The sequence below is a fragment of the Anoplophora glabripennis genome, unplaced genomic scaffold (genome assembly GCF_000390285.2).
Source record: "Anoplophora glabripennis isolate ALB-LARVAE unplaced genomic scaffold, Agla_2.0 scaffold955, whole genome shotgun sequence".
In the NCBI taxonomy this organism is placed as follows: Eukaryota; Metazoa; Arthropoda; class Insecta; order Coleoptera; family Cerambycidae; genus Anoplophora; species Anoplophora glabripennis.
The window spans coordinates 19,686-141,448 of record NW_019417035.1 but is presented as its reverse complement, the minus strand read 5'-3'; the positions used below and the strand labels follow the sequence as shown (position 1 = coordinate 141,448).

At 32.6% G+C, this 121,763-nt stretch overlaps 1 protein-coding gene across 1 annotated transcript; it reads right to left on the bottom strand.

Moving 5' to 3' along the window:
• Positions 1 to 8,793: 8,793 nt before the first annotated feature.
• Positions 8,794 to 61,570, bottom strand: LOC108913989 (zinc finger protein GLI4). Its single transcript, XM_018719682.1, has 3 exons — positions 61,483 to 61,570; positions 17,954 to 18,883; positions 8,794 to 9,761 (listed from the first exon to the last, which is right to left on the bottom strand). The coding sequence occupies exons 1-3, from the start codon at positions 61,568 to 61,570 to the stop codon at positions 8,794 to 8,796; spliced, it is 1,986 nt and encodes a 661-aa protein (XP_018575198.1).
• Between the last annotated feature and the right edge of the window lie 60,193 nt (positions 61,571 to 121,763).

Genomic DNA, 121,763 nt, shown 5'->3' with positions numbered 1-121,763 from the left:
GAAAGAGTCTACCAGGACAGACCGGATAATATTGAGAATTTAAAGAACAAGATTAGGGCGGAGATGCATAACTTACCAGCTGAAGTCATTCAGAATGCTGTGGACAGCTTTTACTATCGTCTTGGAGAATGCCAAATAGTGAATGGAGGACATTTTCAGCATTTGCGACATTGAGTTTATTTTTGTAAATTATCTAGTTGTTTCAATTTCTAAATGAAAAAAGCTTGCTATTGAAAGAATAAAACTTGTTTATTTGGTATGGCTGGATTCGGTTTTCTATAAGCTTTTCAACGAGCCCCCTCATGCCTTATGTTTCCATTTGAAAAAAACGTAGGGGTAGCTAGGGGTTAGGGGGTTGAAGAAAAATTTATTATTATATACCATGTACGGACTCTCAGCTCAACACAAATTTTGGCAGACCGCGATGCATTTATCATGCATTTATCAAGTACGCGATGCGATCAGTGACGTAGAAAGTCAGGCAACCTGTGCCTTTAGGAATCTATTATTATGCTGAATTCTTTCTGCAATCGTTGAACCTTCCTAAATAAGTTTACTGAATAAAAAACATTTATTGTTCTCCTTCGTTCACGATAAAATATCAGAAAAAATCTTATAATGTTGCAAGAAATAATAACATAATTCCTTGGTTAATTATTGGCATCTGGCAACGCTAAATAATGTTAGGCAGCCTCAAAAGTAACACTTTTTCCTTAGATACGCGTACATGTGTGTGCGCTAGATTTTTCAGGGGTTAAAAATGAGTATGAGCACCCATGGGGGTTTCTAAAAGCCGGCACGGCAGCCCTGGCAATACGCCAATATCTTTTGCAAGTGAGGGGTTGGTATAAGAAATAAACAGCAATAGTGATTAACAAATACATTCATATTTATTTATAATATGCAATACAAAGAGAATCAATTCACATACTTCGCTATTAGAATATATTTATAATATAAAAACAATTCCGGTATCTATTATTTACAGTATTTGTACTTTTGAGCAAATACTTGTATTGCATGTGTTTAAAAAAAATAAGACTATTGTACATTGGTTGAGCATTAGTAACTGTTATTTATGTAATGGCAATATATTGAGGTTGCTGTGTGTTATTGTATTTCAAACTGAAAAATCTGTAAAATATTTAAAAAAAATTGAAATGATTCTCTTATTTTAAAAGATGCTGGACGCAAAATATTTTCGATTTTTAAACACATATATACCGTTGAGTTCAGTAGTAATTGATTTAGAGATTGTCTCACAAACAGAAAATTAGAGCGTTTCCAAACACACTAATAAACGCATCGAAATTTAGCACACTTTCTAAAACAAAAACATCGTAACATTTTTTTAAGACCCTGTTCATAATATCCCAGTCTGTTTTTGATTATGTATCTGTCTGTGGTATATTATCTTGCAATTACCTTTTGATGCAAAATATCAAGACGTTTTTTTATTTTATATAGCTATATGTAGTATTTTTGTAATCTAGATTAGAACTTAAGATACTCAAGTCTTAGAACTGACAGATCCTTTAGATGCAATCGATAATTACTGCCATTTCTAAAGTTCTGTTTCTTCGAAATGAATGAATTCTAAAACTTGAATATACTTTGCAGTATTGAATCGAAACAATGTTTTGTAATAACTCTCAAATTAAAATATAAAATCAAATTCCTTAATTATAACACTATGGCACTTAGACGATTACATTTTAAAACACATATTTCCCTATGATTTCTGCTTTGGAGATTTTTTTTTACATCACAAGGTTATAAAATTGAGTATTTTGCGCAGAAATTACTGAGGTTTTTTAAAAATTTCAGAATATCTTTTAATTTTTCATTCTTTAATGTCGAATTGGACCTGGACTTACATACTAAAATACACATTTAATTTAATAAAAACAACGCTTTTCTATGCCGATCTAAAATACACAATAATCTAAATTACCATCTACCTAAATAATTAAAGCTTTGGATTAGCACAGGCCCTTTTCGAATCATCGAATATCAATTTTCGAGTAGAAGCTAATCAAGAAAAATGAAGGCTGTAAGTAATGGCGAGGATTATTTTCCTTGATCAAATTTAGGAATATTTTCTCCTGAGGCCCTCGTTTCTGATGGTGTCAAAATGTTAAAAAAAAATATTGCAATTCGTCCCACTTTGATAACAAGATGACATTAATTTTATTTTCATACTAGTTTGTATATAAAAATGTGTTGCGTATTGATAAAAAGTAATTGTTTAATTTTGGAAATTATCAATATTTTTTCCACATAACTGCATGGGTTAAGAAAATTCATATTTACATGAAAATTTATTTGGTTATACATAATTTGATCAAAAAAATATACCTGCCATTTTCTTTAACTTACTTCAGAAAGTGAGCAGTTTTTTTAGTAAATTAGGCATATGCTAACATGTACTTATTTCTTATTTGGCAAATAAATTTCTAATTGAAAATGGAATGATTTTACCTTAAAATAAAGGACATACACTGTGATAAACAAGTATTTTCTCCACAAATTTTAAAACATTTAGATTTGTATTCAAACTTGCCAGTCTGTTGATAATGTTCACAGTGTATTCAAGGAATTTTATGAGGAATGCAATTTTTTGGTTCTTACATCAAAACAACAAAAAAATCAGTCTTGCTAGGAGATTAAATAATGTAATGTAAGTGTAGATAATACATTGCGTTTGCCTCAAAGAAATATTACCATGTTAGCTTTACAACAAATCTAGAAATGCTTCTGATTAATTTGTAATAGAAAAAATTACCCAACTGGGATATCACACATCACTAAAAACTTTCCTTATCGTACGATATACACTATGTGTAACAGACTGCCTGTAAAAACGATTTAAAAATGTAGTTATATATACATAAAATTACCTTATGAACTAATTAAATGCTATCACGTTTTATTAAGTCTTGTAGCTCAACAATTTTGGCTGCTACAGCCTTTAGTCTATTCTCTACTGCAAGACAACAACAACAACTGTTACTGGTTTAAACAAATTAGAGAATTGCAAACGTTTCAGGCAGTATTTGAAATGAAATGAAAAAAAATCTGGATGTTGAGTTGTACAGGAGCTTTTTTACGTAATCGTATATTTCATTAATTAATTGATATTGTTGCCTTACATACAAGTAGGCTAGCACACAAGTTTTTAACCTTTACCTGCTAATTTTATACTTCTTTTCGTCACTAAAGTAATCGTATACAAACAATCTAATATAAACAAATACATTTACAAAAAGATTTGGTTCTTTAGTACAATATTTATAGTTTTGACGGGACCTAAATGGAAAATAATATTTACAATTTACATTTTTTTCTTAACCTTTACATTTACATTAACAATAAGATACATGATGTTTTGTCCGGAAGATTCTAAACGGAATTGACAAACGATAACATATAAATGCAGCGAAACAAAATGTCATATTTGTTGCAGATTATACTGTTTATACATGGTAAAAACTGAGTTCCGACACCGAGTTGTTGAGATAAATTACGCAGAAAATCCTGAAATTACTATTTCAGGTTCAGGTCTATTTCAAAATAATTTAATAATAATTTTTTTAGCTGTATTATCTATTCTATTCAACTAAAAGTTTAAACAAATAAGGAAACAACACGCATATGTAATACTAAACCCTCATATTTCGATTTAGAAAATTATTTTGCATTTTCTGATCGCTGAAGGGACATACCCTTGTTTTAAGATACGTTTTCTACAGCAGTTACCGTGTAGACAAATGTTGTTGATCAAATTTTAGAAATCCGCATTGTATGTATTATATTCTTTCTCAACAATTCAAGTGGTGCTTAGTTTTAATATTGCATGTGCCCGTTATTTCCATTTCGTATTCAAATAAATGCCACATGTGGCATGATGAGAAGTTTAGTGGTTTCTCGTAATTCATCTCAATTGTTAGTTATGTATAACCGTATAGGTGTGTAAACCCTGTATAGAAAAGTTAAACTCTAATTAATTACACTGTATATATAGAATATATATTTATAAAAACGGTGCATCATATAAAGAATGGGTTCAAATACCATCACCATTTATCTGTTTTACGTATAGTTTAATGTATAACTGGATATCTTTACTATTTTATTGAAGACACTGTGTAAAATTAAATTGTGTACTGTCAGTTAACTTATTATAAAAATAGTTATTTCTATTGTTTGAAAGGACAACTTTTAAACGCTTCTCACTAACATTATAAAGAACACAGCTAAGTATTTAAAATATTGTGTATAAAAATTAAAAATTTGAGTGTCTAAAATTTAATTTACATATGCAGCAAACGAATAGTAGGTAATTAACGAATTCGTTCGTCAGTTAGGTATGTTGTAAGTATATTGGAAGTATCGTAAGGCCAAAATAACACATATACATGGTGTCCCAGAATATGTGGGCAATCTCTCGGATTTATACAGGGATGATAAAATAACAATGACAAGTTCCTATAAAAATTTTCCCTAGTAGGCCCCTCTACGGACATACACAGAGCTCGTAAAGTTTGGAATAAATTCGAAAAATCGTTACTGAAGGGTTTTGACAGGAAATGCTCGGACACGTCAACTTTAGTTTATAAAATGTCACTTTTTTTAGCAATCGACTTTTTTTTTGTTTTGTTTGTTTTTGATCTATGACGTCATCGGCAATTTTTTTAAATGGCAACCCATATTTTTTTCCACGGATTTCGATAGAGCACATTTTTCTGAGTACGAATATGTCAAAAACGTATGACCTTCAAGATGGAAGTTTTCGAGATATTCGGTTCCAAAGTTTCAAGAATGCATTATACAAGCGATGACAAAATACTAATCATTTATCAAGGAAGCGCTGGAAAAATTACAGTTTTGATAGTTGAAGTTTGTCCTCGCAAGTTTGTGTTTTATTTTAAGTTGATTAATCATTATTCTATCAGAATTCATTTTATTTGAAAATGGTCCGTCGTTTGAGTGAAAGGGAAAGAATCGAAATTTTTATGATCAGTTACGGAGTATGAATATTATGTCAAAAACGTACGACCTTCAAGATGGAAGTTTTCGAGATAATAGACAGTTTAAAACACAAACTTGCGAGAACAAACTTCAACTATCAAAACTGTAATTTTTCCAGCGTTTCCTTGATAAATGATTAGTATTTTGTCATCGCTTGTATAATGCATTCTTGAAACTTTGGAACCGAATATCTCGAAAACTTCCATCTTGAAGGTCATGCGTTTTTGACATATTCGTACTCAGAAAAATGTGCTCTATCGAAATCCGTGGAAAAAAATATGGGTTGCCATTTAAAAAAATTGGCGATGACGTCATAGATCAAAAACAAAGAAAACAAAAAAAAAGTCGATTGCTAAAAAAGTGGCATTTTATAAACTAAAGTTGACGTGTCCGAGCATTTCCTGTCAAAACCCTTCAGTAACGATTTTTCGAATTTATTCCAAACTTTACGAGCTCAGTGTATAGGCCTTTAAAGGACGAGTTTTTTAAATAACTTTTAAAATACTTTGTGTAATTTAATTTAGGAAAAAGCAAATGTAAATAAAAGTAGCATTTTTTAGATAGGCACAGAAAGAATGCAAATTTAATCGGTTTATTTCTCTTTGTGGATAAACAAAAATAGTTTTTTTTCCCGAAAACATTTCATTTTATCGATATTTACCAAGAATGCCTTTTTTTAGTTTAAGGTTCAAGCTATTTAAAAATATTGTTGTGCCTTTATCGTAAAGGGTGTAAAAAAAATTGACATTATTGTGCTACTGCTAGTCCGTCCCTGGTAAACCAACTAAGCCAAATAGTTTTCGTGAGTCAATTTTTAAGTCTTATCTGTTGTCCATCGTGTTTTGCGTTCTAACTTTAAAACCAATTAATATATTTTGAAAAAATTTTGCTATAGCCTCATGATTGTTATTGAAATATATTTTTTTACTATTACACGATATACAGGAACGGACTGGCCCCAACTATGTGTTTTCATAATTTTGACAGACGTCATGTTATTATACTGAAAATATTATCTAAAGATTTTTGTCTAAAATAAGAATTTTGATAAAATAAATGGGTTTTGAGATAAATCGGATTTTGAAATGAACAGCAACAACTAGAATAAGTATATATTTTTTTGCAAATTGTTACATGCATTTAGTTTATTTAACTTTGCCAAAGTCCTAAAAACTTTAAAAAGATTGGTCATAGCTTAAAAATTAAAAATGAACATTCACTTAAGATTTATGAGGTTTCCGTACTTTTTTTTATTTGGTCTCCATAAAACAGGCCCTGATCTATCTAGCTATGATTAAGAGCATATGACAAATAGCATAACAAACGCTCAAAATGAGGTGTACATCATTTTGAACAATTGCCTAGTAAAAATTTATGTTTGATATTTAACTCTTTCCTTTTAAGCTATTTCAACTGTTTGTGGACCTATAAAGTGAATATTTAAGAAACATGAATAATTAAAAAACTCCACTTCTTGTTGTTTATATAATAATTGTTTTTTACTAGAGTTGCTAAAACCTATTAATCATAATTAAGTCTGAGAGAGTCGCAATTCAGTGGCGTGCTAAGCGGGTCAACCTAGACATGCGCGAGCCGCTGCCTCAGAATGCTTTTCAGGTTCATGACACGTTAGTATACTGTTGCTTTGTTATCGTGCGGATGCTGCGTAATTAATTCTTATCCGTTGGTGTTTATGGTGGTGTATTGTAAACAATTTTATTTGTTGTTTTTTAATAAGTAATGCGTACGCCTATGTCCCGCTTCTCAGTTCTGACGGCCCTAATCATAATTTTCTCTAATAAACAAAGATTACAACTTTAAAGAAAAAAGAAACGATTTTTTGTGTTATGTTGGGGCTAGTCCGTTTTTAGGTACTACGTAATATGTACTTAACATACAAAAAATGCACACTCATATGTACGTCACAATTTTAACAAAATGTCACTTTAAAGTTAAAAAAAGTGATTTTAAAGTTAAAATCCAAAACGTAAATCCCAAGGTACACATATTTACAACAAAATTTCTCTATTAGAAGGAACCTTAGAAAAAGATTGTAGAAAATAGTAATATTATGTTCTCTTCCCTACGCTGTCAAGAGGTTAGTAGATACTTACCGGACACCCCGTATACGTACAGGGAACGAACGAATGAAGGTCCAATGAAGATCCAATTCGTTCGCTTGATTACATTATGTATATGCGGTATAAAGAACGCCACAAATCATTTTATTTGCTTTCACCATAGTACATCGAAGTCTGTTAATAATGTGTATGGATGTATAAAGTCTACTGCAGATCTTGTAAATGCTAAAAATTCATCATCAAAAATTATAATAACAGGACGAATGACAATATCAGGCTTTGGTTTGGTATAATGTGCAGAGTTAGTCACTATAATCTGACAACTTATTATCAGTTTATTATTGAAATTACAAAAAAGTTTTTAATACAAAAGTTTTAGCCTTTTTTATGAATTTTTATAATACAGTATTAGAAAAAACCAATTAAATAATGGAAATAACTAATTTAGAAGATTTTTTTTTAAATGGAACACCTTAAACAGATTAAAATTTTCTATACTAAACATTATTTCTTTATTAAAATAGTTTGTTATAGGAAATAAACTAATGATGTTAAATAAACTTCTGTCAAAATCATTTGTTTGTTCCGCGTGCCTCGTCCATAGCCACTGCGATCCGTCAGACATAAATTTCCGTCCTGTTTTTTCATAAATAGTGTTAAACTGAAATATGTCGAAAAGTCCTGAATCAAACTGTAACATATTATATATTTTTGAAAAGAGAAATATTTTATGAAACTAAGTATGCACTAATATATAGGGTGTTCCATTAAAAAAAAATCTTTAATTTAGTGATTTCCATTATTCAATTGTGTTTTCTAATACTGTATTACAAAAATTCATAAAAAAGGTAAAACTATTAAACTTAAGGTACCTTATTAAGGTAATACCTACCTTACCTTACTAAGGTATCACCTTACCTTAATAAGGTAAACTATTAAAAATTTTTTTTGAAATTTCAATAATAAACTCACAATAAGTTGTTAGTTGTATCAAGTACACATTAAGAGAGTGAATTCGTTCATTACCCTTTGTTGGTTGTATGTATACACCGTAAGAAAAATATTAATTCGCAAACAAGAAATGCCTAAAGGATTTTTCCGAAACGAGTTGTGGATAAATACTTAGTTATGCCCAAAGAGGCACATGATTTTTTAAAAGTTGTTCTTTGTGGTTATTGTATGTTTGTAAAAAATATGGTATTCTCCGACCATAAGATGTTCCTGTAAAAAGTTAGAACCCGTCAAACAGTTCTATCTTTCTCTCTTGCGAATTTACATTAAAGAGATCACATGATAGTAAAATCTAACTACAACAATAATATATTATAATAATCATTAAAGTACTTTCTTGCTTAAAGTATTGCCACTAAGTGAACAGGACACAATTTTCATTAAAATTCAAAATACTTTTACATTTTACATATATTTATAGTATGTATACTTATCGAATATTTTTTTGAATGTGCTATCATTCCGTATGTTACAAGCTACCAACAACTTGGTTCTTACAGCACCATGTGATAATCACTCAGCAGGAAACGTCTTGTAGACATTCCCTTAAAAATCACCAATAAATATAAGTTAACTAACTGGTAGTCCTTAGCAGCTAAGTGTTGGGTTAAGTCTGTACGCCAGCAAAGGGTCACCCAATACAAGGACCCAGTTGCCAGCTGGCTGTTAGTCACTGGGTCGGCAAAGGATTGGGCGGCTTGAATTCTGGGTTGGCTGTTTGAAATTGTGAGACGCTTGCAGGGGGGTTGAAACTAGGAGCGTAGCATTGTGGGAAGTACAGTTCGGGCTTGACCACGGTCGTAGGTGTCAACCCCCTCGGTAACATACCGTTTCCTGGTAATTTTCCATCGGACCCTGTCGAGTCCCTCCTGGTTTTCGCTGCGTGCGGATTCATGTGGTTGTCTATGTGTTTCTTAACTTCCGGTTCCGTTGCGAACCTCCTTCTGCAGTTGGGCATGGGGCAACAGAACGGCCTGTCGCCTTGATGGGTCCTCGTGTGTTGATCCAGTATTGCTTTTTGTCTAAAATCTTTGCCGCATTGGCCGCATTTGTACGGTTTCTCTCCCGTGTGGATCCTTAAGTGCTGGTTGAGGATTGTTCGCTGTCTAAAATTCCTACCGCAATACACGCAACCGTAGGGTTTCTCGTTCGTATGTATCCTCAGGTGCTGGGTTAAGTGTGACTGCTGCCTGAACCTTTTTCCACACTCTGGACAGGGATAAGGTCGAGATTCGATATGTATACAACCATGTTGCAGTAAAGTTGACTTTTGCTTGAATTCCTTTTGACAGATCGGACACCTCACGTAAAGTGGCATTCCCGCAGACCTACCGTGTTGGATGACGTCTGGCAGCCCGCTCTTTCCAGGCTGCTGCTGTTTCAGGTATTGTAAGGCGCCAAAATTGGTACCGCCACCGAAAACTGTATGATTCATGCCCTTAGCGTCTTTGAAGTAGGCGGGGTATTGCAGATTGCCTGCTATGCCATTAGGCGAGAAGCAACTTGTTCTATCGGAGTTGTCGCCATCCCCATATGTAGATTGAACCTCCTCTTTACCCTCGTCTGGTGGAAATGGAACGTCTTGAGGCCAGAGCGTTGGGTTGATACCATTTTTGAACACCAAGTGCGGGCTTACATCTGAAAGAGAAAAATTTGTTGAAACGCATTGTCTGTATTGTTTACTGATTGTTTATAAAACGTAATCATACGTGATTTTAAGGTATCCTCAAATGATTCAGAAGTGAATAATGGTCAAGCAAAAATAATCAGTAGTGATTACATTTTAAGATGTCCGATGGAAGTGGGTAATGCCAACAAAATTGAACTTGTAACATATTGAGGACTTCTGTGCGTGCGTGGTTCAATTAAATAATAAAAATGTAGCAGCTGGTCTTACATTTCAGTTAATAATCTTAGAAATGAAATTCGTTTCCAAGCTAACATTGACGTGATGTCAATGTCATTTTAAGTCTTTCAAAAGTGAATGTTTGATAATATTATCTCCGTAAATATATTAGCATCTCCATCGTCATATTTCGAATATTTTTTTTATATTACATTTGTTACAGTACTAGTTACAGGAAGGAAATATAAATGTTCAATATTTTTTTATTTATTGGTAAATATGATTAATTTGGAGTTTAGGCTGCAACAATACAAGGAAGAATCATTCTAACATCTGGGAAGAGATTAAAAAGAAAAAAACTGGATTAATTTCTGGTATTTACACGCATTGAAAAAATGTACCTGTAATTGCTATGAAATTTTGTGAAACGAGTATGCGACAGAAGATACTTGTTGATTACAACTTTAACGGAAACAAATATTTGTATTACTTTCCATAGAATGTGACTGGAGGACTGACTAGGTACTATTATTAGATCTGAACGCACAAACAAGTATTATACAGGGTGTCCCAGAATATGCTGGCAATCTCTCGGATTTATAAAGGGGACGCTAAAATAACTCATAATATAAGAAAATAAGATAAGAAAAGTTCCTATAAAAATTTTCCCTAGATACCCCCTCCCTACAGAGATACAGGACCCTAAAGGATGTCTATGAAAATCGATTTTTTTTTAACAACTTTTAAAATACTTTATGTAATTTAACTATTTTTTAATACGATGGACAACAGATACGACTCTTTAAAAATTTACCCATGAAAACAATTTGGTTTATTTGATTTGCCAGGGACGAACTAGCTATAACACAGTAATATCATTTTTTTTTACACCCTGTACGATAAAAACAAAAAAATATTTATAGATAACTTGAACCTTAAACTAATAAGAAGATACTCTCGGTTGATATCGATAAAATGAACTATTTTTGTTTAACATGATTTTTATTACATCTGTAAAGAGAAATATACCGATGAAATTTTCATTATTTTTGTGCCTATCTAGAAAATGCCACTTTTATTTCCACTTGGTTTTCCCTTTGTTTTCTGACTAAGTTTTTTTTACATTTACCGATTTAAATAAAAATTACAGTACATACCTATCTGAGTCTGTCAGTTAACGATATAGTGTGTCGAAACTTGTGATATTTTTCTTATTTTTTTATTCCTCGGATATATGTTATTTGCCGTAATGGAATTTACGTTTGCTGAATATACCGAAATGCATTTATTGTATGGACTTGCATCATGTAATGCCTTAGAAATCAGAAGGCTTTATGAGGAACGATTTCCAAATCGAAGAATTCCTGACAGGAAAACTTTTGATATAGTGGATCAACGTTTAAGAGAGACTGGTAAAAATTACAATTTATTTGTTACATGCATTAGCGTAGTTTTTGAGTAGGAAATATGCAGAATTAAAATGATGTATTTTAGGAACGTTTGCCAAAGCCAGACACAATTGTGATCAAATCAATCGTGGTTAGGTTGCTGAAGAAGATATCCTAAATGTCGTAGAAGCAGATCCTTCAAAAAGTGTACGGAAATTGGCTGTCCAGTTTATTGCCCAAAATCTGCGGTTCTCAGAATCCTTAAAGAGCAACAATTGCATCCCTATCGCATACAAGTCCATGCACTTCTTCCTGTAAACTTTCCGCGAAGGATGTAATTTTCAAACTAGCTATTAGATAGATACTGTTCATTGGTTCAATTCCCTTTGGGAACGAAGCTGGATTTTGTAAAAATGGAATCATAAGTTCGCATAATTTATATTTATGGGCAGAAGAAAATTCACATGCTTCTATTGTGACACATCATCAGCACCAGTTTGAACCCATTAACGTATGGGCTGGAATCATCGGGCAACATTTTATTGGACCATTTGTATAGCCTAGAAGGTTAGAACTTTATTTGGAATTTCTCCAAGGCAACTTGCCAAAACTTTTAGACGACCTACCTTTGGCAATACGACATGGAATTGTGGTTCTTACATGATGGGGCACCACACCATTTTAGTCTGGTGGTTCGAAAACACTTAAACAGGCATTTCGAAAATCGTTGGATAGGAAGAGGAGGACCAGGAGTACCTTTTTTAGTTTAATGTTCAAGCTATATAAAAACATTATTTTTGTGCCTTTATCGTAAAGGGTGTAAAAAAAATTGGCATTATTATGCTACAGCTAGTCCGTTCCTGGCAAACCAAATAAGCCAATTTTTTCATGAGTCAATTTTTAAGGAGTCTTATATGTTGCCCTTCATATTAAAAAATAATTAAATTACACAAAGTATTTTAAAATCAATTTTCAGAGGTATCCTTTAGGGGCCTGTATCTCCGTAGGGGGGCGCTCTAGGGAAATTTTTTATATTTTAACATCCCCTGTATAAATTCGATAGATTGCCTACATATTCTGCGACACCCTGTATATATAACTTTAGTATGAAATTTTTGAAAAAAAAGGAGATAAGAAGTTCTACATTTATAACCATATAACTATATCATTGTTCATATAAACAATAATGGAGTACAAAATAAAAATGATATGATAACTGGAAAAGGTATCAAAGTCTTTGAATAATTAACTGATATTTTGTTCATCCTTTATCGTTGGTTGTATAGTGTATATCAGCCAAATGGAATAAATTAAATAATAAATAAATGGGGCGTTTTCGAAAAAAACGCTCGGACACGTCGATAGGTATTTTCAGTTGCGCATTTTTTTGACAAAAACTTTTTATACAGGGTGTGTACAGTGGTCAATACCAACTTTCGTATTTTAAATGCAACACCCTGTATATTATTCAATTTTTGGATTCTTCAGAAAATTCTAGACATATTTCATGTACCTATCTTCAACTATTTCGGAAATAGGTTTTCAGATTTATTGCAAAACTTAACATTAAAAAAAAGAAAATTATTTTATTACAGAAATTCGCTACAACACACTCGATACTACTTATTTCCCATTTAGCTCTTGATAATGAGAAAGTAAGCAAAAATCTTTTCGGCGTTTCTTTTTACTGATATGAAATAAAAAAAAACTATAAATAGTCCAGGCGGTATCTGTTTTAAAAAGGGTATACTTGGGTAAAACGCATATGATCGGAGATTTTTGCTTTAACGGTTTCTAAATAACATCAGAAATGATCATTTTTCCATGCAAGTAAAAAAACGTGGACTTAATTGTTATTGCAAAAAAGTATAAAAAAATTGCAAAAAAAATTTTTTTTTCTTGGATTTCTCGTCGACAACTTAGCAATTATTCATTTTAGACAAAAATGGAAAAGGAAAAAGTTTTGTAATTAATTGTGATCAAGATAGAGTTAGTTGCAATTCGAAAAAGTAATTTTTGTTATTGCAAAAATCGGAAAAATCATTTAAAAAATTGCAAAAAGTGCTAGTTTATTTGTATTATGTAAAAACTATCGAACCGAATTGGATGAAATTTGGTGTGATGATTCTGTGCACGAAGAAATTTAATTGGGAAAAGTATGAAGATCCTAGGTATTATTCAAGTGTCTGAAAAAAATTGACAAATAAACTAGCATTTTTTGCAATTTTTTTAAATGATTTTTCCGATTTTTGCAATAATAATAATTATTTTTTCGAAATGCAACTAACTCTATCTTGATCAAAATTTAATTACAAAACTTTTTTTCCTTTTCCATTTTTGTTTAAAATGAATAGTTGCTAAATTGTCGACGAGAAAACCAAGAAAAAAATGATTTTTTTTGCTATTTTTTATACTTTTTGCAATAACAATTAAGCTCACGTTTTTTTTTTGCATAGAAAAATTATCATTTCTGATGTTATTTAGAAGCCGTTAAAGCAAAAATCTCCGATCACATGCGTTTTACCCAACCCGAAACAGATAGCGCCTGGACTAAAATAGTTTTATTTAGTTTTGTTTAACGCCTGGCCTTAGCAAAGTGTTGTCTGCCGCATGACAGTAGTTGTCAGTGTTATAGTCGTTTGAATTTCGTTAACAGCATATCAGAAAAATGGTTCATTTAACAGAAATGCACAAAATAACAATTCTACAAATGATTGGCTATGGAGATAACATACGGACACAAATAGAAGTTGCTCGCTTATTTCATGAAATATTCCCAAATTTGCCGCCTATATCCCAAGGGACAATTAGCAAAAAGCCAGTTGCCAGTGCAATAAGTGATGCTACCAAATTGGATATTATGCTTGAGTTTGAGGAAAACCCACATACTTCTAGTTGAAAAGCAGCCTCAATGTTCGATATTAGCCATTCATCGATTATTATTATTCGAGTATTAAAAGAAAATAAAATGCATCCCTATAAAATGAAACTAACTCAGGAGCTGATGGAAGACGATTTTGATAGGAGAATTTATTTTTGTGAACAAATGATGGCAATGTTAGATAACAATGTGATCCAATTAGAACATGTTTTGTTTTCTGATGAGTGCACCTTTACACTTCACGGTCGTGCTAATAGTCAAAATTGCCGCTATTGGTCTAGGGAAAATCCTCACTGGAGTACAGAACATACGCAATACCCTGAAAAGGTTAATGTTTGGACAGGAATTGTTGGAGATCATATCGTAGGTCCCTGTTCCATTGATGGCAATTTGAATGGCGATAATTATTTAGCACTGCTCTAAAATAATGTCGTGCCAACTTTGACAAACTTATATCCTGATCCAGCAAACCCACAAGTTCCAGCGAATATGATATGGTTTGAGTAAGATGGTTTAAGTAAATCAACCGAATATTTCCAAATCGGTGGATAGGGAGGCGAGGAGCGATGGAATGGCCAGCACTTTCCCCTGATCTGACACCATTAAACCTCTCCTTATGGGGATATAACACAAGTATTGTACAGAAAACTAAACCCCTCGACTTCGCTGACTTAAAAGGACAAATAACGCTTGCAATTAGATCGATCACGTCTGAGATGTTGAGTAACGTTAGAAAAAATTATAGTAAATTAGAAAATTATAATAGGATGTTGCCAATACGTATGCGTCGAGCATTTTGAACATCTCCTACATTGACATTAATGTTTTTTTTTTTTGCTTTTTTTATATTATCAATAAATAAACAGTATTACTTATTAGTTTTTGAGTATGTTGCAGCGAATTTCTGTAAACAAATAATTTTCTTTTTTAAATGTTAATTTTTACAATAAATCTGCAAACATTTAATATTTCCGAAACAGTTGAAGAAAGGTGTAGGACATCGTATATAAAATATGTCTTGAATTTTCTGAAGAATCCAAAAATAGAATAATATACAGGGTGTTGCATTTAAAATAAGGAAGTTGGTACTGACCACTGTTACATGACACAACCTGCATAAAAAGTTTTTGTCGATAAAAATGCGCAATTAAAAATACCAATCGACGTGTCCGAGCGTTTTTTCGGACACGCCCTCATCTATTTATTATTGAATTTATTCCATTTGGCTGATACACACTATATATACAGCGTGGTAAAAAAGTTCTGCATAAAATTCATATTTTCGTTAAACAATTTTTTTTTCGAAAAACGGTGAGACCCGTCGATTTTTATTTGATCCAGGGCACCTTGTTATGTGGAAAAATTTTTTTTTCGATAATCCACTTACGGCAGCGATGACATAATTTTTTTTTAAATGACAACGCATATTTTTTTCGTTCGAAATTGATGACAGTGATAATTATCTAAACAACGGTGTGAAAATTTCGATGTCTTACATAACAATTTTTTTTAGAAAAATGCACCTTAAGTTCTTATAAGTGATAATTGTCTACTTACACTATTAATGGCTCCGAAAAGGACAAAGTTGACAAAATTACATTTCAAACGAGTAAAATTACACTAATGTTTGTGTAAGTCTAGCGAAATTGTTCGAATTGCCCACCCTGTACCATTTGGCATTGTCCTAAGCGTGTGTAAACGCCGTCTACACTTCGTTCAAGCATTCCCGGGTCGATTTGATTTATTTCAAAACGAATACGGTTTTTAAGTTCTTCCAAATCACCTGGTCTGTTTGTGTACACACGCGATTTCAAATAGCCCCACAAAAAAAAGTCTAGAGGTGTTAAATCAGGCGAACGCGGAGGCCACTCGATTGTTCCGCGTCGCCCGATCCACCGGCCAGTAAACGTGTTATTCAAGTACTCCCGTACTTGCACTCCATAATGGGGCGGTGCACCATCCTGCTGAAACCAAATTCTTTCCTCAGGAATATCAGGATCCTCGTTGTTCGGGAATAACTCTGCTAAGCTTGGGACCAAATCGAACCGCAGGAAATCCAAATAGCGAGCAGCAGTTAAATTTTCCTCGAAAAAATACGGGCCTAAAATACGACGCCCTATTATTCCCGCCCAAACGTTCACCTTTCGGGGGTGCTGATGATCTACTTCTTGCACCCAGTGCGGGTTTTCCTGAGACCAATACCGGCAGTTATGTCGATGCACCGATCCATTAAGATAAAAAGTAGCCTCGTCAGAAAAAATTATGTTCTTGAGGAAGTCGGGGTCTCCGTTACATCGATGCATTAAATCTTCACAAAAGTGGAGACGGCGGTCTGGGTCGTCCTCAGTCAATGCATGTATCAAGTGACCCTTATAGGGGTGAAATTTCTCTTTTTTGAGAAAGTTCACCACAGTTACATGTGAAATATCATTGTTCAATGCAATCGACCTTGTACTAGAATGAGGGTTGTCCTGGAGCTCCACCAGGATATTCAATCTAGTTTCATCATCTACTCTAGGACGACCCGCACGAGGAGCATCTTTCACACTACCAGTTTCCTCAAACCTTGCCAGTACCCTACTAACCGTAGATTGCGTAATTGGTGGTCTGTCAGGGTACGTTGCATTAAATAATTGGCAAGCTTCTTGATGGGTTCGTAACTTATCGCCGAAACCAATCATCCTCAAAATATCAATTCTTTCGCGTTCACTAAGTTTTGCCATTTCGAATTAAACGATTTCACCAAAGAATGTTAAATCGGTACTGATTTTTAGTCTTCAATATTTCAGGTAATCTACTCCTTTCAAGTAAACATTTCTTTGGATCTTTTTTTTTTGAGGAATTTATCGGCAAACTCGAAGACAAAAAGTCGACCTTAATTTGCTACATACTATTTGGATTTTGTGCGGTTGAACTTGGTTCTAAATTTTGCAGTTTAATCAGGATCCTGACAATATCTGATGAATAATTCCGCAAATATTACATAACACCAGTTGCAACTTAAGTTATCTGAAATGCTTTCTGCCGAATAATTTTTTTTCTTAGGCATTTGATCCGTAAACAGCAAATTATTGCATTCAAGAACTTAAGGTGCATTTTTCTAAAAAAATTGTTATGTAAGACATCGAAATTTTCACACCGTTGTTTCGATAATTCACTGTCATCAATTTCGAACGAAAAAAATATGCGTTGTCATTTAAAAAAAAATTATGTCATCGCTACCGTAAGTGGATTATCGAAAAAAAATTTTTTCCACATAACATGGTGCCCTGGATCAAGTAAAAATCGACGGGTCTCACCGTATTTCGAAAAAAAATTGTTTAATGAAAATATGAATTTTATGCAGAACTTTTTTACCACGCTGTATATTGAACATATGCGGTTAGATTTGAATAATTCAGAATATAAGGAAAAAATTTTATTATTTTCGAAAGTATTGGAATACTTCCTTCCTCCAATGAATTTATGCCGTTGGAGATTGTTAATCTACTCACTAGAGTTTTCGGAGGAGATCTAGGTATATTTTTTTAGTATTCCGTCTGCGAGTGACGGCGAACACTGTCTACCAACTGCGACTAGAGAAACAAAAGAGTGACTAGAATGTGGGGGGAGTGCAGCAGACCAACTCTAACCGCCCGTCGTGCGGCACAACAAGTAGCGACTGGTCACGGGGCTGCGAGAGTGGCCGCCGCCTATGAAGGAACGGGGCGCTCGCCTTGGTGTGTGCGGACGTGCTGGTTGAGGATAGCCTTCTGCCGGAAGTGTTTCCCGCACTCCGGGCACTCATAGGGCTTCTCACCGGAATGGATTCGTAGGTGCTGGTTAAGGATGGCCCTCTGTCGGAACGTCCGTTCGCAGTATACGCAGGCGTAGGGCTTCTCGTTGGCGTGGATCCGGAGGTGTTGGGTCAGGTGGCTCTGCTGGCGGAATCTCTTGCCGCATTCCGGGCATCCGTACGGCCTGCTGTCCGTATGGATCCTTTCGTGTTGGAGCAGCGTGGACTTCTGCTTAAAGTCCTTTCCGCATGTCAAGCATTTGAAGAGCCTTAGCTCGCCGCTTAGCCCGTTGTTGTTCTTCTTGAGCCCTGCGTGTTGTTGCTGGATCACGTCCGGTAGCGACGCAGTCCTCAGATCTTGCATGTTTGTGTACTGGTCCAACTGGCCACTTCCGTCGGGGCCTAGGCTGGTCAACATCACACCGGGCTGTTTGAGATACTGTAAAGCAGAGAAGCTGCCCGCGCCTAGCATGTGAGGTGGGACGGGAGGCGGCGCCGCCGGGGGTGGGGCTCTGGCGTATTGCTGGTAGGCCTGTTGTTGCTGCTGCTGTTGCAGATCGGCGGAAAAGCACTGAGAGGCCGGTCGGGGTTCCAAGTCCATTGTAGGCTGTTCAGGCTGTATTTCGTCTTCTCGGGGTTCAGCCTGTGTCGCAGGATAAGGGGATGGTGCCGGTGAAGGTAAGCTTTGGTCCCGAGGCGGCACGGTATCCGCTTCAACACCAAGTGGGACGGTGGGGCCGAGGGCTTGCTGAGGACTACCCGCCCCTGTCGTTGTCTGCTGTTGTGGGGGCGGGTAAGCATCTTGCGGGCCCCACTGGCTTTGCGCTCGGTCCATTCCATCCTTATAGAGGACATACGGTGCAGCGGTATCTGAAAAACAAAACACGACTAGTTAGAGAATAATTCCCAAAACTAAATAATATAATTGTATTGTTTCCAAAAAACAGGGCGTATCTTAAGTGATGACTTTAATTTCAAGGGGTGATTCCTTGTCATATTTTAAGCAAAAAAGTGCATATGAACATCGGTCCGCAAGTGCTTCGTTACCGAGATACAGGGTGTCAAAGTTGGGAAAATAAATCGCATTTTCTTAAATATCTTTCGACTGATTCGAAATAATTTAATGAAATTTCATACACGGGGGTTTTTTGGAATGACAAATTCAAAGCTGTGGTCAATTTAGGTGTATTTTTTTGAGGGCGCCAATAATGAAGTAGCTAGGAGCAACCGTTTCCATGAAAAACGCATTTAAACTTACTTGAGCTGGAAATATCATAAAAATTGAATTAAATCAAATGCTCAAAATGAGAACCGCCACTGTCAATACAAGCATGTAATCTTCTGCTCATCGACTGTCGCACACGTTCCAAAATTCCTGGAGTGTTGCGTATGACATTACAAGAATTTACAATTCTGTTTCTTAAATCATTTTCATCTACAACTGGCGTTGCATAAACAAGCGACTTCAGATGTCCCCAAAAGAAATAGTCCAGAGGATTTAGGTCTGGAGATCGTGCTGGCCACGGCTGAGGTCCTCCCCGACCTATCCATCGCTGAGCAAAAGTGTCATTAAGATGTTGGCGAGCAGCAAGACTGAAATGAGCAGGTGCCCCGTCGTGCATAAACCACATGTCATTTCTGGTTGCTAGTAGTACATCTTCTAACAGACCAGGCAATGTTTCAGCTAGAAACTGTCTGTAAGTCTCACCATTCAGTCGAGGAGGAAGAAAATGCGGTCCGATGACATGATCACCAATAACTCCGGCCCACACATTCACCGAAAACTGCTGCTGAAATCCATGTTCTCCAATAACATGGGGATTTTCATATCATGCTGTGAACAGAATTTTAGACGTAAAGTTGGGATTCTGTGTAGTTTTTTGGAGAAACCATCGACAATAATGTAACCGTGCAGGAAAATCTCTTGGTATCAGCAGTTGCACGCGTTGAATGTGGTACGGATAAAGTAAATTTGTGTGCAAAACCCTCCAAACACTTTGATGACATGTTAAACTGTTAGATAATCTTCGCGTACTACTTGACGGATTAGCTTCCACTTCTTGTAGAATTGCTCTTCTAGTTGTGGTGTCATTATTGTTCTCGGTCTACCAATACGTTCAGCGTGAGCATTTAAAGATCCAGTGTCGCACAGTCTAGCATGGAGCCTTATGAAAGTTACTTCTGATGGAAGTGGTCTATTGGGAAATCGTTCCTGGTAAATTCGACGGGCTTGTGCAGCATTTCCATCTGCTAGCCTATAAATGAAATGTATTTGAGCTTGTTCAACGTTATTCATAGTTAACTGCGCACTAAAAGATAGTCAACTGACAGTATCTTGTCACTTTTAATGCCAAATATCATCGGAATTTTGTTATCACCGGAATTTTTGTATTCAACAAAAAAACATTTCTTTAAAATCTTTTTTAAGCAGATAAGGTAGGAGAATCGATTATTCTAGTCCAAAATGGCATACAGGGTAGCAGAAAAAAGTTGCGATGGATTAAAGAGGCCAAAATCGTTGCCGGTGGCGCTCTCAAAACAATACACTTAAATTGACCACAGCTTTGAATTTGTCATTCCAAAAAACCCCCGTGTATGAAATTTCATTAAATTATTTCGAATCAGTCGAAAGATATTTAAAAAAATGCGATTTATTTTCCCAACTTTGACACCCTGTATCTCGGTAACGAAGCACTTGTGGACCGATGTTCATATGCACTTTTTTGCTTAAAATATGACAAGGAATCACCCCTTGAAATTAAAGTCATCACTTAAGATACACCCTGTATATTTCCAAATGTAAAAAGGCTTTAATATATGAAAATTATTTGTTTTAGTAAAAGAGAAAAATATGTGGTGCCATAAGTACCACATATAAATGGTACATCTGCAAAGATTACGATGTTGAAATGTACGTATAGTACCTACTGTATATTAATGTGTGGCAGATATATTTTCGCATATTTGGTACCATGAGCATAGGCAAATACTGTAAGCTCTAATTTATTATTAATGAAAATGAATGAATGAAATGCTGATGCATGATGCCACGATCCGTGATCAGCGACCCCGAAAGCCCCCGTATACCAAAGGATCCCGCACAAACCTTATGCAAATGGATCCCCGGTGGATCTCTCTCAAATTTTGGGAATGAACTCTTTAGAGCATCCTGATCAAAAGTTATCATGGGCACTAAACCCGGAAACCGCTCCCAACACCCCAAAATCACCCCCAAAGGTCAGGGGCTCATTATACTACACCACGAAAAAAAGTATCAGACCAACACATGCAATGGTTACTGGTGTATTTTTGAGTGCTGGATATGAATACGTCATCATTTTTGCTCTTGCACGTATCGGTCTTCAGCAAATCGCTGAAGAATCTTCAGAAATCTGAAGAAAGAATATTGTGGCCTGTGATTCACATGCGATATCTAGTTTCTGGTCTATTTTTGCACGCTGAGCAAGATTCTGATTCTGAATACGTTGTACGTCTTATATACATAATATTATCATTATTGACTTTAGTTTCTGCTTAAATATTAGGTGTAACTTCTATCACATTTTTTAGCAAATATTAACAATTTTCTATATTTTAAAATACTACCGAGTTTTTGAAATAATAGTTAATACTTTAAAAGTTAATAAAAATTAAATATTTGAAACAAAACCGTGTATATAATTATTTTCAACAATTATGACGAAAAAGTATAGTACTTATTAAGCAACATATTTAACGTGATTTTCGTAAACATATTTGAAATTTACAGAAACATAGGTACTAAAGTAGGTCTACTAATTCCAGTTCTTTTTCTAAAAGCGCTTTTTTTATTTGCGGTTATATATAACACTGCGTTAAATATAAATTAAAAACGCTTAATTAGGTGCAACTAATCGGAGTTGCAGCAATAAATCGGAAATTTTCTAACACCTTTTTTTAAACAAAGCATTAATTTTTATTGTTGATTTAACAAATCTAGATAATTAGTCCCATTTAGGATACAAATTGTCATTTATATCACATCACCGGCGCATCCGGCAAAACTAATAATATTTATACGTTACCTCATTGAATGTATGCAATATTGGAAAAGTATCATTTTACAATAGTAATAATGTTACCCTAAAATGGGACAATAAAAACACTATTTTACTTTCACAGCGGGGTAACAATTATATTATTAGGTTTTTGAAAAACAAAAAGTCTGCGAAATGTATGTAATACTTAATAGATAAACATATACAGGGTGTTTCTAAAATAGGTTTCCAAACTTCTGCTGCGTTTATAACTCATTAAAATAAGCCAAAAAGTTTCTATTAACATGTGGCCTAGAACGTATTCTTAGGAATTTATATGCCCTTAAAAGGGCTCAAACAAAACTGTTTTTTTTTTCAAATAAACTGCAGTTATGAAGGATCCGATCATTTAATAAATAATTTAGGACATAAACTAAGACTATTTAAATTTAGAGTTACACTTACTAATTAAGAACTAATTACTACTGCAGACAGCTAAATGTGAAATAGAAAATAATGGGATTAAAATTAATAATAATAAGTTAAATTACAAGAACTGCTCGAAGTGACCACCTTGCATTTCGATGCATAATCTAGCTCGATGCTTCAATGATTTGCGAACTCTTTGGAAAATTCTAGGTGTTTGCCTTATTTCCATGCACGCGGCTTCACTTCCCTCCCGTAGTTGCTGAATGGTCTCAATTGGAATTTTATAAACCTTATTAAGTTGACCCCACAAAAAATAGTCAAGGTCAAGTTAAGGTCAAGGGAACGTGGAGGCCAGGGAACAGGACCTCCTCGGCCTATCCATTTTTCTCCATACAACTCATTTAAGTGTTGTCTTACATTATGTAGATAATGAGGTGGCGCCCCGTCCTGCATAAACCATATGCTTTGGCGTTCAATTAAAGGGACATCTTCCAAAAGTCCTGGCAAGTCGTTAAATAGAAAATTGTAATATTCCACACCATTCAATCGATTAGGCAACACAAATGGTCCGATTAGCCGATCGCCTAAAATGCCTGCCCAAACGTTGACGGAAAACCGAATCTGATGTCTGGACTGAAATATGCTGTGTGGGTTTTCATCAGCCCATTCATGGGCGTTATGAAAATTGACATAACCATCTTTACTGAAGCTTGCCTCATCCGTAAACAAAGTAAGAGATGCAAAATTTGGAATCCGCCTCGATTTTCGAAAAAACCATTGGCAGAGCTGCCGACATGTTTCGTTCATTCGGATTTAAAGCTTGAACACGCTGGATATGAAAAGGATGAAGTAGTTGTTCGCAAAGAATTCGCCAAACTATGGAAAAACTTATGTTATGCAATATGCATACGTGCGACACTTCTTACACTAACCCTTGGATTGTCCTGCACAGCTCTCAATACATTTTCTTCCATCACCGGTGTTCTTACAAATTTGTTGGAACGAACAATTTTCTCTTAAACGTTGATGGATCCTCTGAAATACCTGTCGAGAAGGAAGTCTTCTATTCGGGTATGCTGCCGCATACAGACGCCTCGCTTCTGATGCATTTCCAGCCGCACGGCCGTACATAAAGTGCATATCTGCCATTTGCGTGTTTGAATATGACTCCATTTTATGAGTTGCAATAATATTGTATACTTAAATTTTCCACTCACCACTTTTACTAATTAAACACTGCAAAGCTCAATTGATAGTTTATCAATAACTTCAATTGTTAAGCGTTGTGGCAACGTCAGTCTTTTATTTGCCATGGTAAACATATTTTTGTAATTTTTGGCCTAATAACTTAAAGAGCAGAGTAATTTTCAAACTCAATTTACTCGAAAACCGTTGGAAATATCGATTTGGATAAAGATAATGTTTTTTACGTAAAATTGTTAAGATTTTATAAATCTGTAGAGAAAATGAAAATGAAATAAAAAAAATTACCCCGAAAACCCCCTTCACCAACCTAAATGGGACGCATATGATTTGCATGTCGAAAAACGGAGTAGCCCATGGTATTTAACGTAAAAAGTTATGTAAGACCCATACATTTTTTTCTATTTGTTTTACCGTTTTGTCAATAACAGAAAAAAAACAGTTTTGTTTGAGCACTTTTAAGGGCATATAACTTCTTAAGGGTGCATTTTAGGGCACATGTTAATAGGAACTTTTTGGATTATTTTAATGAGTTATAAACGCAGCAAAACCCTATTTTAGAAACGCCCTGTATTACATTTGTAGATTTCAAGTCAACGTTCTAAAAGATAAACAGGGTTGTACTTTATTCAACTTAAGGTTGGGTTGAATAGAAAACAGGCAAACAGGTAAACATATTTTTTGTAGGAAATAAATGAAGTAAAATTGTTTTGAAAAATGATAAATCATGTTCTTGATTAATTGGGAATAATATTAACATATGTGGATTCCGAAACATGTATGTATGCATCCTAATAAAAGACGGTTAGTCGTTAGATATACTTACTAATACATTACTTTGTTTCACAGGAAAGTGAGGTATTTTCCTCTTTTGAACAAAAGGAAATTTTAGAGTCTCTGATGGAAAAACATCCGATTATACAAATATTTGATTCTCATAGCGGAGCATATACAGGGTGTCTCAGAAATAAGTGCCGAAAAATAATACCGCATATTTTACTCATCAAAACCAACAGCTTCTGTCTAACACTTTTTTCCGAAAACCTGCATTCTTTGAGCTGCCTGTGCATTAAAAAAATATACAGGCTTAGTTAAAAGTATGGAAACCCCAAAAAATATTAATCTTGACCTTTAGGTCAAGGTCAAGGTTCAAGGTCATATCAAGATCAAGTCGGTTTTATTAAATGGCGACCCTCATTTTCGACCCCGAAAATGGAAAGAGCTTTGTAATTTTTATTGCAACACCTTAAATATGATATTAAATTGTCTTTTTGGATTATCTGTATACATTCTTGTAAAACCCATAGTAAATTCTAGAACAATTTGAAGACTTCTTATCTTTTTCTTCTCTCTATATCTAGGAAAAAATTATAAAAGCTAAAGTTTTAGGAAATTTTCTTCCGAAATCAACGAAATATATAATATAAAAACAATTGACTGTTGCCCTTTGAAGATATAAACTAAACTTTTATTTTTATAAATGGAACGCCCTTTATATTTATAACTCTTTGATATTCTCTCCCTTTTCTAACTACAGTGATATATTAACGCCATACATTTGCTTTGATAGTTTACATAATATTTTGTTTTATTTACTGATCCTTTACTTAATCAATATTGCCATGGGACCATCTACTAAACAAATCTTTAAATTCCATATTAAGAAAAAATATCGTATTTTAAACAGAGTAACATCTTTCAACCAGTATTTTCTTCCGAAGGTCTTATAAATTATTTTCAGAATTCTCCAAAGAAAGAACTACATGGAGGTCAATTTAGGACTTAGTGACCTTGAATTAACCTCGAAAATCAAATTCAAGGTCAATCCTGACTTTTTGAAGAAATATCTCGCTATTCTGACGAGATACCAGCTCAAGATGTTCACAAGGGGGTTTGACCTTCAAATGTCTTTTAGATGACCTTAAAAATAACTCAACTATGTATTCGAACGTAAAATGTCTCGCTCTTTCAGAATCCTAAGTCAGAAATTGTATTACCATGAAAAAAAACAAGAGTTGATCTTCAAATAACCTTGACATGACCTTAAAACTTCTAACTCTTTAAGAATCCAGGAACAAAAAATTTATTACCTTCAAAAAACAAGAATTAACCTTCAAATAACCTTGAACATGACATAAACATCAAACGTACACCGGCTTCGAATTCAGCGACATGGTTTTTTGTTGCCGGGTGCTGTGTAATGAATTACTTGCGCATCTTTTGTTAATTTTATGAAGTCTGTCATTTATATCCTGTATGTTGCATACTAGGAACTTGTTTGACAAATATTTATACGATTTACGATGGATAAATATTAACGAATACCAACCATACATATATTATAATTTGTTACTTTCACAATATTTAATTACGGGAGTAAATTTCATGTCTAAAAATACCTCCAAGAGAATGACCTCTCAAGAGAACGCATCGAGAAATAGCTGCACCTGACGGACAAATCTATTTCGATGCAGTTTTAAATTTAGACGTCGGGCATTTAACTGGATGTTAGTTGACCCTGGTGTTAAGCATTGTTTATACTAAGAGTTATGACGATTTTTCTGTCTCTAACTTAAGTGAACGCTTATTTGTTTCCATTATGTGCAAGTTGAGTTCATGTGTACGAATGTTCATGAATATACAATGTCTCATTGTTCAAATTGAAAATGACAGTTTGGAATAAGATGTAACTAAAAGCAGTTAGAGGTTTTTTTAATTTTCTCTGTTCCTTTTCGATATCGTAATAACTTAGGTAGTAGCAACGTTTTTTAACTGACCATAAAAAGGAAATAGAATAGATATTAAACTATAGTGGTGGCTTCAGCTTGAACGTGCCATTTTTGTAATGTACCTATTATTCTAAGACAGAGTTGATGCATTTATGACTAACAACACACTGTGACTGTATGGTTGGTTGCATAAGTGTTACTAAATTTTGAAGAAAAAGGCACAAAAAAGTGTTGCAAATTTACATGACAAACCTTTGTCCAATGTTCAGTAGTTACAGAGCGTTGAACGCATTTTGGACTCTTGTATCAAGATCATTAAAATATATTCTTTGATACAATTTTATCTCTAAAAAATTTACGTAGTTTTGATATACCTATTTCCAATTTGCTGCACCTTATTGGATGCCAGCTGAATTTTGAATCCTTAGTAATCTTTAAACAAAAGCACTTTTTGAGTTACAGAATTTCAAAGATAATAAAGAAGTGAATAGTCACAGTAAACAGTTAGTTGTATTTATTTTTTATAAAACGTTATAAAATCGTAACGGCAGTTTAAAATGAATAAAAAAATATATTTCAACAAGAATCTGATAATTTCATTCTTAAAGACCAAAGGCTAAAAAATGTTAATTTGTTGGTTTCATGATTTCGAGAGATTTTGGAATAATTTCCCTTATTTCGTAAAATTTGGATTTCTTGATGTTTTATGACATATCATTGCGTTAAAAGGTCATATTTGCTTAAAAATGACCGTGAACTGAGAATTCAGCACAAATTTCAAGTTATTATCACGAGTGTCATAGTTACCTATAGGACGAAAAAAATTAACCTCAACACCCTGTAACTAATAGTGTTGAAAATTTACCATGAATTTAAAGCCAACGTGCAACAGTTTAGATGTTCTTTTTTCCGCTAAATTCTTTTACACTTGCTAAGAATCAACCTGTGTATAGAAATTTGTAACACAGGATTTTAATTAATCTTAATGTTATGTTTACTTAATTGGTTTTATTATACAAGGTGTCCCGTCCATGTTTCAAAAAAACTTATGTGCAAGTTCCTCATGGGAAAATAATGAGGGATGAACTACCCGTTTTATTTTAAACGCCCTGTTTTCGAGATACAGTGTGTTGAAGTTGTTACTTTCCAAATGGTTTTCCTTAATTATCTTTAAATCGGCTAAAGATAAAAATGTCAAAATTTGTACACGAGTAAACATCAACTGTGTGTTAAGAATAATGTGCAAACGGTTTTTTTCTGAAAAGCACTGTCGCCGATATAGGTAATTGGAGGGGTACAATCGAAAAAAAATGTTAAAATTTGTAACAACGGTAAAGCATACTACAAAAAAAGTATACCTGTTGAAATTTGGTAGCATGCACCTTTTCTAGAAAAAAGTTAGAATTAATTTTTTTGAATAAAGTAAGATATTTCTAATATCATGAGAAATTAAATTCACTTATTCAATCTGCAAAATAAACATATTAGTCAAAATATTAGTGTCCTGAACATAAAATCCAAACGAAAAATTAAAATTTGTGTTAATAATACATATAGCCCACTTGCATTCTGTTTAATAGAAATTATGTACCATGCAGTGAAACAATTTGCAATCGATTACAGCATTGTCAATGTCTCAATCGTAAAGAAATAAACTTCACAGTATAACTTAATTCTATAACATTTTTTCATATACTTAAAGTTATTTTGAAAATGTTACGTAAAATTAAAATTACGTTTCTTTACAATTCTTAGTTCATTACTTATAACAGATACATTTGTTTCAAGAATGGAATAAATTTGATCCAATATCTTATCTGAGGACGAAAAGTTATAGTTAGTCGCATGCTTCTAACATGTTTGACATGTTTCACTCTTTGCACAGGGTGTTTCAGTTCGAGTGAATCAAACTTTAACCACAAATAGAAGCCAATAAATAAATCAGAAGTGACTTATAAAGCAAGGGTATAAGTATCACCGCTCAATTATTTATTGAGTTCTATTTGTGGTTAAGGTTTGATTCTCCCGAACTGAAACGCGCTGAATACTAATTGATTTGTATTTTAGTTGATATGTCTGTACAGACTTAAAACAAATTAAAATAAAATATTGCAGCAAAAGATGAGCATGTCTTTTTTTCATTAGCGAGTAATTGCCCATGAGTAGCGTTAGCGGCGATTGGGGCAAATCACAAACGAAATGAAACTGGCTTCATTGGAAGAAAATAAATTTTAGATTAGTACAACTTGGCTTCCGTAATCGTCATAACAAAGTTTTTTGTAATTTTTTTTATAATTTTGCATTTTCCTTAGATATTTCAAAGGATCGAATATAAGTTTATCTCTTATCTAAAGCATATATGTCAATACCAATACGTACGTAATTATTAGAGATTTTGTAAAAACATATTTTATGTAACTCCGCTTTATTTATTGTAAATAAAGTGCAGTTGTTGCGTGTCACTAAAACGCATCGTACGAATAAAAAATCAATAAGTATCAATGTTCTAATGCAGCTCTATTTACGTGTTACAGAAACTATTTAGCGATATTTTAATGTACTTAAATACCTTGTCTTTATTGAAATGTCAACGTCTATTGAGATATAGGCCCCTAAATGTTGTAACGCAGGCCTAATTCTAAGGTAAACTAGTAGCTGACAAATTCATAAATATCAAGTTCAATTAGGCTAGAACACATAATAGTAATATCTGTCTCTATTCGTCATTCCAGCCTCAAGAATTAGAACAGACGTCACAGACTTGTGCGGGAGAGGGGGTGGCATATTATTATTTGGCAAGTCGTATTTGCGACCATGAACGACTTACGTTGATGAGCCCTGACCGACATTCAATGGAAGAATGAGGGAAACCTCGAAAACTACTCTGTAGAAAAAATCGATGTGAGTGAAAGCAATAAAGATTCGGAGTGGATCCATTGAGCGAAATTAATGAGTACATTTTCACTCACTATTGAGCATTTTGATCATTTTACTCATTTGTGATTATATTCAAACTAAAACTGAGTACTTTAACTCAAATATAAGTACCCCTTAAACAAATTCTTTACGTAAACTCGTATTTGATGCACTTGTATCGAAATCAGAGTAAATGTCTTCATTAATGAGTGATCTCACCCTTTTTCATATCCAGATGCATTGTCTTTGTTCCCATCGTCCCATCAGGTTATCTCGTGACCGTGGCGCGGTGGATGGCAGTACGGCGTATGGTGTGCTTTGGAGTTGGACAAGTATCAGTTTATCTGATTATTCTAGCGAAAATTGTATTTAAATGCAGTGATTTAATTACAATAATTATAGACGATATATTAAGTCTCGATTAATATTTGGTTAAATAAACGGATGGTTAAATTGTTATTATTGGCAATTTATTTATCCGATTAGTGAACCAATCGAGACTTAAACTATTGCCCCTAAAACAAATCTGTGTTGAAACCACCATGACTGTTTAGTAGTTTATGACAATGATATTTAAATTCGAATTTCAAGAAAATATAAAATGGTGCAAAACCACTCCAAACGTTAATAATATGAAAGCATTTATTAAGTAAATTGTACACATTAGTAGACCTAATTTCAAATTACATGGCTTTTACTCAAAAATTATACAAATTTAATAAATTACAAAAAAGTTATTAGAAAATACCGATTTTCATCTCTTAACTTCAAGGGTTAATATATATGTAATATCAAAAGAAATGTTTGAGACATTATTTTTACATTGTCTCTCCTAATTTGAAGGTTCATCATTTGCAGAATACGCTGTACGAGTATAGTGTCTAATTAATTTCAACACTGCATGTCTCAATTAATAATTTATGAGTGATTTATTGTTGCACTCAATATTTAGTTAATTAAAAAACAAGTCTGAGTAAAAAATGACTCAATAATAGTTAAATTTAAATCATATTAGAGAAGAAGTCAACTCTAAATTGGTTTTATAAACTCAGAATAGAGTCAAAAATCACTCAATGAATAGTTAGTAGTAACTCGGATTTGAGAAAAACTCACTCATTTCTGATGCAATAGTTTCACTCAGTTGTATTCATACTAATAGAGTGAATATTTCACTCAATCGGGGGCGGACAGAAATTGATATATTATTGAGTAAAATTGAGTGAAATTTGAGTGAATTTTTTTTTACAGTGTAGGGGGATGATCAAATGCCAATCAGTATCAATCTCTTACATTGACCCAAACCAATTTTTCTCCATCCTGGCATGCCCCAAGAGAGGGTGTTTTAATACCTTCTACAAATGTAGCTGATCAATGACACAACAATCGCCAACAATTTAATTCAACTTTCATTAATCTGCGTATTGAAAAATAAAAGTTATCTTATTTCTACTGAAAACATATGATTGAGATGGTTTTGATTCCTATATTGCGTGTCTATCTATCATTTATCTCTTCTATAACATTTTTTTAAAAATGTGTAAAAACTGTTATTGAATATTTAACTGTCTACAAACCTAATACGTAAGTAATACGTTATGATTATGATATAACAAGGATTAGTAGTACAAAAAAATTAAAAAATATATATCAATGAAGCCCATATTTTTAGTGCTATTTCGAATGCTTCCTCCTGTTTTAATGTTTTAATAATAATTGACTTTAAGTAAAACCAAAGAATGACATACAAATTCAGTTGTACGAAATATACGGAATACAATATGATTATCCAAAAAAGCGAAGTCTGTCAAATACTCTTAACAATTTAACTTTGATTATTTAAATTGCTGAAGTCGTCTCCGTGATATTTAAAAAAATAACGAGAAAATAAAAACTTTTACAGTTCCATGTTTCAGCAAAGACGTAGTAGCTCTTACCAATGACGGCACACGTTTTTTTTTAAAACACCTTGTATGAATTGAGAAAACTACTCATTTCTCAACGCTTACAGAAAAAAATAAATTGCTCTTTTCGGTATTTTTTAATTTTATCGGACACGTATTTACGAAATAAGACAAAAAAAAGTATTTTAAGAATGTATGTTCCGATAAAACAATGTATTACTAACCTTTCTGCATCAGTGCATGAATTTTAAGCTATTCTAAAAGTGGTTTTAACCATAAAATTTTCTATAATGACCGTAAATAGTTTAATTAATCCGTTTCATTTGTGAATATTTCTTCTCAGTTTTCAGGTTACGGTACGTAAACCATCAACATTTCTTATTCTACAGAAGTAAATAATTACAATAAAATTATAACGAATTCCTTGATTAAATAAAAACAATATAAAGGAGTGTATCACTTCTCTTTAATGACTATTGTGTTTTCAAGTTCAAGAGCAAGTCGATCTTAGTAAATTGGATATAATGTTGTTATTGAAATTGAAAAACAAACAAATCGTTGACGTGTCTGCTCAAGATATTGTCTATACAGTACGCGCCTAAAGTATGGAATAAATTCAGTAAAATGAAACACATTTTTTTTGGGAAAAATCCTCGAACAGGTCGATATTTAATTTAAAAAATACATATTTTAGCATAAAAGGCGATTTTCAACCGTCAATTGTTTTCGAGTAATGACGTCATCGACATTTTTTTTCTTGATTCTGAAAGATCGTTTCACTATCAATCCGACAGTATTAAAATGTTGCCATCTTACATAGGAAAGTTTTCGAGTAAATGACGATTAAATGTTAGAAAACGTAAATTTTATTCATTAAAAAAATAACAATTCCTATGTCAAGTAAATACAATTCATTAAGTTTTCTACCTAAATTAAGTGTTCGAATTGCCACCCACCGACTTCTTGACAATACGCAAGTCTGTGTAGAAATTCTTCTAGCACATTATGAATTATTTCTGGGGTAACTTTGTGTATTTCATCTATAATACAATTTTGGAGTTCTTCTAAATTATGTGGTCTATTAACGTATCTACACTTTGGACTTTAAGTAGCCCCATAAGAAATAGTCCAGGGGTGTAAGATCTGGGGATCTCGCGGGCCATTCTAGCGGTCCTCGTCTGCCGATCCACTTGCTAGGAAAACAATTGTCCAGAAAATCTCGAACAGGGCGCGTCTTGCTGAAACCATATGGTGTCATCAAGAATATCAGGGTCATTATCGTTAGGAAAAATTACTGCAAGCGCTGGAACAAGGTCATTTTGTAAAAAACTCTAAATATCTTTCTCCTGTAAGGGTTTCTTCAAAGAAGGAGGCCCTACTATTCTGTTGTCAACTATTCCAGCCCACACATTTAATTTCTGTGGGTGTTGGGTATGTGTCTCTGCCACTCAATGAGGATTTTCCCGACTCCAATACCTGCAATTTTGACGGTTCACTGTACCATTGAGACAAAACGTGGCCTCATCTGAAAAAAACTATTTGCCAGTGTAAATCTCTATTTACTTAACATAAATCCATCATAATTTCACAAACGTGTAAGCGGCGGGATCGTCTTCATTGAGTTCCTACACAAGTTGAATTTTGTAGGGATGATATTTTTCCTGCCTCAGGATACGTAGCACTGTGGTCTGACTAATTTCATAGTTTAATGCAACCAATCGTGAAGTATTATGAGGATTATCTACCATACTTATCAAAATGTCCTATTTGTGATCTTCACTAACGCTTGAACGTCCAGGTTTTGGAATATCTACAACATTGCCAGTTTCTCTAAATTTAGATTTTTAGATTGGTTGATACGGCGATCTGGATGTTTTTCATTAAATAGAAAGTCGGTATGACAGTGACACTTTGTAAAGATTTACACCCACGTGATCCATAAAAAACTTCAGGCCTTTCGAAAAACTAAATTTGATAACGTTTTTGCTTTATTTTAATTGATTTGGGTTTTCTAACATTAAATCGTCATTTACTCAAAAACTTTCCTATGTAAGATGGCAACATTTTAATACTGCTATTTAAAAAAAATGTCGATGACGTCATTACTCGAAAACAAATGACGGTTGAAAATCGCTTTTTATGCTAAAATATGTATTTTTTAAATTAAATTTAAATAGACCTGTTCGGGGATTTTTCCCAAAAAAAAATTGTTTCGTTTTTACTGAATTTATTCGATACTTTAGGCGCGTACTTTATAATAATTTATTTTTGTCACATTTTTAAGTGCATTATTTAATTGGGTATTTTGGCATCCAAAAAGAAAATGAAACTAAATTATGTAGAAATAATTTTTCTACTCGTAAAGAGTTTCTCACGAATACGAAAGTGACTCTCTTTCTCTTAAGCTGAAAATTCTATTTTTGTCTTTAAGATATTGATAAATATTAGTTTCTTATTTTAAATGAGTATTTAGATTAGTAGCTAATTAAAGTGAAATGCTAACAATGACCATGTTGCTTTATTTATAATTTTGATGCGATACTTTAAAAAATTCTGATTTATCTGATTCGGTGCTTTGAGTCCATCTCATTGAAATGATGTATAAAGGTACAGGACCATCTTACTACGCAAATGTCATCTTCTATCTGAGAGCGACAATTTTGAATAGAATTATGCTTTGTGAATAAAATATATATCTTGGTATCAGGAAACAACAAACAAATAACACCGGTACATAAAAAACTCTAGTGCGAAGATATAGACTCCGATAGTGCTACTCATTTCGTTGCCAATAATTGATAAAACTCACCCTTAGTCAAAATTTGGCTCCTAATATTTAGGGTTGGTCATTTTAATTAATAGAATATCAAGCACACAGATAGTCCAATGTATCCCTGATATCGCTTTTCCAGTCAAAAGTTGTTGACGATGATCGAGGCTATCTAGCCGACTATCCCTCTGAAATAGCAGAAGCTGAACAGATATGGAAATCCTAATCTGTGTGAAGAATCAGGATTATTTTCAAATCTAATCGCCGAAATTGTCCATAGAGCTACAAATCGCTCCAAAAACCCCGAGTTGTAGCAGACGACATCTGGAAATGCAAGCCGATGGTGCTGATAGAGCTACCACCAACAACCCCTTCGAATTTTTTCCACGACAACACCAGGAATGTCTCGAAATTGAAGCTATATTTCACATCAGAATCCATACCGAAGAGCAGTTCCCGAGAATTAGCGGAGCTAGCATGAAGTGGGATTGAACGTCGACTCGTATCCTGCAATTATATAACCAGGTTCTCTGGCCAGTACACGTTCCAGATTCAAGTGCATTGTTTGCCTTTCGATACCTTGAAGCCATACTTGCTTATTTAGAGAGAAATAAGTTCCAAGGGACACTGAAAGTTTCATACGACAGGTTCAAAAACAACCTAAGAAACCAAATACAGTTTTTTCTTAATTTGCTGAACGAAATCTTAATGTTACCATATACCTAGTGCATTGCACCTCTTTACATGTATTACGCCAGTATTTTGTAAAAATTAACGACAATACATTTTTTTTGCTAAATATATTGTCATATTTTGTTGCGTAGTACTCGAAACCTAGATCATCAATCTTGTTGCATTCAATCCTGTGGGATAAAGCCAACCTTAAAAAACAGTCCAAAAAAAGGATCAAAGACATATAGATGCAGAAAGTGTGAAAAACAGCAAACCCAAATGGAGAGACTGACTAGCGTAACGTGGTCTCCCTCAATTATCCATAGTGGCAAAGCCGCCGGAAGCAAATCCAATGCCTGCAATCCTGCAGTGCCTGTTGATTACGAGTATTTTGGCGTAAACCGTGGTATTATAAAAAAAGAGGCTCGGGAGATTATACACGACAATACGACCTATATAATTAGATAGAAAATAGCACTACAATAGGATGCCTTGTATAAAAGTTAAGCCGATTATAACAAAAAAAAGCCCAACAGAGGGATGAAGAAATATTTACATTGAATAACGATGTTACAATCAAAGTCATATCAAACGTCATGTTCTAGTTATAGTGTGCAATGAGCTGTTTTGGAGAAACTGAAACAAACATCCAATGCAGTCAAAAAATTCGAAATAAGTGATCAAAATGACACACAAAGTGACACAAATCAGCATTAGTTGAGAATTTATTTTTGCTGGAAAATAAAATCAATATCAACCAAAACTAAGGAATCTCGTTAACACTAAAGCATTATCGTTGAATCTTTAGAGGTAACGAATAAATTATTATGCTGTTTAGGTAATAAAAAATATCTAACAATAAAATAATGAAGAACACTTAGCAAGACTTTTAAGATTTAGATAAAAAAAAGAAAGGAAACGATTGTAAAATATGAAGAAATTGAAAATGAACCAGGAAAAAGAACACCGAAAGAGGCCAGTATTCTTCTTCTTTTTGAAACGATTTGAACAATTACAATTTCAGTTACATATTACCTTCGTACATACGAATCATTAAAGTGAAAAAAAAGTCAAATAGAGAGCATAACAATAATGTAAGGCTGCTAAAATTATTTTTGCCATTGTGACAACATATGGCATAGCATATTGAACACTCCCCTTTGGGCTACCCTGTTAAAAATAAGTTACATTAATAACATACTGACTTAGTACGGTCCTGTGCCACGAGCTGACCACAAGATTCTTAAACGAAACGGGTTCAGTATGTCTGGATATGGATTGTCTAGCACATTTATGAGATATGCAAGGTCAACCATTATCTACATTTATAAACCAGATATAAAACGATGAACAACTTTGTATGATAATTGCTGTTTAAAAATAGTTTTGCATAATTTTGAAATGTTTTATCGTTTGTTTGGGTTTGCGCTTTATTTGTTAAATAAACAAACAAATGCACTTGTAAATGCTAATTCTGATAATTTGCGTTTACTCTTGCTCTTTGTGTTTTCATTAGGATCTTTGAGTTTGGGTTGGTTATTATTGTGTTTGGAGAACGACTAATATTTGTTTAACGAAGCAGATTTTAAAAATGTTTTTGCCACATTTTGGATACAAAGTCGTTGGTAAAATTTCCAGTATTTCGAATATCTCTTGCAATATTTATTTTACTAGAAGGTAGGTAGGTACATCTCGTTCAGATGTTATTGTTAGACGATTTTTTTTTTATTAACTTACTATTTACTTTGGTTAAATAGAAATTTAATAAAATAGTAGGCTTTCATAAAAGGAAAGTATGGAACCCAATAGTATCAAATTATTATCGATTTGTACTTAGAAAAGTGTTGCAATAAAAATTTTACGACACATTTAATTTAAATAGTGAAAATAGCTTTAAGAATGCTTTTTCCGTGGTAAACTAGAAGTAGATAATTTAGCAAAAAGATAATCCAACTTACGAAAGCAGCTTTTTATTATTCTCTGGGAAATTACTTTTCAAGTAACTCCGCTTCAGTTTAATCATAACTCTGTCTCTGATGGCAATGTTGTGCATCTAATTTGGAACATCATATACAGAGTGTGACTAACTTTCAGAGCTGATTCATCTCATCAAAACATATTAAAAAAAATAGTAACAATTTTTCTTACAATAGTAACAATTTTTCTTACAAGTTCTCTGATTCATCAAAGATTGAAAGTGAAAAATTACTGAAGGATCGTTGAAAATATAAGACAATGAGTTTTCTCACAGTAGCTACATTTAGAGAAGAAGTAATCAGTTGTCTGGATTACTAGACATTTGAAAAGTTTGAATTGTAAAAAAAGTAACTTGTTGCCTTTAAGAAGAACCTTTCATAGATTCGAATACATTATATTCTATCGAAATTTTTGAGGTCTTTGAGCTTCCTATAGAATGTATAGTACATGAGTACTAAGTTAGTATCGAGCTATTTTATTGGACAATTAGAAATGGGTAATTATGGAAAGTCCACATTCATAAATCTTTGTTATAAATATTTTGCGTACAATTATGCACTATTCATTTATTACTACTTTCGTCCGATATACAGGGTGATTCGCAAATAGTGACCAAAAATGAAACTACGTATTCTTTGGTGAATTTTAAGGGGAGTCTTTCCTATAAAGTTTTTATCTAGGACGCCTCGTTAAAGAGGTACAGGGTATTAAACAATAATATATTTTAAATTTTTTTAAATAATTTAAAATAGGGCACATGTATTTATGTAAAGATTGTCCAACATCTGAGGCCTTTTCCTAAATTTTAGATGTACCAGTGACGGAGATACAGGGTATCGATAGAATATTTTTCTAAATAAAATAGTACGCCACTGCTTTACGGTAATAACCATGATATTTTCGGATTCGTCTTTCAATATTCTACGAATTACTACTGTCTTATGTTTTTCGAAAATGCCTGATTTTCGAGTAAAACTTAAAAAAAGAACTTCGATATTCGAATATAATGGTTTTTAAAATTAAATAGTGGGCTGCGATAGCAACTTTGACGTTCTGAGCAGTTACACGAAAGAATAAATAATGCTTTTCATCAGATTCAAGCAACAATAAATTTCGAACAAATTACATTTTCGTTACTAAAAATATGTCGGGCCCGTGTTCGTGGAAATGGAGGTATTTTTTGAGCATTTACTTAAATAAAATCATTAAAATGGAGAGTAATGTTATTAATTTCTTTATTCCAATAAATAACCGAATGATTAGTGCTTGTCATGTCATTTAAGTAAAAGTGTTTTCAGTTCAAAAAACGCCACAAAACATAACTTAAACATGTTCCACTCAAATAACAATATCACGAAAACTAAATGAGACATTAACAATCCAAGAATGCGTTGTTACAGAAGAGTTTATGCGCAAAGCAATGCCGCCAACCTCATATCACTAAACATTTTCTGAACAGACCTTGTATGTATATTTACGACATCTAAAGTGTAACTTTACTAATAAGAAAATTATATTATATTTTAAAAAGATGGCAATGAATAAAACTCATTATACAATAATCATTATTTAATATTTCTACCGAGAATATGCTACGTATTTACATTATTTCAAGGTGGCCAGATAAGATGTCCCTAAAATAAAGGAATAATAACATTAAATATTTAAAAATATTTATTAATTCATCATAATGTGCATTTTTTAATTATTTATATAGGCAAACAAAAAATACAGAATACTGTTTAAATTAAGTAATTAAAAAACTCCGAGCTTATATATTAGTCTTCATGAACTATGAGAAATACTTAAGTAAACGTACATACACATTTATCTCAGACAGATATGATAATTAAATAATTTAGCTAGTAATAAAATTTATTCATTTTTTTTTGTTTTTGAGAAAATGTCACTGTACTTTTTCATTAATATCGATTATTTCTCTCAATGACGATTTTTCTCTAGTTCCCTTGTCGAAAACTAGTCGGAGCCATTAACGCTAATGTTTTATTTATTAAAATTGAATCAAAAAATGGCTTATAGTTTACGGAGCTTTTTACTAACACACACAATCAGTACCTAGCTTTACTACATACGAACATTTCTCAACATAATCTTGAACCATCTTTGGACGCAACTCCTAGAGAAGAGAAGTTTTGTCGTATTTACGGATTAAGATCAGGTGACCTAGCTGGCTACCCGATAAGACTGACAATCTAAGAAGCTGCCGAATATTTAAAGTAATATGAGTAGCTGTCTTATTTTGCAGAAAACCAAGAAGAAAGCAGTTTGCTTTTCAGGATATTTTGTTTTGGAATTTGGGTAATTAGACGAAAAATCATATAGAGTAGATAACTTTATCTTAATCCCGTAAATTATTTTTTGTGGATACATCTACGATCAAATTGTATTTAGGTTTTGCATCAATGAATATTTCACGAATGCCACTCATTGGCTTCAGATGTCTTCAAGAATCTTAGTGTAGGTACGCTTTTTGAAAACAAACTATAATTATGTGTAGAACAATATTGTACTGTATCTTTAACTAGGATACATGATACGAGTGTATTTCAAAAAGTAACATCAAATATAAATTATTTAAGGAAAGGAATAATTCAAGCATTTTACACTCATAGGGTACGAATTAGGGCTAGCGTTTTATAGACAAGGAATAGCACCTTTAGTAAGACAATGATAGAACAAGTAGATTCATCCAGGAAGTGACGAAGTGTAACGCTAAACTAAAGCAACTTCCTTCAATTTTTTGCATTGAATGATCACGGGGAACATGTAAACATCAGAAAATGTACCTTTCCTGTCTTGTCCAGCAAATTTGTAAAGATATTGAATAATTGTGACTAATGTATGTATTAGTTAATATTTTTCTAAAAGCGTTCTGCGGGGTGGGTGTGATTGTGTTTGTAGTACAGTATTTATTGTCAGTTATCTTATATCATGAAGAAAACTTATATAATTGGTACAGTGAAGAGATATTGTTCCTAACTTGCTTAGACTTTTTAAAATGCTGGATAGAATATTGTGCTTAAGACACTGCTGGAAGATTTTGATGTTCATCAGATTGTCTCGTAGAATAGTAGGAAACGTCTTTCTCCAATCCGGAAGTTCAAATGTGAATCTTCCACAGGCGACGCCTTCTGCAATCATGCTCTGTTATGAGACATATCATTTTCAGTTTTTATTTTTGATAACTATTTATTAATAGCTGTTTACTGATTATTGGAGTTGTGATCCCATAATAGTTGAGCCATACAGGCCATATAGAGTGTTGTTTCCCGCAATATTAACAGTTATGAGTCTGTTTGTGACGTTGGACATTTTTTGCAAACCTAGGTTTCTGGTATCGAAGAAAAATGTTTAACTTCATTTGATATTAATATCTTTAAAATAAAGTAAAATCTAGGTAGGTACATTGAAGGGCAACCTTTAATGAAATTATGTTATTTTATCAAGCTTAACCTTTGCACTATTCCCGAAAAAAATAGATCAGCTCTTTCATTTTTTGTTAGAAAAGCTAATATTGAACCGGATGGAATAATTCAAACTCATTTAAAGGTATTAACACGAGTAGGCATTATTTTTTTTTTTAGCATAACATAATAAAGCATCTTAAAAGTTTAATAAATAATCTAAATCGGTGACCTCCTCTTGTTCTCGGGGTGTGAGAGCCCTTAGTCCGCGAACAACAAGGGTAGGTCAAAGATCCCTAGCTAAAACTAATGAAATGCAATGTAATTCTGTAACCAGGTACATTAGACCACGACATAACAACCCGAAAAACTATCCTTCTTTGAATCTCAGCATAAGCCTTGAAACCAGTTAATAATTAATTTACATTCGTATATCCGAACACTACAATCAAAGTAAAGAAAGAATTTACATTTTTTAAAAATTTCCATATGTGAGGCGCTTTTTTAAAATAAAAAATAAGACTATAATAGGAACGCCGGTGCTGATGGAATTAAATGTTATTTATAACATTATAATAGATCAAGACTGGAAGTTAGAAACTCAAATTAACGAGTATAAAAGAATGTTGCAACGTCTTACAGCTTTTGAAAAATTAAAAAATAATAACACAGCACTTGCTGAACAATGTAGTCAAATTTTAACTAATTTTGCTTTTGAATCTACAGATGTTAAGTGAGCACCACAATTGGAGAAGGAATTAATGCAGTCAACAAAAGATCTAGCACATCTTATTTTAATCTGATTTGGGTTATTATTAATACCGGAAACTATTTCTGATGTAAGTAACATACGTATATTTCTATATACATACATTAATAAAGAATACCTTGCTAATTAATTTAATTCCAATATTTTAATTCTTTAGAATTTTACTTTTGTACCAATTTGTCCCTTTCTTTACTTGTTTGATATACATTTTTTTAAATACTAGTGTAAAAAGATTTGTAACTTAGTTGAAATATTTGTAACTTGTTTGCGATATTTAAGAGTACTGAAGATATCTCAGTAAAGAGACGAAATTTCAAGTCATAAAATTGTATTTTCTTAAATTCCCAATTGTCTAGAAATCCCACCATATTGTTATTAAATTGGCTACTAGGTCTATAAGTTTTGAATTAAATTTAATTTAAAAATCTTAAAGCGGAAACCTTGCAGAGATGACGTAAAATAAACGGAAAATCCGAATTATTAGTACTGACTTAATGGCTGTGATTCACAGAAGGAATTATAAAATTGAATTCTTTACAACTTGTTTGGAAATTACAACATAAAAAATATATTTAACATTATAAATGGAGAAATTTGACATTAATTGACAGTATACATTAAAGTTATTTGTTGACTTCGCGAAGTAAGAATATCGTTCAATAATTAAAATCTTTTATGTTTTTCTTTTTAACAACTTCAATTTACTCATTGTATTGATCATATTTTAAATAGGCAATCAGTTTATAAAAACAACAGTTTAATTGCTTATAATCCTGCGTATTTAGAATATCAGATTAATCAAATAAGAATTGAGTTGATAGTTAAAATTGCATTTATGGAAACAACTGTTTTTAAATTTTAAATTTTTTTTGTGGAAAGAATGTGGAAGTTTCTTGAAATATTTTTCGAAAAAATATTTTATTACAATGTCCAGGGTGTCCCAAAGTTCGCGTCTCGGGTCCATAACAGACAAACAAAAAACGGAAGTAAAAATCTGTTTAGATGGATTGAATAGAGACACGTTAAGGTCCGTTTTGCACATGATTAAACAATTTTTTTTAAATTTGGAAAATAAAAAAATTACGTCATCAACTTTTTTTCCACGAATACACCCATTTTTTATGATAACAAAAATTATCTATTTTTCATGAACATTTTTTGTGCAGAAATTGTTTCTCTATCTCTTCTCCTTCGAAAGTTATAATAAATATTACATAAAAATGTACCTATTCTATTGTATTGGAACTAGTCATGACTTAATCAACATTACTGTGAAAAACAATCGCTGTAATTCCTGTCACAAATTTGTTTACATATTAGTTGCTATGTTCTTTAAAAAAAAGCTCACTCCAAATCTATACCGTCGAGCTACTAAGACGACGACATCGAGCAGGCGTAGCCACCCCATCGAACGATGACCACCTCCCTGAGATCACCGAAGGACGAGGGAAATAAATTTTTTTCACCACACTTTCAATAATTTCTTGCGGAGTTAATGTGAATTCTTCTATCTCAAATAATAAATAGTTATTTTTATGGATTTAGATAGGAACAATATGGCGATTACTGTGTATCTAAGTTATTTACTTAACAACGCTCGTCTCATGGCAACCACAGACGACATGATGAAATTATTATTATGTACGAAAAATGCATAATACAATTTTAATAATATAAAATAAAGAGCTTTGTTTGCTATTATGATAAAATTAAAATTGATCGGCGAAAAGATTATGTGTTTTATTTGGCAGTAAAGTAGATTTAATGCCGCAGCCAATAACTATAAATATTACTTGCACAAATATTTACCCCTTCCAACTGCAGCTAAACCAATGTATTAGTGAAGTGCACATACATATTTATTAAATGTACCTAGTTATAAAGAATAATTTGTAATTAGCTAAAAATTTATAGGCTTTGTGACCTGTAACTATTTCTAGTTGTAAATACGATAACATAATTTGTAACTTCAATGGAAATAGAATTTCGCCTAATTGAATCTTGTTTTCTTCCTTACTTTGCATATATGGGTAGAAAAAATATTTTTTCCCTGGCGAAAATATAATGTTAATAGAGACAAAGGTTAAACTCTTTTCGGATGTTTTATTAAGAACAGAACACAGCTCAATAAAACATTTACTGAAGAAAAGTCAGTGTCATATCCAACTGACAATATTCCCAGTAAACATTATCTAAAAACAGTTTCCAACTTTTCCAAATAAAAATGTCGAAGTAATAAATGTACGTTGTAAAAAAATAAGCTTGATCTATCAAAGGTTTTTAGAATTGTGTCAAATAAAAACAAGACACATGTCAGTGTAACACCGTTTCTGGAATTTTTACTTACAACTTTTAAATTTAATTCAATTGTTTTTGTAGTAAATACTACACCTTATTGTTTTATTGTTAGTAAAAGTGATTTATCTAATTTTGCCATAGTTAATTAAATAAGTTATTCAAATATTTAATAGGAAATATGTCCAATGCAGTTAACATCAAGGTTGCAAAGCAGGTTAATGCTTTCAATAAACGTTTTTAATTAATAGAAAAATATAATAAAATTTCTACCTTAATTAATGATATATGTAAAAGAAATGATTACTACTAGTCATTAGTATACTGCCATTGATTTATTGCATGTATTTATTATTATCTGTTTATTTGGTAATCATTTAATACCTGCATATTTTAAATTTATGTTTGCTAATGTAAATTTTTGAAAATAACTTTTATTATTCAGGTTATGGTTAATATATAAATACTAAATACAACAGCAAATTCAACAAGTGTTATTGATTAATTCAATTTTGCACTTCAACCATTTTAAAATTAACTTATAATTTATTCCTAGCCAAATTCAAAATTTGAAGAATAGCATATTTACATATATTTTAAAGATTTATATATTAGGACTATTTTGATATTTCAAATAAAAACTTGTCCATTCTTACCATTCTACAGTCCCATCAACATAATGTTATATTTGGTCGAGTAGTTATTATAACCATTAGAAATACATTATGGATATAAAATGCACAATGATATCCAAATATACACTGTCATGTTTGTCTTTTTTTAACTCTAAATAATGTGAAAGCTTTTACAGTAAGTAAATTGTGGAAAATTGATTCAAGTGGAACATGAAAAAGTCGCAGGTACAAGTAGTCGATTAATTTGGTAGTTGCATAAAAAATGTATGAATAACGGTAAGATTAAATCGAAACGTAAGAAGCAAAGGAGGAAAAAATAAGAATTTCGCAAGGAACGGTACTTGGATCCCATTTTTTTATTCCAAAAAAGCGTGTTAAAGTTTCTAAGTATACTAAAACACTTATTATAGCGTACCTTTTGTAAAGGTTTAAATAATTTTTTTACGAAATTATTTTTCTAGGTAAAATGCAATAATTGAAACGTAAACTTAAAATCTCAAGAAATAATAATTTGACATGACATTAACTACCTACCTTAAACCGAGCAGAGACTAGAACTGAATTTTGCTCAATTTCACTTATTTTATTAATATGATTTCAGAACAAAAATGTATTTTTGTATATTGTCTGAAGTTATTTATTTTAGGCATAGTTTTCGTTTCTTTTCTTTTTATTTTAGGTATTTTGCCACCTGAAAATCCTTACGCTAGAAACATCGGTCAAGGGTTATTCTTATGAAAATAGTTTTGCCCAATCAAAAAATCTCACACAGAAAAAAGGAAACAAATCGCGCACTTTAAAAAGTTGTTGACGTTTCGAAAATCTATGGTTTCTTCTTCTGAACTTTTCTCCAATTTTCGTTTTAATTTAATTTTACAGTTTAAATTTGTTTGCCATTCTCTTAATTTCCTTTTAATGGTATTATTTTCTGTTTCCAAAACTTTTACCGAACCCCATTGAATATTATGACTGTTTTCCCAAGCGTTATCGCAAATTTTAGGTTTCTCAAATTCTCGTTTTTTAATATAATTTTTGTGTTCAACTATTCTAATATTCACAAGTCGAGAAGGCTGTTTGTTGTATTCACAAGGTATGCTATAAATGCAGTTTTTTTAATTGTGAAAATCATTATTTTCCTAAATTTTTCCGATAGTACAGAAATATATTTTCAATATTCCTAAGGACAAGAAAATTCTCAGCGTATTGATTATTATGTTCTGCATGTTTTCAGCCACGAAATTTGAATAATTCCAAATATTTCGAATTTTCACCACCAAGAACGGCAGTGACAACATTTTTAACATTAAAGCGATGTTTCGCATTGTATTAGCTATGTCCTGTACAAATTTAGTTTCGTGCAACTCTCTCGGTTTCAAAAATATAACACCTATGTACGTTTTCAGCCACGAAATTTGGATATTTCCAAATATTTCGAATTTTCACCACCAAAAACGGCGGTGACAACAGTTTTAACATTAAGGCGATGTTTCGCATTGTATTGGCTATGTCCTGTACAAATTTAATTTCGTGCAACTCTCTCGGTTTCAAAAATAAAATACCTAAGAATGTTTTCATCCACGAAATTTGAATAATTGCAAATATTTTGAATTTTCACCACCAAGAACGGCAGTGACAACATTTTGACATTTCCCGTAACTTTGAACTTGAATTAACATGCCTACTAATTTTTGAGCATTTGTTGATTATACAGGGTGGGCCACCAATAACGCCTCGGTCGCTAGGGACAAAACGGCAAATGTTATGGAAACCTGTTTAGGTGGATTTTTTTGCAAGATGTTGATTGGTTTGGGTTCTTCTTGATGACGTCTCTTTAAATATAAAGAGAAAAATGCGGATGCAGTTAGATGGCACACCTGCAAATTTTTGATATTCAGTGAGAAATCATTAAAATCGAAAATTTAGTAATAAATGGATAAGTATTAATGGTGCATGTCACCCAGTGTCCAGACTAACTGTAATAATGGACTTCTTTGTTTCGGACTATATAAAAAATTTTGTACACAGTGTTCTACCTACTACTTGAGATGATATGAAGGGAAGTATTAGAGATGCATTTGCCACAATCACCCCAGATGTTCTAAGGAATGTGGGAATATCATTTGAATATAGAATAAGATGCTGTATTCAAGAGAATTGTTATCAATTCGAACATCTATTAAAATTTTTCTTTGTTTCTTCTAAAAGTAAAATTTTCTTTTTTCATGTTGTACATAATAAATTCAATTCAGTTACGTACAACAAACATATTTATACAAAATTAATAACTTTTTATAATTATTCTGCTTATAAAATAATATCTTTTACTAGCAAACTTCCTTGTATATTGTCATGATTGATGCTTTACCAATTCAATAAAGACCTCGATAAAGACACGTGGATACATCTTACAAAATAATTCGATCAAAAACGAAACGGCACAAATATCTTCAATACCGTTAGAGATAGGTATAGGGAACCTATACATAGTTTGAAAGAGATTTAAAGTTCCTAACTTCCAAAAATATACCGAGTGTCCCATTTAAAATAACCAAGTAATTGCTGTTTAAAGCTGCAAAAACTATCCAGCAGTTTTTTGAACACCCTGTGCAATACTAAGTGGCGACAAATATAATAGTTTATAACTTCAAGGATCTAGAATACACTCTTCAAAGCTGCACCCTTAAAATTATTTTTTTATTGCTAATATTAAATTACTACGCTAAGACATCATTTTCTCTAAAATTGAAATATCTCACAAACAATAGGTCCTAGGTATGCCGAACTTTCAATAAAATTAACCTGTTTTTTTACGGTGCTTTCAAATGCAGTAAAATACAGGGTGTTTCATTTAAAAATGCATAACTTTGATATGGTACGCTTTTCCTGGACACCCTGTATATTCCAAAATATTTTTAAAATGTAGCCGTAATCAACCTACTCATACCCACCTAAACAGGTTTCTGTAACATTTGCCTTTTGGTTCCTAGCGACCGAAACGTTACTGGTGGCCCACCCTGTATTGTAAAGGCGAGATAAAAATCCTTCAATATTTCAATTAAATAAATCAGAGAAAGCAAAAAGTTTGAAGTTAATGATAATCTATCTAACTGCTAAGATAATCTGCCCAGATAAGAATAATTGCTGGGAAATCCACAGACAGAATTTTAAAAAGAACGTTACGTAAAATCAAAGAAACTTTTTGGTACGACCTTCCACCTTTCGTAGAAGAAAAGAGAGTAACATCACATTTAATGTTAAAATTATTTTTTTTTAACAAAAACATATTTATCTCTACAATTTTGGAACAGATAGAGCGGATTTATTTTGTTGTGAAACTGTTTTTATTTTGGTTATTATCTACTACTTTTCTATTTCTTAAAGTTGTAGACCTTTTATTAATTTCATTCTCAAAAATAATGAATTTTTTGAAAACTTAATATTATCGTAACCACATACTTAACCTCAAACTTTTTTCCAGTACTTTCAAATTTGATACACAGTCAAATGGCTCTTATTAATAAGGCGTTTTTATGTGTAGTTTTCGGTGAATTTTTAACAGTTTTTGTCAAGAGTTTTAGAAAATCTAAGCAGGTTAGTATACTGAGTTTATTATTTGTAAGTTGGCAGTTCTTGTCACGTATATAAGTATACATTATGCTATGTGATCGCTCGCACAGCTGATTGCTTTAACCTCTATCTAAAATGTCGGATGAAGAACAGTCGGTGGAAAGGAAAATTTGTGTGCAAAAGAAAGTATGAATTAGAACAGAAAATAGCAAAAGCAGGAAAAAAGCTGTCAAAGACAAGATTGTGGAACCAGAACCTCCGCACACCATTCGAGGGTATTAACTAACCGATATAAGAGTATGCGTGTATTTTATGTATTTTATTATTCCAAATTGACTTACAAAAAAAATTAAAAAAATTATTTAAATTTCTCATCACCTATCCTCATTCATACTCTATTGCGCTGTTGCCGATACTTCATATTACTTGGCGGACGACAAGTAAGAACTTTTAATGTTTGATAATGTATCTCTGTGAAATGTGCGGTAACCCACTTTTTTTCTTTCTCTCATCTATTAATTAATGATTTAGGTCAATGTGTATATTTTTTCGTCTTACCATTTACATTTTTTCACCCATAATTCGATTGTAACATCATAACATTTCCCATGTTAAATATTAAAATTTTTGGCATTTATTAAAAACAAAAACAAATCGATGAATAATTCGAAACTATTCACAGAATTTGATTCCGCAAAAATAATATATCTCAATAATACGAAATTGGCAGGAGTATATATGGGTATGACACTTTTAATTGTATTAAGCTAACTATGCCATAGATCATCGGGATAATCCTTTCTTGTACAATCCTCAAAGCAAACTACATCAGCCAAATGGTTGTTCGTTGATACATAATCGGTCTTGGAATAATTGAGTCTTGGCATATTAGTGTTGCGGCTATCGCAGTGAAGAAATTGCATTATAAATACTATGCATATGTGATCAGATTTCCACAAAATTTGTCGAGAAACTTTTTATTTTTTTAAAGATAGCTGTAATAGTAGGTTTCCCGCAACAGTTTTTTATGGCTCTGTATAAATTATTAAAAAAGTGTTCTACAAATTGTAGGTAGTGATATTTCAACTAGTTTAGACATTAATGGAGAAACTATTATCAATAGGTCGTCTTCGAACTGCTATATCTTAGTAATGGGTCAAACTTACAGCTCATTTGAACTTTGTGTTAATTTTGACGAAGTAACACCCTGCCAAACTTTTGTCGTCGAATTAAGGGACACTTTGTATAATAACATCGTAGTGATACTGCACGGGATTAAAGTGCCTTTATTCCGGCTCGTCTGGCAATTGTTCTTCGTCCTCAAGATTATAACATGCACTTTAGTCTCTCGTTCTATTGTTGAACATATATCGACGCAAAGTATTTCAACATTTAATATTCAGAAGATGATAATGGCAGATAAGCACAATGTGATTACAGTATAAGAATGAGTTTATGTGTGACACTACATATGTTTTGTTATTACGATTTGTTGTTATTGTAAATACAGATGATCGGTCTTTCACGAATTACTCTAAAAATTATGTATTAAATAAAACATATTTTTCCTTAAGCTTAATATGCGCACTATTTAATAATTAATTTGATTAAAAGTTTCATAATTTACTGACAGATTTCCAGGTAACTAAGGTAGCGAAATTGTGAATATTTCTATTCAAATTTCATTAAGTAATAGCGATTATTGTTGAAAAAGCTTAGTCATTTCTCCCCGTAATAAACTCCTCTTAAACAAATTTAAAAAAAAAATGTAAATATGAAGCTAAAGAATAAGCTTAGAATAAGTTGTATCTAACAAAATTTTGAAAAGGCATGAAAGTTTAATTATTCGATATAGAAATATAATATAAAGTAGAATAATTTTATGACAAATTTAGTTAAAAATTTAGTAAACCAAATAATTAAATGATTCATATCCAGTAAATTAATAAAAAAGTAATGATTTTAAGGTAAATGGTTGACATTGATTTATCCTTACTTGATTTTGTCCTGTTGTTTATTTACTTAATTCTTGATGACATACATTGATGATAGTATTACTGAAATAATAAGAATACCTGATTTTTACATACAGGGTGTTTTGACTGCCTTAATTATTAACAGACCTAAACTCATCAATTTCCGAGAAAAAAAAATTAATATCTCCAACTTGATGTACAAAAGTTTGCTTAATTAAGGTATATTGACATAACTGCGTGTAAGAATACCATAAAATACAATTTTAATCACTTTTTTAAACTTCTTTATGCTTAATTCTAAAAAATAATTAGTGTTGTAATAAACTTAAAATTCGATAAAATTCATATCGAGCAATATGACAACGGCGCGGCAGATAACACGAGGTACTAAGTTGTCCAGCAATACGCAATTCAGTTGGTATCTGGAATTGGACCGTGTCTGAGTGTTTTTGTGTATCACTATTTCCTTTTCTTGAGGTATTTGCCAGCTAGTGCGCGAAAATTGGATTCGAAAGTGTGCGTGCATCGAAAATGGTGGTGGACATTTTGAGCATATGTTGTGGTTTGTTTCGTATTTGTGCTTTTAGAAATTACTGAATTTTGCTTTTTGGTAAGTTCCTAAATTATTTTTAAAACACTCACAAAGAGTTTATGAAACGGTGGAATGATACAAATAGCTGTCAATTTGCTAAGGAGTTCTTAGAATACCCCAGCAAGGAGATACAGCCAAAACATACCTGGCCATGTCTAGGTCAAATTTTTGCCTAGTGACAGGTATTCAAGCTGGTCACTGCTGGCTAAGGAAACACCTTCACAATATGAAGAAGTGTGAAACACCTCTTTGTAGGGGTCGTGAACAGGACGACAAGACAGTACTACATGTGCTATGCCGTCTAGTCAACAAGAGAATCCGTGTTGGGAGAACGTTGTCCTTCTATGGTCTATATTGGAGAGATCCCCCTGAGCAACGTCATCACCTCTTTCTCTGTAATAGGTTGGTTAGCGGCTCAGGTGGATTGATCTCCTAACGGGAGGAAGTACAAGGGGCCCAATGGGGCTTAAGTGCTGTAGCTTTTAAGCTACCCACCCTAAATTCCAGATTCCAGACTACATCTATTTCCTGACAGATCCAGAGTTTTAGACATTCTTGAAAAAAGTAAATGTGGCGTTTTCGAAAATAGAGGAATTTTTAAAATCTGAAAACACTTTTTCACAGATCTGAAAATACATTTAGATTTTCATTGCGACGTTTCGGTTGCGAGAAACCACCATCAACTTTATTTTTTCTTACAGGCACCATATTAAATATTAAGCTGAGCATTGATAGATCATTTTTTTGGCTTTTCAATGATACAATATACCTAAGTAAGAAATTTCAAAAACATTCTCAAAAATCAATATTTTAATATTTTTAATAAATCTGGCAACACCCTATAATTTTTCGAAAATATTACAGAATAGTGATAATAATAACTGGGGTAATCAAATAATAGATTACTGCAACAATAATCCAATATCATCAACAACACTATGTAACAGAAAAATAAACATCGGTATTATTATTCGGAATGCTGTTCATTTTTGGCTATGCTAAAAGCACCTTTGTAAAATATTATTTGTCACTTGCCGAATGGCCATTACTATAATTTTTTCATTCAACGCCATGACATTAATGATAAGGTTTTACAAAAATTTGAGACTATTCTATAATAGCTTCGAAAAATTATGCGGTGTTGCCAGATTTATTATGCCGCCCATAAGAAAAAAGAAAGTTGATGATGGTTTCTCACAGCCGAAACGTCGCAATGAAAACCTAAATATACAGTGAAAGTTTTCGAAAAAATTTGATGTGGAAACTATTTCGAAAACGCGGCATTTACTTTTTTTTTCACCCGGAGAAATGACATGTTAATCCGGAGCCAGAAGATGTAGCATCAAAATCCGAAAACTCATACTCAGATATGTCAAATCGACTTTTTTTGTGCCAAAAATCAGAGTACTGTCCTCCCTCGCTCTCCTTACTCGCCAGACCTGGCTTCCTGCGATTTTTTCTTATTTCCGAAATTAATATCAAAGCAAATTCGTCAGACTTTAAAGGCCATTTCAAATGAAGCTATCCAGGACTGCTTGGCGGAATGGAAACACCACTGGGAAAATTGTGTGAATAGGGGAGGGTAGTACTTTGAAGGAGATAAGGATCATAGACAAAATAGACTGAACTGTCGAGGCAAGCCGGCGAAGTCACCGTCAGCCTAACTTCAGCCCAGCCAGCCTCGCGCTCTCAGTCGCTGTTAGACATTCGCTATGTTATTATAACATTATTGCTATTTTATTAAGCATTTTGTTTTTATTTGTGCAATCATGGGGAAGTGTATCGTTGAGGATTGTAATAGCAGATCTGATCACAAATAGTACTGAAATTTCATTCTTTAGGTAAGTAATAATATAAAAATATTTTATGGAATTTCGACAGCTTCGCGCAGCATTTTCTGTCTCACATGCACTTATTTCCAGTGTTGGCTTCATGTTTTTTAGCGCCCACGTTATCAACTGATGTAAATATACAAGCTCATATTATCAATCGGCTATTTACAATTAGTTTTTTGTCACAATTAGTGTTTATTTTCATAATGGCTATTAAAAATAATTATTTTTATTTATATAAATATTGAACTCTCAACATATAATTTGAACATGAACATACATTAATGTTAAATTACAGGTGATTAGTTACTGAATAAAATTGTATTACCCATTTTCTTGTTTTTATTCTCAGGTTACCTAAAGAGGGTGGAAATAAAATTGTAATGGGTCAGTGATTAAGAAAAAGCATTGGGCGCCCTCAAAATCGTCTGTAATATGTTCTTTACATTTTCGAGAGAAGTTTATTATTATTAATAAAAACGGCGTTAGAAATTTATCCAAAAATGCAGTGCCAACTTTAAATTTGAGAAGAGTGATAAGCAAACTGTCGTTTAATAAAGAAAAATGACAATTTAAGAAATAGAAATAATAATATATTTTTTTAATAACTCCTATAAAAACAGTACACCCAAGCTACAGAAAAATAAAATTGTGTATTATGTATTAAAAAACATTTTGAATGTGAATATATTTAAAAATATGCATAAGAACTTGTCAGGACTGTATGTGAAAGGTATATCGATGTGAGAATAAAACATGAAGTTAAAATATTTAATTCAGTGAAATCTACTAAAAGACAAATATTAAATAAACTAACATTACTTAGAGGGCAATAAATATATTTAAATCATTTTGTAGGTTTATTTAATATAAGCAAGATATTAAAATATATTATTTTCTGATTTCCAAACTTGAAAAATGAATATTTGTCATAATTGTAAAAATATTGCTTAATCCGGACATGTTCAAAGTATGCGCGGTCAGATTACCTCGCACACTCCACTTCACCGCAATTTGGCTTCACCAGTTGCCATGCTTTGGTATAGGAAACGTACACTCTAGGTGCTCTGTGACAAGGACCAATAATGTATAAAATTAATAATAAAGTTTAAAAAATATAGTTCGGTTATTTTCTGAACAGACCTTATACGTTTCAAGACAATGACAAAAATATGATTTTTCGGATGTCAAATTATTAAAGTCCCTTGTATCAATACTTAGGAACTTTATCATCTTCTAGCGAAATTTTAAAGTTTCTACCATTGTTAAATGGCTAATATGAAAAAACAAATTGTAAATTGACTTTTAGGTAAATATTCACTTTCTCATTCTACTTTGATCATCTTCTACGTCGATACGAAGTTTCACGGTTACGCACCCTGCATTTTGCGTAGAGCTGGTCAGGGTATCCCGTAGTAAAGTGCGTGCAAGGCATTATTTACGGCAAGAACGACAGATCAAAGAGTAAAGCAATAACGGCCGAGATGAATCCTCGCGCTGTTAACCTTGGTGTTTCGTTCAACTTGGGGGTTAAATTAATTTATCATGTCTGGCTAAAACGCATACGAGGAGATGCAGTGCTAAACTAGTTTTGAGAAATAATTGAAAAGTTTATGTCGGCTCAGAATCTGTGAAACGCCAGTGGCGTGCTGCAAAATTTCATAGAGTGCGTTTAGTTGATTTACTTAAATACAATTTGAAATTTGTGTTGCGTTGAACCAACACTTAAAAAATAGGGTGTCCTACTAAGGCTGGCGAGGTACGATATTAGAGAAAGTATAGGCCCTAGAGCCTCAGGAAAAAAAATTGTTCAATAAATGGACCGTGAGAAATGGCTGAAAATAGTTTTCAAGTTCGTAGCTTTGCCTCTAGGAGGCGCAATTTACATACCGAAACATAGAGTTGAATTTTTCTTAGAAATGTTTCCTATTCAGGATATTAAATAGTACAAATATGAATAGCCGGATTCATTGGGCATAACTTTTGTTATTGACATTTTGTTCTACCTCTCGACAGAAAGGGTGGGGGAATCCCCTAATGTCTGATCAAAAATATGCTTTTTTTAAGGATTGGCTCAATAAAAACCCATAGTGTTATATCTCGCTGGAAAGGTTTTTTCATGCTTTATCTTGTGGTGAATTCGTAATGTCATTTATCGCAATATGGAAATTTTACTGTTCATTACAATTTTTAATTGTAAATAAACCCTTGTTTTTGACATTTCTAAATTATTTTAATTAAGTATTTCAACTATAGCATTGGAAGTTCTAAATCCAAATACCTCGAAAACGGTGCGAGACAGGTACGTTCATAAAGTATACAATTTTTGTGTTAAAAAAGTTATAAAATGAGAATTTGATACCAAAGATGAGATACCTGAAAGAATAAAAAAGTTATGTCGTTTTTAACACATTCAATCTACTGTAGCTAGCGCTCCCTATGAACTACAACCAAAATGTGAACAGATTTCAATACCTCGACCCAAAGAACCCCAAACCCCAAAAGTTTGTGTGGATATTTGCATGTATTAAGAAGTAAATGAAAAAAAAAACTAAAATAATATTTTACATTTAACACCCTATATCTCTTTAACTATCAACTTTTGGAATAAGGTAAGTTCGGCTAAATCGCAATATTTTTATTTCAGGAATCTACCCATGTATTTTGGCCCATTACCTCGGGACCACCTTAATCCAAGAGACAAGATTCTTAACTATTGTTATTGCGGGAAACAACTGATCTATGAACGACATGCTGCAACTTGTATTGATTTACAACAAGAATATCTATTAGATGGCTAGTGGATTAATAGATAATTTCATATTATATGACCGGAAATGCTTTGTTTTGTGTTAAAAATCATGATAAAATTGCATTGGATTTAGTTACATGAAAATGGATAAAACAATTTCACTCAATTTTGGTGTGGGTCTTTAGTTTTTGATTATCCACAAACGTATGTACAAGCCGCAATTTTTCTATATACATGACCTTAGTTTCGGAGGTTACCTTGGTAATTTTCACTCGACTTTTTTTGTTTTCCAATGTAAGTATTTCATATTGGACTAACTATGACTAAAGGATTTATAAAAATTACCACTTTCTGCATGCCTGTAAGAACCACTGTTTTTGGAATATATGGTAAAATATCTTACCATGTAGATACTGGTAATTATTGCTAAGATTATCTCGATTTTATACATGAATAAACTGAAATATTATTTACATAACTCGCCTCATGAGTGTTTTTGCTAATAACCATGATTTTCATCAGTTTTGAACAGCTCCTATTTTGAAAACGAGACGTGTCTAGATACATGCACGAACGTTTTATAACACTCTGTGTATATGCAGTGTTTCATAAAAAAACGGGTTATGTGAAATTACTTTAGAAATACTTTAAAATTTTTAGAATGTGAACTTTGATTGCTCTTTTAACTTATGTTCAAAAAATAATTTTTTTGAAGAACACTCACTTATTTCAGTTTACCAGATTAAAACTGAGGTACAGTGTACATATAACTAAAGTTTTAATACAACTGTAACTCATTTGAACAACCTAATGAGAAATTATTAAGATTAATTTGAAAAAGACTACAGAAAGCCCTTAAATCTTAGTGTCAACAATAATGATTCGTGTATAACGAACAATAACAAATTGTTGAGTCTATGTTCGTTGAATGGTTGAATAAAATGTCGTGGAAGATCACAATAACCAGCCGGTGAAGTAGAATGTTATATTTTAAATTAATCCTGACCTTAATGTTTCAATAACTTTTAATTTTATCATAGGAAATAAATAAATTTACCGTTTTAGACAAAATTACTGATCATGTGGCATGTAATCATTTATGAAACCTTTCTAAAAAATAATTGTTCATGTAGATCCTTCTAAGTATTACAAGCTGATGTAAAAATTTACTTACGGCTCTTTGATGAAGTGTGGTGCACCGACAAATTAATCGGTGTTTCAAAATTCATTTAAATTAATAAAATGATTATTACTGTTATTTTCTTTTCCGCAATTTTAGAATAAATATTCATGTATTTAAAAATAATATTTATTACCCGGTTATATTAATTTCATTATCATTAATCGCATTGGCATTTTCTTAAAATTAGTTAATTTATTCGATCAAAAATATCTGATTTAATGATGCTTGTGTACATTATTACAAGCGCGCTTACTGAATAGAATGCAGGCATAAAAGGTAGTTTTAAGAATCTAAAATCTAATTATTACAAACTATTACTTAATTGAATCTCCAAAATAGACTAGTATAGCTATATATTATTGAGCGTATGCTTAAAATTTTCCTTGAGGCCTTTCATAGGTATTAAAATTTCACGAATTAATAACTTGATTGATAAATATCCAATCATGTAAATTCACAATTTAAGACTGTTTTGTATTTACGTGTTACATGTATTATTATAATATTTTTAAAGGTTGAAGTTGAACAAAGATTGGAACCTAATTTTATCTGAAATTGTCACATTAACAGCACAAGAAAACAAACTTGTGGCTATGAGCCTTATTGGTCTCACATCGATATGTTGCAGTAATTCAACGCTTCAAGTATATCACTGACAAAAACTATATTACTTGTGATTTAAGAGTAGAAATTTTATTTTGGACGTAGTTCATGATTGTTTACCCGATTCCAAAATTTATGTTTTTAATGTCAAAGGAGAAATATTGTAATTACAGGATACCTTCGCTATAGAGAAAGGGGAGCTTTGTGACTTAAGACTATTTCGTAAACATTGGTGCATCAAATAGGGTACCTTAAATTGAAAAAAGGCCATTTGGCCATTCCTTGGAAAAATAACAATATGTTGTTTTCATGTCTTAAGAACACATTGAGATTTTATTTTTTTTAAATTCCTTTGTTAAAATAAATTGATAACATTTTACTTAAAAAATATTTTCTTATATGTGACAACGGCAATATTGAATAAAATGCATGCGTTGCTACGTGTATGCAACTTAAAAAATAACACAAGTTTACACATCGAAAGGTTCGGAAGGTTATTTGGGTCGGTTCTGTTTTCTGACGCAATTTTTCGTTCTGAATTCAAATCTTGCTCGAGGATTTTGAGGTATTCAAACATAAACGTGCAAGAAAAGCAACATCACGTCTTTAATATTATGCCACATCTATAGATATTTTTTTGTTCAATACTGCATGCGTTGACTTAAAGTATTTCCTATTTTCTTTAATTTCCATTTTAGATTGTGTCAATACGACCTTTTTTCTACAAGATATCACCAATTAGAGTTTAGTTCATACCGGACTATATAATTGACCTGATTTAACCTTCAGTTAATTGTTAAAATATTTGAAAAAATTCATTTAATTTTATGCCTGACTATGTTAATCATATTAATAAAAATCTGTATATCTCTAATGATTCGGGGTGCTTGGTTAACGTAAGTAGCTATGATCTTCGAGCTTTGAATAAATGTATCAATATGCATATATTTTGGCTATCACCTGAACGGTATTGGAATCGACTAAACTTTATTTCATCATTAATTTCCACTAAATATGTACAATCGAGTATGTGTATTAATGTTACAATACATAACGAGTAGGTACCAGTAGCAAGAACTACCGAGACACATAGGTTAGCTTTTATTTTGGGTAGAACTTATTTGGCCCTTTATATTTGGCACATAGGTATATTTACTTCAGTATGTCTTTTTGTAGATAAGACTTTTTCAATTATACGGATATCACTGATATTCCAATATGTAAGTACATGCACCTTTGTTACCACTATTAAACAAATAAAATTGCAAATTAAAATTAAAATTTCATTTGTAAAATAAAAGAAAATATGTACCATTTAAATTAAAAAAAAAAGTTCTATATGCAGGGTGTTCCACTTTAGAACTGTTTCAGAAAGGACTTGAGAACGAATATCTCTATAATTTCTTGGATTTTTATGCTATGAATTTTTCTTATTGGTCTAATTAGATTTCAATTGTAGAGTGAGATTAATTTACTCCCTCAAATGCAGAACCGCCTGAGACAAAAATTATGAATCTGTTACAATATTAAATAGGACATATGAGATATGAATTAAAAAGTCAGAAAAAAAAACTAGCAGGCACACATCAAAAATATCATTGAAATCAAAAAAACTTAAGAAAAATTAAAAACATAAAAAAATAACACATCTAGAACTGCATGCATTATTTGTAATTTCTAAAAATATAGATTTTTTTTTAAATATCATTTATCTCGTGATATATAAAAACTATTAGAAAACTAAGGAGAGGGATCACGAAAAGGGCTTATCGTTATTCAATTTATTTATAACTTAAAGCAACACATTTGTTTAATGTTTCTTGTAAAATAGCAATAGGCCTTTTTAGTAGTAACGTTACATACGCTAAATAATAGGCAACCCCAATCGTCATGAAGAATTTCTCAATATTTTTACTAGATCGATTTTAGACCTTATGTACTTTGGACAAATGTGCCAAAAAATGTCTTCTGTGGTCATGACCTTAAATATCCCGATATTCTGCCAATATGAGAAATATTTAAGAAGTTTCAAACCGCAAGTAACAAACTAAAAGAATTATAGAATTTATGTATATAAATTTATAGAAAAATATTGACTTTTGTAGTAATTAATAAATTAAAATTATATCAATGTTACTGAGCATGCGCATTAAAGATAATTTCATGTAAGCCAAGTAGCCTCGCAACTGGATATCATTCAAGAAAAGTTTCGTTATAGTTAAGAGTGAGTCTATAATAAACCACTTGAAGAAAAAAAACACTTGATAAACACACTGATACAGCACAACACCAAGAAAAATTATAAAAATATTTAATAGAACTAGAAAGTACCAAGATTAAACAAAAGAATAGAAAATACGCTAACGACAACAGCGATGATAATATATCAACAAGTTCTCACCTGCGTATGAGGCTATTCTTTCCGAGCATGCGCGTTAGGAATAACACGGCTAATGTTAAATTTTTACTTTAATTAAATTTAGGAATGTTCTTTTATATCGTTTTTTGTAAGTTTTAAGTATCTATTTTATGAAACACGTGTTGGTTGTTCTTAAATATTTCTAAATCTCCATAAAAAGAAATTAATTTGAAGTTGTCCATTTCTGTAGTATCTATTGGTATGTATAGTACACAAGGGTCAGATTCGGTTTGTACAATTTCGACTATGACAATTTGTGCGGGTTGCCTGAATATGTGACGTTACACCAAAATAGTCTATTGTGATAATCATGGAATAGTTAGTTAGAATATGAATACATAAACTTCCTTTATATAAAAAGTATTGGTTAATTATTTATATGAAAACAAACCCTAAAGCTTTAAATTTGAAAACTAAGAAAAAGCTCAACTTTAGAAAACAAAAAATATTTTGTACACAGATAGATACAACAATATTGCATATCTTGTGCAGAGTTTCTATTTTTGGCAATACAGTTGCAGGCTCGGTTGCAGGCAACCTTGGAAATAGTTGTTAGTTTAGAAGCGGATTGGTTTCACCAAATTGTTTACTAAATATTTTTTGAATTTAATTGCGTCATATGCGTCGCAAAATTGCTATTATTAAAATTATTCCAAGTGGTGAAAAACAACGAATACATTAAATACCTACGTATTTCAAGTTGTCTTGTTCGAAATGGACAAAATATTTGTGGACGCGATTTAAACAAAGAAATAATAACAAAGTTACTAATAAAAAAAATATGTGAATTGCGGCGTACAATATGTTTGTTATTAGAAGGTATGGATAAGTAAACGATATCGCATGGTGTCTAAAAAAAATCAAGTAATAAATTTAAAAGATATAAATCCGTTATTGGTAAAAAGTGGGAAAAATTAGCTATTATTATACGTATATATACCTACTTAAAAATTGTTACTATCGATTTCAAAATGCGATTATACTTGCGCGTGTCATATTAGAATTATTTAGGTTTATTATTTAGGTATTTTATAGAATATGGCCAAAACTGCTAATATTTTCGTTTAATTTAGATTTACCTATTTTACTAGTGTTCCTTTATTGCATCGTTTTGGGAATATGTAAGTTTAAGTAGCATACAATAAATGTTTCTTAATTAAAATTAAAATGTATTTTGTACATTTATATAAAGATGTCCTTTGTTTCATTAACTTTTCTCTAGATGTTTAATAATTATAGGTGATTTGTTATACCTATACATTAATATCTTGTATATTAAAGATATAAATGCTACTATTTCTTAAAAAATAAAAGCAAAGGCTAGGGAAAATAAATTATTAGATATCTTGACATTTAGCTATGTTATCGATGTTCTTTTATAGCGCCGTTTTGGAAATATATTGATTTGAAGTAGTATACCATGATTTATTTTAATGAAACTTAAAATGTAGGTATTTGTCATTTATACAAATTCTTCTTTTATGAACGAATAAACGATTCTAAAGATGTTACTAGATAGTAGTAATGTTACAGGGATAATTGCAAACATTAATGGTCTTGGAAACCCTGAATGAACGACAATATATTCCAATTTATCATATGAAAACTGAAGAAATGCATTCACTTTTTTAAATTTTACAATTTAATGAGTTGAATCAATGTATTTAATATATTTATTTGACTATTCCTAACGGAAACGTAATATTTGGTATGTTTTCACTATTTTAGATAAATGATGTTATAACAGCAAAATGTCTAAAATGAACCTATATAAAGTAGTTAAATTAATATAGATAATAAAAGGACATAATTAATTTGTGAAGTGAGGAGCTTGCAAAAGAGGAATATGGGTGTAGCCACTTGACAAACAAAGTAAATCCGTTACTTTTATTCACCTTTTCCATAAAATGTCAGTAATAACTGCAAAAAATATGAAAATTGTTATTATAGAAAATGAAATATAATTTAGAAAAACGTTTCTTTTTGTTTCCGTCAATCGATTTTTTCAAGCGAATTATTTTTGAATAAAAATCAATATATAGAAAATGTAATTAGAAATTATAGGCAAAACCCAGTTGTTTCGGCGTTGTCTGCTGTCAAGTGTTAAGCTTTTTTGCACAAAAAAACAATACCAGTTTATTTGAATCTGGCAGACGCCACCATTTTGAAATGCATAATTCTTTCGCGAGCCATAAAAAATATGTTTATAAAAAAACCGGATTGCATTAGCATAATTATCTTAAACAATTTTTCATTAAATCGAGGCTTGCGATAATTACAGTCAGCAGGTTATCCTTTAACAAAAGGTCAGACTTAATTTTTTGTCCCAGAAAATAAAAATCCAAATGCGTAGGTATGGTACAATGCGAAAACTAACAACTGATGCGGTTTACATTTCTCGCGTATATGGTCGAATGGAAATTCGTTATGGGCTGATCGGCCGATAATAATGAATGATGGGTGGACGCGTCCGCACAGGAGCAAATAGCGGGCGCAATAAGACGGATGGACCCTTGGCTTTGTTTTGTTCGTTTCGTTTCTTTTGGCATTCCGGACTTGGTGCAGTTTATTTGGTCGGATTGGATTCGAGTTTCGTTTTTTAATTCCCCTTGCAAGGAAATTGGAGTGCGCGCAGGCAAAGCAGAACAACAAGAAGCAGCCGTGTAGGAGCGACGTTCCGACGGTGCCGGCGACGACGCGGGTCAGTGAAACTCTGCGTCTGGAGTGCGTGTGCAATAAGCAGGCGGGTGCGAAGGAGGGTGAGGAAGACCGAACCGAAGGGGTTGATTTAGCCTTATTCTCCCCTACCTTGCGAGATGCAGTACATGATCTGGCGAGGCACTTTGAGGCCGGCGGCTAGACAGGCGGCGAAGGACGCCGAAAAGTTGATGGCCATGGCTGGGTGGTTGCATGGAGCACTCAGAGTCACTGTGAACTATTCCACTAGCACATGGGGCACTGCACTACGCGCGAAGACAACAGCGTTCGGCGGCGTTAGCGGTGCACCAGCATCCTTTTGGGACGCGAACAGAACCGGAGAAGAGCCTTACATTCGCCGGACGGTGTCGTTGCATACAATTTTGCCCAAGTTTTAGAGTGTCCGTGGAAGTGGGGATGTAGACGACTGCCGTCGACCTCATGGCTCGCCGCTGCGATCTCCGCGAGATGAAGCCGCGCTGTTGCCGCCGCGCTCGTCTGGCTGCACCTCCCCCGCCCCCTTCTATGCACGTGCACCGCGCCGGCTTGCTGCACCCGAATCAATATCACACATTATCACAAAAAACTGACCCGACTCGAGCGGGGCTTTGCACCTTGCAGCCCGCCCTCTCTCCCTCCTGCACCGAGACGCTCGAGCTAGACGGCGGTGCAGACGGTGCCGCCACCGACGCCGCCGACGCTGCCGTCGTCCTCGGCGCATTTCCTAAACCGGGAAAGCCCCGACGGGTTCGCTGCCGCTTTTACTACCTCCGCTCTTTCCGACCAGCGAGCATTGCTTTGCGAGACGATGGCTCTTTATTCTGTTTTAATGCCCACATCGACGACTGTTATGACTCACGATCTCCACTAAACTGCGAATTAATCGGGATAATAACGTTTCTTTGTTTTTCGAGATGATACTTAACTAGAAGTAAACGAAAGAGCTTCTTCTGACTATCGTATTTGTCCATATTCTAAGATACAAGAATTATTAAAAAAAATCAAGTTCAAGTTTTGAAATATTGTCTGAAGCCATTTATTTGTGGCATGGTTTTCATTTTTTCTTTCTTTATTTTTAGGGTATTTTGTCACCTGAGAAAAAATTTTAAAAATTGGTAACAGCAGATCGATCTGTCAAGTGTTAGCATTTTATGAAAATAGTTTTCCCTAATTAAAACATCTCGCACTGAAAAAGCAGACAAATAGGAAATATTTAAAAAGGTCGTTAACGTTTCGAAAATCCACCGTTTTCATCTTCTGAACTTTTTTTTACACTTGGTTTTAATAGCATTGACAGTTTATATTTGTTTGCTTTTGTGTTCCCTAGAAATATCATATGATGTTTATTCTATTCTTCTTCTTCATCTTTTATCGCTTCATCGCTGTATTATCTTCCTTTTCCAAAATTTTAGCCGACCCATTGAATAATATGAGCGTTTCCCCTATCGTGATCGCAAATTTTAGATTTTTTCAAATTCTCGTTTTTTAATGTAATATTTGTGTTCATCTATTCTAAAATTCACAGGTCGAGAAGTCTCTCCAACATAATATTTACTGCAACCACAGGGTATGTTAAACTGAAAGAAATGCGTTTTATTCTTTATTAGAATTCTATATACTATTATAAGATCATGGTATACTATATGTGACAGTTAAACAGGTGAATATTGGATATAAAACGCGTATTGCTAGCACAGTTGTATAGTGACTATAAACCTTATTCTTTATTAAATTATCGTATAACTAGTATACAACGTTTTTTATACCCTTTACGAAATAATAGCAATAACTGTTATTAAAGTGTTCCATATCGTTATTAGAACATCTAGTACTGGTTATAAGTTTTATAATAATAAATGTATTAAACTGTTGTATACTCTGTATGAGTTAAACACATATGACATTAAGTTTTCAAAAATTTTATTGGATAACTGTAATTACAAGCTAAGGTTCTAATGTAAACATACATAAAATATACTTTTAAGCATTAAAAATGATGACAAATCGCTCCCAAAACTGTCCAGTTTATTTTCTTAGCAACGATGCACCCGTATTTTCTTGTATTACATGAGAATTTGCACTATAACTCTTCCACCTTAAGAATGAAGCATCCCCAGAAAGGTTGAGCTTCTTTCCATATAATTTTATTTCCTCTGGTTGATTGACTTTATACCCATGCTTTTCTTTGTCACCGTTAACCTTCTGTTTCTCCATCTTATGTAAAACTTAACATCAGTGATTTCTAATAGGACCTACAAAATAATAATTTTTAAGACTTAGACAAGATTTACATTTGAAAAAACAAAACAATTACAAGCCAAAAAACAGTTAGATACTTACATAATAATTTTCCATTTCACACAACGCGATATGATCATGTATCCCACAAAACATGTGCATATACTGTCCATTTTCATCAAACTAGACGTGTGTAAGTCGATGCACAGCGGACTGTTGGAAATTTTACGATTGTTGTATTTTCTCTTCTTGAGTAAAGATAATAAAGACGTTGTGGTTTTGTGTGTTTATTTTGACAGTGATTGAACATCTGTGGACAATAAAAGTTGACTGTATAAGATAGTTGAGTACTCTTCTGCTTCGGATTCGGATACTGGTCTTTATACAACAAATCTTCCCTACTATACAATTGGAATATAAAGTCTATAACATCTAATAATGTATAAGTAATTCATTATAACCTTTATTTCATAGATGCATAAGGTGTATTAAGCACCTTCCAGTTAAACTGATTGAATAATGAGTATGGAGATGATTGCTTTTTTTTAATAAAAGTTATATATTGGTTATAAAAGTTTTAATATGCGCTATACATATTATTCTAGATAAACAGTTTAATAAACCCATTTCTTTCAGTATATAAAAGCAATTTTTTTGAAATACGAAAAACATTATTTGGGCGCGTCTTTGATAATAAATTCCGCAAAGTATTTATTATGATAATAATATTTTCTATTAAACAGTTTACGGAGTTGTTGGTACAAAAAACAATTAAATCCAATAATAAAAATTATTTATTTATTTCCTTAACTCCCTTATATTTTTTACGTTTCTATCTAGCAAAAATTAGTAACCAGTAAGTTTTAGGAAAAAAAAACTTATTACTGATATTTTTGAGAATTTATCAATGAACTTCAAGTACATAAAATATGTATTAGTTAGTGCAATTATTATTTAATAGCATTTCATTGCACTTAATAAACAATAGTATAGATAAAAAATTGAATAATATTTCCCAAAATTATACAGGGTGGGCCACCAATAACGCCTCGTTCGCTAGGGACCAAACGGCAAATGTTATAGAAACCTGTTTAGGTGGGTACGTGTTGGTTGATTACGGCTACATTTTGAAAATATTTTGAAATATATGGGGTTTCCAGGAAAAGTTTATTTGATTCCACAATATGTAGTTATAATAATAGATATTATAAACAAATTCTTGGCATTCCAATCAAGAAATATGTAGATGATTTAATAGTGAGTGTCCCGCAAAATTGATCTATTACTACAAACTTTTAACAAATATGACCAACTATAGCAATTTACCATCGAAATATAGGATCACCTTAACAGGGATAGTAATCAGGGATCACCTTAACAGTGATAGTAACAGTGACAGTGACACCTTTCCAGTTAAACGAATTACAACAATTGTAGCTATCCAGCAAAATTAGTAAGTAACCATTTTAAAATACTACACACAACAGCAATAATAATCAGGATAGTAACAATTCTAAAAACTATTCTTATTCATTGTTCTAATAAATTAAAAAAGGTTTCTCGGCAATACAACAAAATTGACATTTAAGAATCAACTAACAGTAGGCAAATCATTTTAATAAAATTAAAATTAAAAGATGATGCATTACATATGTCAGAAGTAATTTATTGCATTCCCTGCATAGATCGTCATAAAAATCAGGTAGATGCCTGAAAGACCGCATTACATCAGATAAGAGTGATATCAGATGAACCAAACATAGAGGATATTTTCTGAAAATGACATATGAAAGAAGATGAAATAATAAATTCGAAAAAAGATATTGGAGGTTTCAACATAATTTACACATCTTTTAGGAGAAAAAACAGAAATAATGGACAACATACAGACACCTCACTTAATAACATCATGTGAATTATTTTAGGTAAAGTAGTTTCCTATAAATACAAATTCGTTTCAAAAGTTTTTATTATATGCTTATCTTCTTATTTTCCCACAATATCCCTTTCGTGAGGCATCTCAGTATCTGACTGAATTTTATATGTAACAATTGTAATTTTAATCTCTTTTGTGACAATTGGTTAATTTTTCATTCCTTTATATATTTTATTTCGTAAAACTTTGGTATTTACCATTTTTTCCTAGATAGAAAGGCAAAAAATAGGTCTGGGAGGGGTGATGTAGATTTTTATGTAAATGGGTCCTATACACTAACCTTCAAATACTATTTATAGGTGAAAAATGAAGAAGAAAATAATTACATTAACAGAAATAACATGACCTAAAGCTGATGGCTGGTGGCCGTCAGATGAATATGGAAAGACAAATAGGAAACCGAAGGAGGATAATATTATAAGTATTTGGCTTAAAATTCTTGGATTTGGTTTGTATTAAAATCTTGATTAAAATTTAGGTAAGTTTAATGCCTTAAGGGCTGTGATGTCAACGAAATTATATTTCCAAATATAATTTTTCCCAAAATCTTTTATTAAAAAGGTTTTTATCTCTCTCTATCTTCCCATTAAAAATATATAAAATTATATGCTTCCATCAAGTCTGTTACTGACCTTACAGTTAATTTCGAATCTTTCCGAGCTTCGCGAAAAATCGGAATCATATAGGTAATTTTTTTTCCATTGAGTATTCATTTAAAAAAAAAAATTAGTAAGCTTGCACAAGAATAATTAAAACATGTCAGTAATGAATATAAACACTGAAAGTATCTTGTTTTCTACGGGAATACCTACTGCCAAAATCAGCAAATATACACATCGTCTGTTAGTGTTTAATTTCTCTATTCAGATCGTTTAAGATCATATATTTGGAAGGGAAGATATATTGAAAAACATTTTAAATATCTTAAAAAAAGTAGTCACATGATGTAAAAAAAACATGATTTTCAGAAAAATATTATAAATTCGATGACGCCAGAGCCCTTAAGGTGGCCATATTCCCGGCCGAAAAATAGTGAAATTTCTGGCGTTTTTAGGTACTGAAATCTTTAAAAGTAAAACGTGTAGAACAAAAGTAAGCACAAAAATAAAATCCTTGATGTTTTGTTTATTCATTGTTACCATTTAAATTTACTCAAATAAAATAATAACTAAAAAAAAAGCGTTTGTAAAACATGCGTTTGCTGTTATTCTAACCCCACATTTTAAGAATTATTTTCACGTACTTATAAATAAAAGTAAACAATTTTATATGTAGGACTAAGCAAGTAAATGTTATAAGAATATTTACATGTGGAATTATATATAAAAAAGTTAATATTTTCGTAGATTTCAGTACCTAAAACCTTGATGGTTTGATCGTTTTTTGCACCTGTTTATTCGTTTTACTGCGGCGTCTTTGAAAATACTCAGGTGGTATGACATAACATTCCTATTATTTGATAAGCTTTAGATTATTCAGTTATTAAATGTTTGAAATTATTTGTCTTTGCGGAAAACACTATTTAAAGAATATGGGGCCCTTAAGGCAGAAAATTTTTTTAAATGGAATTTTGACTCGATCACATCACATCATAATGATCCTCTTGAAGTTTTCTATTTGCTCTTTCCGTTTCTCTGTAATGGATGCTATTAATCAATTCTGAGTTACCCTGTACAGGGATATTCGCATAACATCCCATCCCCATTGTTTTTTTTTGCCTTTCTAAGAAAAGATGGTAAAGACCAAGGCTTTAGGAAAATTCTTTACAATCAAAAAAATATTTAGAAGAAAACAATAAAATGTTGCATTTTTGATGGACATCTTATATATTCGTCGTTTTTTGGAATTTTCCCTTTTTTTCATATATCTGCTTTAATAGTTTGCATAATATTTTGGCTTATTTATTGATATTGCACATAGTCAAGACAGTCGTGGAACCAGTGTGTGGGTTGTTTCCGCTATTAAATTTGCTAAATAAATCCTCAAATTCTCTATTAGGAAAATAACGTTAAAGTTCCTTCATTCTGTTCCACACAAAAGACATGCCTACTTCAAGTAAGTTTTTTATATTGCTCTATTTGCACCTGAATGATAGTAATATATAAATTATTATCGTTCCTCGTCCTCAATCTTACTTTGTGTATTTTATCTTTCATAATTCTAATAGGAAGAACTACATGAAGGTTAAATTGGGACTCCTTGCGGATCATAAAATTATCTCTTCGTAAGATAAACTTATTCAAAAAAATGTTCTTTGTCTAGAAAACAATAGGGATATTATAGAACATATTTTGTAATACATTATGTTTTCATTATAAAATATTTATAGATCTGTTTAGTAAATTTAAGTGGAAAACATTGTGCAAATTGCCAAAGCAAATATATGATACGTATATATAACTATATTTATAAAAAGGAGTCCACAAAGCGAAAACTTTATACTTTATGAATTAATAAAAAATTATTTATAAACTATTTTTAATTAAAATCCTGTCTTTCCAATGAAAATTACTCCTTGCGTGATTTGGGGACACCCTTTATAGACGCATTGAGTAAACTGGCGAGTGTAAAAGTAAGTTTGTCCGTGGTTTTGAGAATTAAAACTACATTATTGCCTGGCAAATAGAAACTTATTAATTGTTAACAAAGCAAGACAATCCATTAAATTGCTAATTAACTTATAGAACATTATCTGTTAATGCATGATAAATCTATTAAGCGCTTCCGCACCTTAAGACATTTTAGCAATTCTAAGTGATCAACACCAATTTCAGGATATACCTTCTCCATTTAGGCAAATATTAGAAAAAAATCTTTGGATGCAAACAAGTTAGCAGATGTAGAGTGGCATGTATTTCAAACTAATTTAGTATAATAAAAGCATAACGAATAACGTAAATAAAATAATACAAGTCATTAAATGGCTACACTTTTCTGACATTGAACCCCAAGTATTCGGAACATTGTACCATTATATTATTAATGAGATCAGAAAATGTTATTTTCAAGTCAAATATGCACAATACCCAAGTCTTTTATTGCGCAAATTGACAATAGCGTAATTAATATCCAACGGATTGGATTTCCTGAAGTAAGTCATAATACAGAATTTGCTAAATGGAAGAAGTTAGTTGTACATCATTAACTCTGTCAGGTGAGATTTGTAATGTAGCTGCATCTTGAGGAGAATTAATTTTTGAAAATAGCTTGAAATTGTCAGTCTGGTGCTACTGTCAATGAAGTTCACGTGATTAATAAAAATGAGGAACAGTAAATGTAAACAGGATTCCTGTGAAATACATTTCATTGACTCGAAGATACAACATTCGACAATCGTGAATGTTTAGATAGGTATGATTTTAAAAGACTAAGCGAATTATCGTATTTAGTTTATTAGGCAGAAAATTGGTGTAGATGTCATCTAACTGATTGCCTGTATCTAATACAGCACACATATGCTGAGTCAGGCATCATAGAAGATTAACATGGTGATAGATCTACCGTTTATGAAACTATGTTGAACTGAAGTAACCTCACCTTCCGAAGTGAAGATACATTAGTAAATGGGGAAGTAATAGTTTTACCCACCATACTAGATCCGCCATCTTGAATTTCGAAAGTGTTATAATACATCTGGAATCAGCGAGTTGAACAATCTCAATCTCAACACTGAAAATTTCCATTTTCATTTTGAAATTCTAAAAATAAACTTATTTTTCTTATTCCGTTTTTCAGATATTAGGGTTACTGCTAATTCACAAATATTTTTTAATAAATATTCTATTATTAGCTCTCGCATTTTTCTATTCTATTCTATTATATGAATGTTTTCCTGAAAAAATCCTATCAGATGAAGATAAATAGTGTTTCTTGATATCAGATGATATTCTTTTTACTAAATTTATTTTTTTAAATATATATTTTATTAATAATTTTCCCAGTTTTACAACAGCCTTATAAAGGTATCAAAGGTGGTAAGCCAATTCGAATTTGAAAAAAAATGTTCCTAAAAACATCCTATCAAACAGTGCTTTTTGATGACAAAAATTTAAGCCTACAAAAGGATTTTAACTCAATAGACAAAAACTGTCATATTCATCTGAAATAGTATTTTGTTTTTTTTTTTATTAGAGAGAGTGAAATTTGTCTACTATAAAGAAAGGTACCTATTCATCGCTAAAATTCAACGTTTAGAGGAAGAATTGGTTTCACTTTCCTCTTACTATTGCTAGTTACATATAACCGAGGTTTTAGAGGCGTTCTAGTCTAACTAATTTTATCTTTTTACTAACTTTGTAGATGTATTAAACATTTCTCAAAATTTACACTAATTACTTTATTCAGAATTTCAGCGTATAATGAGATACAGCTCTTAGAATGTGGTTCTGAGAAATAACATTAAGACGCCTACGTCTCAGAAGGCGTTGACATTAGTCTAAATCGTAAAAATTCTTTAATTTAGTTACAAATTTGCCAAAATGGTGAAAATTAAATTCATTGTTCAGTAGAACGACGCATTCTCTAGACATACAACAAGTGTACAATTTTTTTACAATGCTTTACTCGTGTGTGAGGTATTTAAAATACCTGCATTTCCACAAAATTTCCATCAGTAAAATAAGTGACGAAAAATAAAAGGTATTCTTAGGTAAGAAATAAGATAATATTCATCTTCAGTTACGCCGAAATTCTACCTATACCAAATGTCATCGAAGTTTATTGAAAAAATGCAGTTTTCCTTAAAACAAAATGGATAAAAAAATATGTTGATAAGCTCAGTATATTTTTATCCAAGAAAGCTTAACCTTGAAGTACCTATGGTTAATTCGGTTCCCACCACCTCATATGTATTTAATGTAGACAAACTCTTATCCAAATCTGCTTTAGAGTCTGTAAAGGGAAATATCTAAATTTACTTCTCTCTATGTATTTGGGCGAATATAATTTTGCTAATATAATCATACAATCAGTTTCGATGCTAACAAATGACATATCAGCATTTGCAAGATTGAAACCAAATTCGAGAAATGCTGTAAATTACCTTTAGCTGGAAAATTTGCGGAAGTTTTGATATTCTCATTTCAAATTTTTCATTTGCCACCTCGTATCTTTGCCGCCGGTGCCGCCATATTGTAATAAATTGGAAAAAAAGATTTTTTTAAGATATCTCGTTAGGTACTCGTTGCTTTTAGAACAAAAATAGTCATGCATTAAAGACCAGGAAATTTGTTACAAAATATGTTCTAACCACTTCATAAAACCGATCCGTTTTGGAAGGAGACTAACAAAAGTCACCATTTAAGATACAATGATAAGTAATACCAATTTCCACCCCACCAGACTATATGGCACGTTTTTTATTCTGTGGTTTTCCCAGTAGGCTTAATCACACATTAATTAATAAATGAAAATTACAATAACTTCTTTCGCTTTGATACCCCTGAGGGACCAGCTTTATCAATGTTTTTGATAGTTGAAGCCAACGAAGTCTCAGAGTCGTATGGGATTAATTCTTCTGGCGCAGTAGCTTCTTCTCTACTTTCGGTATCGATTTCAATACACAGTGGTTCTAAGTTCGTATCAGTGTCTTCATCGTCATCACTATCTTCCAATGCTTGAGGCATGTTATCACATCTATTGTCACAGTTTGAGCAAATTATAGAATAGTTGAGCCCTGCTTTCCTACATCCACATGCTTCCCGACATCCTTTCTTGCATTTACCAGAACTTGGTTTAAGGAGAACTTTTGGAGCAGGGGCTTAGAGTGTAGTCAGAGGGACAAGATCATTTTTGTCTTTCTTCCATCCCCATTGATCTGTAGGTTTTTCGTTACCAATCCATTGCTGTACGAAACCACTGTTGTCTTGCTGCTGCTCCTGTAGGAGACATCGAAACGATGTTGAATTTATTCCTGTGTGATGATTTTATGAAGCATAAGATTAGGGTTTTTTTTGCAAAGCATTAAGGAATTTCAGTTTGGTCTGATTGAAGAGACGTCCTCGTTAACTGTTGCATCCAAGCGGTAGGCTTAAAACCTTAAGTGCGTATTGTTTTACACGTTAAGTACTTTGTAAACTTTGTAATTCTCGTACATGAAAATGTTATGGAAAAATCAGAGCGATCCATTTTGTAAAAATAAAAAAAATACAGTTCAAAATACATATAATCACCAAATATCAAAACTTCCGCATATTAATTGTTCAAATAACAAGTTACGGGATAAGGGGTTGCAGGGGTTAAAAGGTTATGAAATTATGAGGTTATAAAGTTATGGGTTTATGATACGATGTGATCATGAGTTCCAATATTTTCCCAATCTCTGACTACTCAATAGGCTTGAAATCTCAAAAATCGTTTTCTAGAGAAGTTTCTTAAATATAAGGGTCAAAACGTGAAGTGATCCAGGAATTCTGTCTTTAGAATAAAATTCCAACGAGAATTAATCAAATAAATCTGTTAGGGTGGACAAAAAAAAACGAATATTTTTTTCTTGTCTCTTGTGAAAATATGTTAGTTATTCATGTTTTAAGAGCCCCCTCAAAAATCAGCTCAAAAAAATTTTTTTTAGAGGTCGCTTAAGATTTTAAAAAATTTCCAAAATCCTCAAAAATTAAATTTTTTAAAATTTTTGTCTCGTTATTTTATCATTTTCTAAGTTGAAAAAAATCTCGATTCTGAACAATTCAAATCGATATTTTAATTTATAAAGGACACTCATAATTATTTTAAAGTAGTGTACCTAAAATGTTTTCGAGCGACCTCTAAAAATAAATTTCAACGAACTAATAAATTTTTTTATTGAATTTGATGAACAAAAGAATAGAAATAAATCACGAGATACTTAAAAAATTTCTTGAGGCAAAATTTTCTACCGCATTGTGAGTATCAAATATTTATAATTTCTTAATTTTTTAAAATTTAATTGTCTCGTGATATATTTCTATTCTTCTGTTCATCAAATTCAATAAAAATTATTAGTTCGTTGATATTTATTTTTAGAAGTCGCTCGATAACATTTTAGGTACCTAGTTTTGTTTGTAGGCTTCCGTGGCTATCGTTAATGGTTGAATGATTTTCGGAAATTATTCAACCATTTTAGGTACCTACTCTACTTTGAAATCCTGTGACCTCTAAAAAATTTTTTTTGAGCTGATTTTTTGAGGGGGCTCATAAAACACGATAAACTAACATATTCACGCAAAAAAAAATATTAATTTTTTTGGGCCACTCTAAAATATATAAATTAAATAAAAGATGTTTATTATTTTTAAGCAGGAGAATATTTGACAGTCTAAATTTTCAAAAATAGTTTGAGAAGAATGCCAGTAGGTTTATGCATTGAATTAATTACTAAACAGTTTTTCAGCAGTCAAACGATTTTTATAAACTGGATTTAACTGGTTCTTGCATCAAACTCTTTAATTAGTTTTACCTTTTACATGAACAAATAACATAAGCGTTGCATACATAATTTCACTGAAAACAAAGTTAATATGTATTATAATCAGATTTAGTTGTATTTGAAAGACAATAATTTTTCGCATTAATCTTAACACGTAACAAGGAAAAAGTATTACATTTTAAAAATATTCCCTATTATGAACGTTAGTATTCTGCACATGTTAATGCTATAATTAATTAATTAATTAATTAATTATTTTCATGCATATATGGATTATACAGGAATACTATAATATATGAACATTGTCAACGATTTGGCTTTTAAGATACTATATTGCAATCAGAAACGTCCTTCATTAGTTTTTTCATTGTTAAAAAAAAGTGTTCATGTAATGAACTAGTAACGTTCCTTTATTTCTTAGAATTATGATCAATAATTTTAATTTGAATATTATCAAGCAGTTATTATAAATTTTCAATATGATCGGACACTTCATGTTTTTGGTATACCATTTTTATTTCGTAAGATAAAATATAATAGTGAAAACGTGTATTTTGTAATGCCGATTATTTGAATATTTTAAAATATTTTCCCTTCAAAACCGTTCTAAACTGCCGTAGGGAGGGTCAGACAACTAATTATTCCATTGGTTCTGCCTACTTATTTCTAAATCAGTCAATTAAAAACCCAGTCGAAATATGCAGAAAGTGAAATTTGTTCAGAGATATGGGTAAATGCAAATGCATTATCAATTCAAGACGTAAAATTAAATCACGTCTTATTTTAACTTTTACTATCTATAAAAAATAAACAAATTTTTAATCTTAAGTACGCAGAGAGCAAGGGTTAGTTTCACGTAATGTCGAGGTAATATTGTAATTTTAGTATACTCAGAAAATAATTAAAACATACGTATTTTCACGCATGTACAACACGATAACAAGGAAAATTAAATCGATTATTTACTTTAATAAATATTTATTCACAATCTTTAATATTGTGAAGCCGAAATTGAGTGACTTGACGTGAAACAATTAAAATGGTATGTATGGGGGAATTCGAATAATATTTTACTCCCTTTATCCTTTTTGTTTTTCTATACCTATCGGAAAAAATGATAAAAACTAAAGTAGGTACTATTTTATTTATTGAAATATAGAATAACAGAGTACTTGCTTTATGTGATATCACTAGAGATCGGAAATAGGGCGGATGCAATGTGGTTAAAGGGTTGGCTGTAGGCCCGGATCTCTTTTACGTAATTTTATTCAAACAAAAATTGACAGCCTCCTTATAACTGCACTTTTTGCATTATAAGAATATAAACTGTGTCCCAACAACAAAATTCATAGTTTTTTCCAGTTCAGATTTTAAAGTCGCTGAAACAGGTCAATCAGTAAATAGAAATTGTCACTTTTCTGCAATATTTTCTATTTTTTTGAGCCATGTTTGACAGACCTATAACATTACCGACATTTTTTTAAAATAAGATACTCTATAGCAAGGGTCGGCAACTGGCGGACCGCGGTCCAGGTCCGGACCGCGGAAGGTAAAATACTGGACCTCCAAAAATTTATTGAAAGTATAAATTACTCAAATAAATTACTTAAAAAATGTTTTTTAGTATTTTACAATTGGGTGATGGTTAGTAAGCAGATTAAATTTGAGTGCAAATTAAAATAAAAAAATAAGAAATATGAATTTTTTTCTGGACCTCGTTAAAAATTTTCAAATGTATCCGGACCCCACCTAAAATTACTTGCCGACCCCTGCTCTATAGTTTATAGCATAAATATAACCCTTCTAAAGACGAATTCAGCGATATAAAGTTAAACCTACTTTTTTGTCATGGTTGTCAAAAACTGGAGGAATTAAATGAAAACAATAATTTAGTACCTACTACTTTTTATTCATTACAGCAAATGTTCAAAGTGGCCTCCATTAACCATTGCACAATGCCCAATTCGGTCTTCAAAGTTATCAATTACATTTTGAATAAGGAAAAAAGTTGTTTTGTCAGTGAAAATTATGTGATTTTTTAAGTTGGGTTGTCTTTCAAATAAATTTCTAATTTCATCTCAAAACTGTAGGTAATCTTCTGTCTGTGTCATTTGCCCGTAGTTCGTGTAAGACGTTAATTTTGTTATGAGACTTTTTTGAAATAATTTAACAACGAATGAATTGGAACTAAAACAATTCACGTTATAGCAAGGTACTCTGGTGAATTTTATGTGTTTTTTTTGAGAAGAAAAATCTTAAAGTAAGTAGAAAAAGTTTAATAAAGAGTAGGTTCGTTTCTTAAAGTACAGAAGAGACTATGATTGTTTGAAAGGGGCAGTGTATATTTTTCTGCACTAAACGCTCCACATGGAACTTACCATGAAATATACAGGGTAATTCACAACTTATCAAACAAAAATTGGGAATAGATGCGGCATGAGAAATGGAGTCAATATCTATAAAAATTTTTGTAAAATCCTTATAATTTCGGAAAAAAAATTGTTGAAGTTGTAGTACATTCAACCATTACATAGCTGGACAACTGTAGTCTCTAGCGTCATTCACAATACGCGTGGAGAGCCACGTGGCCTCAGCGACTCCGAATACTCCGAATCCGATTTTACAATCGTCGTTGCGTTAGTGTTTACCTGTTTTCTGTTCTGTGGTGTTTACAATAGTTTTTTAGTAGTTAATGTCAAAAATGGCTTGCGTATACAGCAACTGGGAGTTGATGGATATCGTTTTAATTTATGGTAAAGCAAAACAACATTTTGTATTATGGTGAAGCAAGAACATTTGTGTTAGTTCGTAGAAACTGAGTACAACGGATCCAAATGTGTTTATACGTCGGTGGATAAAATTTTTAACAGTTGTTGTAACATTAGGTATGTCAATTTATTTTATTATTGAAAACCACAAATTAATTTTATTAATTAATAATAACAATAAAGGCAACAGCAGTTGAATTTGCTGATATAAAATTCTATTTATTTTTTGTCCGTTTTTATCATACTTTGCCGCCATGCCGGTCGCACAGTGCTAGGTCAGGATTTACAGTGGACCAGCTTCCAGTGTCGTACAGAAGTGTATTTTTAAATCATTTTCGAACTGCCATGTGTATATCCAATTTTTTTTGGGTAACTTTTGAAACACCCTGTGCAGGTATTTTCTTTATTTGATAATCAATCGTGGCTTTCCAAAGCGTACAAATTTCATACTATTTATTTTGACTTCGAACTTTAACAACATGGTGAAGTGATGGCTCTTGGTGTAGCATTTTCAGCAATACTTTCAATTAAAAAAAAAAATGTTCATTGTTAACTGTGAACTAAGTTTCAAAAGTGCAACATTTGCGGTTCTTTAAAACAAAAAAAATATTTGTATCAAAAGTAAAAAGATGATAATATAAGTTTTATGGTATTTCATGTCACTATAAAATATCAAAACTAATACGTTTGCGGAACAGTATTTTCCGTTTTGAAATTTGGACAGGTACAAGCTTGTCTTTTCGATGTAGAACTTGGATGTGCTTGGAAGTACTCAATTTCCACCCTAACTACCGCAGTCTCATTGAGTTAACATGATATTTACGGGGGGTGCGAAGTATGTCAAACTTAATGCGTAAAGCTAGGTCAGGGACTAACAAGATGAAAGGGAGAATGGTAAACAGATTAAGACGCGAATGTGGGGCATACAGGGAGTTCAATCCGTACTAAATGGGCATCTGGAAATACTTGCCTAAGTTTGTTGTTATAAACAGAAGCTAAACCAAGAAAAATGTTTGGGTAAGGTAAAATTAGCAGTTTATTTGATTGAATCTGCAATATTTTTCAAGTGGTATTTCGTTTTTTCCACTAGGTCTTTGATTTTGTGTAACACATACTGGGGAGGCGTTTGGTTTATAAATTGGAGTGGCATCAGCGACCTACACATTTACGCCCTTTTAAGCGGACAGCAATTCAATATTTTTATAGATAATGCTAATAAGAAGGAACAAACAATTAAATTTACTTTGGAAATATGTAGAAAAGAATAATACATTAGACTTTCTAGACGTGCGTCACAATTTCATAATTGTGATCATTAGATTTTCATTTTTTTAACATATGTCACCTTGGTACATTGTATATACAATACGTCGTACATACGTACATCGTTTTACAGAAGATTAGTCTCCAATAATACAAATAATAAATCTAAATTTTGATATTTATAAAATTATTATAAAATCAATAATAGCACAGACATGAAAAAATAAAATGCAGAGTACCAAAAGGCATATGAATAAGGTAAGGTGATAGGATAAGATAAAGAAATAAATTAAAACAGCAGAGATCAGAAGGAAAAAAGGGGAGACGTATTAAGAAATGGAAATTGTAGTTCACAGATCAAGAAGAAGGTCGTAAATAAGGAAACATTACCAAACCAATAAGAAATAGAAGATACATATAAAATTTTTATATACGGCGTTTTCATCATCTAAAATTCCATGATTTCTGAACAATAACAGTTATTTACACCATAAAGGAGGTAAGTTTATTAGTAGGACGATTTTGCGCCCGAGCGGTACGAGGTCTGGCAAAAGAGTCCGAGACTGGTAAATTATACCTAACTGCTGCGTGGTGTATAACATATCTGTTCCCACAGTTCTTTATGGTTCATTAAATAAAGATTAAATCTTGCAAAGTTGCTTGGTTTTTTGGATTTTGTCGTTTCTAAGGTGTTTATAAACAAAGCTACATAAAAGTTGCAATTTTGCTGATTTTGAATTATTGATTCTAAATAAGTCATTTTCAAATAGAAAGTGCGAATTTTTATTACCCAAGAAGTTTCAAAGAATGGTGCAATAACAAAAATACTGGTGAACTGGTGTTTCTGAAATGTCACTGCTAGCATATTTCATGGAGAAGTCAAGAACTTTAATGTCACCGGCAGGTTTGTGGAGTGAATACTCAATGATTAAGTCAACTATTTTCATAGAGGAGAACGTGGATATATCAAAATACCTCAATCTGAGAGCATTTTGAAACGTAAGAATGACGGATATACACCTAAAAAGTCAAACGTTTTTACAAGAGAACAAGTCAACGATTTTCTCGCTCAGACACCCGATAACACATATTTTCTAATGAGGGTAGTGATGGTCTTAGGCATTGCAGGAGCATGCCGTTCTGATAAGTTATACAAACTTTCTTTGGACAACATCAATTTATGAACTTCGATAGCATTATTGTAGTTACAATTCTAAATTTTAAAAATAGTATGTCACGTATATTTACAATTACTTCTCGTCTGGGTTCTGTTTCTCACCTAGAAATAATAATTTCACGCTTTTTTATGCGCCATCAAGTAGGTAAATTTTACAACCAACCAGTCGGCAAAAATACCCTTTCTATGATTCCTAATAATATTCCACAGTTTTTGCAACTAGAACATCCTGAAACATATACGGGCTATTCATTCCGAACAACATCGGCAACCTTACTGGCTAATACAGGAGTTGATGTATTAGCAATCAAGAGATATGGTGGGTGGAAGTCAGCCACAATTGCAGATAGTTATGTTGCTGACAGTTTAAGTAACAAAAATGAAATAGCCAACAGGATTCTTTACAATGACACTTCAACGCCAGATTCTAGTAGTACGTCGCATCATGCTGTTTTAATGGATCAGTCAGATAATATTGAGCCTCCGGTGACTGAAATGGAGCGGTCAAATCATTTTGAGAAAAATGTGGCAATTAGTAAACGGGAGGGGAATAATTATCCAGATTTTATAAATGTTACTAAATGTAATAACTGTACAATTACTATAAATAGTCAATCATATTAATTAATAAAATATAATGTTCATCAAAAATTTCTATTTATTTGTTCATAAAGAATGCATTTATAACTCGAAATCGCTTTTTTCCCTAGGGAGGTAAGTTACCTAACTTACAATTTAACTCTCGTAGTTAACATACGCATCAGATATTTAAATTTCCTTGTTCGTTCCTCTGTAGAGGAGAAAAGATACGAATACTATTGCGAATTTCGGTTTCATCCAGTTTGCAACTATTGAAGCATTCACGGCTTTATGTCAACGTCCCATGCTAATAAAAAAATTCACTAGACGTCAACTGTTCTTAATTAGTTATAGAAAAGAAGACCACAAAAAAAAAAACAAGTGTTGGGTCAAGTAGAGAAAACCTGATCGTTTAGCAGGATACCAATGAAATAGGTAAATATTATTATTTATGTGTCATATTTTTAGACTTTTTCAGTATTTTTTTTTAGCGGACTTGATTTCGTAGACTTGTTTCCATTCGGAAAGAAAAATAAAATGGTTGTTTTAAAAAAATTTATCTACGTAATAATGCGGATTTTACTACGGATTTTGTCTGTCAAACCACCAGACATATACCGGTTTAGAACTTAGTTCTCGTCAGTATATCCCGTAGTAAGACTGAATAATTTTTTCTGATGTCTGTTTATAGATACTGTGTTAGTATCGGTGAGGCATAACAACCAGTCTATTGATATCTCAAATTGTCACTGCTACTCAGTATTTAAGCCTTCAATACAGTCAAACTGGCAGAGAGCAACCTGTTAATATGAAAGCAAGACCATTGTCGCGCTAGGCCCTTTACTGGACATTAAGGGTAGAATTCAATACTGGTCGGGACATGTGTCAACAAAGTAGTTGTTTCCTACTGTATCATTTGTTAGAACTTTGTTTCACCTACTCACAGTAGTCAGTATTGAACTCGTAGCTATTACGTAGCAGTGACTATTTAAATTGTACTATAACGCATACTCGCACTATATCTGTAAGCAAAAATAGATACATCTTATCTCAGCCGTTTCACCTATGGCATGCTGATGATGACTAATATATTTGAAACCGTTATGTGTTTGGTGGTTTTACTGACGAATGACCTTTTGTTTACTAGATATTGAGGATTCATTGAGGATTCAATACTGATTAGTAGTCTGCGGGGTAGTTATTCCCAACAGTATCGTTTGTTAAAAAACTATTTTTCCCGAAACACGTATTTCATTTGTTTCTGTGGATTATGAGTTACTTTATGAGCTAATTGTATTGGTTTTGGTTCACATGTACCGCCATTCATATGCATCCAATTAACCTAATAAAGCAAGTAAAATTTATGTCAAAAGGAGGTACTGAAATATTTTCAGCTCATAAATGGTAATGCTAGTAATTGCCAATATTCAGGTAAATATACAATCATAATACCGCTAGGACTGCTACCGATATTAACAATAATAACAGGAAAATCTACTATCTATTAATTTCCGGTCGATAAGAGGCATCAAGTTATTAAATGTAGCATAAACATAAACTGGTTACCATAACTACCTAGTTCGTTAACTACAACAATTTGCTCTTAAGATTTATATTGAGGTTATATGATTACTAGTCTGTAGTCATTTATTAAATAACGATAGACCAAAAACTAATAAACTTAAGGTTTATAATAAAGTAGGCTGTATGATGTTATTCGCACAGCTATTTTTGTAACTTCTAAACACTCAATTTAAAATTCCATTTCTTATACTTAAAGATAGCGAACTGAATTTAATAAATAATGGCAAAGATAATACATCAAATATACGAATAAAGCATCCATGAATTTTTTCAAATTTTTATTTCAACCCCTCAAGAAGTTATGAACATTTAAATATTACGGGTAAAAAATTTTCAAATACCTGTAATAATATATTATAAACTTTTTTTCATTTTGTGCGCTTTGAGATGTAGTTTTATAAAAAAATATAAAAATAATACATTTTTAGTATTTTGACTTTTTTGGTTTTTAAACCAAAAAAAGTGCTTTTTGAAAAAGAGCTTTTTTTCTGAAAAATTCTCAAAAAAATCGTTTTTCATTATGTAAATGTATGCGACAAGTTCTAGAATGGGATTTTCTTTTACATACGCAATATATAATAATTTACTCTGCTGGCGCAATCAGGCGAATTCAGGACTATTTCGCTTTATAAACCAGCATTTTACATGCATTAACCAAGACGGGCTGTATAGGATCGGTAAACGTTAGATTGGAGTAGAACTTTACAACCAAGTCTCGAAACGTTGTTTTCCTAATGTTTTTGTGGTTTTTGTAGTGAATATCATGACACAACATTTCTGTACATTGAAGTGTAAATTGTTTATTAGTGGATCACTCATATATTTTTGAAAAATTTTACTGTTATTTTAGTCAATCTTCAGTACATTCAATTCTAAAAAAAATCTTCAAGTCATCCGCATACATCAAACAGGGGACGTCCAAGTCATCCATGATGTAGCTGACAAAAATATTAAAGAAGAGAAGACCCAATATGGACCCCTGAGGAACACCAGATGGACTAATGTATTCGACAGAGTTGTGACCACGATAAGAAACATATTGACATCTACCAAAGAGATAGGATTTTAAAAAATCAATTAAGGTATTGGACCGTGGTGGTTCAATCTGAACAGTAGCTTTTTAGATCAAGTCTGTCGAATACTTTGGAGAAGTCGGTATATACTTATGACGTCGGTTTGAAGGTGTAAATCAATGGTTGTAGCAATAATCTGAGTTGTACACATTAGATTTGTTACTGTAGAACGACCTTTCAAGAAACCATGATGTTGAGGAGATAAGGCACATTTTACGTAGGTAATTATACCCTAGGCACAGAAATTAATTAAGGAATATTAAAAAAATCTCAAAATTTTGGGTGATTTTCAAAGTGCTGTAAAATTATTGATATCACGTTTCCCACAGCGACGCCAAACGAGAGATCGTCTGTCGTTGCCATGGCGATTCCGTTATGGTATGGGCAGGCGTATCCATTAATGCCAGAACCTAGTTGGTAATCATTCCCAGAACATTGACTGCCGAAAGGTACATCACCGAAAACCTTGAACCACACGTCCTGCCTATGCGTACAAGCATGGGGAATCGTTTCATTCTCATGCAGGATAATGGTCGTCTTCATACCGCAAAACATACAAGGTGGTAACTCTCAACCACCCGCCTATGAGTCCCGATTTGAACCCCATTAGGCATGTTCAGGACATAATTTTTCTTAACGTTTATAACGCTTGTGGAAATTTGAATAAAATAATTTTTGATTTTTTTTTTCACTTTTTTAGAATAATGAACGTTTTTGATGAACAAAATATGGATTATTGATAAGAAAACATTGCTAATTTAAAAAAATGAATAAAAGCTGAACAATTACTTATTACATTGACTTTCAGCAAAAACGACAAATTTAACCATTCCGGATACTATCAGGGTTTCTTTAGGACACTTTGAGGTTGAAAAGTTACAGTCAATGTCCCTAGTTTATTCATTATTTGCAAAGTTATCCAAGTTATTCAAATATCCATGACATGTAGAGAATACTTTGCAGTTCTCAAAACCCTGTACGACTTTAATTTTCCGAGTGATTGATTGCTAAAGTCAAAAATGATTTTTTTGCTCTGATTGATGATAACTCAGCGGCAAATCATCGTACAAGGCTCCGGAACCGCGCAAATTGAAGATAATTGAATTATCTAAAAGGGCATTAGGTATGGTGAAATTACCAAAAAATTTTAATTTTTAAAAAGTCCATAGACCTTTTTAAAAAAGCAAAAATTTACAATTTTTTTTTTTTATTTTCTTATGATTACTCAAAAACTGCTGACGCTAAAAAAATTTAAACTCCAGATTCGAAAACTAGACACTTGAAGTTTCAATTTTCCTTTTTTTATTCTCTCTACGACCATTTCTCTCCAAGTTACAGTTCTTTCAAAATCACCCAAAATTTTGGGATTTTTTTAATATCCCTTAATTTCTATGTCTAGTGTATAATGTATTATATAACATGTCTCAAGGCACTTTGAAAAGTTGAATATAATCGGAATGGGCCAAAAACTAGTAATTTAATTTTTTTTGCCTTTTTTAAAATCATGACATACTCTCATGCTCATTTTCAACAGGACGGATAAATCGTAGATTTAATTGCAAAATTGAACAAAACACGGAGAGGACTAGTAAGTATACAGGCTGTTAAAAAAAGAGTGTAAAATATTTCAGGAGGTAATAGTATGAACCAAAATAAGCAGAAAAGTCTTCATAAACATGGGTCCGCAAAGTAACGGTTGCGGAGATATGGACCACTATTCGTTTTTCAAACATTTTATTTTATTAGGAATAAACCGACAAAGGAAGCTTACAGAAGATGTTCAAAGTGCCCTCCGTCCATTTCCAAGCAGGCACGACATCTTCGTCTCAACGATATTCGAACTCTTTCGAAAACACCCTCCTTGGTTTGGATTTCTTGACACTTTTGATTAATCCGTAGCTGCAGCTCTTCCAGGCTATTTACAGGAGTACCATACACTAATGTCTTCAAATATCTCCAAACAAAAAAATCTAGAGGGTTCAGATCAGGCGATCTTGGAGGCCATAAAACAGGTCCGGCCCTTCCTACCCATCTATGTGGAAAAGTTTGGTGTAAATGCTCTCTAACGGCCATGGAAAAATGAGCTCGAGCACCATCATGCTGGAACCACATTTGTTGCCTCTGATTCAAAGGAATGTCTTCCAAAAACCCATACAGTGTGTTCTGCAGAAAGTTGAGGTAAGCAGCGCCTGTTAATCGGTTTGGTAAGTCAACAGGACCTAGAAACCTGTCACCTACAAAACCCATCCAAATGTTTAATGAAAAACGTGCCCGATGTCCAGATTCTTTTAGAATTAGAGCATGAGGATTTTCATCGGCCCAAATATGCGTATTGTGAAAATTAAACACTCCATTTCTTGTGAACCCGGCCTCATCAATAAAAAGAATGTTTGCAAGAAAACGAGGGTCTTCAGCATCATGACGTACAAACCAGTGGCAAAAAACCAAACGTGCTTGATGATCATTTATTGGATTTAAGGCCTGTACTCGTTGCACATGGTATGGATAAAGCAGTTGCTCGTGAAGGATTTTCCAAACAAGAGGACCACTAATTCCTACCTCGGCTGATATTCTCCGCACACTCGTACCTGGATTCTGCTCTACCAGTGCTAGAATTTCTTCTTCTGCTCTAGGAGTGGATACCGACCTTGGTCTTCCGGATAAATGGCACTGTTTGCTCAAGGAACCGGTATCACGCACTCTTTGGTGAATTCTTCCAAACATGGTTGTGAAGGAATCTGGCGATTTGGATAAGCGTCAACATAAAGACGTCGCGCTTCGATGGCGTTCCCATTAGCACGACCATATATGAAATGCATGTCTGTTAATTCTGCGTTAGAGTAACCAGCCATAGCGAAAGAAAACTTGTGCACTGAGAACAACTGTCAAATACGTACTGTTTATTTCACTAAACATCAACCAACTATTATAAGAAAATACACAACGTTTTTGCAAAATAAAAAAGGGGCTAAAAAACATAAAAAACATATCTCCGCAACCGTTACTTTGCGGACCCATGTTTATTGAGACTTTTCTGCTTATTTTGGTTCATACTATTACCTCCTTAAATAATTTACACTCTTTTTAACACCCTGTATAAGGACAATCTTTCGCAAAGAAATCTGGGATGCCTTCAGGTCCTGTGGTAAATTTAAGTTTCAGTTGTTTTAGTGCTTGTATTACTTGGTGGTCATTAACTGAATCTATTAGTAACGTACTATTGGTTTTAATGACTCTTTCAGTTTCACAGACTGTCAACTGATTATTAGAAAATGACTTTAGACAAAAACCTGCAAAAGTATTAATAATATTAGACGGGCCTTGTGTACATACTCCATTATATTTCATGTCTCCCCAGATGTCAGAAGTACTTTTTTATTTGTTACAAAAGACCGTAATTTGTTAGGATCAGATATCAGAACATTTTCCAAATCTTGGGCAAATTTTATTGAAGCTGCATTAGATTTTATTGCAGCTAAATCATTAGGATCACCAGATTTCTTATACTTGTGCCCAACCCTCTCTTTTAATCTAATAGCAATTATACTCATATTAAACCATATTGGATATCGCCTTTTACGCATAGAAGTTATTCTATTTTTAAAATGTTTTACTCAACTTCACCCTCATCTGCGCAGGCACGAATTCGGGTGTCCGATCTCCATTCACAGGAATTATCTCCAATCTGTAGCTTTTATTCTCGCATTTCATTTTAATATATTACAAACCGCGGTCAACACCGTGGAGCCGGATAAAATGCACATATGAGCGGGCTTTTTCAGTGGCCAATGGCACGATAACGTTCGTCTTGGCAACGCCGAGATATTTTTATGGCTCCGACCATGGGGGCGACGGGCCACCGAGGATCAAACGCGAATATACGACGGATGGGAACCGAGGGATGAGATGAAGGCAATAAAAGTGACTCGGCGAGCGCACACATGATTCATTTCGACTGCCCGGTGAAGGGTTATCGCTGCCGTAGACTTAGTAGGCCATTTCTCCGACTCTACAGTTGACATTCTTAATCGCCGGGAGCAGTTAATACTGACACTGACCTGCGAGCATGCTAGAGAAATATGCATTAGATTAAACCGGGCGCATAGACCCGTTGGTAATTTTATTAATAACCCGGCTATACCAGATAAACTTCTGTGACCGTTTCACTCTCACAAGTGGATAAAAATTAATGCTTCAGTTTGGTGTCCTCAAACTTTTCATTCATTCAGGGATTTGGCCTTTTTTTCTCAGTATTCAGTGTGATGCGATATATTGAAAGATGCAATAAATACTGGATAAACGCAAAATAAAATAAATCGAACACTCTGTATACTTAGCACGTGTTAAAAACTAAGTCATAAGTTAAAACTTGCTCCAGCGAAGCCGACGCTGTGGCTAAATCCGCTGATCAGCAGAAATGCTTATATAAAAACCAAAGTATCTTGTGCTTTACTTGCGGAAGAAAATGCATTAAAAGTGCTCGATGAAGATCCACCAGAACTGCTTGACGAACAGTGGCAAAAATTCGAACGTTTGGCAAAAAGTATAATCGTGGAATATATCAGTGATACAATGATAGAAATGATAGGCTTTGTTAAAGACGAAATAAGTGCTCGTGACATAATTCGAGACCTGAATTCGATTTATGAAAGGAAAAGTTTGGCGACGCAGTTATCAGTTCAAAAGAAACTGCTAAGTCTCCAGTTTAAAGAAGATATGCCTCTCATGAATCATTTCTTGATATTCGGAAACCCTAAGTCTTGCTTTTATTAAAACAAAACTTCTAGATTATGAAATAAAAGTGAAAATGATAATAGCGAATCCAGCCATAAAGTGTTACAAGTATACAACTCAAAGCGAAAAATTCAAACTCAAATCAACAAAAGGGAAATGGGGCAACCAAAAATTTTAAATATCAAAAGAAATTCACACCGCATAGAATATACAATAATTCATCCATTATATGTAAACATTGTAGACGTCCAAATCACATTAAAAGAAACTGTTATTTTTATAAGGAGATGCTTCAAAGACAAGAAAATTATGAACGAAACAGAACCCTACAAATTTTTCAAACTGAACCAGGAAAACCCAGTGAAAGCTTTGCTTTCATGGTTAGAATTCACAAATCGCAAACACAAAAACCGCCAACCGAAATCATATTTATACTGGATTCCGGAGCAACGGATCATCTAGTAAATCAATCTGATGTCTTCACAGCTGTTACTCCACTGGAAAACCCATTAAAAATATCAGTAGCCAAAACTTAAAAGGTATTATCAACGTAACCACAAATCTAGGTTTAGCCGGAGTTCTGAACAACGTCCTGTATGCGGCAGAGGTACCTCATAATCTCCTATCAGTACGCCGTATCCAGGAAGCAAGTATGACTGTCATTTTCAATAAGTCAGGTGGGGTAAGCATTAAGAAAGGCAGGAAACTATCAAGAATTTAATAAAAATTAGATTTAAAGCAAACAACCCTTGTTTAAAACAAGTCAATGCAGCTACAAATTCAATAATTGAAAATAAGGAGATTTGGCATAAAAGTTTAGGCCACATCGGAAAACAAAAATTCTTATAACTTAAACTAGAACTAGCACAGGGTAATATTAATTTTAAGAAAACTTTTCCTAGTGAATCCATTTATGAGGCTTGAATTTATGGTAAACAAGCAAGGCTTCCTTTTTCAAAAGCCAAAGATAAAACTCATATTACAAGACCTTTGTTTATAATACACTCAGATGTATTTGGGCCTATAACACCACCCACTATTGATAATAAAAATTATTTTGCAAGAGAGTAGCTTGAACAAAAGAAAGTAAAACTTGTTTCTGTTCCTACAGGTCAGCAATTGGTAGATACGTTTACAAAACAAAGTTCCTTGAATTTCGAACTCAAATGAGTCAAAGAAGTTTTAGAGTCCCTGGTCTGATTGGGTTTTTGAGGGGTTTTTTCCCAATCCATGCAGTAAATGTTGGAGCAGAACTGAGGCACCTCTCTCTCCTTCGAGTTCCACGTATTTTATCTTCACGTGTGGACCAGAACACTTACAACAGTGTCGACCATTTTTTTTAATGGGCGTATTGGATAAAAGCAAAATAAAATAAGTCAAACACTCTGTATACTTAGCATGTGTTAATGGTGTTTATAGTCCCAAGTTAAAACTTGCTCCAGCGAAGCTAAATCACTGATCAGCAGAAATACTTATATAAAAACCAAAGTATCTTTGTCCTATTAAGTATTAGTCTGTATGCAGTCTTCTTAACTGCGACGCTATAAAAAATATATCTAATGTCATTAAAAACTATTTACACAGTATGTATTTTATTATTTTCTTCCCCATGACTCAACAATAAATTTATTATATTTTCTATATCAACACAAGTTTTACGAGAAGTTTCAGTTTAGATTACACAAGCATACAAAAACAAATTCCAAATCCAAGAAACTCACATATCATTTCCGAAGGAATTCCATGGGTTGAACATAAACATCCTTTAGTTAAAATTCATGCCTTGCCGATGAATTTTGATTAAAAGTGAAATTTTTGGATGAAAACGTCCAAATATGGGTCAAAACTGAAAATCCACTATTTGGTTGAGAACTGGCCAAAATACTAGGAAAATTATACGGGTGTTCGGAAAAGTAATGTCAAAAATGAAGGGGTGTACAGGGGAGATCAAAATAGATGTAGTACTTCATAAAAAAAATTTTCCTATCGTGCTTCGTTGTGGAGTTATTCGCCTTCTCTAACTGTTCAATATGCCTGGATTAGCAGCAGAAAAAATTATTCATTTACATCTTTCACAGAGTTGTCAAATTTGGCGTTATTCTTTCATAGTTCGATTCCTCTTTTACTTTGCTTAAAAAAGATATACCGTATATCAGTCGATATCTATTTTGATAAAATCGAATTAACAACATACATGTATTGTATCAAAAATGCGATATTAACATTTTTGTAGAAAGACAATGCATCTGGATATGAAAAAGGGTGGGATCACTCAACAATGAGGACATTTACTCCGATTTAGATACAAGTGCACCAAATACGAGAAGCATTTATTTAAGGAAAACCTATATTTGAGTGAAAGTACTCAGTTTTAATTCAAATATTATCACCAATGAGTCAAATTATCAAAATGCTCAATATTGAGTGAAAATGTACTCAATCATTTCACTCAATGGATTCAGATTTTTTTACAGTATATATTCTGGTTCGGTATTGTTTACAAAATCGATTGCAAAGGATGAAAATGAATCAAGAATTAAGTTAACAGTTAAAGTCAATAAAAACTGGGGTACCACAAAGTAGATCTTGGGACCAATTTTTTTTCTACTTTTATATATGACTAACCGAATGCGGTGAAATATGGAAGATTTCATGCACTTGTTTTATGGCAATAACAGCAAATACTTTTTTTGGATTTTAGATACTGTTACGTGAATCTGGAGTGAGAGGTGGGAGAAGACCGACGCAGTAGAACCAGTAACAATATTAATATGTTTTGCTGCCATAATTATGTGCAGTTAGCCTTTGCTTTGTCTTTAAACTTTCTTCAACCTGTCTCAAAAGATCTTTGTGTTTTAAACCGTTCCTGGAGTTTTGAAACTGGTAAGTCGGCAATGCTTGTATATTAAAGGGCTTAACTAGTGTTACTTCTAACAAACTCGTAAATGTTTAATATTTTAGTTTCCGTTATTTAGTTACGACGTCTGTTTAGAAAATAACCGAATTTCGCGAAATGGAATATTTCTGGGATATCTTATTCAGTTCGACTACAGGAGAATAAACAAAATATAGCCTGTATTTGTAAATGTGAATCATTAACAACGTAAATCAGATATTTGTGGTGCACGCGAAGCGGTCAAGAAGTAGGGGCACAACGAAAGTTTAATATCGTATTCCTGATCTTGATTCAAGTGAATTTCGTTTCTGCCCCCCACTACTTACTGAACGCCGCATGAACAACATTTAATTACCAAGATCGGCGCTCGAACATCTCTTACTTTAAACAATTGTGACAGTTAATAGTGTGTTCTTAAGATACCGACACTTCAGTTTTAATGCAGTTTCATTATATTAGAGGATTGCTGAGAACGACTCAAAATTGAAATTTTACTACAAATTTATTTAAAATAAAATTTTTTATCTACTGGAATCCATAGGCACTAAATTCTCTCGTTGATTTTGCTGTGGCTGCTGAGCACATTTTTGTTTATAAGAAAAATAAGGGGGTTTAAAATAGATAAAAGTTATTCACTGATTGCATTCACTGTTTATTACGAATGAACATATTAGTTTCAATGATTTTACTGCATATTAATGAACTTATATAACCTAAAGCATTTTTTTAAACCAGTATCATTATTGACTACAAAAATGATCATAATTTTATTATTTACAGTTGTTTATGTTACATATTTAACATAACACTATATTATTTGAAAAATGTCTTCTTGTTCTAATTGGCCAAGTTCATAACTTTAAAACAGTTAAAATTTTAAATGAAGCTAGGTTTGAATATAAAAGTAAATTATATTTTGTGCCAAATTATTTTTAAATGAATTTATTTAAAACAATTGTGAAATATAAAAATAATGAAAATAATAATTTATTGGAATTTGTACGGAAAACGTGATTGATAAAAATTTATACCGTTTTTTCTTAGAAACGTTTTTCTAGGAAACGAAAGGACTTTTTTATAAGAATCTTTCATGATTTTTAATGTGAAATTAATTTTTTTAAAAAAGGTTGTGCGGTTCTAGAAGTATTGAGTTTTAGAAGTATCAAAGGAATTTGTGCCAATGTTTTTACCTACCATCAAAATAATGGGATTCCTTTGTTACTTATAGTTTTGAGCATCTTATATTTTTACTGTCATTTAAATCAATTGAGAAATTGAGATCCCTATGTGTAAAATGGTACTTCAATTTTTTTTATTCACTAATTATACTTTCAAGACAAATATATGTTTATTTATCTCGGTGTTCATGTGGAAAATCATTTTTTTATTCTAAAAGAGTAAAGAAATTATGAAAAAAAAAATGTTTTGAATTTTTCTAATAAACGTACCTACTTATAATTAAATACCTATCATTTAAGTAACTATTACCCCTAGAATAAAGAATTGTAAAAACAATAAAAAAAATTATTTACAATTTGTGTCAATTTTGCATAAGACGGCAATATTTTTGCTTGAAATGGATGTATCGTTTGATTATACAGGGTGTGAAAGAAAAGTTGGCGATCTTATTCAATATAATAATTAAAAACGCATATTTGGACATTATTTGCAATAGGTTTCATATTAAAAAAATTTATAATTCATAGAAAACTCAAAATAAATGTCTACTTTCTTTAACAGATGGACCTAACCTATAAAATGAATGTAAACATGAACGCTAAATTAAATTAAATATGGGGATATTTTCCAAATTAATAGATAATGTAATAATTGTATACATAAAATTTCACACTTACAATCTAACTTATGTAAAACATGAAAGTGTAATTAAGTATTAATTATTAAATTGTATCTGTTGCTTTTCCGTAATAATTATCACTAAAATTATAATTTCAAATGGCATCTGTAATCCATTACTTCATTCAAGTTCGTGCGTAGCAGAAATGTGGTATTATTTCATATGCTAAATTGTAAAATACAAGTATTAAAAGTGTAAGTAAGTATTCAGTTATCAAAAGAAAAGGAATACTAAGGACGGATATCATTTAGGAATAATAAATTTATGGAATGGTGCAATTTTCATTTCTTTTTTAAACAACAAACGAAATTGCTAACACTGCTTCACTCATAGATATTTTTAATGACAAGGAAAATGAATAGTAATACTCCGCTTCTAGAAAACTAAAAAAACAATTAAACATATTTTTAATATATTACTTTTAATTTGAAAATTATATATTATAGTATTTCATATCACCATGTGCTTAGATAAGGATATTAGTTGGATTTTATTGGAAAAGTAATAGTGCTCCACCGTTTTTTTTAACCACTGAAGAATTTTGTCAGAAATAATTTTTGTTACTGATTTTGTTACCACTTTTATTATCTGATTCACTTAAAAGTACTACACTGTAATTTCATGTATTTATTTCTTTTCATATGGACTTTCTGCCAATTTTAATGCCACATGATTAAGATTAATTATAATGAATTAAATATAACATTCAAAGTGGTATAGGTTTTTCCTTCTCGTGGGTCTAATAAGCATTTTAGAATAAACATGGTAAATGTGAAACATCTCTAACTTTAATTCGAAATTAGACACACAGGTTTATATCATTAAGAACGAGTCAGATTTTAAAGAATCCAAAATATCACACCCATCAAATGAAATATACACCTAGGTACAGTTTTTGTTTACTATTTATTAAAGTGTTTTTTTAAAGATTACTGTCTATATGTATATCTGAGGTGTTAATTTTAGTTGTTAATTTTATTCACGTGAGTGCAAACCTCACGCCCAGATATTTTACCACACTAATATACAGGGTAGTCTTAAATTATCTTTTATATTTTTAAGGACAGTACTTTGAAAAACAATGATACCTTTCGATGTAAACTTTCTAAAAATTGGATAATTAGGGAGACGCAATTAATTATTGTTCCATTCATTGTTTCATTCTCATCTTCGTCATTTGTATCAGGATCGTCGAACAATGTCTATAAAAGAAATATTTTACTTTATCGCTTAAGAAAATTTAAAGATACCTAATCTATATTTATCTTTACATTTTCTTGAAAATCTGCTGCGTTTTCTTAACTAAATTTTAAATCTATTCAATGCATAATACAACTAGTGCTTTTTTACAGAAGTTGTTTAAAAAGAGTGATAATTCAAATATATTCAAATATTTAGAAATGCCAGACACGATGTGACATTTTGGGGAAAAATTTCTGTTGTTAACCATGAATTATAAGTTTGAATTTTCAATAAGTATATAAAATGCATGAAAAAATCCATGATGTATGTGATTATTATCAAGAAAAACAGCTCAAATATAATTCTAGTTTTTCTATTTGTATGAATATTTTTAGATAAATGGTAGTACCTACCTATCCTATGCAAAATTTATATTTCAAATTGTATATTTTAGTAGCAGTAGCATAAAAAGTAATAGAAAGTAAAAAAGACAATGATTTATTTTCATTCACGCGAGAAAATTAAATAGGTCATTGGAGAAAATAATTATAAAGGCTTACAAAAAAAGTCCAAACCTAAGAGACCCACATATAATTTTGTGAAAATATATCATTTTCGTAGTATTTTGTGGCGCTGAACACGATGCCAATAGTAAAATTTACCCATGACCTTGATATTTCTTTAAAAAGTCCACTATTTGTGTAAAAACTGGCCCAAATCGCTTGTTTATTTAAAAAAGTTGTTTAATCCTAATAAGAACTTTTTTTGTATAATCTTCTGAATCCACCCCAATTCCACTGTAGCTTTGCTGAGGCCTAATCTTGTTTCGTAACAACGCAAAACTTACGTAATAAACTCTTCTACAACATTTTTTAATGAAAAGAAAAAACAACACGATTAAATTGTGACAGTTTTTGAATAAATAGCACCCAAATTTCAAAAATGGGAATAATTAGTAGGTACGCAACGAAATATATTAGAAAGGTTAAACAGAGAATGGTATTATTAATCCGTCATTTTGCAAGCAAGAAAAATAGGTTGCGGGTACTTGGTCAACCTAGCGACTATGCTCTGAACTAAAATCAATAGGATGACTAAATATCGCAATCAACGTTCTTGTTTGCTACAAAATAGTGGTTTTGCTACAAAATAGTGGTTCTAACGATGTTAACTTGTACTATTTATATTAAAACTGTCAGTATTATAGAAAAAATAATGAGGTACTGCCTTACGAATTGTTAAAAATATGTTAGAATTAATTGTCTAAAAATTTATTGAAAATTCCAATTTAAATTTCAAATTTGGTAATATAGGCCAGGAAAATAAGCTGGTAAATGACCATTTCGCGTCTTTTTGTTTCGGCAAGCTGAATTTATCACTATAGATGCTAAATATTATATACAATAACATATTAGTTTCCACAGTCATAAAAATGGGGTGGTCTGACTGTCAAAGTTGAAGGCCTATTGTTAAACAAATTAGGTTATTAGCGGCAAAGAAAAAATACTGTCATAACAGGCAACCCAAGGTAAAAATATTTTATTTGTGGAAGTATGTTAAGTGCATAAGAAATATTGTCAAAAGTCAGTGGGTCGCTTGATTTTCGGCAAGGGTGGGGGAAGCGAACGACAGCGAGTCCGAAGAAAATTACGATAATATTCATAGTCCTGCCGTTAAATAAGCGAAATTCGTTTGAAAATAATATATTTGACAGTCTGTAACTCCGTTGTTTTTCAACGTATCTTGACGATTTTTTTAAATTTAAAGTTGTCATAAGCTTTCCGAATATGTAATAATATATAACTATACCACGCTCGTGCGTCGTATATTTTGCAACTTAGGCCAAAAAATAAAAAAAATTTTCAGGTTGCAAATTTGAAATTAAAAAAAATTTATAGATTTCAATGTATTATTATGAAATCTATCATGAAAAAAATCAGTGCGATTGTGGAAGATGCTCGGGATCATCCTAATAATTAGTTAATTTGTTTATAAGGCCATAACTTGTAAACTATTCAACTTACCGAATCCAGATTTCGTGTGAGTTATTAGACAGTGATAAGGAATGAGAGGATGTGATGCCAAAATGTTCTGGTAATAATAACGCACTTCTTCTGTTTATAACTTGATCTAATCAATATTTTTTGACGCTCGAGGGTTAGTTTTGTATGTGTTTTGAAGACAAAAAAAGTACCTTACTGTTTTCTCGTGGAAATGAACGAAAGAAAGTTATAAGCGAAAAACGTGAATTTATATAAAAATTATACAATTAACCACCCTGTAAACAATCTCCCACCCATTTTTATGACTGTGGCAACTAATATGTTATTGTATACAGGGTGATTCAGAACTTATCCAAAAAAAAAATTCTGGATGTACAGGGGACTCTTACAAATAAAATTTTGTAAAGAAAAAATCAAAAAGGTCAGTTCGAAATTGATTTAAAAATACACTTCTGCACGGCACTGGAAACTGATTCACTGTAAAACCTGACCTCGCACAATGCGACCGGTATGGCGGAGTGATAAAAACGGACAAAAACTTTCGCAAGGAAAGAAATATGTAAATAGAATTTTATCGCACCTATTTTATATCGGCAAATTCAAATGCTTTNCCTCGCACAATGCGACCGGTATGGCGGCGTGATAAAAACGGACAAAAACTTTCGCAAGGAAAGAAATATGTAAATAGAATTTTATCGCACCTATTTTATATCGGCAAATTCAAATGCTTTTGCCTCTATTAATTATTAATAAAATTAATTTGTGTTTTTAAATAATAAAATCATTTGACATACCCGATGCTGCAATTGTTCAAAATTTTATCCACTCACGTGTAAACACATTTGGGTCCGTCTTACTCACTTTCTACGAACTAACACAAATGATGTCTTGTTTCACCATAATACAAACGCTTCACCATAAATTAAAACGATATCCTTGTACTCCGAGTACACGCAAACCATTTTTGACACTAACTACCCATTTTTGACACCAACTACTAAAAACGTATTATAAAAACCGAATTCAGTATACGGAGTCGATGAGGCCACGTGGCGAATGATGATAGAGACTACAGTTGTCCAGCTATGTAGTGGTTTAATGTGCTATAACTTCAATAATTTTTTTTCTCAGAAACTATAAGGATTTTACAAACATTTTTTTTACAATATTTACTCCATTTCTCATGCCGCATCTATTCCCAAATTTTTTTGGATAAGTTGTGAATCACCCTGTATAATATTTAGCATCTATAATGATAAATTCAGCTTGCCGAAACAAAAAGTCGCGTCCAACTCTATATTTCCTGGCCTAAATAAGGACTTTGCACCAAAATGGCAGTTGATTGCTGTACTTTATTAGTATCTAGGGACTTTATTTTGAACTTGACACATATGCGACCTAACTAACAAGGTTTTCAACTGTTCATAAAAACTTTGGAACATAACTCATTTTAGTTTATCAACCTCTGACCTATTTTTGCTAGATAATGCAATTTACATCTTTTGGTAATGAGGTGTTATTTTCATTTCAGGTATTCATTTGTTAATGTGCAAAGGATCCCGCACGTCTTTATGAGAATGTGGGCTCGGTGAAATTGGCTGAAATTGTGTAAGTTGTTGGTTTTGTGTTACTGACCAAAAGTCTCAGAAAACCAATTATTTCCTAGTTATAGCGATCTGAGTCAGTTTTGCTGATGTGGCTGTAAAGTATTACGAATAGAACAATAGAAACAGTAACTTTCGTGAAATGTTTTTTTTTTTAACCCTAGAATTGATTATTGCGTAATCCACAATTCATTATTGATACTTAGTGTCAAAAATGTTAATTAGCAACTCTTCGAAGTCATACGATTAATTTTTTCTATAAACATTTGTAGCGGTACGCTACAATTACATTTACTACCTGCCCCAATAAATATATTTTGCTTTCTGGGAATTTACGGGCCATATAAATTATACTTTGAATTATCCGAGATTATCCCAAATAAATGTATTTAGCAAAAGAGATTAGAATAAGTAGGCTGTAAATATAAATTAGTTGTTGTTTATTAGGGTACATAAGCACAAACCGAGTAGGTAATGACCCGGATAAGTGTTAATTCGGATAGAGCAATAAAAGTAGATACCTGGGGACAAGGATAAAACCGAAAACATTTCGAGACAGGAACGAGAAGTCTTGAAGCCTAGTTTCTGCTCGGTTGTGTCTCGTGTTACCAGTTACCGAAATTAGTAGAATAGTTTTCCATGCTACTTAGAGTTTTTCTCCTCACTTGAAGACCAAACATTTCACAAAAGTTACTGTTTTTATTGCAATATTCTACTACTTTGCAGCCATCTTCAGCAAAACTGACGCAGGCTGCCGTAAGTAGGAAATAATTGATTTTCGGACCCAGGTACTGTGGAGACTTTTAGTCTGTAACACAAAATCAACAACTTACCACAATTTGAACCAATTTGACGAATCCCACATTTTCATGAAGACAGTGCGAGGTCCTTTATGTTCTGTACCTGGCAACGCGTTTATGAATGAATATTTCTTTAATTTGTTATTTTTAACATAGCATTTAAGCTTAAGTATATATTCGCAAGTACCCCCCTGCAGCTTAGCGTACCAGACTTAAATGTATCAAAGGACGAGGCCTGACTCAGACCACGTAAGACTGGAAATATCCCGCGCGGCTCAACACCCAAACGAATCGTATATTGTACGGATGTCTCGATGCACCGGCCTGGCCAGCGGATCGTGTGGAGGACCGCGGGTTCGCCGTATTTGCGGGCTCAATATTAGGCAGGCCGTGGACTGTCTGCAAGTGAGGGGAGGGGCGAGGAAACACGCAGTGCTAAGCAAGACCAAGGAGGAACTCGAAACCCTTGAGAAGGTCGCGGTGACGTTGTGACGCTCGCTCACTCGATATCCTCTCGCTGCCGTTGCACCGAGATTGCATGCGTTTTCTTTTAGTTCGGGGGCAACGGGTAACGATCTGGAGTCGGTAACGGTTTAATACAAATTTTAAATCATTTTTTTTATCATCATTAATTTATCAAGTTAATAAGTTGAGTTAGTAACATTACGGGAATTGCTTTGTATGAATATACTTACAGTATGTCCACAGAAAAGGCGTTGAGTAGGAAAAACTCTCTTAATTTCTATTTTATCGAAAAAAGTTACTCTTGATAAAGAATTTTGCTGGTTCTTAAAGTAAAATTGGAATAGGAAAATTTAACTTTTCTTGTAAAGGGTGTTCAAAAAATTTAAAAAATGGTACAAGAGTAAAGTGCACTTATTTGTGAAGATGTGGAAATAAGTTACTACCAGGAAAAGTTGTTCAAAAGTAAAAGGCAGTCTTTAATACCAATTTCGAAAAAATCGGCCTAAATTTATTTTATACAAATTAAATAACATAACATTAAACATAGTACATAATATGGCGTAGTATTTTTTATTATGACATTCAGGCGACTCCAGGTAGCAGTTCCAGATCTAAAATTAGTACAACAATACCATCTCCTATTCAAATGTCATGGGAAGGATGTCTAGCAGAAGCATGGAAATTTTTTAAACAAAAATTCGTCCTTTATTTGCAAGCTACAAGAGCAGACAGCGAAACTACGGAATATAAGACATCACTTCTACTATCGTGCATTGGTGATAGAGCTCTTAAGGTGTATAACAATTTCACATATGAAGAAAATGAGAAGAACATGGATTACGACATTGTTATCACCCATTTAAATCACCAGGAGCGGATGGAATCCTACCTGTACTGTTACAGCAGGGAGTGGACTGTCTAGCTCCGGTTTTAATTCACGTCTTTAGAGCCAGCATTGCACTTAGTTATATACCGCTGGCATGGAGATCGACGAACGTTGCGTTTATTCCTAAACCAGGGCGTCCATCGTATGCCCAGGCAAAGGCATATCACCCGATAAGTTTAACATCTATCCTCCTGAAAACGTTGGAGAGAATAATTGATAGGCATATAAGGGACGAGATGTTGAGGGCAAATCATCTACACGGGTACCAATACGCCTATCAGGCAGGCAGATCAGTCGACGCAGCCCTTCATNTCCAGAAACCCTGAGAGCCGCAACCTAATGGAAAGTGCAACACGGGATGATGAGGTACGACGACAATGCGCACTCGTCGAAGCTCATTCTCCCCTACTCCATATCTCTGCACGTAACCATAACCTTTAAAATAAAAATTTCAGTCTCAGATACTTCTACAAGTCAGTCTAATTACAACCATTCTAAAGTGTCAGATAACACATTTGAATTTGATAGTTCTGCCTAGGAACTTTTATATAGGTGGTAACCATACAAATTACTAAATTATTCCCCAGAATTGCAGAAAAGCTGCAATAAAAATCGAGCAAAACCGATATTCCAAAAGTGCAAGTCTTTCAGATAAGACAACTTTTGCAATACACTGCTGCTCAGTGCGCATGCCTACGTGCAAGAGACTTGCAACTTGCAGAAAGAATTGCAGAATGTAAAGCGGCTTTTAGACAATGGTCCAATCCTAGCATATTATTGCACGTGTTACTCAGGGGCGAGAGTAGTAGGAACTTGCGCTCGTAGTGTTTTTTGGTTTCTAAGCTATGCCCGCCATCAACCACGTGAAGTACCCAGATGATTCGCTATTAAATACTGCAATGAATGCAAATAATTAATTGATAATTGAATTACTTAATTATAATTTGTTATACCATTTATTTCAGACAATATTATTTCTTATTTGAAAATGATTCAATTCGTTACAATGTATAGTAAAATCAAAAACATATGTATTCATCACCGATGCTTGATAGGTGCGTAGTACATACAACATTAATAAAGAATGTACTTTAGTTAAAAAAGTTACTTATCGATTTTTTAACCTACCCAATTAATTAGTAAACTCCAGAACCAGGTTGGCCGTGGAACATCTTACAACATATTATCCTCTTAAGACTTCTCACTGTATACTTTGCAAATGCGCAATACAATAAAAAATATCCTAAAGCTGTAATAAAATGTTACATATTATTATAACATGATTACATATGTTTGGGACAGATTACATTTACAGTGATCTTACAATGACCTTCATTTGATCTTGATGTGACCTTGAAACTCATCCGCACAGCCGAATGGACGACAGATTCGAATTGAGTGACCTCGATATCGTAAGGAACATGTGTTTAGGACAGATTGCACGGCTTCTTTTAAATTGACCTTACAAGCTAAGAGACTTCTTTAATTTATACCTAGCGGTGCTATAACTCCTAACTTTCATCGACTATATCTCGAAAAATATAATTTTCTCAACTTAGTGCCTGATCTTTTTATCTATGCTTCGAGAACTATTCAAATCCAGTTTCAAAACTATCGACTGAAAGCCATTTTCCATAAGGAACCTGCGGGGTCCTTTATCAATAAATCATATTTATAAAATCTTGGGTGATATGTCTGAAAAAATATTCCCCGAGCTCCAAATAGCTCGTAAAGCCATCCATCCAGACAGTGCTGGCAAAAACGGAAAAAAGTGAAACTGGCTAACCGGGTTCTGAAAAAATCGGTTTCAGATAAAACCGGTTAGCCAAATGGTGGTTAAAACCGGTTATTCAAATAACTGATAACTGGGTACTCACATAATGGCCAAAAACGGATATCTGAAAATCAGTGTTTTGGAAAACTGCCGGGATATACGATGTTATTCACATATTTTATATTTTAAAGTTAAATTTAATGTTAAATGTTAAAACAGTTTAACTTAATAAACTGTGGTTCTTTATTTATTTTCATATTTATATAAATGGGTTTGGTCGTTTGGTGTATGTAGGCGATGGTTTTTTTTTTTTTGTATCAATCTGTCTGTGACCCAGGATAAAATTAACAGTTCAACCTAATATTTGTATTAGGTTATCCACTATGTAACCAATGTCAATAACTACATAACACTAAGACTATATTATACTGTCATGTAGTTATTGAATGAACAGATTATCGAGTGATCAGATATTTGAAGAAACGGCGTTCGGGTTTCTTTATCCGAAACCGGTTAACTGACTATCCAAAATAATCAATTTCTATTAGCAGAACTAATCGTGGCCCATCCTACCTGAAAGACCCTCAAAGGGTACATAGTTCATAAAGCTCACATACACAAACTGTAAAGCTGACATAAGTAGGGAACGATACCCGGGATGGCCGATGTGCTGTCGCTCTGAGGTTTTTGCTGACAATTAGGGGAGTATGATGATCATATTCACCAAGGCGTATAATTTAGAAATACGTCCCTGTGAGAACTGCTATTATTCATATTCATTTATATCTTGTATTCCTAGTCACTACCCATCTTTCAAATTGTACAAATAAATTTCTCAAAAACATTAATTTCCACTATATGGCTGATGATACACACTGAAGTAAAGGACGGTGCAGGGCGGTTGTCATGGTCATGTAGTGTATGAACTCTTTATGTTTTTATTGACTTATCTACAATAGTTTTTATTGATACCGCTCGACTACAGAACTGACCTAAAAGGGGATTTCTAAAAATAAAAGCAGTTGAAAGCAGATCGTCTTTTATTAACCATCACATGGCGCAGTCGGTACTTAGAATAACTACCTATGGTCTTGAATAGTGAAGTTAATAGAAATTAAAGTTAATAATCCTAACAGTTAAAGTATACTAAAGGTTAGGAAAGAATAAAAAGAAAGATGCCGACTCCAGGTAGCAGTTCCAGATCCAAAATTAGTACAACAATACCACCTCCTACTCAAATGTCATGGGAAGGATGTCTAGCAGAAGCATGGAAGTTTTNGAAACTTCTCTGCATATCCTGGGCGAGTGCCCGGGATTTGCACGTAGCAGAATGGCGCTCCTTGGGAGACCCTATTTGGAACCCAAGGAACTGAGAGAAGTGCCAGCAAGGAAGCTTTTGGACTTTGTAAAAAGGACAAATCTACTTGTTGAATAGGACTAGTAGTGGGACGCACAATAGACCTAATTAGGCCGCAGTGCTATGGGACTTTTCAAGGACCAACCACTAGATGAAGATGAAGATGAACGACATTGTTATACAAAAATTTGAAAATTATTTTACTCCGCAAAAGAATGTGACCTACGAAAGGCATATTTTTTTTCTTCCCAAAGGGAAGATGAATCCATTGAACATTACGTAACAGAACTGCGTGATCTAAGCAACACATGTGAATTTGAGGAGTTAACTGACAGTCTAATCAAGGATAAATTAATTCTAGGCATAAAAGATGTCGCAGTAAAGGACAGCTTGTTAAGAATTAACAATTTAACACTGACAAAAGCATTAGAAGTATGCAGATCAGCAGAGAGAACCAAAGTTCAATTGGAAAACATTTGTTCCATAAATTCAAAATCGGGACAGGAATCCAGTGTAGACCAAATTAAAAAACCATATAAAAAGGAAAATAATTCAAGCAAGAAACAAGAAATGAGACAACATTGGCAAGATCGTCCATCTACTTCTAAGGAACGTCATCAAGCACAAGTTCAGCATCGTACTCACTCTAACACATTTGTGAAACGAAATGTGCGGGAGTGTAAACAATCAACGAAAATTAAGTGTTTCATTTACGGTGTGATCCACGAAAAAAATCAGTGCCCTGCATTTGGAAAAATATGTTTAGAATGTCAAAAATCAAATCATTTCGCAAAAATGTGCAGATCAGTGAATGAAATCAACATAGGAGATGAAGAATTTTTTATAGATTGTGTAAGTGCCAACAACAAAGACTTTGAAGCCACGATTGAGTGCATAATGGAACAAAAATCGACTTCAAATTGGATCCAGGAGCACAAGTCAACTTAATACCTTCTAGATATTTAACCACATTTCAAAAAATAATTTGATACAAGACAGGTCAAGAATCACAACTTATACAGGTAGTAAAATAAAAATGTTAGGTAAATGTAATTTAAAATGTAAATATAAATAGAGTATTCAAAACTAATTATTTTATATAGTAGACAAAAAAGATACGAGACCAATATTAGGTAGAGTAGATTGCGTAAAATTAAATTTAGTTAGATTAGTAGAATCTATTGGAAATGAAATGGTAAATGATGGCAACTATGATAAATTAATTATTAATAAATTTAAGAATATTTTTACTGGTATTGGTTGTATAAATGGTGAATATAAAATAGAATTAGAAGAAAATGTTAAACCAGTGATAAATGTGCCAAGAAAAGTGCCATTTGCTATTCAAGAGAAATTAAAAAATAAATTAGATTATTTAGAGAGAAATAAGATAATAGCTAAAGTTAATAAACCAACTGAATGGGTCCATTCTTTAGTTATAGCAAATAAACCCGATGGTGACCTACGCATATGTATGGATCCAAAAGATCTTAATAAAGTCATAAAAAGAGAATACTTTCCACTGCCGACAGTTGATGACATTATTTCAAAACTAAATGGTGATAAATTTTTTTCAGTACTTGACGCTAGTGAAGCATTTTGGCAAATTAAATTGGATTATCAGAGTTCTCTATTATGTACATTTAATAGTCCTTACGTTAGATACAGATTTTTCAGATTGCCCTATGGAATAACTTTAGCATCTGAAATATTTCATAGAAAAATAAAATTTTTATTTGAGAATTTACAAGGCGTAGAATCGTATATTGATGACTTTTTGGATCATGGAGCAACTAAAATAGAACATGATGAAAGATTAATAAAATTATTAGAAAGATGTCGTGACGTAAATTTAAAATTAAATTTAAAAAATGTCAGTTTGGAATAAATAACTTATTATTCTTGGGACATAAAATATCAGACAAGGGTATAGAACCAGACGAAGAAAAAATATTTGCAATAAAAAATTTTAAGAGACCATCTTGCAAGAAAGATTTAGAAAGATTTTTAGGAATGATAACATATGTTTCAAAATTTATAAAAAATGTATCATTTAAAACAGAATATCTTAGAGAATTATTAAAAACTGATGTTCAGTGGCATTGGGAAGAACATCATGAAAAAAGTTTTATAGAATTAAAAAATACGTTATGTTCAAAACCTATTTTACAATATTATGACATGAAAAAACCAGTTACGGTATCAGTTGATTCTTCCCAATCCGCGATAGGTGCAGTATTACTACAAAATAATCTTCCTGTATATTACGCATCGAAAGTTTTAACAGAAACTCAAAAAAGATACGCACCGATAGAAAGAGAAATGCTTGCTGTTTTATTTGGATTAACTAGGTTTCATCAATTCGTATATGGTAGAAAAAATGTAATTGTAGAAAGTGATCATAAACCATTAGCGACTATAGTAAAAAAAACGCTTAATTCTAGTCCAGCTAGATTACAGAGAATGTTAATACAAATACAAAAATACGATATTCAATTAATATATAAACCTGGTTCAAAAATGATATTAGCAGATGCATTATCTGGAGCTCATGATAATAATATTAAAAACAAATTAGATAATATTGACTTAGATGAATTATTAGATGAAAAATTAAACGCTCAAGTTCTATTAATAACAAAAAATTTACCGATTAGCGATAGAAAATTAACTGAAATAAAAAATGAAGTAAACAAAGATACAGAAATGTTAGAATTAATTAAAGTAATACAAAAGGTTTACCTGACCATAAACAGGATGTTAAAGATATAATAAAAATATATTTTTCTTTTGGAGATGAAATTTCCTATTATGATGGTTTATTATTAAAAAATTCAAGAATTATAATTCCAAAAAAGTTAAGAAAAGATATATTAAATAAATTACATTCAAGTCATTTAGGGAAAGAAAAAAGTAAACTTAGGGCGAGAGAAATAATGTACTGGCCAGGTATGTCTCGTGATATTGATAATTTCATATCAAGGTGTGAGGCATGTGCAATGTATGCAAGATCTAATCAAAAAGAACCCTTAATGCAACATGAAGTTCCTAAAAGAATTTGGCAAAAGGTTGCACTAGATATTTTTGAATACAGAAATAAAAATTATTTAGTAATAGTTGACTATTTTTCAAAATTTTTTGAAATTGCACAATTAAATAGTTTATCGTCTCAGTCAATAATCAATGAAATAAAAAGTATTTTTTCACGTCAAGGTATACCGGATGTTTTATTTTCCGACAATGCTCCTCCACTAAGATCACTACTTTTTAAATCATTTTGTAACGAATGGGACTTTGTACATAAGACATCTAGTCCATACCATTCTCAATCTAATGGTCTTGTTGAAAGAACAATTCAAACAATAAAAAATACAATTAAAAAATGTGAGGTAACAAAATCTGATCCTCTAATTGCTTTGCTTGAATTGAGAAATACTCCATTGTATAATGACATAAATTCACCTGCTCAAATACATTATCAGAGATCCTTGAAAAGTATATTACCCGTCACAGACAAACAATTAAAAATAACAAAAATTAATAATAACAAAATTAGAAATAAACTCATTGACCGGCAGGAAAAACAGAAATATTATGATAGACACATTAAATTGTTGTAAAAACAAATAATTGTAAAAATATTCCGGGTAAAATAGTAGATAAAAATGTTAGACCTAGATCTTATAATATTAAAATGTATCATTCTGGCAGAGAAATTGTTAGAAACTATGCAACAAATAAAGAAGTAATTTAATCTATAGCAGTCTTTTGAGGAGGGTTTTAGAAAATATAAGCAAGTTATAAACAATATTTCTTCACTGTACCAGTTATACAAATTTTTTTACAAGTTGAAAATACGTTCAGAATAGGGAAAAATGCATATTTTTACTTCTTATGTTTATCATAATTAATTAATCATAATAATTATTGAGTATTTTTACAGAATTCTCGACAAAACAGGAAAGCTATATTCCGATGTTTGCATGAGTGGCTATGTATTCCATGATCTGTCATTGCGAAAAATTAAAGGAATCCTTGTATTTCAACATTTTTATAGCTTAGATGGATTTTCTTATTCTATCATTGCCTTAAAGTGCAAAAAATATTTAATTTGCTGAAGCGTGATTCCAGAAATCAAAAATATTATAGGTTACGAGCATGTTTTTTAATAAAATACTATAAATTCAAACAAAAATTACTAAATACTCGTTTGTAATATCCAATGGGAACTAATTACAGTAGCAACAAATCAGGGTTCGCTAATTACCTGTACATTGTAGAAAATAATAAACCATTAAACCAAATTGTTAACCTGTTATTTATTAGTTTGATTTTCTCACTATCGCAGAAAAATAAAAACCATTAGCTGTCGTATTATATCAATAAATTTGTGGTCGAGTCTTAATAACGGAAGCATAGTTTTTATTTTAAAAAATTAACCACTTGCAGGTTCTTAGTTTAGTTCAGTTTTTTTTTATTTAGGAAAATATGCAGTGCACCACGAAATGATCTGTTAAGTAAAAATAAGTAAATAAATAAGAAGTAAAAATAATAAATATTTAACTATGTTTAAGTTATTTGCAATTTTGCTGCGGATACTACTTAGTTTACATATTAATAGTATTTGAAAAAAAAATCGAAAATATACAGCATTCTATAAAAGCATATATAAATGAAAAGTCAGAATAGAAATATATAGCTTAACCTATACAAAAATAAAAAATTGTAATAAATAAAACAGTATAACGTTTAATTCATATCGGGACCAAGAATATTCCAATCTACAACTATACATATTCTTATCAAGTCACTATTATTAAATTTAACTTGAACTGCAATAAATGTAAATTGGTAATATTTAGATTCAAATATGTTTCAAAAATTGTTCTAGCTACAGGGTGCGACATTTAAAACTGTAATAACATCATTTTTCAAATTTTTTTCTCAGGTGGTTTTATATCTGGGGTCAGTGATTGAATATCTCCTCATGAATGGTACTTTATCTCCATTAAGAAAAGGTTAGGTACGCTACTAAAAGAAATATCAAGGTGTTATGGTTTCAAGTGGAAGTCTGTGTATAGTAAACTTTTTTAGTACGTTTTTAATTTAAATGTTATTAATTTCCTTTCCTTATATAGTTAAATTCCAATTTAATAGTATGAGAAAAGTGTAGTTTCAAACTAGAATATTGTTTGTGTTGATATGAAAAAGCACATTAAAAAACCTAATGAAGCAAATGTTTACAAATGAATGGTAATAATAATAATTTTGTTACTCTAGCTGTTACAAAAAAATAAATAAATAACAGAAGCGGCTGTCTTGAACTGGAAATGGTATAAAAATTGTGACATTCTTAGAAAAATATATAAAATAAAAGAAGTTTTATTAAAAATAACTTACATCTAGAAGCACCATTTCTAAAAATGAATTTCTGAAGTCCTGAAAGGACCAAGCAAAGTAGAAACTGTTTTTCCTAAAGTCATAAGTAAAAAAATTACCAGAACAATAATTTTTTATAGAAACGCAATCTTTCAAGATATCTTATTAATCATATTTTAAACATATATTTAGACTATCTTCCATGACTTGCATAAAGGGTAGTTTTAGGAGACGACTTTCAATATTTCATATTCAAGTACATTTTTTATCCAATTTTAAATATTTTTGAGAAATATTGGTCCCTGATAATTCTGCGGTGTAATTTCATATTTTAGCGCTTTGTATTTTGAAAACTAAGCCTTCTGAAACAAAAGTTTATAGAGCAAAAGACACTTACTTTTAACAAAATAGTCGGTTGTAATTTCGGAATTGAAATGTCCCAGTCTGTTTCAAAAAACTTTTTATAGTAACTTTTCCTAATTCCGTATATTTTTTTTAGTGCACATAACATAAATAGGGAAATATTTCTTCTTGCATTGGGCAGAAAGTGGTGCGTTAGTTAAGTTTTGACCAGCCCAAAGATGATTATAAGATTTTTATAGCAGAGAATATGCAAATATAATAATCAAATTCCCCGCCTGGTATGCCAGTATTGAAAATACTTTTGCGTTGAATAGTCTACGACGTGAGTACGCTTCCCTTGTCCCACTGACTGCAAGACACTATTCCTCAAGTACGATCCAAAGCAATTTAACTACTGTAAGAATGTCTTCTAATATGGTATCCAGATTTGATATTTCTGACATACGCCAAACCAGTATGTAAAATCATTTTAATTCTTATTTAAATGTGGTACATAAAGTGCATTCATAGATTGAAGAGAATGGTTACCTGCAACGGGTTACCAAGTCATAAGGTAGCAGGGAGTCTAAACAGGTCAGAACTGAATTATTGTATTTTAAGAATTTATTTCTATTTAGGTAGGCACAGAAAGCATGCTATATGATTGTATATTTTAGCCAAAGCTAGAAACATTTGTTTGGCAAACATTTGGCCAGTGACCGCTTCATCTAGAAGCATTCTAAGGTTATTTAAACCATTTTTTTTTAAGTAAATGATATTCAGGGATAAGCATGAATTTTTTCACTTAAAAACATTTATCGTTAATATGCACGAACATCCGAAATCTGACACAATTACTTCAAATCCACGATACTTACGTAATTTTTCAAAAAAAAACTTTTAGTTTAGCACATGTTACGATGAATTATACCGATAATATTCGATTAACAAGTAGTGAGTTATTAATTAACTTGCGTTTCATATTGTCCCCTTTTAATTATCGTGTTCTGTGATCAGCCGCTTAGTAAATTATTCCACAGATTGATTGGTGCTTGGATGACTAGCCAAATACTCTTCATCAACACCGCTTTAGTACAGTGGCGTGGCGATGGATTAATTACTGAAATGTTGTGAAAAGAGGTTTGGTACGCAAACATTTATGAAATTAGTAGAACTTTTATTAAGCTCGATATGAAAACAAGCAAAACTAAATAACGAGCGTTCAAATAAAAACGTGGTCAAGTTGGTTCTGAAAATTTGGACGTAGGGCGTATCGTATAGCAAATGAACTTAAACGTCATCTGTCAAAGCGCTATATCGCCGCTATCAATTTGAATATTTTCGTTTTAAAAAGCGTTTAAAATGGTGTTTTCTCAAGAACAAAAAGTGTTTATCATAGAGTCCTACTTTAGAAATGGACGCAAGATTGATGGAATATGGAACTATTCTATTGAGGAATGTTTCATAGAATTTCAAAATCAATTTCCCGGCGTTGTTGAGTACAAAATTTTTCAAAGTGCAGTTCAGCGTTGTGTTAATGTTTTTCGTGAAACGGGCAGTGTAACAAGAAAAGAAGGAAGCGGCCGACCTAAAAAGCGGACTGAAGAATTAAAAGAAAATGTCCAACAAATAATGGAAAATGCGCCAAGAACTTCTGTACGTGTTTTATCACAAATGGTGGGAGTATCAGTCGGTACCTGCCACACAGTGTTAAAAAAAGATTTGCGTTTGTTCTCCTATCGTTTAACTTGTCAGCAAGAACTTCATGAAGTTGATTTTCCGCGACGGGCTGTATTTTGTGAATGGTTTTTAAACAACTACGGTGAACTTCATAATATCACCTTTTTTTCCAACTACGGTGAACTTCATAATATCACCTTTTTTTCTGATGAAGCCTGGATTCATTTAAGTGGTTACGTAAACTCACAGAATATGAGAATGTGGTCTTCTGAAAAACCAGATAACTTTTTTGTCGAGGTCCTTCTACACGCTCAAAAAATTGGAGTTTGGTGTGCTCTCAATCGAAGGAGGATTTATGGACCTATTTTTATAATAGTACTCTTACTGCGCAAAGGTATAGAGAAGAAATTATCCCTCCTTTTGTTAACCAGCTGAAAGAAAACGAAATTACAAACTTTTACTTTCAACAAGATGGCGCAAGGGCACATACGGCAGGCGAGACGATGAATATGTTCAGGGAAGTTTTCCAAAATCGACTAATAAGTCTCAATGCTGAACATGAATTTTTTTGAACTGCCTATTCCTGATTTAAACCATCTGCAGGCTCGACTTATAGACAAGATTCGTGAAATTAACAATACCCCGAGCATCTTAGAAAATGTCTTTAATTATTTGAGGAACAGGTGTAAAAAGTGCTTGGAACAAGGAGGGGGACACTTTCCGCAGCTCCTTTAATTGTTTGTTATTGTTATCACGATTATTCTTTAAAATAAAGTTATATAGTCATTAACGTTATTGAAACTGACAGCTTCTATACAGCTCGTTGAAAAATGTGGTTAAGTTGGTCGCTATAAGCTACTCCCTACATCCAATGTGTCAGAGCCAACTTCGACCACGTTTTTATTTGAACGCTCGTTATAATCACACTTACAGGATGTTTTCCAAATCCAAGTTTAGATCTTGGATCTCTTTAGAGTAAAATACCCATGAGGCAAGGGTCTGTTTCAGATAAGATTTAATAAATGGGCGCTTTTTTGAATTATTATTGTTGAAGGTATTTGATGAACATGGATGAAACTTGGACTAATTGAAGGCAAACATTAACTGAATTGTAACTGCCAACTAGATACTGGGAAACCCCATGTATTCAATGCCAGTGAATATTTTAGAAATGTTTTTTCTATTATGTTCGAAAAAATAAGCCATTTTTAAAATATTATTTCTAAAAACATAAAATTATCATAAAGTAGGTGATAGTTAAATTAATTCAAAGCAATTCCAACTGTTCGCAAAAAGAACGTGGAAATTTTTTACTCAAATATTGTATTTTAAATATAATATAATCAAAAGTGTAACGAAATTTTAAATTCTGAAAAATAGATAAGAGATAGTATTGATTTTTTGAACTTTTTGTCTTCATTTGGTATTTAGTATTGTATTTCAGACAATCAATAATTCTGCATACTAATTTGGAGACTTTACTGTAAATTAAATTTTTCTGGAATAAAAATAGTTCCTTAAAAATCAAATTATAGCTCAAATACACTTATCTAATTTATATAATACTGAGTGGCGTCGAAATACTCAGGCTCTTGGTGAATTTTTATCTTAAGCTGTTAAGCCAAGTTTTATTCAATCTATATCACAATATCTCACAGGGATATTTGAGTAATTATTACATTGATTTAATTTCAACACCCTGTAACTTGAAAAACGATACAATAAATACATGCATATAAAATATAAGATTAATGTGTCTACACCGTACAATTATAGATACAACGTTATTAATAGAGGAAAATAGGTAATAAATATTCAATAGGATACTTAAAAATTGTTTTTAACTAATAAAATCTTAATAATAAATAAGTCAAAAGTCAAATAGATGTAGGTTTGCTTCTGTTAATTAATATTTATTTTTTATAGGAGAAGATAAAAGTGTAATTTATCAACAAGTGGAAGTGAGTCGATAATTAAAATTATCGTCCATCTATAAAATTAATTTTTTTCTCTATTTAATATTAAGAAAAAGCTAAGGAAAATCAATTACAGGTTAAATTATTTTCAAGTATGTAAACTTTAAAATATTAACTGTTATTGCTGTTATAAATTTTATAAACTTTTACAATTCGTACAAAACTTGTTAAACTTTTAAAAAACGCAATATTTTTAGAAAATAAAAATAAATAATGATACGTTATTCAAACACTCCTCTACCAACGTCCACACAAACTTGATGGCGAGTAGGAATTGATTATAGTTTATTTTAAATCGTAAAATTAACCTAATAATAATAATTGACCTAGCGGTCTCGAAAAATAAAAAAGTTATTGGATAATTTATTGTATAGGATAATTATTTTATTTTTATTTTACAAAAATATTAAGAGCAATAAAAGTATATTAATTTATTTTTTATTTAATTTTTAAATAATAAGTTTTTCGTTATTTTGGACAAGTTCTTGAGTTGAAATAAGCGTTTCATCATTAATTTCGGATGGAACATTCTGTCATTCATCTGAGCACGCACAGACTGCACAGCATTCCAGGTTCGATGGCAAACAGTTACAATTTTTCGTAGAGCATTTTTCACTACATGAACAAACATATTTTTGAAGCATATCTGACGCAGTTTCTCCTTCGAAATAATTAAAATCCAAACAATCATTTTCGATTTTCCATCCATGTGTCAATGGATCTAGAGTTACAATTTCACTTTTTGTACTCGCTTTAGACCTTCAATAAAATAATTGACCGATACCAAAAAAAATATATCTTAAAGTAGAATATCTGTCAATTATTATGCTTTTTTAGAATTAAACTCTGTTCAGTATAGTTTTTGAGAAAAAAATTCCGAAAGTTTGTCGATTTCGTCACTTTTTTCACATTAAATTGTAAATATATCGGAAACGAAGCATTTTTAGGATTTTTGTCGAAGAACAAAAAGTGTTTTTTTTTTGTCCATTTTACAATAAAAAACTATTTCAAAGCCATTCGGCGAGTAATATAAACAAATATGTAAATTATCAGAAAAAAAATCAGTCAGTTATCTTCATTTAGAAGCATCTTTTTAGGTGTGAACCGCTCGCCTACATAAATAACTATTAATTATAAATTAAATTTGGTTACTTCAGGATAGAAAGTGCAAAGATAGAGTTTGTATATCGGTACTGAAATGCATTTTTACCCCTCAGTGTATAATATACGAGTAACATTTGTTACCACTGGCCCTATACAGCCACACCACTGCTTAATAGTAATACGAAGTTTCCTCGACTAGCAGCAATGTGCATATCATAAACAACCCTTCAAACGATCTGCCTCAACCTAGAATCTGTCCAGAGCCACGCAACCGGCAATCTGCCGTGTCTAATAGCGTAATAGCTAACAAAGAAAATATAATTGGGGCCCGGTTATTCTCAGCTGCGAGTGATGCACTCTCGAAGAACCTGTCAAATATTTGATTAATTAAGCTCACGCTTGCGTCAGTGGAATCTCATTTTATGTATAAACGTCGTTCTGTGAGCATTATTATTACCTTTCAATGTCACCCCACATCTCTGTGGCATCTCTGATTTCTGGAATTTAGATCAAGAAAAGTTTTTGTTGCACAATTAAAAAAATATGCTAAAATAATGATACAAGTTCCAAATACATCTTTTTTGAAAAATTAATATTAACGGGTCTTGAAATATTGATAAAAACTAATAACTTCGTAACCAGTCTACGACTGGTTATTCTGGGGAAGAATGATCTTATTAGTTTACTAGATATTGCGAGTGTAATTACTAGACGGGGAGTGTGGCTTACAGGGTAATAGTTTCCCACAATATCATGGCGTAAAATGTTATCATGATCTTTGAACTTCTACTCGTAAACTGATAACTATAAAAAGTTTTAAGGAGCACAAAACTTTTGATTGGAGAAGATCCTTCCTCAAGTGTAAAAGAAGATTTTCCTATTCAAGTCTAAAATTTGAATCAGGGAATCATTCCAGAAAGGATAACACAATCATATAAAAAGAAATAAATTTCATATACTTATTAACACACTGTGATACTCCCCTGTATTTTGACCCGCTGCAGACGAAGGAACCATCAGAAATGTTCCATCAGGTCAGGATTTTCCCTAACCTCAAAAAATAGCTCAAAAACCGTGGAAGTCTCGCCTTATTGTTAAAATAGCTAAAATTTTGGAATTAAAGTACACAGGCATGTACATACACAGGTGTAGAATTTGTGGTTTATACTTGTGTAACAAAAGCCGGGACGCATGGTAATTTATTTATTAGTTCTCGGAACGGATGGGTCAAAAAGTAAAATATTTCAGTCAACACAAATTATCGAAAGTTAAGGGCTCTCAAGTAGGTTTAGCGTCGCCACAAGGCCGTCCTTCGGAGAAGACTTCATGAAATTTAACAGTATTTTTGAACAAGTTCACTTAGACTGTCGAGGCCATGTCTCTGGTATAAAAAGAAAAATCGATATTTCAAATAACGCGCGAAATGCATTCCAAAGAACGTAGGAATTCCAAGAATGAGTTATTAGAAGTTGTTAGAAAAATAATAATAGACCAAATAGCTGGTTTTTAGGCGGATTTTCCAAGTTATAAGAATAGATTAAATGAGATTGACTAATCCGTCCCATATTGCTACACGGAGTCACTAGATGAAGGCTAGGGTTACTTGTAAGTCCAGTTAGTCACAGAATTATTTATATAAATGTAAATTCAGTCCATTGGATAACTATTAACATGGCATAGTTATGCCAAAGCGTCCCGATATTCAGGGTTCCCGCCAGTAAGATAAGAACAGAAACGTTTGGACCCAAGAAATGGGCGTGTCGAAGCGAGGTGTTGAATTCAGGAGAGATCTCGAAAAAAGGCAGTTTTCCCTTGGGTTCCACATTGAGCAGTCTACTTAGTTTTAGAGTCTCGGGTTAATTTAATAATGGATAAAGTCATTTCAAGTTTTACTATGGATCACACATTCTTGAACCTCGGTACGCTGTCGTGTGTAAATAAATTAATTAATAATTTTGTTCTAGCCCGTTGTGTTTGTTTGTTTTGTTTTTATTGTTATTAAAACCGTTCCTGGAAGGTTTTGGTGTTTTCTTGTTCTTCCAACTTAAGTGTCACCATATAGAACCATCCACTGGATTACCACGTACATGAGCGACATATGGTAAGTGTCTGGTATTCATTCTCTGAACGTACAACGTTTCTAAGTTCCCACGTATTAATTAAAGTGTAATGATAATTATAAACTCCCTTTCGAGAAGTTAATAGTAAACTGTTTTGTCAGTTAATACCGTTATGATACTGGTCATAGCGGTAGATAGATAAATCAAGAAATAACCCCTCAGGTTTACACTTGTTTGTTCTTTTAAGATTCGATACGTTTTGTTAAGTTTATAACTAATGGTACATGTTATTATTCTAGTTTGAATTTAAATTCCTTCGTGTATGCTACATTTAAAATTTGTGGTTTATCAAGTTACTTCCTTTTATGCTAACGAACTCTTTTACATGCAAAAGATCTATGCAGTGGTGCCTTTTCACACTTTTTTTAGCTTCAGAAATATTCCAATATTTTTTTAATTTTCTACTAGCTGGTCCATTTGTATTCTATACTTTTTTTATAGTCTGGGAAATTTTCTCCGACGATTTTAAAGCTAAACCAAGCAGCTTTTTCTTCGTTGTTCATTACTTTAACAACATTTTTACCATTGCCATCCCTCAAATGTTTCTCCTTTTAGTCTTTAATCAGAAAGCTTCGGAAATTTTGTTTAATATGTAACGGCGAAAGAAGAACCTTTGATGGATCTATCAATTGGTCACTGACAATATTTTTTGTTCTAGGGTCCAAGGAAGTTTTTTTTGTCACGTTTCCTTCTTGTAATGGTTTTTCCTCTCTGTACTATCCCTTTAGCTTAAAAAGCAGGGATATTATATGTACCCTGCATCTTACCCTACAAGAATTGTTATAACTTTATCATATATTCTCCAATCTAAAACCAATTTACGAAACTCGGATCTCTTAAAGCACCGAGTGGGGAATGTACTAAAACTGGAAGGGAGACATTGGAATTACTTCTAAATACTCACTTTCCAGGCTCCAGGTTATTAAACCACGGAGATGAACATGACTGGGATCACCAGCAGAGGGTAACGATCGGGTCTCGACAGAACTGGGAGGTTGCCAAGACGGTGGTGAGTCAGTCACGAATAAGATGGGCAATAAGTTCTTTTGACCCATTTAAATCACCAGGAGCTGATGGAATCCTACCTGTACTGTTACAGTAGGGGGTGGACTGTCTAGCTCCGGTTTTAATTCACGTCTTCAGAGCCAGCATTGCATTTGGTTATATACGGCTGGCATGGAGATCGACGAACGTGGCGTTTATTCCTAAACCAGGGCGTCCATCGTATGCCCAGGCAAAGGCATATCGCCCGAGTTTAACATCTTTCCTCCTGAAAACGTTGGAGAGAATAGTCGATAGGCATATACGGGACGGGGTGTTGAAGGCAAATCCTCTACACATATATCAATACGCCTATCAGGCAGGTAGATCTGTCGACACAGCTCTTCATGGCCTAGTCTCTAGGATAGGGAGGGCGATGGACGACAAAGATCTAGCTTAATTAGCTAGATTAATTCGGCAGTTCGCAACAGGGGCCTTGATGACACTTTAAGTCGTTGGATAGATACCATGTTGAGAAACCGGACAGTAACAGCTACCCTTTCGGGAGAGACATTCAGGTGTAAGGTAGGCCGGGGCTGCCCCCAGGGAGGCGTACTGTCTCCCTTGTTATGGGGATTAGTGGTGGACGGCGCACTGGAGGGCCTTAATCGAAAGGGATTTTATACACAAGGCTATGCGGACGACTTAGTCGTTCTCATAGTCGGGAAACATAATATTATCGTTTCAGAACTTATGAAAGAGGCTTTGAAATTGATAGATGACTGGTGTAAGGGGCAGGCACTGTCAGTGAACCCTGACAAAACGGTCGTAGTACCCTTCATCAGGAGAAGGAATTGAATTGGACTCTCTGAACCTATAATAGGGGAGAGGAGCATTATACTTTCCAGGGAAGTAAAATATCTAGTAGCGATACTGGATAATAAGCTTACCTGGAATGCGCACTTGGAAAAAGTGGTGAGTAAGGCGAGGCAGACATTGTGTGTATGCCGTCGCCTTATTGGGAGCACCTGGGGACTGAAACCAAAGATGTCATACTGGTTGTATACGTCGATAGTAAGACCTAGGATGCTTTACGGCGCTGTGGTATGGTGGCAAAAAACACAACAGACCACAGCGAGAGAAAAACTGAATAGAATTCAGAGATTGGCCTGTTTAGGTATAACGGGGGCGATGGCATCGACCCCGACAGCTGCACTAGAAGTCATGCTAAATCTATCACCGCTGCATATAGTGGTGGAAAGATAAGCGCGGCTAGCAGCATATCGACTCAGGAATAACAATGACTGGAGAGGTGGTTCCCATTCCAGGATCATAGATACATCTATGTCGGAACCAACTTTTGAGATGGTATGTGACAAAATGGTTCTAAGGTTTCACTTCCACAAGCCATTTGGGACTCGAATAGGGGATCAAAGCAAGTGAGAGGAATGGTTTAATACCCTGGAAAGGTGGAGCCTAGTATGGCTTACAGATGGCTCCAAAATGACCAGAGGGACGGGTGCAGGAATATATGAACTCAGATCCAGATGGAGTGCAAGCTACAGTCTCTGGGAGTTCCCTACCGTATTCCAAGCAGAAATCTTCGCGATAATGGCGTGTCTGGCAGATAATGTACGTAGAGGTTATAGACGTAAACTCATATTGTATTCTCTGATAGTCAAGCTGCAATTAAAGTTTTAGCCGCACACAAGGTAAGTTCAAAACTGGTGTGGGATTGTTTGCAAGTGCTGACTGAACTGGCCACCAACAATACAGTCAGATGTGTTGGGTGCCAGGGCACAAAGGCATTTGTGGAAATGAGAAAGCGGATGAACTTGCTAGGAAGGGATCCGAGACAGAGTTCATTGGCCCGGAGCCCTTCTGTGGCACATCTCCCAGTGTGGTCAGACGGGCTCTGGGCAAATGGACTGAGACAGAACACAGGAAATACTGGACTTCAAGGCCAGGACATAGCCATTCTAAGGAGCTTATGGAGTATCCTTCGAAGGGAAGAGCGAATGAGCTACTGAGCTTGAACAGAATCCGGCTCAGGAGAGTGACAGGACTCATAACGGGACACTGTCACTTTAGGAAACATCTACATAAGCTAAAGCTTGTAGACAGTCCGGTCTGCCGAGGATGTGAATCGGCGGATGAAACTTCTCTGCATATCCTGGGCGAGTGCCCGGGATTTGCACGTAGCAGAATGGCGCTCCTTGGGAGACCCTATTTGGAACCCAAGGAACTGAGAGAAGTGTCAGCAAGGAAGCTTTTGGACTTTGTAAAAAGGACAAATCTACTTGCTGAATAGGACTAGTAGTGGGACGCACAATAGGCCTAATTAGGCCGCAGTGCAATGGGACTTATTAGGACCAACCACTAGAAGAAGAAGAAGAAAATTTAATAATAATAATAATAATGCATTTATTGCCCAACAGGAAACATTCCATTTACAGGACAAAATAAGTAGATAATTATAATATAAGCATAGTTACAATAAATAAAGGAAACAAATAAATAAACAAAATACAAATATAATAAATATATAAATAATATAAATATAATAAATAAACAGCAAAGAGGAAAAAAGCAAAACCTTTATCCAATATTGAAAATTATTGAAGTAATCCGAGGCAATTCTTATCTAATCATTAAAATTACAATGAAATAAATAACACTGATCTGCTATTTGATTATAATTATTAGCCATTAAATAAACAGGAGGTTTTACAAGCACATTTGTTCTAGCATTTCGACAATAAAACAGTGAATCCTCACGAGAGCCAGGTCTCGGAACACGTATATTAAAAAGATAGATTAAAGCCTGGGAATCAACTATGCCATGAAACAATTTATATAAAAAAGATAAGCTTGCAACCACCCTTCTAGTATTCAGCGACTTCATACTGAATCTTTGTAACAGTAATTGGTGGTTGTATCCCCTGCCAAGATAAGAAATTGTCAAAACGAAAAGACAGGAATTTGAGAAAACGCCGCTGTATTCTTTCCAAGTGGTTACTGTATATTTGATAACATGGGTGCCAAATAAGGCTACAATATTCGAGTTTTGAACGTACCAGTGAATAGTATAGACTCTTCAACGCAATTTGATATTATTGTGTCCCTCTTTTAGCTTTACTGAATTTACTAAAAGAGGAAGCATACTTATTCGTATTGTGGAGAAGGACTACCTTAAACTTCCTTCAGAGAAATCTATAAACAGTCTGCATTCTCCTCCTTTACAAATATCTCGCTTCAGTGCAATTCATCAGTCCTTGAATATTTGTTCAATATACTAACGAATATTCTTCTTTCTACCCAAGAAAAATTTATTCGAAACTCGTATTCCGTTTTCGGTATACAGTACTCTTTGCCCCTTTAGTCAGATGCTCAATCAATAAATTACGGCTGAATTCATAAACCTCTAGTTTTGTCGATTATTTTGAAGTTATTATCTTTTTACCATTCTGAGTAAATTCATCTTTATTACATATGGATTTCACTATTTTTTTCCACTTTCACTCTTACAAATTCAATTTTTTTCAAAATCATCAACATTTTTGTATATTTGGCATTGTTGGTAGTTTTAATTGTAATTAGTTGAAATATTAGTATAAGATACATATCACACTTTTCTTTGTTATATTTTTTTTTAATTTGGGTTTATTTGTTTTTCTTTTTTGAGTTTTTGTTTGTTTGTTGTTAGTGTCTTGATTTAAAACATTTTATTCTTTAATTTTTTCTCTATAAAATGCATTTTTGAGGAGTTATATGCATTTTAATGCTCAAAATTGGTTAAAAATGACTGTAATTTTAGAAGGAGACATTTTATAGAAAAATTGCGAGAATAATAGTTATTATATAAGTGTTTTAAGTAGCATTTTATCCAAGCAAGAATATTTAATATCCTTAAGTGGATGAAAGCCAATTAAAAAACGAATGTAATACAACGTTTTATCCATAATTACATCACAATCATATTTGGGTAGTCTGAATTATTGGAATTTAATAAAAAAAAATATTCGCACGACTTAATATTTCTTACTAGTACTCAATGAAACGTGGTAGGTTTTGTTATACCTACTAGTTGCTATGATACGTTGTTTATTAACAGTTATTTAATAAACAGTTCTATTTGACTTTGGTAAAAAATACAAGAAAGTAAGTATATTCCTGTGGCTGTTTTTGAAGAAGCTCAAGAAGCAATTTTCCATTTATTACAAGCGAAATCCATGGAACATTACGAAAAAGTATTCGCCGAATTTAACGAATAGAGGGAAAAATGGAGAGTAATGGCAACAAATGAAAACGCCATGCTAAATGTCTACAAAAATATAGATATTGGAAAATATAACTACTGTTTGTTTGAACAGGATACAAAGCAAAGAAAGCTGCAGTATTGGAAAGAGCACATATTGAAGAATTTTTGACTGGGGCTTTCGATAAAGAATATTTAATGATTAAGGTAATATCTCTTTACCTTTTACATGTTAGATAGATAGTGGAACTTTGAATTATTTAAGGATTAAACATTATTAATGATTAAGGATTAAAACATTAATAATGCGGGTTTTTGGGCCTGTCGATGCTGCGAATTGACAAATTTGAAAATTAGTGACGTATAGGACGTTGGCAATTACCTACTTGTTCCAATACCTGACACCAACACGGGCATTTGAAAAAAAATTACAATTAGCATAGAAGAAGGACACATTGACGAAGGTACTGTGCAAAACCGTACTTATCTTATCAACTTCGACGTCACCTGTTACATAGGTGTTGTATAACAATGAAAAAGTAATATTAACGGTCGATAGAAGGAAGCACAAAAAACAGGCACTTAGGTAGGAAATTCTGGAAGGAAGCCTAAATAGTCGAAGATAGGCAGTTGAAGGGAGAACAGTGTGCACATAGGTAGTAAGACGATCGGCGGGTAGTGTGTCAAAGTAGTGAAAAGTTAATTGTTTAAAGTGTTATTAGTTAGCAGGTAATATTCTTTAAGTACTTTGTTGTTAATTGTTCTATGTAATTTTATGATTGTGATGGTTATAGATGTTTCATGATAACAATTCTTTGTATAGCTTCCATTGCTTTATGCTCAAGGGCATATATTTTTCTAAGGTAAAATTGTTATAATTATTATTAACGACTGCTCATTATTTATTTCACGTTAAAATATATATTGTCGTGACTTCCAGACATTACAATAACGACTTCTTTATTTCACATCTAATTTGTTTTTGTCATGATTACGTTGTTCGAAAAACATAGATGTTTCATGATAAGAATTCTGTGTATGTTTAGCCTTCATTGTCTTACGCTCAGGGGCGTATATTTCTTTAAGATAAAATTGTTACAATCTTTTTATAGATTGCTCATTATTTATTACATGTTAAAATATGTATATTGTCGTGACTGCCCAGATATTGCATTAACGACCTCTTTGTTTCACATTTAACTTGTTTTATCATGATTAGGTTGTTCTTTGATTTCTTGTGCTCACTTTATGTCATACGTCTATACGAGCCTTGTTGAGTTTACTAACATTTTCGCCCGTGCGGAACGAATCTGGATTAAGCTCGATTGCCTCCCGTATGGGACTCCAGTGTTATGAAGGATCTTCCGAAATCTCAACTATAGCTGGATTGCCTCCCGTATGGGACTCCAGTACCTTCCGGCTCTGCCGGCTAACTAACACCAAACCTCTTCAGTTTTACTTGGAAGTGTGTATGACTAATATGAGGTAACAGATGACATTTAGTGACACATTAAATGAGACAGGTCTTATTTATCATTAGCAAAGGTTCTTAATTTATGCCTTTGGTTAGCGGTTGTTTTGTATTTATATTTGGGTGGTAAGAGCAACGATCGTGGGTTTCTCTGCCATGCTCTTTCCCCGCAGGAGCTCTAGGTGAGCCTGGCACTCTCCTTTTATGTTTAATGGTTGTTAATGTTTTTGTTGTTCTTTCTATTTGTCACATGTTTAATTTGAATTGTATGTAAATAAAGGTTAGGTGTATTTACTCTGCTTTTGTTTTATATAATTAAACCATACATCCCCTCTACAAAGTTAGTAGCCAGCGCCTTCCGGTCAATTAAAAATGGATACACACAACGTAGGTAGTCCTTATGACGATCATATGTATTTTTGGCCACAACTACGTTTATTTATTTTTTATCGAACCAAGGGTTGTTATACTACAGTACTCTCAATAGTTGATGCATTCCTGAATATCGCAAATCCAGAAGCATATACTGGCAATTGTATGAGGCGCCTTCAACAACTTTATGGGCCAATAAAGGTGCTGATCTTACAACCATCAAACGGCATGGTGGATGGAAGAGCCCCTCTGTAGCAGAAAGTTATGTTGACGAGTCTATATCTAACAAACTTGATATTGTAAGGAACATCCAAGGAAAATATAGCTGTTCCTTACAAGAAGAGACATCCGTAACTTATGCAAATTCTTCACAAACTTCGGCAGATGTTACGCGTTCCGAAACCGATGGCAACAATGCAACAAGGGTTGTTATTAACGGAAAGGAAGTTAAATGTGAAAACAAAAAACGAAATGTTTTACTATAAATGTAAATGTTAAATGTTAATGTTAAGGACGGGATTTTGTACAAAAAATATCGCCCAGCGTGAGTCACGAAACGGGACCCCGGCAGGTGCTGCTCTAGCGGCCAACGCTTCAAGGTGTGTTTTTTAACCGAACGACGAAGTCTAATAATAAACGCTGGACGTAAACGGCTCGATTTTTCAGGAGCGGCTCCAATTTGTGTACATACAATCTTATAAGGAAAGAGAGTAAAGATTTTATTAATCATTAATAGATTATCGAGGACAATAATATTTTTTTTATTAAGTAGGCAATAATTTTTAGTTAATAAGGTTAAACAATCTTATAATTACCATTCCTTTATTATAAAAGCAGATATAATTTTTAAAATTACATGTAGTTTCTTCTTCAAAAGCTTAAAAAACGTATAACAGGAACAGTCAACAGTCTAATGTTTATATTTTCACGTTAACGATCCGATACGTAAATTAACTGCTATTTTCAGTAAAAATGATATAACTTGAATTATTTTTTTACTTTGGTGAGTCGTATTAATTTAAAAACACTGCCTAATTACTAAAATATATAGCTACTTATATATACTTATACTAACTTGCTACTAATTACGTTTGGAGAATAATATGTATAGTAGGGTGGCACAAAAAAAA

Excerpts from the sequence above, each read along its gene's own strand:
- LOC108913989 (XM_018719682.1), bottom strand. The coding sequence starts at position 61,570 with ATGGCCATCAACTTTTCGGCGTCCTTCGCCGCCTGTCTAGCCGCCGGC. Across the intron at positions 18,884-61,482 it reads CATGTACTGCATCTCGCAAG|ATACCGCTGCACCGTATGTC; the intron begins GTAGGGGAGAAT and ends TTTGTTTTTCAG. Across the intron at positions 9,762-17,953 it reads GCACGTCCGCACACACCAAG|ATGTAAGCCCGCACTTGGTG; the intron begins GCGAGCGCCCCG and ends TTTCTCTTTCAG.